At 38.0% G+C, this 124816-nt stretch overlaps 3 protein-coding genes, 2 long non-coding RNA genes and 1 other non-coding gene across 10 annotated transcripts; 3 read left to right on the top strand and 3 right to left on the bottom strand.

Annotated features, from left to right (window-relative positions):
• The first annotated feature begins 4097 nt into the window (after positions 1–4097).
• Positions 4098–17649, top strand: LOC140168074 (uncharacterized). Of its 2 annotated transcripts, XM_072191377.1 has the most exons (7): positions 4098–4449; positions 5346–5456; positions 5969–6279; positions 11783–11834; positions 13884–14005; positions 15003–15278; positions 16107–17649. In XM_072191377.1, exons 4-7 carry the CDS (start codon positions 11817–11819, stop codon positions 16351–16353), a joined length of 663 nt encoding a protein of 220 aa, XP_072047478.1. In that variant the 5' UTR covers positions 4098–4449; positions 5346–5456; positions 5969–6279; positions 11783–11816; the 3' UTR covers positions 16354–17649. The 2 variants fall into 2 exon arrangements, with proteins under 2 accessions (XP_072047478.1, XP_072047476.1); XM_072191375.1 differs by lacking the exons at positions 4098–4449; positions 5346–5456; positions 5969–6279 and adding an exon at positions 9587–9673.
• Positions 17650–41324: 23675 nt separating this feature from the next.
• Positions 41325–46345, bottom strand: LOC140167210 (uncharacterized). 2 transcript variants are annotated; one of them, XR_011861002.1, is made up of 4 exons: positions 46233–46335; positions 45916–45958; positions 43618–43790; positions 41325–42152 (listed from the first exon to the last, which is right to left on the bottom strand). It is a non-coding gene; the product is annotated as an uncharacterized lncRNA (long non-coding RNA). The 2 variants fall into 2 exon arrangements; XR_011861001.1 differs by lacking the exon at positions 45916–45958 and having other exon boundaries at positions 46233–46345.
• Positions 46346–69013: 22668 nt separating this feature from the next.
• Trnal-uaa (transfer RNA leucine (anticodon UAA)) lies at positions 69014–69096 on the bottom strand. Its single transcript has one exon. It is a non-coding gene; the product is annotated as a tRNA-Leu (tRNA).
• Positions 69097–70855: 1759 nt separating this feature from the next.
• LOC140168073 (actin, cytoskeletal 3-like) lies at positions 70856–90741 on the bottom strand. Of its 3 annotated transcripts, none has more exons than XM_072191374.1 (4): positions 90615–90741; positions 89001–89179; positions 72361–72504; positions 70856–71425 (listed from the first exon to the last, which is right to left on the bottom strand). In XM_072191374.1, exons 2-4 carry the CDS (start codon positions 89116–89118, stop codon positions 70908–70910), a joined length of 780 nt encoding a protein of 259 aa, XP_072047475.1. In that variant the 5' UTR covers positions 89119–89179; positions 90615–90741; the 3' UTR covers positions 70856–70907. The 3 variants fall into 3 exon arrangements, 1 of the variants encoding a protein (XP_072047475.1); XR_011861142.1 differs by lacking the exons at positions 70856–71425; positions 72361–72504; positions 90615–90741 and adding exons at positions 73986–74156; positions 77918–78732; positions 80453–80602 and having other exon boundaries at positions 89001–89122; XR_011861143.1 differs by lacking the exons at positions 70856–71425; positions 72361–72504; positions 90615–90741 and adding exons at positions 76926–77643; positions 77918–78732; positions 80453–80602 and having other exon boundaries at positions 89001–89122.
• On the top strand, positions 81463–82605 carry LOC140168692 (uncharacterized). Its single transcript, XM_072192102.1, has one exon. The coding sequence runs from the start codon at positions 81463–81465 to the stop codon at positions 82603–82605; it is 1143 nt and encodes a 380-aa protein (XP_072048203.1).
• Positions 90742–117991: 27250 nt separating the features above from the next.
• LOC140168072 (uncharacterized) lies at positions 117992–123336 on the top strand. The gene is made up of 3 exons (XR_011861141.1): positions 117992–118095; positions 121384–121512; positions 122361–123336. It is a non-coding gene; the product is annotated as an uncharacterized lncRNA (long non-coding RNA).
• Positions 123337–124816: the final 1480 nt, after the last annotated feature.

Raw genomic sequence — 124816 nt, 5'->3', positions numbered from 1 at the left:
AAATTATTTGATATCAGAAGGACATTCTTCGTATTCAGAATGCAATTCGATATGTCTGATGTGCTCTAATGTCCCACAATAAATACTGTCCAAACGTTCATACCCCTTCCCTTAAGATGTTTAATTTATGATCCATGTCGTTTTCAGGGTCCTTTTTGAAGGTGATGGATACAGTTTGTCCGACAAAATATTCGAATTTAGCATAAGATGTTGTGAGCTTTTACGCAAACTTGCCGAACACATCTTAATAGGCCTACTAATTATAGAGAGTTTGTCCGTCTGTCCGCGTGCTATCGCGTGCGCGCGGAGCTATCGCGTGCTCGCAGAGCGCGTACGCGGAGTATCAACGGGCGTGTGCGCGGAGTACCGACGGGCGCAGTGCGGGTATCGGAAAGCATGACAGTGTGCATGTGACTAATTTACAGGTGCATCTCATCGGACCAGAACCACCAAGAGACGCAAGCCTATATCATAGTAGTTTAAAAGTTTGGTAATTAGAGATAGGCCTAAAATGAGAACCACCCAACCCGAGAACCGCGAAATCTAGTTTTATATAAGAATAACGGTATATTTCCAATACAGTCTAGTAGACCTTATCGCTATGGTGGACATCCAGAAAGCCTGCATCGAGTCCCACTGCTCTCTTATAGTCTCTAAGGGACGCACCATTAGATTCTCAGGGGGTAGGAAGTTAGGGTCGGGGAAAATTTGTTTTTGTTGGGTCTTTTTCGACGCCGAGGCCGGCAAGTTGTTTTGTTTTAATTTCATGCATTTATACACAGTTAGGTGGGGACACAGAATTAGAATTTTAATTCTGTGGGTGGGGAAGGTTTTTTTTTATATATTTTTAGTGTTGGTGGGGAAAGTTTTTTTTTTTTTTGCTCATGTAGTGGGTGAAGTTTTTTTTTCAAAAACTTCCTACCCCCACCTGAGAATCTAATGGTGCGTCCCTAATTTCGTACTATTCATTGTTTTTAATTGAATCTCTACTCTATTTTTGATCCCGTAACAATTTTTAACTGTTTGTTTTGATGAAATATACCGTTCATTTTGATCAGATATATTATCACTTTGAACCGACAATCTCATCAAAATGAATAGTTTCCGTTTTATTTGAACAGGTAACAATTCAAATTGAACAGATCTCCAACTCATTATTTGACAAGATTATCTATTTCATTTTGACAAGGTTCTGTTATGCCCCCTATCTGACAAAACAAACTATTCAAATTTGATTGGGGGGTAATTTTTGACAAAACAAACAACTCACATTTGATAAGTTGGGTCATTTTTGACAAGAATATATTTGGGTTTTTTTAATGACAAGACAATCTTATCAAAATTTAACGAGTTTCGTGTCATTTTGATGAGAATATCCGATTCATTTTGAAGAGCAATCTGTTATCCCCATCTGAATCGTTTCCTTGTCAAATTTGACACGTTTCTATCAAAAATGAGTAGATCGTTTTAAGTGTGGTTCTGAATTTTCTTTTCTTCATTTAGTAATAGTTCGCACGAACTCGCTTTCCTGAATAATTTCTCGGGTTCGTATAATTATCTAGACTTCTCCGTAGTCCACTTGCCAATTGTGCACTACTCTGGCTATTACATTTAAGCTTAAAACTCTGATTTAATTAATGAGTGCACAATTGATAGATTTTCACAACTGATCTTTTCAGTCACCGTACGCCCTCTGTTTGTTAGCTTCCCAATAAATATTTATGAGGTATAGTAAAAAGCGCATATTCTTTCACAGGCTCGCCATCTTGACTGAACTGTATCCAATATTACTATACCTCATAAATATTTATTAGGTAATCCATACATCTTATTGGTTAATAACGCCAGCGTCCGACTACTTCCCCGCGCCTGTGCAATTACGCGCACGCGGGGAAGTAGTAAAAACTTCCGCACCCCTACTACAACACGGTGTCTCGACCCCGCGCGTCACCGTTCCTTCAGACGTAGCGTTATGCTACACAACGGCGATTCTGCAGATGCGTTTATCGTGAAAATGGCGTCTGCTGCAGTTATTTTGCCGAGATTACCGATGGATAATAACACGCGAATTTGACGGTTTTTTTAAACAAAATGTTATTTATGGAAAGTTAAAAAGAAAATTAAAATAATGTAGGTCAAAATGTAAATATTAATTGAACAGAAATCCTCCAATAAATTCAGGTAAGCAAAATATTAAACTTATTTACCATGCCGGCCGGCACGTTAACTGGTGTGTGTTCTGACTTTTGTTTACGATTTTACCGTGATAGTGAAAATATTTATGAGGTAGTAGTAAAACAAATACAACATGTTTCATTTCGAAGTAGTCAAAACTACTGGTCCCTCGGTGTTGATGATTTGACTACTTCCCTCCGCTGATGCGTCGGGAAGTAGTCAAATCATCCAACACCGAGGGACCAGTAGTTTTGACTACTTCCCCTCAAAACATGTTGTATTTGTATATTACTAGCACTTGCTGTCTTAGCTGTAGTGTTGCCAGTTGATTTTTCTTGGATAAGCTGATTGTATGCGTGACTGAGAGAAAATAAGCTGCGCCCCTCACTGTTCATAGCTTGCTCGTTGCGCCTCCTGATCCAGATTGACTCTCTTATCCATCTTGGGAACTTATCACTTTCTCGATGAAGAATTTTGGCCCCCTCCCAGTCTATGATCTGGTAGTGTTCTGCGACGTGATCTGAAATGGCAGACATGTGTTGTTCTGAAACCGATGATAACCGAGCAGCTTTGGTGCACGTCCTTTGACTGATTTTATCTGATTCTTTCTGATGTTCTTTCATTCTTGTTCAAAACTGTCTTCCTGTTTCACCAACAAAAGTGTGGGTGCAGTTGCGGAAAGGAATTTCATATACTGATGTTTCACTTATGTCCCTTTTATCTTTAACATGAACTAACATGTTCATCAGTGTGGTGTGTGACACTGTGTTTCTTAAGAATTCGCTGAACTTTCTGTGAGACACCCTGCACATATGGTATAACTACCATACCCCGAGATTTTGTATCGTCCGAGTTCTTCTTGGACTTTACGGTTTTGTTTGTGCGCTGCTGTTTGACTCTCTCAAACGACTAGTCTGGATAACCACATTTGCTGAGTGCCTGCTTGATGTGTTCCTCCTCTTTATAGCTTATGATGAAGTGGGTGATTGATCATTGTGTGTTTCCTTTATGTACACCAACAGTTTGACCGACCCATCTGCTTTTCTTATGATAAGAGTATCTAAAAATGGAATCTTCCCCTCTTCCTCTGTTTCATAAGTGAACTTTATATTCCCTGTGATATCAACCTGATTTAGATGGTCAGTAAGCTTGTCTGCACTTCCTTTATAGATGATCTCCAAAATGTCATCTACGTATCGTTTCCAAAGGCTAGGCTGGCATTCAATGGCAGATTGTTCAAGAAATTCCATAAAGAAATTGGCCACTATTGGAGACACTGGGCTTCCCATCGCTGCTCTAAAGAGTTGTTCAAGTTGTATTTGTCCTTTGAAAGTGAAATACGTCGTTGTTAAAATGAATTTCAAGAGTTCCATGATGTAATCTACGCTGAGAAGTGTCCGCTTTTTTAAAGTCTTGTCACCTGTAAGTCGGTCTTTGATGACTTCAAGTGCTTTGTCTATGGGCGTGTTTTCTCAGTCATGCATACAATCAGCTTATCCAAGAAAAATCAACTGGCAACACTACAGCTAAGACAGCAAGTGATAGTATTGGCATGTATTGGATAGGCCTACAGCTCAGTCAAGAAGAAGCAACCAGCCAGCAAGGTTGCGAAACGTCACTACTAATTGTAATATAGACAATCCTGATGAATCTCTTTAATGATGTAGGAGAATATAGGCTTCAAAATATGAAAACTTTTTCGGAAAATGTACATGTAGATAGATATTTGAAGGTTTCTTTGTACAAATCCAAAAATTTGGGTTCATGTTACGTAGGCCTACCTCAATGACAGTTTCGTGCTAAGACTTAGCACTTTCTCAAACTGGCGTATAGATGGCGCTGTTAGGACTTGGTCGTAAATATGCGGAAGAAAGTAGTTCCCCTCGTCTCTGTTGTTGAGTGTCTTGGACCCCCTTCTTTCTTATCCAGATGGCTTCTTTTATGTGTCTCCTCTTCCTGTTCTGTTCTCTGTCTTTGATTTGGGATTCCTCCCAACCGATTACATGGTTTTGCTCAGCCACGTGATCTGTGATAGCAGATTTATTCTCCTCCCCCGTAACGGAGGCCTGTCTTTGCGCTCTGGTGTAAGCTTTCTTGGAAGCTTTGTCTGCTTCTGTTTTGTGTTCTTTGAGCCGTGTACCAAAAAGGCTCGATGTTTCACCAATATATGATTTATCACAGTTGAGGCAGGGAATTTCGTAGTCAGATGTTTGCAGTATATTACGAAGAGTCTGGTGTGGCTTAAAGGCGGTATTGATGCCGTGTTTCTTAAAGGTCCGTAACCCGATCGACAGCATCATCCCCCGATTTTTTTCATTGTTGATGAGGTTTTGGTATCACATAATAGATACTATTTTTCTCATTACTATCCTGAAATTTGACGCTCCAAGTCGATGTATTTCCGGAGAAATCATGAAACGGCGGTTTTACAGGCTACCAGTTGTTCGCATTTTACACGACACGGGAGTTTTGGGTAGTCATAGAATGAAATCGGAATAGATTCGGAAGACTTCACCCCAGTACCAATTCGTCCGCAAAAATACATCAAATAGGCACACTAATGTCAAACTATAGATGGCGCTATAATGATATAAAACAAAAAACAAAAATAAAGAAATACATAAGAGGCGATATAAATAAGGAAACATGACCTATAGTGTCAAGCATGATACGAGGAATATGAAAAAAATTATGAGAGCACCTCCCCCCCATTAAAAAATTAGTTAAAAAATAAAACAAAGAAAAATCATAAATATGTGAAAATGTGCATCATATAGCTAAAAATAAAAGAAATAATTAAGCGAAGTAAATACAGCATGGGCTATCTTGTCAAGAATGATAATGAGCGCAGTGATATGTAATTTTTTTTAAGATTAATCAGTATGAATAGAGGGTATAAAAGTGTACAGGGGCAAGCCGGTTTTCAGTGCCAAGGCGAACACTTCCTGTTTCCACCGGGACATGCGCTCGGCCGTTGTTTCGGGATGCCTGACCAGAATGCAATTCACGCGTACAGTGTATTGGCTTGCTAATTATGCTAATTATTCACATTTATGCTGAAATTGTTCCCGTTTTCTCACATAGATGGATAAAGGGGACAATATTTGACATTGTATGTAAGTTTGAAGAGAATCCATATCCTAAACCGATAGGGTTACCCCCCTTTAAAGACTCGCCTAACCCGTTGCGAGAGGCCTTCTTTGTATGGCAAGACTACCATTCTCCCCTGGATTTAGTTTCCGATTGTTCTTTGTGTTGCGACTTGTTTTTGCTTTCCGTTTGTTTAAACGCCCATTCAGGGTAGCCACATAATTTTAGGGCCTCTTTGATTTTGATTTCTTCCTGAATTTTGTCTTCGTCTTCTGTGATAACTTTATCTTTCCGGTCCATTAATGTTCTTATGACACTGAGCTTGTGCTGCAATGGGTGATGGTAGTTAAAATGTAAATACTGATCAGTATGGGTCTTTTTGCGATATACCAAAAGCTTGATCGAACCATCTTGCTTTTTGACGATTAATGTATCAAGGAACAGAATTTGATGGTTATCCCCCGTTTCAAATGTGAATTTGATATTGTCCGTCTTATCAATTTGATTGATATGAGTGGTTAGTTGTTCTGCTGTATCTTTTTTCACAATCTCGAGCACATCGTCCACATATCTCTTCAATAAACGTGGCTTGATATCTAAAGGGGCTGATGCTATTGCTTCTTATTCCAGCCATTCCATATACAGGTTGGCTACGATGGGACTGGCGGGGGAACCCATCGCAGTACCGAACTTTTGTTGATAGATTTGACCGCGGAAGGAAAAATAGGTCATAAGGGCAAATTCTAACACTTCCATAATGTCATCAACTGTTAATTTGGTTCGCTCACTCAATGTTTTGTCCTCAATCAACCGTTGTCTTATGATTTCAAGAGACTTATCAATTGGCGTATTCGTGAACAATGACACGACGTCAACTACTTTCTTCCGCATATTTACGACCAAGTCCTAACAGCGCCATCTACGCCAGCTCCATCCGGAAGCAGCCGACGATGTGCAGGAATTGGTCAGTCAATTTGAGAAAGTGCTAAGTCTTAGCACGAAACTGTCATTGAGGTACGTAACATACCGACAATCCTGATGAACTTATTTGCGGATGTACATGTAGATAATATATAATAATGATTTGGCTAAACGCCTAACGTGTTAAAAAGGCGTTACAGCGGGGGATTTATATATACAGCGTGTGTATTATAATATTGTTTTTTGAACATTTTAGTGTTTAAAGTTAAGCACTGTATAGACGTTTAGTTCATAAACAGTCTGTTTAATTATCTTTTGTAATGAAATTTGTATGCAACTTTGCCGAAATTTATACAATTTGCCGACAACTTAAGTTGAAAATCATGAAAATTAAAAACGCATACAAACGCATATCAAGCATCACTTAAGTTGCGGAACTTACAGAAATCGTATATATCACATTTTGACAATTTTACGCTACTGTGTGACATTTTAAGAGATTGTTGGGACATGTGCGCATTTTATGCAATATTTGATATAGAGTTTGTATGCGTTTTTCATTTTCATGATTAACATTTTTTTAACATAAAACCGTTTGTCATGTTTAACTTTATATCATTAAACCTGTTGTGTACTTTTGTCGAGTTGTAAAAAACGATAATTCAATTAAATTGATTGTCTACGCAGAGATTTACAGAGATTGCAATTTTATTAAATTGTAGGCAGCTGTGTGCATTTTATGCAATGTTGCAGAGTTTGTATTCGTTTTTGCATTATGATAAACTTAATGACATTCAAGAACCTAGTGTGTACTTTCATCGAGCTGTAGGTAATTAATAATAATGACATGTCAATTAAATTAAATGAGTTTACATTTACCCTTCTAAATACTAGTAACTCAAACCAATTTATTTTCCGATTAAAATTTGAAGAGCTTTGTTGCAAAAGGCCTTACACACCGGCGTAGCTGCCGGGGGGGCAGGGCGGCTATCGCCCCCTGGCAAAAGTTGCCTATTTGGGCTCCCGCGCCCCCTAGTGCAAGGAAAAAAAGAGGGAAAAGGAGGGAGAGAGAGGAAAAAAGAGAGAAGAGAGAGGGAGAGGAGGGAAAGAGAGATATTGGAATCCATACGATATGCAATAACATAAGATTATTATCAATAAGCCTGGCAAAATTAGACCCTCCCTCGGGTCCATGGAGAACGACTGGTAATGTAGATTACATAGCATTAAAATCGGCGTGGGGAGCGGTCACTGAATTTTAGCGTTCAATATAGGAGGTGTGATCAGTGTAGTGGCATCAATTTGAGCTAATTTGTGTAGAGAGAGGAATTGGTTTTGGGCTGTGTATTTAGAATCGGGGGGGTGAAGGACTATGGCATATTTTATTATGTACACAGAAAACATAATGTCGTAAGTTCTACTAAGTAAAAGTTAGTAAAAACGATGTCTCGTTCTACTAATCAATGATTTGTACGGCATGACAAGCGATGCTATATATTGGTTAGGCATGCTTAACTAACGTGCCTTACCAACGAAATGATTAGTACGGCATGGGTTTTACGAATTTCAAACCTGCCGTACTAACCTATAGGATCGTAAAAACGATGTCTCATCCTACTAATATTGGTTAGTTGGACAGGCTCAACTAACTAATATTGGTTAGTTGGACAGGCTCAACAAAGATTAGAACTCGTTTGACTGGCGGAACGAATCAGTTGTACAAATGTGATGTACGATGGTTGTGGAGGTGGAAAAGTATGCATACAGGTAATATTTCAAGTTATTTCTCTCAAAATGAGCACTAGATATTGTATTGATGGTGTAAGCTTCTTTTCTGTATGATCAGAAATGCTGTGCACATGTACATTGTGGTCGTAGAGACTAAAGTCATAACTGCGTCACATCGCATGTAAGCTTATACATGTAGCTTTAAGCTTACATGCGATGTGACACAGCATCGTGACTTTTAGTCTTTACGACCACAATGTACATGTGGCACAGCATTTCTGATCATACAGAAAAGAAGCTTACACCATCAATACAATATCTAGTGCTCATTTTGAAAGAAATACCTTGAAATATTACCTGTTAGCATAGTTTTTCACCTTCAAGTTTGTCGCTGCACAACCGCTACTCGGTCAGTCGTCTGCAAGCGTGGTCGAGTGCAGAACACATGATCGAAACAGCGGGAATGTTTAAAACATCGTAAAACCACCAGAGCTTTGTAAAACCAAATGGTACAACGAGTTCGTAAATGCTGCGATGACAGGGTTTACGAATTATCGATGCTGTACTAAATGTTGCATTGTCGTAGAACTTCCAAATCCAATTGGTAGGACCCACTCAACAACTATTATTCCTTCATTTACGAGTCTTGCATACGTCCGCTTAGTTACATATATCGTAAGACATCGTAAAAATTGGTAGAATGCGCTCAAGCAGTTTATTTTACTAATTTAAATTAGTAGAACACAACGAAAAACAAGCTTTTGTTTTCAGTGTAATTATGTATCGTTCCATTATCCAGGCCGGACCGAGACTGTGGGACAGTCTAGGCAAAATTGTCTATTTGCCCCCCCCCCCTAGTTTGGGCCCCGTCCCATACAGGCTTGCCCCCCCTCCCCCCTGGAAAAAAAATCCCAGCTACGCCGCTGGCCTTACATCCACTTTTTGACTTTTTGAGAAAAACAGCTTTTGTAAATTATGCAATTATTACATGTTCGATATGAATCATTTTTGTTTTGGATATCTAAAATAAAAAAAGACGGGTCACGGAGCTAGTTTTTGAGAAATAACCATTTTAAAAGGCTGTTTTGGGGGGAAATTTGTACAGGACATTTTTTCCGTCGCCTTATGGCCTTAATTCCCGTCTTATGTTTACCATTTTTAACGTGCTGAAATGTCATTTTCTTTGGTAACCCGTCTTTCATGTCTGCCATTGTGCTATTCCAGAAAATAGTCGCACACCCCCTAGAGGAGTTCGAACAATACGAAAAAAATCCAGCAAAAAATAGAAAATCCTAACTTTAAGGGGCTGATTTTGAACAATTCCTTAATTTTTATACATTTTATTGCATTTCCAAGTAACACTGGCAACTGGAATTCCAGTCGTTTTCAGAAAGCAAACCTGGAAATCCAGACATTTCTTTTATTGAAAATGTTCTCCTCTCTAGTGTGTGCACCTATTTTCTGGAATAGCCCATTTGCACTGCACATTAATATAGTCAACTCATGTGTAACGGATATCGCGTGTATATTTGGGCTATTCCAGTTAAAATCATTCACCCCTATGGAAGATGTGTATGGATTTCAACTGGAATAGCCCATTGTGAGTCATTATTTGAATCCGAGCATGAAAATGTATAAAAGCAGCGCATCGCACCAGCAACTTGTTAGTTCTCTGCACTGGTAACCTGCACATATAAACTTTAACTGCGGAAAACACATCACTATTCCTTTGCGACGTGTAACACGCAGGTCTATTCAGGTAAGTGCCATTGCATCTTTAATATGTTCACCCCTGTATATCCAAAACAAAGACGAATATGTCAAAAAATGAAATTGAGGGCCGTTCCTAGGGATTTTGCCGCCTGCCGCCCCACCAAAGCATACCAAAAAAGTGGGGTTACCTCCTTGAATACTCATCAGTTTTGGCCTATTTTTATGCTGCCCACGAACGATTCCGCAGTGGCGTAGATTTCTTTTTGATATTGGAGTGATGGGGTTGGAATTCTTGAAGTATAGTGAGCAGCACCTTTTGGCGACATAATAAGTTCGTGGTACAAATGCGCGCGAGAAATTTTGCGATTTTGAAGCTAAATTGTTGAAATGTGGTGCAAAAATGGAATATATTCGCGCGAAGCGCGAAAAAATGCATTTGGGGCTTAAGTGGCCAAATATAAGATTAATTCGGCAGAAACCCACTTACAGGTGTCAACATTGAGGGGAGGGGGATGGTTGTATGCATGGACCATCCCCACTGGCAAATTATTGGGAAATTTATCCCACCCATCCCCCCTGTTTCTCTTTTCGCCCCTTTTTATTTCTCCTTTTATCAGCCATCATTTTTTCTCCCCTTTTCTTTCTCCATTCACGTTTTTTCTTTCTTTTTTGCGCCCCTCTGCGTTTGCTGCCCTAGGCGAGCGCCTTACCTGGCCTAATGGTCGGAACGGCCCTGATTGTTTGTTGAAATCAGTTAAGAATTAAAGAAACGGTCATCGAAAACCCAAGGAAGGAACGAAATCGAAAGTCAATGGAAAGCGACTAGAATGCACGGCGTTACAGTGGCGTAGCGTTATAGGAGCACGGGGGGCATGCACAATTTAGAAAATCCCATAGGAAAATTGTTAAAACACGGCTTGTGCCCCCCCCCCCCCATCATGGTCGGTGCCCCAAACCCCCCCCCTCCCTCCCCAATCGGATGACCCACGCTACGCCACTGGTTATAGTTCTCTTGCAAATCAAAGTCATGGTGCATGCAGCAATCTGCAAATATTAAATTTGCATCTTCTAGGATTTTGGATCAACGTGTCTTTATTTTAGACCGATTTTAACGAATCTACAGCCTCACAGCGATATTTCCCTACCCAAAAAATAGCGCCATCTCTTGATATATGGATATGTTTGACGGCGATATTTTGAGGCGTTTCCGAAACATCCCCAGTAACTGAACTATGCAAAACTATCCGTACAACCACTTTCAAAACAAAACGATTCATGTAGAAGATCATTTTACAACTCTCACATTCCCAAGAATACACACAGTATTGTAGAAAATAAATGGGTTGATATTTGAATAGATTCAAGCAATTCCCGAAGCCTATTTTGATAAAATTTTCATCAAAGGCCAATATGATGATGACATTTTTTAATCCAATTTTACAATATTTTTCGAGTTTTGTTGAGAATTTTGGAAGTTTTCTAGGGTGTATGCAAGTACAATGCATACATACATGTATATGGCATCTTCCGCCTTTTAGCGGATTTTTCCGCCTTCAACCATCAATTTGGTCATATCTTCGCATTTTATCGGACCTGCCTTTTACTACATATTCCACGCCTCGGCATGCGTTCGGATGTATTACAGTACACAGACATACTTGAACAAGTAGAGGTTAATAGAAGCGAGTTTCAGTTTGCCGTTATTAAGTACCAAATAATAGCATGGAATGTAAATATACCTCATGGTATCAGTTAAACTCTAAAGTTCCTGGAGCGATTTTTTCAAACTCATCACAAGAATACTCTGTTAGCAATATGAACAAAAGAGTAAATCCGAGTATTCATGAAACCAGCATGGTAGCCCTCATGATAAATGCCTGGTATTGTCTCTTGAACATGCTCTGGCCGTGCTTGGTACAACCTTGAAATAAAGTAGGCTACAATACAGTCTTGGGTTCGAGTCCAGTAGAGAAATAATAATTTGGTACGTGGTCAATAGATGAAATATCGCTGTGAGCCTCTCTATCTTTTAGGATATAGGGGACCTACAGGGGCAAAAAAATAATATATTAATTCTTTTGCTATCTGTATAGGCTGTTAAATAAATTACTCAACATTTATAAATACTATGACCCTTTATTTTCTGTTGTTTCAGAATAATATCTTGTTACAACTTCAAGAAAATTAACATGGACAATAAAACAATGGTAAGAATAAAACCAAGAGATATGTCTACAGCCACTTACTTATTTATTGTTGTTGTTGTCCCACTTTGTGTGCTCCCTCCGAAATTAAATCTAAAATAGGTATATCGTGTGACCCACTGAATGGGCAATGGATTTTGAGTACATTTAAGGGATCTAGAATGAGCGTTTATGGCGTTTCGACAGTATTTTTGTGGGACATGAGAGCACCTCAGACGTATCGAATTGCATTCTGAATACGAAGCATGTCTTTCTGATATCAAATAATTTTCATTTTTTAAATTCACGATATAATACAAATTTTATGACAAATTATTAAAATTTGATATTTTTCAAATTTTTGATATACAGTCCTCGAAATAAATTTTATAAATCTAATGATATATTCTTAAAGTGTATGTAGCTGGGAGAAAAAGCCGACGATCAATTGAAAATTTTGACCTTTTATATTGAAGATATGGATTTTTTTCCCAAAAAGACCTATTTTTTTTTTTTTTTTTTTGAGAAAAAAATCCATATCTTTAATACGAAAGGTCAAAATTTTCAATTGATCGTCGGCTTTTCATCCCACCTACATACACTTTAAGTATAAATCATCAGATTTATAAAGTTTACTTCAAGTACTGTTAAATATCAAAAATATCAATTTTTAATGATTTGCCATAAAATGTATTACATTGCGAATTTCAAAAGTCAAAATTATTTGATATCAGAAGGACATTCTTCGTATTCAGAATGCAATTCGATATGTCTGATGTGCTATAATGTCCCACAATAAATACTGTCCAAACGTTCATACCCCTTCCCTTAAGACTTGAAGTCACTTTTCATTGCATAAAATAAACTTTTCTCATAAGCTACTAGCTTATGATTATTTAAAAATTTAGCAATTTTAATACTGAATTAAAAAATACCAATAAATTTCCACAATATGATTAAAATATTTGTGATACAACCTGTACAAAACAATAATTGCAAAGTAAATTCATGCAATGAATATAATATGCATGGTTTATGGCATTTTTGGTGAAAAGCAGAAATTATATAAAATGGGTTATCAGTGGACCAATTATACGGAAACATCACGTGACTGAATGGGGAATGTGTGGAATTATTATGTGAGGGGCTCTGCAATAATTGTCTGTCCCCCTGCATGGAGAAATATAATATTTCAAAAATACTTACCCCTCCGTCTTTTCGGTCTGCCAAAATTCTCTTCCCCCTTTACACATACCAACGTTTGGGAACCCAATATTTGCGAACCTAGTGGCAATCGTTGAACACGGCAGAGTGCCGAATACGCAAAAGTGCTGTTCCGAGTATAAAACGGCGTTTGAAAATCTTGGGAAAATCTTGGGAACATTCGTGAGCACTCATTTAAAATGTATAATATAGAAAAGAATGTGCATCAATTATTTGCAATACTTGCATGGTTTGAAACAATCGATATATCCCAGGTATTAGGCTTTATGCTAAATCCAATAAATACCAACCGCTGCATGCGCAAAGAGTTACATATCGTGGCGTGGACGAATCTGCATTCAACTACCTGTAAAGTATAGTCTTTGATTTGCGACTAAGTCCAAGTCAAGTCCGAATCCAGCAGAGTCCGAGTCCGTCCGAGTCCAACAGACTTCGAATGTAGTCAAGTCCATCGAAGGCAGTCAAGTCCAAGCCCACTCAATGGTCTTGCCAATATCAAAACGATAGTTTTAGGTGTGTTCCCCGAGAAAAATCATGCACATGGGGCGGAAATTACACTCACTATATTGCAACCCTGTTTATTTGTCTCAATATCTGAGTACAAACACCGCTAGGTCATGCTCCCCTCCAGATCATAATTTTTTTTTTTTATATAGACCAACAACGTTCGCGATTGTATAAAATATAACTTTGTATTTATTTTACTCACGACTCGTGTCTTTTAAAATCAGTTTTTGTTCATTTCAATGGATTTTTTGTCCCTATTGTTATGAATGGAAAGTTCTACTCATAGTTGGTCCAAGTGTACTTTTCCTTTGCTCACGATTCCTGTCTGTTTCAATATCATAGGTTTTGTGTTCGACAACACTGGTTGTGTGTTTGCTCGTTAATCTGGGACATACTGGAGTCACTAATCTTGTATTTGCTGAATTATTTGAACCACTGCCATCATGCTACACCCCCAACTACACGTAAGTTTAAGACTTCGACTCATAATCGCGGGGTAGCTCAAGACGTGGGTTCGAGTCCCTGCACCACCAACGTGTTGTGCACTAATTGGGTAAGGCGCTTTACCTCACTTGCATCATTCCACCCAGGTGCAATGGGAAGCTGTCAGGGGATAATTGCAATCTGAATGCTGAGAGGAGGAATTAAGCGAAATGTGGTGCTTTTCAGTAACAGGGGAATAAATTGTTGTTAGTGTGTTGATACCCGACTGTGATGAAGTCCGGGACAAAGGGGGGGGGGGGGCACGACCCCCACTTTTGTTGGTCATTCGGGGAAATCAGTCATTTCCCCCCAAATGACTAATTTCGCCCGCACCTTACACTCCCAATCAGACTATATTCGGGGGAACCGAACAACCTGCCCCCCTCCCCCCTTTCAATGTGCTGCGCACGCCACTGTCCGGGGCCGGGGCACTCCCACTTTGGAGGTATGTAGGACCGTTAAGACCCCTTTTTAGCATCACTGTCACCCAAAGACCCCATATTTTATTATGAGCACATGGTCTGTCACCCAAAGACCCCTTATTTTTCCTTTCGATATCTGTCACCAAAGACCCTTATATTTACATTTGAACAGCAACGAGTCATCTATCACTGATTTTGTTACTTCTTTTGAAATAACAAAACATTTGAAGCCATTTAGAACTAGAAATTCTTACTCAAAGACCCCATTTTAAAAGAGGTCATATTCTCACCCAATGCCCTCCCCCCCCCCCCCAATTTAGATCCAAACAGTGATTCCATAATGTTGTACATTTTGCTCTCACCGAATGCCAAAAATCATGCTCTTACCCAATGACCCCATATTTTTATACTTTGCTCTCACCGAATGCCGCTACTTTAAAAGTGCCAGCCCTACACCTATATCCATTTCGTATTGAAGTGTCCCCCCCCCCGGGTGAAGTGCACGTTAAAACATTCATTTTATTTTATTAGATACGTTCTGTTTTCTTACTTGCAGTGACGATCATGTCAGAGAATTGGGAAGAATGGAAGGAATTGATTTCAAGACAATTTCAGACATGGATGATCTGTTACTTAAATATGCAAGAGGCCCACATGAAGTAGAATCCGGATGTGAGAAAACATGCAGATTCGTCCCAGTCAACAATATCTATAAGCCTAATGCTGGCGTTATAAATATGGCCGCTATGTATGGCCTGGAACAAGAGTGTGATGACTGGGTGCCAGTTAATGGAGAAAGTACCTATCAATATGTCTACGCTTGCAAGTGCAGGTATGTATGCCGAAGAATGACGAATATTATTTTGCACGCGTTTCTTTCTCATAGTGACCGTACACCACGAATGAGCCGTAAAATGTCCTAAATTGTATTCTGAGATACAGTGTAAAATGTGCATGAAGGTCGTATTCATAGGTACCTCAAGTTGGTGCTACTTGTATCTCATTTTGATAGCGCTAGTCAAACACCTTTTAAACCAATCAATAATCCTATTGTTGAAGAGGATAATAAGCTTCTACCTATGTCTATAGAATTCTTAAATAGCTCTAGTCTTTGTTTGCTTTGGTTAAATCTTGTTCAAGTAGTGGGTTACAAAGCATTTGGTCTAGGTATGTATAACCAACAATTAACAAGGACATTCCTGAACCTCGTTGACTTGGGGATGATTTGAAATGACCGCTATGATTGTTTGATATTTATTACCAGCAATGTGGGAAAAGAGACACATGTAGAACCGAAAAAGGTACCATTTTGTTGAAAGAGCAAAGTTCAACAAACCATAACCCCGCTTCTGGAAATCGTTTGAAGTCATATACTATTTTAAAGCTTATATTCTAAACACGAAATAAAACAAAATTAACCGGGGCCGACTTTACGGCTCATTCGATTTAAAATTTGCCGAAAAATGACTTGTGTCCCTCCATCAGGGCCGGTGGCCCCCATCATGGTCGGCCCCCTCCCATAGGATGACCGTTGTTAATGCCTATAGGCCTATATATATACTTGACATAAAAAAAACACTTGAAAATTTTTTAAGCTTATATAAAAAGAACAATTATCTGTGAAGTAAGTGGTTTCTTCATTTCATTTTGTTCCCTGCAGCAACCCAGGAAGCAGCTGTGTGAACTGTGATAACAGCTATCACTGTCAACAGGAATATAGCTGGCATAGAGTCATGTTCAGATCATGTCATTCGTGTTCGAATGATATTGTAAAAACTACTCAGCTACCGACTGCGTGCTCCTGTAAGAAACCCGGACGTATGATCACAGACATAACATGGGCAAACAGTGGCATCAACGACCTAGTTCTGCAACCACAACGGGTAGATACCCATACACTACCCTGAATGCAGCACTTCATGTAGCGGTTACAGGTCGATAGACCGAAGGGTCATCAGTCCGAAAACCCAATGAAATATTATAGCCTACCCTAACCCTTGTGCTGGTTTTTAATACTTTTTGCCGCTTGCCGCTAAGCGGCGTGACGCTTCATCATGCCGCTTGCACTTGTCTGCAAGCGGAGCGGCACACCGCTCAGCGGCAGCGGCATGACTCTGAAAGCCACTCTTGCCGCTCAGCACCGCTCCAAAATCGTATTTTGTTCTCATACGTCAGAGCGGCACCGCTCAGAGTTGATTTGAATTCAACTCCCAGCGGTGCTGCCGCCGCGGCAAAGCGGTGGAGTGATCGATATATCGGCTTGCCGCTGGTCACCGCTAGCGTTACTGGTGCGACTGCGCAGTGAAGTAAAAATCATCTTCAGAGCGGCAAAGCGGCAAGCGGTAGAAAAGTATGAAACCAGCATAAACTTCACCCTAACCCTACATAACCTAAACCCTATTCCTAACCCTAAACCTAACTCTAACCTAATCCTAACCACACACTGCAAGAACAGTGTTTAGAAATTGGGGACAGATTGGTGTTTAGAAAGTTAAATGTTTAGCATTTTAATGTTAAGATATTAAACACATTTCATATGATTTTGTGTTTAGATGTTTAGGATCTGAACATTAAAGTGCTTGCTAAACATTTCACTTTCTATAAACACTCATTTGTCCCCGATTTCTAAATACTAGCTGTTTTACAGTGTAAACCTACCTAACTCGAATCATAACCCTGACCCTAACTATATCTAACCTTATATTACACTAACCCTAACCCTAATGTTAACCCCAACCCCACTCCTACTCGGGAACGGATTAAAAACTCAACCGGCGGTCGAGATTTGACGAACTTCAACCATTATTGGACTAAAGGGCTGTTCCCAGTGTATGCTACTGATTAGGAGACATATATAACTGTCTTGTTTATAACGTAAACAATGGGCTATTCCAGTTGAAATCCGCACTACCCCTGTGGAAGATTTTGGAAATACCTTCCACAGGAGGAGTAAGTTTTTTGGTCAGGGTTAATCATTTTGAAACAAATATTCCCTCTCACATTATGACTTCACCTATATCTTCCACAATTGGAGTGAGTATTACAAATGAAAGTTACCCAATTTGCCTATTCTAATCAAAACTCATACTCCCTCTGTGGAAGACTTTAAGCTAAATCTTCCACAGGGGTAGTGTGGATTTTAAATGGAAATGCCCAATTGAGATGTGTAGGGCATCTTAGTGAAATAAAGATTTATATATACATTCTGTGTGACGATGTTCGTTTTTTGTATTTGACCAAACTTACGATTATTTACAACTTTACCGAATTAAATGCTGAAAGGTTTGGAGAAAAATAAGTCAAGCATAATGTTATGTCTTCTACTGAACATAAAACTTCAAAGAACATGAAAATTATATATCTGTTTATTCTGTTTATTCATCTTTATTGGCTGTGATTTTATTTTAATAAAATAAAATGAAATGAAAATCCATGTGCAGAAGGTTTTACAGAAGCAATGGAGTTTATAACTTAAAAACCGTCCGCAACTTGTACCACAGTACTTACTTACTTTACTTTTGTCCTCCGCTTGTTCCTCTCAGAGTCGCGGGAAATGATGGGACGTCTGTCTTGGGCTGCATGGGTAGCATCTGTCAGGTTGGTATTGTGCCTTGTCAGGATTTTCTTGACCCCCTCAATCCATCTTCTTCTTGGTCTTCCTACAGGCTTGGTACCGGACAGTTTGCTGTTGTAGGTCCGCAGGGCTGGTTGATTTGTGGGCATGCGCATAAGATGCCCAAACCATTTGATGCGATGGCTTTCAATCTGGTCTAGCATAGGCTTGGTGCCAACCATGTCTCTGATGACTTCATTTCTAATTTTGTCCCGCCGTGTCTTGTTTACAGCTTTTCGTAGGCATTTCATTTCACAGGTGGTGATCTTCCGTTCAGTCTTTTTGTTCATAGCCCATGTTTGTGCCTGGTAGCAGAGAGTCGGAGTATAGATTGCATTGATGATTGTTCTTTTTGCATCCATTGGCACAGCTGGGTGGGAAAGTATAGGCCCAAGCATGAAGGTGATGTTGTTTGCTTTCTGGCATCTGGTTTCAATTTCTCGGTCTATCTTCCCGTCTTCAGTAAAGATGCTGCCCAGGTACTTAAACTCCTTTGATTGCTGGAGGGTTGTGTTGTCAATCTTGATGTCCAAGGTCTTTTGGGATCGGCTGATCAGCATGGTTTCTGTCTTTGGGATGCTTATGCTCATGCCATACTTCTGGCAGGTTGCGTGCAGTCTGTTGGTGTGGTTTTGTAAGCTAAGGCTGTCTTGGTGGATGAGACATTGATCATCTGCAAACAGTAGTTCATTGAGAGCGTCTTCATCCACAGTACCACAACGAATTCTCGCTATTCACAATAAGGGCGCCGTCAGCGGTTTGCGATGTAATCGTGATGTATCATGGGAAAAGGTCGACATCCAAGTCCGCGCAATACGAATATTCCCATGCTATTACATAGGAACACGTGACAATATTTTTTAGTTTGTCAAAATAAAGGTGTTACACGCGAATCGATACTCAATAATACTTAATAATGTGATTTGAAATGTGCACAATGAATTTTTTCTCTATCGATTTGCGTGTAATACCGTTATATTGACAAACTAAACCTCCCCTCCCCTCCCCTCTCCTCTCCTCTCCTCTCCTCTCCTGTCCTCTCCTCTCCTCTCCCCTCCCCTCCCCTCCCCTCCTATTACTATTGATTAATGTATATTTCTACGCTGGGCTATTTTCACGAGCTACTCCCGCCAAGGCTGGAGTACCTATACACCCAACGCAAGTCAATTGAAGCCGTACAATTTATCGCGAATTTACGACCGTAAAATTTAGACACTTCTTTTGTCTAGATTAGCATCAACCCTCTCATCTCACGTTTTTCATGTCAGAAATTAGCATAACTCCCGAAACCGAAACAGAAGTTATCTTCGTTCAACTTTTCTGTAGTCAACAAAAGACTAGAATAAAAGGATTGTTCACACATACCATGCTAACACTTCAAAATAACAATGAGATCCGAAACCGGAAACAGAAACAGAAACAGAAAAGATAAAACGAAGGTTAGTCTCCACATCAGCCACTTTGGTTCCTCCCCTCCACAGGGAGCGTAACCTTGTGTAGGAGACTCGGTCGGACCTCATCTCTTCGCTTCGATTGTAACCTATAATCCCCGACATTGCCCTTATGAACTCACATCCTCCTGGCGTCTATTCATTCAATCAAATATAATAATTGTGCCACATGTTGCAGACGGAATCTGTTATATGCTGACTCAAACATGTGCGTCAACGTAGGTCAATGTGTAAAAGGATTGCGTGGGGCTATGCGAATACAATATGATTTTATTGTACATATATTGTTTTGTTTTTAGATACTTCATCAATACCAATATCATCAGTAGATAGCTACTTCACCAATATCAATATCAGCAGGAGATAGCTACTTCATCAATACCAATATCAGCAGTAGATAGCTACTTCATCAATACCAATGTCACCAGTAGATACTTCATCAATACCAATATCATCAGTAGATAGCTACTTCATCAATACCAATATCAGCAGTAGATAGCTATTTCATCAATACCAATATCATCAGTAGATCGCTATTTCATGAATACCAATATCCACAGTGGATAGCTATTTCGTCAACACCAAAATCAGTAGTAGTTAGAAGACAAGGTTGCTAAGTCAGCACGCATAGTAGGTGATAAAAGTGGTAGTAGTTAGCTACTTCATCAATACCAATCAGCAGTAGATAGCTATTTCATCAATACCAATAGATACTTCATCAATACCCATATCAGCAGGAGATAGCTACTTCATCAAAACCAATATCAGCAGTAGATAGCTATTTCATCCATACCAATATGCAGTAGATACTTCATCAATACCCATATCAGCAGGAGATAGCTACTTCATCAATACCAATATCAGCAGTAGATAGCTATTTCATCAATACCAATATCATCAGTAGATTGCTACTTCGTCAATACCCATATCAGCAGGAGATAGCTACTTCATCAATACCAATATCAGCAGTAGATAGCTATTTCATCAATACCAATATCATCAGTAGATCGCTATTTCATGAATACAAATATCAGCAGTAGATAGCTACTTCATCAATACCAATATCAGCAGTAGATAGCTACTACATCAATACCAATATCCACAGTAGATAGCTATTTCGTCTACACCAAAATCAGTAGTAGTTAGAAGACAAGGTTGCTAAGTCAGCACGCATAATCTTTTGTCTAGATTAGCATCAACCCTCTCATCTCACGTTTTTCATGTCAGAAATTAGCATAACTCCCGAAACCGAAACAGAAGTTATCTTCGTTCAACTTTTCTGTAGTCAACAAAAGACTAGAATAAAAGGATTGTTCACACATACCATGCTAACACTTTAAAATAACAATGAGATCCGAAACCGGAAACCGAAACAGAAAAGATAAAACGAAGGTTAGTCTCCACATCTTTCACTTTGGTTCCTCCCCTCCACAGGGAGCGTAACCTTGTGTAGGAGACTCGGTCGGACCTCATCTCATCTCTTCGCTTCGATTGTAACCTATAATCCCCGACATTGCCCTTATGAACTCACATCCTCCTGGCGTCTATTCATTCAATCAAATATAATAATTGTGCCACATGTTGCAGACGGAATCTGTTATATGCTGACTCAAACATGTGCGTCAACGTAGGTCAATGTGTAAAAGGATTGCGTGGGGCTATGGGAATACAATATGATTTTATTGTACATATATTGTTTTGTTTTTAGATACTTCATCAATACCAATATCATCAGTAGATAGCTACTTCACCAATATCAATATCAGCAGGAGATAGCTACTTCATCAATACCAATATCAGCAGTAGATAGCTACTTCATCAATACCAATGTCACCAGTAGATACTTCATCAATACCAATATCATCAGTAGATAGCTACTTCATCAATACCAATATCAGCAGTAGATAGCTATTTCATCAATACCAATATCATCAGTAGATCGCTATTTCATGAATACCAATATCCACAGTGGATAGCTATTTCGTCAACACCAAAATCAGTAGTAGTTAGAAGACAAGGTTGCTAAGTCAGCACGCATAGTAGGTGATAAAAGTGGTAGTAGTTAGCTACTTCATCAATACCAATCAGCAGTAGATAGCTATTTCATCAATACCAATAGATACTTCATCAATACCCATATCAGCAGGAGATAGCTACTTCATCAAAACCAATATCAGCAGTAGATAGCTATTTCATCCATACCAATATGCAGTAGATACTTCATCAATACCCATATCAGCAGGAGATAGCTACTTCATCAATACCAATATCAGCAGTAGATAGCTATTTCATCAATACCAATATCATCAGTAGATTGCTACTTCGTCAATACCCATATCAGCAGGAGATAGCTACTTCATCAATACCAATATCAGCAGTAGATAGCTATTTCACCAATACCAATATCATCAGTAGATCGCTACTTCGTCAATACCAATATCAGCAGTAGATATCTATTTCATCAATACCAATATCAGCAGTAGATAGCTACTTCATCAACACCAATAGCAGCAGTAGATATAGCTACTTTACCAATATTATGTCAGCAGTAAATCGCTATTTCATCAACACCAATATCAACAGTAGATAGCTTCTTCATCAACACCGATATAATCAGCAGCAGATCGCTATACTTCATGCAACACCAATAGCAGCAGGAGATCGCTACGTCATCAAAATCAATATCGGAAGTATATAGCTACTTCGTCAACGCCAATATTAGCACTAAATAGCTACATACAAAATATCAGCAGCAGACAGCTACTTCATCAGAATTAGAGATTCTACTTCATCAATACCAATATCAGCAGATCGCTACTTCATCAAAACTAATATCAGCAGTAGATATAGTTACTTCATCAATACTAATATCAGCAGCAGATATCAACTTTATCAAAACTGATATCAGCAGTAGATAGTTACTTCATCAAAACCAATATCAGCGGTAGCTAGTTACTTCATCAAAACCAATATCAGCAGTAGAGTTACTTCATCAATACCAATATCAGCAGTAGAGTTACTTCCATCAATACCAATATCAGCAACAGATAAGCACTTCACCAATATCAATATTAGCAGTAGATAGCTACTTCATTAATACTAATATCAGAAGTAGATAGTTACTTCATTAATACTAAAACTCTGCAGTAGATATAGCTACTTCCAAAATACCAACATCAGCACCAGTAGGTCGTTAATTCGTCAAACCCAATAGCAACAATGGATCAATATCGTTGGCAGAGTCCAAAAGAGTCTACACACTTTTAGGGGGTTTGTTCGTTTTTGTTTGTTAAAGTTTCTGCATTATATGACAATTAGATGATAAAAATGATTCTAGAAAAAAATTGTCATTGGGTAGCTAAGCTAAATTCGACTTTAACAAAGTCGTTCCGTCCATATGGGACCGGAATGCCCCATGGGCTTAGAAGGTATTAAACTACAATGCGATAGCGTATTATAGCCCAGTAGGAATTCCTTCCGTATTTCCATGGTTATTTTTTGGTTTAAAGGCATACTTTGGAAGATGACTTGCCAAGTGATGGCGTTCATTCTTAAAGCAAGCAACTGACTGGACTATTTCCTGAATTTGCAATATACATATATGATGGCGCTCATCCGGTCGTGTGATTGAATCAGACGATGAGTGCCAACACGGCAGACTAGTTCACTTTAGCAGCGATCCAGATGGGGGGCACACACCACTAAATAATCGTCCCATTGAAATACACGGGAAAATGCAAGAAAGTAAGTTTGTTTTTCTACCCCATGTAACAACATTTTTAATATTTTGATCAAACAAATGTCTTAAATAAAGATTAAACTTTTATTTAAATTTAATTTTTTGGGACAAGTTAAGACAAACTTGAGAGATACGAACTCCTGAACAGCGCCATCCCGAATTTCAGCCGACACGCTCGCCTCCTTACCAGTTCCGGCCATGATATTGTTCCGAGGGCCTATTACCCATGCACATTCGATTCAGAAAATTTTCTGAACAGATATGTAATGTTGAGCTCCTATTCTATCTTTTTATCAAAACAACCAAGAGTCACTCAAATTTGGTTCCCTCGGACGCCGATATATTTCGCATAGGTGCTATTTTTTACTGGAACTATGAAGGGTTACACCAAATGCGGAAGGATTTAGTGTAGTGCACCCTTATAAGAAAACATATTTTTGATATTCTTTATTTTTGGAATCAGTGGTCAACATCCTAAAAAGTGTAATTGCTTTTTATCGCTAGTCACTCCAAAGTTATAAAACAGGGCTCCAAACAAGCTCGGACTGAGTGAAAATATGATACTTTTCGCAATTTTCAGCATTCAAGGGCCAGAGCAACATTTTGACCATGTTAAACTGTATTTATAATCCCATTAACATCAGGAAAGTGACTTGGTTTACAAAAATTTATGTACAATCACAAATTTAACATGACCGAAAAGCGACATGTGATCATTTCACCCCCCCCCCCCTCTTAGATCATGCATAATATAAGGACGTGTCAATAGGCATATGCCTTAAGTTTGGGGGGGGGTGTTATGGGTAGATAGAACGGTAATTTGACACTCTAAAATGTTAAATTTCCAAGTTGCGTGTATTATTTTTGCAAGATCTAATATTAAGAAACCCCATCATTAGAATTAATTGATAAATTTCTCTCTTGGGAATTGAACATTTGGTCATGAGATAAAAATGCCGTTATTTTGTCATCATTAGGCCATAATATAGTATGCTTTGACTTTAAATGTCTATTGAGACCCAATTAAAGGTTCAGTGATTATTTTCAAAACGGTTATAATTGAGTTTTGATCTTATAATTACATTTTGCATCAAAATAATTCCAAAGATGTTTCATTTTTTCAGCACCGAGATAACCAAAAGTGACCACTTCTATGATATTGGGGCCAAAATAGCTCAATTTCAAGCACGGTCTTAAATTGTCAATTTGACAGGAACTTACGTTTTGAAGCTAATTTCTCGTGCGTTTAAGAATGAAATCGCGTATTTGTAGACGGAAATAGAAAAACAGACTTTTTTTCTTTGCAAAGACATCAGTTTCAGTCAAAAATCTTAACTTTTTGGCACTTAAAATCAGGTAATAATCATGTCCATAGCATTTAAAAATGAGTCTTCGAAGGGCACACACCACTAAATAATCGTCCCATTGAAATACACGGAAAATGCAAGAAAGTAAGTTTGTTTTTCTACCCCATGTAACAACATTTTTAATATTTTGATCAAACCAATGTCTTAAATAAAGATTAAACTTTTATTTAAATTTAATTTTTGGGACAAGTTAAGACAAACTTGAGAGATACGAACTCCTGAACAGCGCCATCCCGAATTTCAGCCGACACGCTCGCCTCCTTACCAGTTCCGGCCATGATATTGTTCCGAGGGCCTATTACCCATGCACATTCGATTCAGAAAATTTTCTGAACAGATATGTAATGTTGAGCTCCTATTCTATCTTTTTTATCAAAACAACCAAGAGTCACTCAAATTTGGTTCCCTCAGGACGCCGATATATTTCGCATAGGTGCTATTTTTTACCGGAACTATGAAGGGTTACACCAAATGCGGAAGGATTTAGTGTAGTGCACCCTGGGGTCGGCTATGAATCTGTACCGTTAGTCATGCAGAAAGATTTAAAAAGAAAACAGTCCATAGAGTATATCTGAAAGGATCAGACTTATTATCAATACTTATTGTATTGTATTGTAAATCTATAATTGAATACCTGAGTGGAAGAAGTGCCCAACTCCATCAAAACTGTTTTTGAGATATTAAGAAAAAAATTAATATTTGAAAAAGTTTTATAGACAGAATGTTTTCATCTTCAGGGTACCTTTAATACATGATCATTCATACAGTACTACATACATTCGAAATCATATATGATGTTTCCATGGCAACGGTACAGGTCTTAATACGAGCTGGAGTTGGGCCCTTCTTCCACTAATATACTGCAAGTGTCAGTTCCGTAAGCAAATGTGTTATAAATAGCTATAGAAATTTGGAAATTGTCCATTAATTAAACAAGTAGAAGCATGTAATATGTTAGCAAGAAAGTTTATTGTAGTGGAAAGCAGATTTCATGTATGAACAAAATTCCTCTTTAACCCAATATTTGTGGAAGAAGGGCCCAACTCCAAGGAGTTGGGCCTTTCTTCCATGAAAACCATGATTAAGTGTACGTGGAAGACTATTTAGAAAGTGGATTTTGGCTCGTCTTTTACACACAAGGAAGAACAGTCTGCTGGCAATAAAATGCTGTGTCTAACTCATTTTTGTTTTAAAAAAATGGAGTTGGGCCCTTCTTCCACTCAGGTATTCAATTGTGTATCATTTTAGGCAACTGCATACTTGCACTACTGAGTACTTAAGTCTCATATCACTGAAAAACACATTGGCCAGTATACAAGAACAGACAAAAAAATCAGGATTGTTACTCTCTAAATTCTAAAGAGTGAAAAAGTCAATCCTCCTCGGAGTGACTCTTCGGGTCAATCGAAAAGATTGACATTTCAATCTCTCTCGATTGATGTTTATTTATGTTTATTAAATTTAAACACACTTCAATCGAGAGAGATTTTGCTGAGGGAACACTCTGTGAAAAGATTGAAAATTTCACTCTAAAAAGATTGAAATTTCACTCTTTGCAGAGTGAAAATTTTACTCGTCTGGAGGAAAATATGTGCTTTTCACTCTTGGTAGATTGAAATGTCAATCTTTTCGATTGACCCGAAGAGTCACTCCGAGGAGGATTGACTTTTTCACTCTTTGGAATTTAGCGAGTAGTTTCTGATCATCAAATCAAATCAAATCAAATCAAATCCTTTCAAATTGTTTGAGTAGTTTAATAATTGCGTATTGACTGTCAAATCCAAATGCGGCATTAGGCCTATTCTCTCAAATCTAAAATGCAATATTCCTTCCACCGGATCTGTACATCTGTCATGGAAAACGAAATGAAGTACATTATCCCTGTACTGTTGATTACTTTGGGACCAGTAAAGTCAAGTTAGCTCAATCGAAAAGGCGTTCGACTAGGGTACAAGAGGTGTGGGTTCGAACTCAGGCGGTTAGACGTTCTCGAGTAAAAAAAGTCCTATACTTTGTCTACTTTATTTAACACGCACAATATAGATCATACAGGTATATCAAACTTAACGTGGGTCTACTTTTCGGCGTAGAAAAAGCCTAACAATTCCCGCCGATTACGAGCTGATCAAAGTATAGCTTGAAATTCTCCTGGAAAAGGAACTTACTGCTACTTGTCTCGTTCATAACCAATTGTGGAATTTCCAGGCTATGCGCTTGTCCATGTGTAGCTGTTTGATGGTTTATATAGGCCTATGTGAATGATATGGGGCCGTAGTGGTCAGCAACAATCTGCGAAGTGTGCTGAGGCTTGTGGATCAACGTCAGGCGTTGTGCATGTGCGTAACATTGCGCTTTTTTTTAAAGATTAAAAAGACAGTACGGTATACCTTTATATGTTGTGCATATAACATGCTTAAAGATACTTCTTTTCTTTGTACATTTTGAGAAAGCTGATAAAAAAAACAAGTCAAACAGCATGATATGTTTTGTTATATATTTGCGGTTACTGCCTTTTTAAATGAGGATGGCAAGCTTTCAAAAACGCCTTTTCGCCTCGAACTGAAGCTAAGAATTTTCTTAGACATTGTCTTTTTTGAGTAAAATGCAATCTCCATTTGCTTAAAAACGACGCCTCTCTCATACTATGCTTCTGAAAGAATGGGTTGACATAATAGTCTTTGTTGGGATTATTCCCAAATCGGGTTTACATCGAGTTTTCCTTGTAGCCATAGCACTCTGACGCATCATACGTTACTCATGCGAGTTACTCACGGGAAAATAGAACGAGCATCAGGGGGAAATGTGGTGATGTAGTTCCGGGCGAGATGCGCATTACTGCGTACCGGAATCTCTGGTGGCGTAGTACTGACGATTAACCCATAACCAATCAACTGCTGACAAGAAGCCATTAAATTCTACAAAATACGTATTTTTTTTAATTAAAAAATAACACACCATGATATTTTTTTTTAAGAAAACGTGTAAAGTAGGCTATATTTAAAATGAGTACATAATTCAAGTGGTAAAAGAATACTCTATAACAGTAGTTGGTCAGATAGCTCTGAAGATGGCTTTGATGTTAAGAAATTAACCTAAAAAGTAGCAATAGAGTGGGTCGAGTGTTAAATATTAAGACATCGTAGAGCATTATTTTCAAGTTAAGCAGCCAGGAGATACAAGAGAGTTATGCATGGTGTAGATTTATTCTCATTATTGTTTCTTTCATCATTTCTGTTCCATTTTTTGTTGCGTCAAATTTGTACAGAACTACATTGAACATTGAATGGTTGTTGTGTTCCCGAGCGGCTTTCCAATCATGCCAATAGCATGTTCCAATGTAAATTATGATACGTGAAAATCAATATGTCTTAAATATATGAATATATCAGTTACATGGCTAATATATTTTACACTGCACAAACGCTCTTCCTACACACACACCCCCCCCCCCCCCACCCCACACCACCCGACCCCACCCACCCCAACCGCACCCCACACACTCCACACACCCTACCACCCCATAAAAACACAAACACCAAAGGCGGCACTACCAGTAAATTCCTCCTGCATTCCTTATGATGAAACCAGTGCACAGAAGATACATTTGAAGCATTGAATATTGACCCATTTTATTGCACAATAGTTGTACTTGGGCCCTATAGTAAACTTAACTCAAATCCAAAGCCGTACTAAGCCGGGGGAGGTTGTGCTGGATCCGACGCACCCAACCCCACCACCATGCCAAAATGTCCACTTCTTTAAAGTAAAAACGTTGAAAAACGCCCCTTTTTTTTAAAGAAAAACTTTGCAAAATATCCATTTTGTTCAGTAAAAACTTTGAAATCGACCCTTTTTTAAAGGAAAAGTTCACTTTTGAGCTCACCGCAACCCCAATAAATCCTGGCTATACGGACCTGCTGAAATCAATGTATATTTCAATGTTGATAATAATTAAACTATACGGAACTAAGTTGACAGCACATTTCAAATAACGTTATTATTTTAGTCAGAAAATTGGATGAAAAGGACAAAACGGTCAATTAATACTCAACAAGACTCTCCCATTTGAAGCGTATTTGCGTCGAATACAATCGTCTTCGGCTATATTTTGTTATTTCATGTAAAACAAAGTTTATATAGGCATTCACCATTCCAAATGGCTCGTCCAACTTGTTCCGGAATACCACTTGAAGTAGTCAAACGATTGGTTTTATTAGAGTGCAGAGGGAGCTAAACATAACATTATCAAGAATTTGACATATTTCATAAATGCAGAGCTTTGACTACACTGTTAAAAATGGTTGTTTGAAATGTTACACAGCGCCGTGTAATACCATATCAACAGTTGTTAAAGAATACACTTGTGTAAAATGTTACCAAACTCTTTGTAAACATTGAAAAGGTTGGGTAAAATTTTGAACAAGTTGTGTATTTTTTTAAACAACAGTTGCTACACTCTAACATTTTTGGACGTCTGATGTTAAAAGAATGAACACCGTAACAGTTCTTGAACACCACTGTTCCACTATTGAACACTGGTGTTCCAAATATGAACGGCAGTGTTCAAGGTGGTGTTCCAAATATGAACGGCAGTGTTCAAGGTGATGTTCTAGGTTTGTTCCACTATTGAACACTGGATGTTCAAATCTAGAACACCACCTTGAACACTGCCGTTCATATTTGGAACACCACCTTGAACACTGCCGTTCAGGTGTTCAATAGTGGAACATAGTATGGTGTTCAAGAACTGTTTCAAAATGTGTGTAAATGGTGTTCATTCTTTTAACATCAGGCGTCCAAAAATTTTAGAATGTATAGGTTCATAGAGTACTCAGCGCTGTGTAATTTTTAAAGCAACCATGTTAACAGTAGTGTAAAGGCTAGGTAGTCCTTCAGTTTTAAGCATATTATGAATTTTTGCGCACTTAAATTCAGACCGAGTAGGAAAATGAAAAGTAACACTGTACTCGCAACTCTACAGTTCTTATAGTTCTTACTCTATTTCAAAATATTTTTTTCCTTTAAAAAATTCAAGAACCACAAGGCACGCAAATAACGCGTTCCACGACCCCCTCCTCACACACATGCCGCTGGATACACTAAATTCGGCACAAAGATACCTTAAGACATGCATATACGTTGCAATAGCACGGTGCTAGAGTCCGTTTTCCCGGTCCAGGGTGCCCGCAGAAAATGAAATACTTTACTTTCTTATCTTCTTTTCATTGGTGTGAGTGATGTGCACGGAGATAATATTCAGTCTGTAGACCTATGCCTATCGTTTGTAATATCATCATAATACTTTTTCTTTATCATTTAGCTATTGAACACCTTGAATAACTTTGTTTTGCCTTTTGTGCATGTATGTACTTTTCCCCACTGGATGTTGTTTAACAGTTACCTTGTTTGCTTTTATCCTTTGCTAGTGTGACACGATTGTACCATTTTGGATCCATCTTTTGGTTCCCTGTTAGTCGTTTGAAAGAGTTTCACTGTTTTCTTGGGATTTTTTATATGGACATGTATAGAAATATAAGCATAAATGATTAGTACCTAACCGTGTTGGCATGCTATTTTATACAAGCCCTGCTTTAATGATGAAGATAACCGCAACTCATCTATAATTTAAACCACATAAGATTCTTTCCAAAAATATTGCTTTAACTTTAACTGACACTGCAATGTCTTGAAATAATATGTGGCATGTACCGGTATACAAGATATAGGGCATATGAGACACCCTAATCGAATACTTGAAGCTTGGAATAAGCTTAAAGTTAACTTCAGGAAATGATAAACCTGCCGTGCTCTGTATCTGTGCATGTATCCACAACAGAGAATAATGCCTTGCTTGACATCATTCCTTATTGGGCAATTCCATTCGAAAGCCATACACCCTCTATGGAAGACCTTAATCTTCCACACAGGGAGTGTGAATTTGAAATGAGGTTACATGAATGGGTGACTATATTTAATATCTACACTTCGTATGTGGGAGATTAAGGTCATGTCATCCATAGGGGTGTATGGATACCAACTGGAATAGCCCATTTAGATAATAATTTAAATATTCCATGAATCATATTTAGCAAAGTATAACAAGATTCTGTTATTTTGTGATTTATACCACAATGTCACGAAATTGGTGAATTGCAAGGCACGATTTTCTAATGTGCTGTGTATCCATACATGCTCTCTGTGGCAGCCAAAAACTATTTCCATGGTACCGTAGCAGTTAAGGATGATCATCTGATGATGGCGTCATTCTGTGTAACGATATTTAGTAAAAATTGTCAGAACGATTCATTTTATGCTCATGATGAGATACTTGAATAAAAAATAGCAACAAATTACACCCAGACAAAGACTCTTGAAATCCGCTTGAAATGGGCTATTCTAGTTGAAATCCACACACCCCCTATGGAAGACATTACCTCAATCTTCAACAAAGGGAATGTGAATTTCAACTGGGATACCTGAATGGGTGAGTCCAGATGCTGTCCATGTTTCCTTGTTTAACCCTTAATGTGATATAACACTGTAACTGTTGAGGAGAACAGTTTTTAAGGGGACTCGATCTTTTGTGCGTAATTATAGAGTGCCGGGGGATTCACTCTATCATTAAAAAAATCATTTGAAGAAGTCAAAGAGCCCTAAGAATAAAAATTGTAGTGTAATCCACGCCAGACACAATTTCTTTATATGACAAAAATTAATTTTTGTAATCGATCAAAAAACAAACGTTTTATATCAATTTTAAATTTAGCCTGAATCCGTAAATATGGTACCTCTCGCCCTTTTTAAGGTCAAGGCTGTTTTTACCATTATGCAGCGAACCATTGTTGAAGCTATTTCACATACATGTACAAAACACTCTAGAGAAAGAACGATGCCATATACTGTTGAAATATATTTTGTTGATTTCGAATGATTATGTCATGAAGTCGTAAATTTTAAGCTCAAATTCCTAAAACCAAAACAAAACATTGCGACGCAGATATTTCCCGACTTACGCAATTTCATCATCACATCAGTGTCTTTATTATTTGTTTGAAACCTTTCCCAAACGTTCGTGCTCTTTATGCATAAAACGGCTAATCTATCTTTATAAAACGCGTCTTTTTTAGTAAACAAAAGGCTAAAGATGGCATTATGAGATTTATCATTTATCATTACACTCCTCCACTCAACTGCCATCGTGGCCGAACGGTGAAGCGCTAGACGCGTAATCGAAGGAAGTTTCGAATCGCTGGTTCGAATCCCAACGAAGCCTTTGGAAACTTTTTTTTCTTCAAAATTCATGATCGCATTCCGAAATGGGCTGGGGTATGAACGTTTGGACAGTATTTATTTTTGGGACATTAGAGCACATCAGACATATCGAATTGCATTCTGAATACGAAGAATGTCCTTCTGATATCAAATAATTGTGATTTTTTGAAATTCGCAATGTAATCACATTTTATGGCAAATGATTAAAATTAATATTTTTGATATCTAACAGGACCCGAAGTAAACTTTATAAATCTGATGATAAATAAATAAATCCAAGTAAGGTAAATCATCCACAGTAAAGTGCTCAACCAAGAAGGGAGTTGGAATACATTTAAAATAGACTTGATGATTTATTAAAGCATTATTTACAATATTGTTTCATGCAGGCCAGCCAAACCAACCTACACTCATCAGAATTCTAATGAGTGTAGGTCGGCTTCGGCTGGCCTGCATGAAACAATATTGTAAATAATGCTTTAATAAATCACCAAGTCTATTTTAAATGTAAATCTGATGATATGTACTTAAAATGTATGAATAGGTGGGATGAAAAGCCGACGATCAATTGAAAATTTTGACCTTTCGTATTGAAGATATGGATTTTTTCCCAAAACACCCAAAAAAAAATTAGGTCTTTTGGGGGAAAATCCATATCTTCAATATGAAAGGTCAAAATTTCCAATTGATCGTCGGCTTTTCCTCCCAGCTACATACACTTTAAGAATATATTATTAGATTTATAAAAATTACTTCAAGGACTGTTATATATCAAAATGTGAAAAATATCAAATTTTAATAATTTGTCATAAAATTTGTATTATATCGTGAATTTCAAAAAATGGAAATTATTTGATATCAAAAAGACATACTTCGTATTCAGAATGCAATTCGATATGTCTGATGTGCTCTCATGTCCCACAAAAAATACTGATAGGCCTACTGTCGAAACGCTCAAAACGCTCATTCCAGATTCCTTAATACTAAAATATTCTTAAAACCCTTTGCTCACCGCGCGCATAGTACACGCTTTTATACAGGCATACTGCAGTTACTGTCCGTTTTCCTATACACAATACACAGTGCTCTCACCATTGACGCGCGACCTTTACAAATAGTCTATGTTAGAAGTATATTGCATTTGCCTAGTTAACATCACTGTGTGAAAAATAACCGGCCAATATTTTAACTATTCTATGACCTAAAATTACAGGTTAGATGTTCAGAAGGGGTCGCACTTTCGTAGAATATGAGTGAGGGCAAAGCATAGCTATAGCTCATAGCTATAACTCCCCGTGTTAATTGAATGGAGATTTGACCGAAAATATTGAGCTATATTGGTAACGGACCGCTCCGTTCTGAAGGATGCCACAAAAAAACGGTACAAGCTACATTTATACTATTCTACGAAATTCTAGAAAATATAGTTTTGTAACATGTCCTAAATTTTTAGCTAATTTAGGTGTTTGGAGAGGGTCGCACTTTTGTATTTTAGGAAGGATATGTAAACGACAGATAACACCAAAAATATGAAGAAATTATTTCCAAACCGTGTTAAGTCAACAATCATTATGTTGCTCATTTTCAAGAATGCTGGTTAACAAAAAGCAGGCCATTGTCTCATTTCGTGAACAAAGGTCCACATACCATTGTTTCCTTTCGCTTCCTTTATAATCGGTTACCCAACTGAAGCTATAATACCAGCTTTATTGCGATATCGCACGTGTAAAACAGACACATGTGCACAACCAGAGAAGATCCGATTTAATCAGTTGAGCTGTTTCAATGAGTGTTATCTTGGTTTAAGGTTACGCGAAATTTCTATGGTTCTCATCCTAATCTGGGCTGTACGTAGCCACCTAAACCAATTTTTTTTCCAGAAAATAAACATCGTAGACCTAAAAATCATAGGTCATCTCGAAGCTAACATTCTAAGCATTATTATTAATTATGATTTATTAATCTAGCTCATACACAAAATTGTCAGTGTTTCAATTTTGTTCACGTCACGTGAGCATGAAGATTTTTGTGACATAGGCCATAATTTAGTGATGCATGCCCCGATTTTGCTTTTAATTTGGCTACAGATAATAAACAGTTCAATAAAATAATGTCAGTATTCAGCCTGTATAAAGCTTGTGTTGATTTTATTTTATAAGCTTAAGCATTGGCAAAATTTGCATGGAATCTGGTACCACTTGTTGTCATTTTTTGTAACAATAATATTGTTTTTGTGTATGATATTATCGCCAGAATTCTTAGCTACATTATTTCTATGATACCTTACCATAACATATGTGGTATGCTAGTGTTACTAGGATTCACCAAAAATGAAATATCTGGGCGTTTAGGCACACTCCGCTGTCATTTTGTGACGGTTTTCAATTATCGAGTTACGGCCACTCCATAAAATACACGCCGAAAAAATCGCTCTTTCATCAACATCTTTCATTCTGTTGATGTCAAAATGGACATGACGATTAATGAATAGCGTTACATGCTAATCAGTAACTTACTTCTTACCAATTTGGTCCAAAGATGCCAAAATTTCAAATTATTTATCCTCCGGACACTTGATTTGAATTCAGCATTTCAGCGTGTATTGATTTCTGAAGAGGTCACAAGGTCACTCACGTTGTGTGCCCTGTGACAACTCGTATCTAGTACCAACTCGGCCTTATTTCAATTTGACCCGCTATCGGCGCTATGTCAAACAACTGTGTCCAATTTTCTTTGCCATTTTCTTCCTCTCCCGCACTCTCCTTCAGTCCCTCTTGCTTTCCCTCTCTATTTCTCTCTCTCTCTCTTCTCTCAGAAAATATATAATTAATCCATAGGGCCTACAATATGAAATCTAATAGGGCTAAATAGTATACGTAAATAAAAAAAAATAGGCCTAAAACCAATCTTAAAAAAATATTAAGGGCTGGCATTTTCTTCGGGGGGTCCCAAATATACGGGGGGGGTCGTAAATTTTTGGAAAGAAAAATAGGGGGGTCATAAAATTTTTAATGACCAAATGTAGAGAATCTGAGTCACAAGATGACTACAGATAGTGTGTTTATTTTATTTAAAAGGACCGATTTCAATACAATGTTAGCCTGTTAAGGGGCAAGGTGTATCGGTGGTGGCCGGGAAGGGGGGCGCAATTTTATTGGCGCTGACTTTTTGTAAATTTGGGACCCCCCTTCCAAAGAAAACTTCACAGCCCCCTAAATACATAAAAGTAATGCATGAGAAACAAAAACACATGAAAACTAGGCCTAATAGGCCTATACCTAATGGGTTGTGAAATAGGCCTAACATGGAAAAAAAAAAAATTTAATGGCCTTTGCGCATTGCAAAAATACCCCCCCCCACGCATGGCAAAAAAAAACATGCAATTTTTAGTAGGCAGTGGCGGACTCAGGAATAGCGCGACCATCGGGAGGGTGTCTGAGGGGGGATGTGAGCCTCGAAAACGGGGGGGGGGGGGGGTACCAGTGCAGGGCCTCAAATTGCAAAACCTGTGTCTTGATGACCTACTATCAAAATGATTTTGCTGGAACAAATTCGCACGAATGGAGCAAAAGTTTTAATGATATTAAAAATGGACCTAAATACTCGGCGCTTATATAGGCCTACTGGCTTGTCAATCCCAGTCCAACAATTAAGGGGGTGTTAAAAAAAAATGAGACCCCTCAACTTTTTGGATTGTTACAAAATTCAGAGATGCACAGACAGACCCCAAAAAATCCTGAACTTGCAAATCGTAGCGTAGCGAGTGGAGCTGTCGCCCAGCACGGCCTGGGAGTTCGGGGGCCCGCTCAAGGGCCCTGGTGGGGGTAAGCCAGATGGTTTCTGCACATTGCGCACCACAGGAAAGGACATTTCAGAGGCTATTAAAAAAGAACATTTCGAAGCTCCTGGCTTGTTCTACACTTTTAATAACAAGTGCTTAATTCTTCCAGAAAACATGCTTTAAAGTTACGAGTTTCCTATACTTTTATGCACAAGAGACACTCTTAAAAAAATGTTTTTTGGTTTTATTACATGACCAATATGGCTGATGTTGTAGCAGAAAAATAAGGCAATAATTAAACATTTTTTGTGCTTGGTATCCACTGCTTCCCCCACCCCACCACACCTACCGGCACCCCATCCTGGGCCTTCACGTTCAGTGTGCATGCTTTTGGTTAAAATTTCAAGACGACAAACATTTTAGCAGATTTAGCACCCCAAAAGAGACCATTTTTGACATAAAAACCCGAGTGTTTTAGACTTTTTTGAAAAGTTTTTTTGACCTAATATAATATTAAACATGGCCTACATGACTGAAATTGATAGTATAGGCCTATAATGCGCAATATAAAAACAATGATTCATCAAATTGCCCCCCCCCCCCATCGGGATGTGGGAGGGGCCCACATGGGGTAGGCCCTACTTATGCATGAAGAATACATATGGTATGATATATATAAGAGTAATTTGTAAAATTCGGTATGTTAAACATACAGCGTGTCGCTCAGCGCTACAAATTGGGATTTGAATAGTAGGCCTATATCCCAAGGGAAATACATACACACACTCACTCACCCCCACCCAACCTACCCCACCCCACCCCAAGTCCACCCCGAAGGCCACACAAAGCGAAATGATATAGCTAAAAGGTCCACATCAAACCTTTGACCCAATGCTTCCATTTAGACTTTAATTGGTTTTGGATATGGATTGTCTTTAAAATTACATATAATATCAAAGATTGTCCCCTTTATGCAGCTTTGTGAAAAAAACGAGAGTATTTTCTACGTAAATGTGAATAAATAGCAAAATTTGCAACCCAATACTTGGTATGCGTGAATTGCATTCTGGGAAGGGAAGCAATAACATGTGCCGTAATTCGTGATGTGCCATGCGTGCCATTGAAGGATCTCTGTGCGTGCGTGGCGTGATTGCACTGACACAAGCTCCCCACAAGCTCCACTGTAGCCTACACATTTCAATACTACTACTATGACATTTCCCCACAACCAGTCTTTTCGTGTTCGTCTGTATATCGTTCATGATGATTTTTGTATATAAATTATGGCATAATGGCAATAGAGCTCAATAACAAAGCAAAACAGAAATGCCCCGACGACAATGCTGAAAATGCCCGTACTATAGTATAATAGTGAACGGAAAATTTAGATTTTTAAAAACTCTTTTTCATACCGATTCAGAAAAAAAAGAAACCAAATGTATTTCCCTTTGCAATATGTACATTTCAAATGAATGTAAATAATTTTGGGTTTAAAAAATGGAGCAGAAAAAAAAGCTATCACTACCGGGATTTGAACCGGGGACCTCTGCTCTGGGTCAAAATACGATGCTCTAACCGACTGCGCCACGCGGATAGCTACTAATTTGGGAAGGAAGTTTAATACCTATATAGTAACGTAGTCGATCTGAAGTCTCTTCAGCAGTTATTGTGGTTCGCTCTTTTTATACAATGTGAATGATGCGAAACCAAACTAGCTGTTGAGGAGACTATAATTAAAGCCAGACCATAATTCAAGAAATTGGTAGCCAGGAAGTAAGCTATTTTTGTGTGAATTCTCCGATTTCTCCGGAAATACATCGACTTGGAGCGTCAAATTTCAGGATAGTAATGAGAAAAATAGTATCTATTTTGTGATACCAAAAACTCATTAAGAGCCACTGTCTGTAAGATTCAGACTCTTGTGATTCAAGTGCATCATAAATTTTCTTTAAAAAAAAATAGGATGATGCAACATTGGTCCAAGAAAATAACCCAAAAATTTTAGCTTCCTCGCTCATTTCGTTTGTCCGCAAAAAAATAATGAAATTTTGGCCCCCAAAACATCGTTAAATGGTTTATCATTTAGCAATGACTTCAAAATTGTGCGCCAACATTGGCCCAGTAAATAGAAAACAGTTTTTGAATCCTTCTATGGGTGTCATTACAATTACACAAAAAAATGGTTGGGTTACCATTGGCGCGTCGTAATAAACAAGTTTAAAATATTAGTGAAAAGCGCCCTCGTGTTGTTTTCTGTGGCTTGAAACTCGTTGCGCCATTAAGCACCCATATAAAAAGCAAGCTGAAATGGATAAACTAATTATTTAGAAGCAAATGCAAATGCAAAATTGATGGGTGCTCGTTGGCGCTAGAAGAAAATTGGGGTCAAAGGTCAAATTTTCTTATTTTGCGCCATTTTCACGCCTCATTAATTTTGTGCGCCAAGGTCAAAGAACATTAAAAGTGGTGTTCATTAGTAAAGAAACTCTAATAAAAGAAACAGAAACAAGCTTGGGTCCTGTTGGTTTAGTATTTTTAATGATTTTCTAAATATCATCCTAAAGCCTAGTAAATAGTAAATAATAGACCAAATAGGGGTTCCATCAATATTCAAGCATCCACAACAGGACGTGCCAACAGGTACCCATTGTGTTTTTACTTCATTCACCATATTTTAGTGTTGTTATTTGCATTCATGTAGAAATTAGTTTGGGCTCATGTTGGCGCAAGGATATTTTAGGGGTCAAAGGTTAATCCAAAACCATAAAGTGCTGCTTTATGATAGTTAGTGCAACTAATACGCAATCTTCAAGCGTCAACTACTAGATGTGCCAAAAAGTACCCATAATGTTTTTACTTCAATCAGTTTATCTAAGTGCTGTTACTTGCATTTATGTAGAAATTAATTTGGGTTCATGTTGGCGCAAGGATATTTTAAGGGTCAAAGGTCAATCCTAAAGCACAAAGAGCAACTTTTTTGCCAGTTTGTGCAACTGTGAAAATGTGCGCAAACAGTGTCCCAATTTCTACCTCATGTAATAAATCGAGTTGACATAGGTTATAGGTAGTGAACAAATTCTTGTTGGCATTGAAATTACCAACACACAAAGAATTCAATTTGTCATATTTTGAGTTTTTTTGTATTGACCTTTGACCCTTAGAATATCATTGCGCCAACATAAGCCCAAACATATTCATACAGAAGCAAGTAACAGCACTTGGATAAACTAAATGAAGTTATAACACCATGGGTACTTGTTGGCGCATCGAGAAATGGATACTTGAAGATTGCATATTGGTCGCACAAACTAACATAAAAGTAGCATTTTGTGATTTTGAAGTGACCTTTGACCCTTAAAATATCCTTGCGCCAACATGAGCCCACACCTATTTCCACAGAAATGCAATCAACAGCACTTGAATAAACTAACTAAAGTTAAAACACCATGGGTACTTGTTGGCATATCTAGTAGAGGATGCTTCGCATATAGACGAATCTAAATTCACGCATTCCTACACCTGACTAGCAGCCTTTAGTTGGGTAGCCGTCGGCTACAATGCACTCAAAATATGAAATGATTCGGCCTTGGCGGAAATTTTAAACTGCATTCCATCACACCCGTTTTACACCTTAATACATAATAATCGGATTAACTACACGCGGTATCTATGCTATGATGTACTTCTTGTCCTTGCATCTTCTTTAGGTGTTAGGCGGCTTTTATTTGCACAATATTGGACGCTCAAAACACTAGGTTGGTGCAAGCGGCTACCCAAAGATGTCCGACCAAATCCTGACCATGACTTGGCTCGTTGGATTCGTCTATAGTACGGCATGGCATATTATTTACTGTTTACTTGCCTTAAGATGATATTTAGAAAATCATAAAAAATACTAAACCAACAGGACCCAAGCTTTTTACTGCTTCTTTTAGTAGAGTTACAGTTTGTTTACCACTGAACACCACTGTTTCTGTTCTTCGACCTTGGCGCATGAAATTGACGAGGTGTGAAAATGGCTCAAAATTAGAAAATTTGACCTTTGACCTCCATTTTCTTCTTGCGCCAACGAGCACCCATCAATTTTGCATTTGCATTTGATTCTAAATGATTAGTTTATCCATTTCATCTTGCTTTTTTCATGGGTGCTTAATGGCGCAATGAGTTTAAAGCCACATAAAACAGCACGAGGGCGCTTTTCACTAATATTTTAAACTTGATTATTACGACGCGCCAATGGTAACCCAACCATTTTTTTGTGTCATTGTAATGATACTCATAAAAGGATTCAAAAAATGTTTTCTTTTCAATGGGCCAACGTTGGCGCACAATTTTCTAGTGGCTGCTAATTGATAAACCATTTAACGATGTTTATGAGGCCAAAATTTCAATCATTTTTTTCGGACAAACAAAATGAGCGAGGAAGCTAAAATTTTTGGGGTAGTTTCTGGGACTGATGTTGCATCATACTATTTTTTTTAAAGAAAATCCATGACGCACTTGAATCACAAAGTCCCAATTCGGTCCCATTCTTACTGACAATGGCTGTTAACAATGACAAAAATCGGGGGGATGATGTTGTCGATCGGGTTACGGACCTTTAAGAGTATAGGCCTACATGGTATACATAGGCCTATACGGCATCAGTCCATGCAGCAGCATCTCAAACGTCATCGTTCATTAATACACATTACATACTTCTTACTAGGGTAATATTCATTGAGGGAAAAAGAGATGAGTTTTTGAACGCAAAACCCGACAGCAATCAGTGGCATGCTGGTCCGATAATGGACTAAAATTCATCAATTTTTGGCATGAAAAGGTGTTCTCAATAATATAAAACTTTGATTTTGCCAAAAAAAAAAAAATGAGTACCATTATCTAGCCGAGTCATCCAGTCAGGGTTCTAAGGAATTTTCATTTTAAAATTCGGATTTTCTCAGATCCCGAAATTTGATATATATAATGCGCACTGAATATAAAAACAATAATTCATCAAATATTCGACCCCTCCTCCTCTTCGGGTATGTGGGAGGGGCCCACACGGGGGGGGGGGGTAATATTGTACATGCAGAATACACTGTATGATAAGAGTAATTTGTTGGGAAAATGAGACCAAAATTGCTCCCCCCCTGCCCGCCAAAAATCGCTTGCCCCCCCCCTCTCGGCCCGCCAAAAAATCGCCCCCCCCCCTATTGCACATGCCAAATTTTTGGGATGTCAATTTACCAACTTTAAATGGTCTTTATAGGCCTACATGTTGCGAGCGCAGCGTGAAGGAAAATTTGCATTAAGCTTTTCCGTACGGTTTTCCTAAGCATTTTTAGAGTGTTTTATGTGCCAAAATTCACTTGCCCTCCTCTCGGCCTGCCAAAATTGCTTCCCATCCCCTTTCGGCTCGCCAAAATTTCTTGTCCCCACCCCTAATTTTACCCTCCCCAGGGCTCATAATTATTGCACAGCCTTTAGATGTCCCCATTTTCTCTGCTAAAACAAACAAAATAAACATGAAACATCCACCCCAACGAACTAACTAAACAGAGCCCTACAAACAACTTACAAATACATCTTGAAACGCAAGCCGTTCGTGCTATATAAAACATGAATGTGATAGGCCTACCCGAAACGATTCTGCCAATCAAACTCCAGCACAGCCCATTATTGGCCAGGATTTTAGTGTGAGGGATAGGCCGAAAAGACAAATTTTTATCCCAATTTGTAAATTTCTTATCTCATTTTTAGTCATTTTAAGGCCCGGTTTTAAGGACTCTTTGCTGTTCCCATGTATTCCTTAAAATTATCTGTGGGGGATGATCCCCACTCCCACCCAACCAATCACAGGCCTCAAAAAATATTGACCGGGCCGGTCGGGTTTTTTCTGGCTGCATTACAATAGGGCAGTGTCTTTTAGGCCGAGTGCGTCTTGGGTCGAGCTTGCAACTGATGATCAGTATAATTGCATGAGGCTGACATCTTTATAGTATGTTTTATAGAGATAATTGTGTTGCGCATGACAGGTGACAAGCTATTGCCTGTCAATCAAATTTGTTACCAAGCATCGGTAAACAAATTTAACAATAGGAGCTGACTGAAGGTGACAAAATAAGCTAAAATGGTCATTTTTACACTTTTTTTAAATTTTTGTTTTATTTCACATGATTGGTATGCATGTTTTCTTACGTGTAAGATGATAATATATTTTTGAGCTGACAAAGCCATAAATGATTTTGTTTAACCTTAATAGCTTTTAATGGCGTTTAAGTCCTGCAAAGGTCGAGATGAATTCTACTGTAGACATGACTGCATCATGGCTACACTGTTCAGCAGACACGCAGTCGCCATCTGAGTTCAAGAGCAAACCTTCTTTACAGAAACAGCCTACCATACACATCATCACACACATAACAATTTCGGGCTCAGCACAAGTTGGAGGGCAGGCTGTGCCACATCCCGTAAATTCCATGTTTACGGCACATTCAACGGCTGTTAAAAATAGAAAATACATTTGAATGTTATGATGATCTTACCCGGGGATCTTACTTGTGATGCTAACTGTGCACTGTGAAAAATCACAAAAGTTAGAAAAACTAGTTCACTCGTAGCTGTGAGGGCAACTGGTTCACGTTATATTGAGGATATTTTTACCACTTTTAAGCCCGATTGGGCATACTCTAACATTTGACCCCATAATGATCTTTGACCTCAGTTTGATTTTGTCCATGCTCCCGTAATATGGAGAATTACTTTCACTAAGTTTAAGTCAATCGGGCGAAGTTTAAATTTTAGCCCCTGGATGACCTTTGACCTCGGATGACCTTGATTATATTTTTACATGTTCCCCTCATATGCAGGATTCCACCCACCAAGTTTTATATAAGCCGGATCGGACGAAATTTGAACTCTCCGTGATGACCTTTGACCTCGGTTGACTTTCATTTTATTTTTTTATCAGTTTATGCTACAAATGCGCGCAAAAATACCATATTGAAGCTAAACTGGCGAAGTGTGGTACAAAAGACCAAATTGGAATAAATTCGCGCGAAGCGCACCAAAATTGGCACTTTTTAGGTTTATATGGCCAAATATGGGGTTAATTTGGTCAGAAACCTACATGCTTTTTTATAAACCTCCGCGATGCCATAACAGCTTAATTGTAGACAGTAAGTCGTCTCGAAGTGACCTTCTACATAGCGGGTGGTCTTCCTATACATATTAATGCAAAGGCGGAACAACATGAGACTACTGTGCAGCAAAATTGTCTATTTTGTCCAACTTTGTGATCATATATTGTAAACGTTTCCGTCGTTGAATATTTTTTTCCGTCGTCAAATACTTTCAAAATGTTGTTTTTGAGATCATATTACAAATTCGGAATTACCCCGTGTGTAATAATTTTGCTATTCAATTAATACTTAAATTTGATGATATTCATCTACGTAGAGTTCCTATCCTTTTCTGTATGGTGGTCAATATGCATGAGCTTGCTGGTCTTGGTATGTCGTGCCCATCCGTCACGTGCGTATTTATAAAAACGTATTTATAAATACAGCATACTGTACCTGAAGGTGTCAACATGGGGGTAATTGTATGAACCATCCCCCTGTCAATATATTGAGGAGATTTATCCCCCATCCCCCTGGGATCTACACCTATACTAAAGTGGCAAGTTTTCCGTGATTTAAAACACCGAATTCCGTGGTTTTCCGTGGGTGGTTAGACGAATCCAATTTCACGCATTCCTACACCTCAATGGCAGCCATAGCTAGGTCCCCCTTAGGTCTATACAGCCATACCCTTTGTGTAAATCCCGAGACTTGTGCTAGTCTTTCTCTTTTCGGATCGAGCAAGAGTACCCGGACAGAATTCAAGTATATACCCCCCTCCTCCCCTCCGGACAGAATTCAAGTACCCCCCCCTCTCTCCTCCAGACAAATATAGTGGTACTTACGGGACAACGGACGGGGCAACGGATACGGATCCGCCTTGCCACGTTTGACTCGATGTAGCGGGTTTGCACTTGTAAGTGACTCAGTCATGATGCACACGACCACAAGTATCAACAAGTATCTTGGATCCATTTTGTCACTTTCGTTACAAGTTGTAGACTGATCGAGAACCGAACTGTAATTGAAAAGTATTCCAAAAATACAAAAAAAATATTCCATGCACTGACTATGCGGATGTTATTGTTTGTTTGTTTGTTTACCCAGGTTGGTCCGTGAGGGACACATGCTAATCCATGGGAAATCCATGGAGAAATCCATGGACCGTTCCAAGCTCATACAATAAAAATGCACAAGCCTGGGTAGCCAGTGTATAGGCTAATAAGATGCATGCTGGCCCAGGTATAGCTTTGATAAACAAAGCAAGAAATGGAAGAATATAGCAAGGAAAAGGAGAAAGGAGAGAAGGCCACTCCCAAACACAATTGTACAATTTTACTCTTAGCCCTTACTTCGTGAGAAAGGAAATTGGAATTCCAAACTCAAGCCCCGATGCAAGATTTATTGATCACGTTGCTTTGGTTTTCATACCAGTATCCAGTTTGCCCATATGATATAGCATATACGGTATACGCACACAAAATAGATTGTAAGAAAACAGTGGAGTAAAAAATATTTGGGGAAACTGGAATTTGTTATTTTTCTTTCCATTTCTTTTACCATGGAAATAATACCATATACATTGGAGCATATATAAAATTTGTATTATAACATTTTTAGCAATAGCTGTTCGCAAGAAAAAGGCAAAATGTTCGCAGACTCTAAATATTTAGAGTCTATGGCAAAACGCACCTGAATCAAAACTATTGATCGTTCATGATGACCATGACACCGGCCCCCTATGCAAACTATAGAAGTTTTGAGTAAGTACATGTACACAATGTTCTTCTAGCCAAGAGCATAAAAAACGTTAACAAAATTGTCCTCGCGTCTTTCGCGCATCATAAGGGCGTACCGATATCGATACAACTTGCAACTGACTGTTGTCGGTGTTGTAGGTGTAATAACTCACTGTTTCGGAGAATGAGTCCAATCAGTTTGGGCCTTTGTGTTTTGTTCCCATATTGGCCTCTGACCATCGAGCTACTAATAGAGCTTGATGTAATGACTAAAATATCGCTCATTTTGGAGATCAAATATAATAAAAGTTTTACCTGCTTTACGACACAAAAACTTGTAGCAATCAATATTCCTTGTTTTTTCTCGTTTGACTGCCAATGTCATACGCACTATCATGACTACACAGAATACGTATACGTAATAGCACAATGGGCTTGACCGCTCCAAATAATACCACAAAGGCAAAGTTCAAATTGAAACTGGTGATCTGTACCATTTCTTTACACGGGTTGTTTTTTGTGTATAGCAAGTAGTATTATACGAAATGGACACTACAACCGTAACAACGAGCAAAACCATATAATAAACACTGATATTAGGGAAACGCAATATCTGATACAGTGAACAAGACGAATTGAATTCGGTGAATTTTTAACTAGCCTCATTATTTTATTATATTACGATCTAAAAAACCAAAGCCCAAAACTCCTTTAACCAAATTAATTTGTGTATATTAAAAGGGCATTTCGTGATCCCACAGCCTCATCCCCCCACTTTTTTTTAAAAAGTCTACTGATTACCGTATAGTGTAGGCTAAGTTGCTATCTACTGCTGATACTATTGTTGATGAAGTAGTATTTACTGCTGGTATTTCTATTGATTGTCAGCATTCTACTGATTATAGTGTAGGCTTAGTTGCTGTCTACTGCTGATACTATTGTTGATGAAGTATTATTCACTGCTGGTATTTCTATTGATTGTCAGCATTCTACTGATTATAGTGTAGGCTTAGTTGCTGTCTACTGCTGATACTAGTGTTGATGAAGTAGTATTTACTACTGGTTTTAGTATTGATGAAGTAGCTATCCACTGATATAGTGTACCGGTAGTAAATGGTCTGAATTGACATGATTGACATTGAAAAAAAGTCCCAGTAAAACCGTAACAAAATATGTTCGTCCCCCGATCCATACCCCCCTAAACGTTAATGCTTCCGCCGCCACTGCTAGGGGTTCTCTTTCCATTTGGTGAAATATGAGTGAAAAGGGGTATGTTTGACAAGACTTCGTTTTAGCCAAAAATGAGGTGTGTTTTTCCTATTTTGTTGGCCAGTGCGCGTGAGGCGTGCAAATGTTTCCAATTTTACCCCATTTGGGCCCAAAACACAGTGTTTTTGTACTTACGAGTGGTATAAGCCTGAAACGATGACACGGCCCCCTTTGCAGACTGCATAAGAAGGCAAGAGCATAAAAAACACATCAAAATATAGCTTTTATGTAAAGGTGTATCGATATCGATACGTATCGATATCGATACATCTGACTGCCATGTTGTATTGCTGTAGGTGTAATAACTCACTGTTTCGGAGAACAAGTCCAATCAATTTATGCCTTTGTGTTTTGTTCCCATATTGGCCTCTGACCATCGAGCTACTAATAGAGCTCGATGTAATTACTAAAATATCGCTCATTTTGGAGATCAAGTATAATGAAAAATTTACCTGCTTTACGACACACAAAAACTTGTAGCAATCAATATCCCTTGGTTTTTCTCGTTTGACTGCCAATGCCATACACACTATCGTGACTACACCAGGCACAAAAAGAAACTCATCAGTTATTATAGTCATCCTATATCTGAAATATGCATTTTGTTAAATGGACTTTTTTATTATCATAACATTTTTACAGATATTAATATTTCGTGCAATTGTATGCACCTGTGTGCATTTTATGCATTTTTGCAGAGTTTGTATTCGTTTTTTGCATTCTGATTAGCAATGTTCGTACATTATACCATAAACTTAATGACATAGTGATCCTAGTGTGTACTTTCATGGAGCTGTAGGTAATTAAAAATAATGACAAGTCAATTAAAATCAATGTACATTAAAAATAACTCAAACCAATTCTGATTAACATTTTATAAACATAATACCGTTAACCGTACATTGGTGAACCAGACATGTACATGTACTCTGACATTTTATATGAAACCTACCAAGAATCAGCAACATGAAGTAGTCCTGACGATGATATTGCGTCAACATTTGGAAAAATTGTATGTGGATTATGTTATTAAATTTTAGGTTTTAAAATATAAGCTCAGGCGTACCACAAGGGTAAATTCTTGGACCCTTAATATTTATATTATATATTAACCATAATAAATACATCAAAGATGGTCCCATTTATTCTCTCTGCTGATTACACAGCAAATTTGCCCCAACGTGCGTCCTTGAATCTGGGTACTTTCGGAAATCGCAGTTTTTAAGTTCCTGAAATTAAAAACAAGAACGTGTTACCGATGAAAAACTTTTAAAACATTTTCTTGCATTCTAAATCTATATATATATATATACCGTAGAAACCCGTCTATAAGGAATAGAAGCGACTGTGATGATAGCATATTTCACGCTAGCGCCCTCCACAATATTATATCATTATGGAATTTGAGCAAATCATTTACCGACACAAGCAGGTATACAATGTATTATTTTATCTTTATTTCGCATCTCACGAGCATAGCTCACTTGGCAAGGCATAAGACTTTGGTTCTTTAGATCGGAAGATGGTGAGTTCGAGCCTCATCACGGTCACACAAACTTTTATAAACAAAATATTGTTCAAACTTTTCATTTATATTTTCTTGCATTTTCTAAAGACTCCTTTCGTGATCATTTTTTTTTTCATATTTAGTTTAATTTATTCTATTGTTTTTCTTTTATTGTTTCTTTTCTTTGTCTTTTTTTCTTGTTTAATTTTATTTTTTCTTTATTTTTCTTTGATTCATATAATATTGGCAGGATAAGGAGAGGAGGGATCTAAAGATCCATTTAGTGATTTGCTCTTCCTGACGATCTTAAAAATCATCAAAATTCACCTTTGTCATTGTCATAGATGTGGTAACATAGCCTGCTAGTGGTTCAGCAGAAAACCGTGTGACACATAATATACATTTGGCTACATTTTATTATACGATAAATACGAATTTATTAAACATGGTAACAAATATTCTCTAGCAGATCGGTTATACGATGGAACTGGTAGGCATAGGCCTATTATAAATTCGGGATATTAAATATCTTCCTGACGAGACAGATCTGCGCATGTGGTCGGACCTCTCATCTCTCCACATCGATTGTGACCTATCCCCGACATTGCCCTCACATCCTCCTGTTTTATTCCAATACGCTGGCGAAGTTACGTAATAATCGGATTAACTACCATAGCAATAGGTGAAAACGCGTTATACAGTGATACGTTCAGGCGGTACCTCTTCATTGAACCATATCATGCTGCACCTGTAAGATCTTTGAAAAGACCAGTATTGTATTCAATCTATGATTGCAGACATACACAGTACAGGTGATGAGTGTAACCTGCTTGTAGCGCAGCGCGATATGTTCAAAATTGTTTTCACCTATTGCTATGGTAATTAATCCGATTAATTACGCAACTTCACCAGCGTATAATGGCCGAATAAATTCTGACCATCACTTGGCTTGTTGGATTCGTCTATACTACAATTCGCTGTCGAAGTGACGTAATAATCGCAATAACTACCATCAAGCAGATTGCACTAATCACCCGCGTATGTCACCAAACATAGATTGAATACCACTCTTTTCATAAATACTAATCTTACATGGCGAGTGATTAGCATTTCTTTGACAACTATGGTTTAATGCATAGGTGCCACGTGAACGATGAAGTGCAGGGCTATATATTCGAAATTGTATTCATCAATTGCTATGGTAGTTAATCCGATTAATTACGTCACATCGACAGCGAATAGCCTATAGTATGGGTTCAAGTGGAACAAAAATAGTGTATGTCCATTGCTAGCTATGGTAATTAATCATGTTAGTGTTTACATCACTACTTCGGTGAAGACAAGATAAGTGTGCCTTCTCTACCAACGCCTGTGATATAACAGGTGCAAGCGAAACAAAATTGAATGACCAGAATAGTTTCCTTTGTCAGATGAATTGATTGAAGTTTTTGAAGACACTCTATTCTTGATGGGACAATAGATTCAAATATGGAATAATTATTATTCCTCATCTATTTTTTTTTATGAAAAAACTGCAATTGTGGCAACAGAACAATATTTATTTTGATTTCATTTCAAGTAGAAACAAAATCGTGCTTAAGCCAAGCAAACGCACCCTACCTCAAGAATTGGGATGGCACAAAGGTGCAACATAGGTTTTTATTGCAAAGACGAGGACAGACAAGTAGTTACAACACATCTGTCTAACCGTGGGCAAGGGGGTGACACTAGATTCACGGTTGTTCTATTATCAACGCAAACCTATGACATATCCCGCTGGCTTGCTACTTAGAAAATGAGGCCAGTTATCGATCGGTTATGAATAATTAATTTCGATCCCTTGATCATGTTAATTAGGGTTGGCAAATAACGACGCCGTTAGTTTTGAGAACTCTGCCTGTTGAATGCGAGTACAGATGCGAGTAGCAAGCTTAAAGAGCGCCAGCTAGCAGAGCTGAGAGCAATCCGGTGATGGCGTACTAGTATTTCCCATCAGGCACCTATGATTTGTTTTTTACAGAAAGTCTACTAATTTGATAATGCCAACCTTTCGCAATAGTAATGTCGAATTTAGAAATTGGTGTCAATAATACGACGGTAGTGTATCACTTGAATTTGATACGATATCCAGCCAGCGATTTTGCGATAAAAAACCTTTGACCACTGACCTGACCTACCGTCACGTGAAGCGCCATATTCGTTTGTTTTTATTTCCTCGTGTGATAATAAATATCATTCAAACTATAGTTGTCGGCCGTAAACGTAGTTTATTACTGGCCTAAGAAGTTTATTTTTAAAAACCAGTAAATAATCATTACTCACCGTTCTATTTGATCTTGTGGATTTCTAAACAAGTAATAAATTGAAACGCCGCCACCGGATTGCTCTCAGGTAGTAAAGCGGGCGCACTTTCAAGCTTTGAAGCTTGCTGTTCACTACCGGTAGTAATATTAATTAAGTGATGTCATTGATGTGCAGAGTTTCTGGAATACCACTTGTATCGTGCATGTATATAAGCAGCTTGCTGTATTTAATATGTGTAGGCCTATTACAAGAGTTTAGGCCCATCGAAAAAAGCAATTGAATAATTTTGGAGATTATCAGGGGCTGTGTTTTGAGTCCTGGGGAGGGTAAAATGGGGGGGGTGTGCGATGTAAAACGCTTTATAAAAGGCTTAGGATAACCGGGGTACTTGGATTATTTTTCGCCGGGGATGTGCGGCCCGAGCTTCCGAACCCATAACCATTTCTAAGGGTCACGATTTTACCGAAAATAGGTACCCATATCTAAGGATTGTCAGGAAAGTAAGGACCCATATCTAAGGATTTGAGCTTGAAAATAGTAAAAGCAACATGTTTTTCCTGCATGTTTTTCCTTTTCACACATAGCACGGAAAAAGGGAGACCCATGTCTAAGGATTTTTTCTTCAGTAGACCCATTTTTAGGATTTTTCGTGGGAAACCTTGTACGGGGGGGATAACAGTAAATGTCCGGAAACGCTTATGATATGGAAATTTTATTTTGAACAAAAATTCTTTAATCACTATTGATGATTTCGCCTACCATGGTCAATAATGAGTAAAATATCGGTTTAGTTTTTTTTTTAAAGTTTTCTTATTGTAGGCTTACATCTACAAATCTGATGTATTTAATCATTATTTGGAATCCCAATAATTTGAATGTCCAACAGGGGGGTGGTCACAATATTTTTGGCAGGCTGAGAGGGGAAGCTATTTATTTATTTATTTATTTATTTATTTATTTATTTATTTATTTATTTATTTATTTATTTATTTATTATAATTATTAAGGCTTGTTCAAGTAACTCGCCTCTACGCACTCACTTGCACCGGCTCAACAAATCAATCAATCAGTTAATCAATCAATCAATCAATCAATTCACAAACAATGAATATGAATAAATTATATGATATTCAATTTCGATCAACAGACGTATCACAACCATCAAACAATGAATAAATGAACTGATCGACCAAGAGCCCTCTTTGAGTGTGAGTGAGTGATTAAACAAAATAAATACATAATTATTTACATTAAAAAAAATAAACAAATAAATAAATAAATAAATAAATAAATAAATAAATAAATAAATAAATAAAAATGTTGAACAAATGGTATCGTAACATTGCATTCACAAAAACAAACATTGCTGACAGGACTCGAACCAACAATCTTGGCATCATCAGTCTGATGCTCTACCACTGACCTACGACGGCGGGTAGTGGTGAGGATCTAGTTTTTAGCCTATACAGTGTTCGTCTGTGATAAATTATGCCACCTCGTGAAATAAATATAAAATAGACAAGTTATTTTGAAATCAATCTTTTTTTTTCCAATAGAGCCGTAACATTTTGTTTAAAGATCTCAATTTTTATTTTCTTTGGAGCAGGGAAAAACATTTCCCCTTTTCTACAAAGTTGAGCCCAAAATAAGAATCTACTTCTTTTATTACTGATTTAATGTTACACGTCTCACAACAGATATTTAGCTGGTTTAGTGGTCTTGCACCGTGCTTTTTAACCGGGAGGTACCGAGATCGATTCCCACCTCTGCCTACAATTTTTTTCAAGCCTGGGAAATAATAAGTTTATTTGGCTTCACAACGCTAAATTATTCATGACTTGCCCGATCTGGTGGTGTAAAGTGCTCTCCATAACATATGAATATTAAGCAATAACACAGTGGCTAATTTAAATAAGAATGCGGCACATGCAAATGAGGGATTGCCCTCTCCAGGAATTGCTTCATGCCGTGGGTTTCGCTATTATTTAGAATAAATGCTTTTACTAGTTTCTATAAAACCACAAAATTACTAAAAAAACTATAAAAAAAAAAAAAAAAAAAAACGCACCTAAAATTAAAAGTAGAAAGGTAGATTTGAAGAAAGATAAAAAGAACATGTCAAAAAGTTAAAATTAAACGAGAATGAAAAAACGGAACCGGTGCCCGGACCATGCTCTCTTCAGCATGTCTTCAGTTCCAAAGTCTGACGCTCTATCAATTGAGCTATACGATCCTGATATACGAAACAGTCGTTATTATGTCAATACAATTGATTGGTGTTACAACATACTTAGATGGAATGCATAGCCACCCAGTGCCAGTATATATTTGCTCAAACTCCAAATACAACAAGCAACCAATTTTATTGAGGGCGTTTCTTAGGTATATCCTTGTAGACGGGGTTTTACGGTATATATATATAGAAACAGTGGCGTAGCGTCATAGGGACACGATTGCAAAATTTAGAAAATCCCATAGGAAAATATAGTCGGACAGGAGAGTAAGGTTTGCAGTTTTAAAGTGTTTGTCAATCATTGGCTATTCGAGAATTCAAAGTTCAAAGTTTATAGAGGGGTCAAAGTTCAAAGTTGGTCACAGTTTGTTTACATTCCCATGCAGCATTAAAGCCTTAATGTACGATCTTTTTAAATTTTTAGATTTTTCTTTTTTTCTTCTAAAATGATAATATGCAATCATTATGAAAGTTCCCAATACATTTGGACGCGAAAAACATTGGGAATTTGCAAAGAAACAACATCATAAACTTCACATTTATCACTCGAAACATCTCGATTAGGACAGCGAGTGCGGCCTCAGAGTTAGTCTCCTACGCGGCCAGTTTGGTTACGCTCCCTCCACATGTGGAGGGAGCGTAACCAAGCTAGTTTTGTAGGAGACTACGGTTTGCGATCGTGGCCGACATAAAGTCATAATCTAAAATTATGACTTTATGTCGGACCAACAGAAAATCGTCCCGCTTTACTACAAATAGGACGAATTTGACAGTTTGCTCATAGATTTAAGTTAGAACATGTGTAAGTATTACAAATATGCCAAAAAATCGGTTTTGAAAAAAATAAAGGTAAATTCTGAAAAAAGATCGTACATTATGACTTTAAGTTGGTACCCGTTTACACCTGGGTGAGATAGTCCTTCAAGAATGACTCTCGGCTGACAGAAGTTTAAAACTATATATAGCGAGGCGAAGCTTTCGGCTTCGCCGCGCAACCCCCCCCACCCCCATAGACGAGGTCATTCTTGAAGGACTAGGGTGATATGACGCAAACGGCACTGACTGCTGACACAAACTTGTGACCACAAAGAACCAATAACAGTTGTGCCACGTACTCCCTTTAAAGGGCGTATATTGTTCGGACAACATATCATTGGCAAGCTAATATTATGAGGACATTAAAATGACCCCTTTTTTGAGAAAATAAGTATTGATATTCCGCAAAAACCAACTGTAAGCGGTGAGTTCCTTCAAACGGGACAGATTTGACCTAGAAACTACTGTATTTCTTGGTCAAATCTGTCTCGGTTTTTTTATGTTCATATCATGTAACAGTGATGTCATGATATGAACATGGCCAACTTTTAGAGAATCAACTGCCAACACTGTCAATGCACATACCATATACTGGCGTTTCTATCAGAAAAAACTCTGAATCAAGTATTACAAATTTAATGGTTTTTACACATATGGATAAAAATTCATATGTAGGCCTATATCAACTTAATGAGAAATACTTGGACTAAAAACTAAAAAAATATTTTAGATTAATTTCACCGTACGATAAGAATTTGAGTATCCATGACATTTATACACAAACGTGCTAGAAAGGAGTTAAGGGTACTTGCCCAACAAATTCGTGTTTGAAAAACGGCACAGCGCATTAGTAAAAAGAATAAGAAATACTAAAATTTACACCAGGGTTCGAACCCGGGTTCGAACCACTGCCAAGGCACTATACGAATGCTAAAGATGCCTACTGTGCCACGGTGACTGTGCTTAACATTCGGCGATTTTCAAAGATATACATATCAACACGTTTCTAGTGTAGGCCTATTGAAAAGTCGCGATGAGCATCTACCGCTTCTCCGGTTTTGTCGAATCCCGATACGAGCAAAACATCGCAAGGTGTTTCGTCGATGGTAACGAGCTGCAGCGTATTTGTCAGTTCTTCCATCTTGTTGTTGTCTATTCGGAGCTGTCAAAAACAGAAATGATATGGTTTCACGATAAACCGCACGAATATATAAACGAGTTGATCTCGGGTTGTATTCTATTAAATACTAAATATCGGCGATGGCAAGCGTTGTGATGATTACTATTGTCGTTATGTTATTCGTTGTCTTATCGGTAACTACGTTAATCGTGTTATGCTTAAAAGCTAAAGAACAAGGAATTCACAAGGCGCACGCGTATCACGGTGTGCACTACGATGCCTCGAACATACCGTCATTTTCATACGTCAACAAAAAACCAAAACGAAACGATTTAGCTTAAAGCGTGGCGTTCCGGTGCGATGCATATAAACGAACAAACCTTGTAGTGTTGAACAGAATGGATAAGGAGTTTGGCAAGTACTTGATATGGGCTGTGGCGTGTGTTGCGACGACCACTACTATAGTTATAATATTTTGCCACTAACTACATTATTTATTCTGAAAAATGGAAACGATCGAGTGGTTCGTTATCATCTTCAGCTCGATTACTTTCGTGGCATCAGCAATCGTCGCTTTGTTCATACTAGTTCGTTCGATAATTGTCGGCAGACGGACGGCAGGAACGAATTATCCTCAAGTGAAAATAACGCTTAAAAGACGCACGAATTTATTTACGTGATATTTATTTAACTTTAATCATACTCCGATAAAACATGAACATTGCAAGTGAATATAAACTTGCGAACATTATATTCGTCGCTTCGTTCGTGACGTTACTGATGGAAATAATTATAGCTACGGACATCTTCGTGCCTGTCGATTGGAACAACGTTTTGATACCTTCTTTCGTGTACTTTCTAGCGGTGCGCAATGCCAGGAAACCAAGTGCTGAACGACGGAGAGAAGAAAAATTATTTTTGATAAGAATCTCGAGAATGTATTTGATGGTATCATCGGGAATGTCGTTCTTCTACCATCTCCGTGAACTACTGGGACCTTGCGGTATATCCCACAAGACGTTACTGGAGACGTGCTCTCGTATGTCCGGAACCGATCCGAAAACGTTATCTCGATGCGATTCCTTTCTTCAAAACGTCAATTCATACTACGTGGATCAGAATAAATGTCCGTGGATCGTTTTGGGAAACACACTCGGATCTGGGGATAATTTTGCCAGCTTTCGTCCATCTGTCGTACTCGGAAGGCCAGCGATTGCCGTCGATCGGCACCTGCAATGTTCAGTCGATGCTCTACGCAAGCGGAACGACGCTCGTGGCGATCTGCCTGCTCATCGAAACGCTGTCGTCCGTAGCGGCACATTATCCATTATTCAACGTCGACCCGTGCGTCTTTTATTTTGTTGGAGCGTACGTCTTTGTTACGAGTGGAACCGATAGTAACCGCGAGTTGAAGAACGGCATTTGGTGTCTTTGCGTCTGCGTAACTTTTCTGTACAGCGCCTTGGACTTCTTTCGAAATTATCTTCTGTATTACGTTAGCATCTGTAACCAAAACTACGAACAACTTTGCACCGACGGTGACACGAATCGATGTCTGGAGACGATACTCAAATCGAGCGAAACGCTCTCGAAACTTTACGATTGTCCAGTAAACAAGTTGGGACCGTTCAAGGCGAACGTCGTCAGAAATTGTCAATTGAGCAGATTTATGTTTCTGATATTTCATCAGGGACTGACTTTGGCCTTTGGTAGAGCGATTGACGGCGATCGTAACGTCAACGTCAACTTGAATATCGTTCCGAACAACGTTGCCGCTGAAACTTGTAACAACGTCGTTAAGACGTGCGATTCGACGACACGGTCGAGGTCGATTTCCTCTTCGTAGGTATTCTACGCTCTAAATGAATAAATAAACGAATGATGTAAAACTGTTAATGTGATAATGTAAATCTGAATGTGTCTTGATTCCTTGTAAACATAACGAAACCTATAAAATACACACACACACAGTTCTCTGAGCGATCATCAGATAGCTTGTTGTTGCGCTAGGTAAAAATGGACGATGGAATGGAAACCCAGCAACAAGAACAAAGTGTATCGACGAAACGAAAACACGAAGAAACGGATGACGAAGCAGAAAATTTTGACTACGTCGACAATATTATACACGAAGATTACAACAAGAGCTTTAAGCAGAATAAAATAAAACACCCTTTTCCTTATATCTCTGGATATAAAAACGAATGGTGGTGCGAATTGCAGCATCGACCTAAGCTCAACGAGTATTTTGAGAAGGGAAGCGAACTGTGTCAAGAAGCGGGTGAACGAGGGGCTAATAGGGATCTTCATTGTTACCTCAAATTTCCTCCTCGACGATACTTGACGTTCGTTGGTCTCATAGACGTAGACGAGACGCTTTTCTCAAAGTTACCCAGTACCAGGCTATTTCGATTGCTCCCTGAAGATTTTCTACATTATTTCATCCCTCTTCAGTCATTCGACCACATCGCAAAGAATTTCGACGACTTACAACGTCAAATAGACGAAGGTCCCGTCGCTCCAAACGTCTATACGAGCGATGAGGCGAAAGTGGAGATCAGAGAATTTACGTTAGAATCCGATATAGTCAAAATAATCGACGAGTATTACAGATATTGGAAACCTTATATCGTTATCGATAAAGACACTGAATTACCTACGCCGTTGACGCTTGCAACCTTGTACGCCGACGTTCAGCCGCCCTACGAATGTTTACATTTGCACGACTGGAGAGGTTTCGATCTCGAGGCTCCGTCAGAAAAATTGACCTTGGTAAGCGAGACCTTAGGGGCGAAAGGATCCGGAGGTAGGCAATACGTCGTGGTCAGTCCAAGAGGTCTAGCCGAACGTATCGTGTCGAACTTCAAGAGAGGCCAACCGGATACATTCTGCGAGTTATTTCGAGAAGCGTACGAAGTGACATGCGTACCGTTCGACCTGGACGTGACCGGTCCGATAGCGAGGGGATGCTGGAACGACAGGCAACGAGAGAACGAGTACGTAAGTGAATGTGTGGATGAACTACGTCGCCGATTGAACGAGCAACTTCAAATGTTTTTACAGGACGATTTCGATATCGGTAGATGGCCGTTGCGAATTTTCCGTCGTCGAGCGAGGTATCCCGACAAACTTTCGCTTCATCTTTACCAGGTTCTACCGAATAACATTTCCTTCAAAAACATCGATCACGTCAGGATGCTTGCGAACAGAATGATCAAAGAGATGAAAAACCGTTTCCGTTCATTTTCTTCCGCTGGAACGTTACTGGGTCATTGGGAGTACGTAGTTGACGGCAAGAAATACGAGTCGAAGGCGGAAGAGCACCACTGTTTTCTCCATGGACCAGACGGCGAAAGACTGCCAAGTTCCAAGCATCTCAGACCCAAGTTCGTTTCGTACATCGACAGCCAAATTTACAGAGTTAACGGAAGTTTGAGACTACCCGGATGCTCCAAATCAAAAAACATGGACGACGTTCTGGTGTCAGCGAATGAAGACATCGTCGACGAAGACGATGTCGAAGGCTCGTTCGTTCACTTTCCTCATCGGCCTGGTAACGACAGTGTCGTAGGTGGACGCCCCAAGTATCCTCGGCATCTTCAACCTTTTCGAGAAAAGAGAGTTCTTATCGAATATAAGACAGCCGAGAGGATAAGAGGAAGTTACGACAAGATCGATGTTAGCGACGACCACGCGCAGCGATTACGCCAGGCCATCGAGAATGCGTACGGAACGACGGTAACAAAAGTCAAGCGCATGGAGTCGGAATTATTTTTCGACACGAAACTCAAGAAGTGTCCCTTTGCCGGCACAGACCATCAACATGCGGAGCAGTACTTCGTCTATCGAGGACGCAAATTTCCGACGTTGCTTCGTAAATGTTGGCACTCCGCTTGTAAAGACCGTTACCAATTCACAACGGTGTCCTGTTCAACGAAGTCATAACGAGGGCCGACCCTTCCACGTAAAGGGAAATCTCGTCGCTTAAGCCTTCTCGCCTAGCGGGTATCGGAGGATAACCGAGAGTGACCCGTCCAGACCCTATATCCGTTCTAACGACAAGTTGGACGTTTGGACAATCGCTAGCGTTTATCCAGTCTCCGCAGGACTTCGAAAACGGACCTTGCACCAGAATGGCGTCGTGGTCGTCATCTGAATTGTCGTCGATTCCGTCCGCTGAACGATAAGGTCGAAAAAGACGGAATGCGTAGTAGGGATGGTTGTCGTGAAATAAAAATGATTGCGAAAGACATTGAAAAGTTTGTCGTCTCCCGTTTACGTCGGTGACGGTTGCGTTGATCGGACATGATTCTGGGCAGAGAATCGTTTGGTTTTCTCCAGTGGCGTAACCAGCGGGGGGCAGGGGGCTGGAGCCCCCATTTTGAACTCCTTGCCCCTGTTTGCCCCCCCAAATGAAAAAGTTAAAGTAGGCCTACTTCTGAGAGTTATTAATTAACCTCATATCTGGTCATTTTAACCTTAAAAACAAATTTTTGCGCGCTTCGCGCATTTATTCCACTTTTTTATCATATGTCACCAGTTTAGCTTCAATATGCCAAATATTTTCTCGCGCTTTTGTACCATACACTTATTTTGTCGCAAAAGGTGCTGGATTCCTGCCCCTCATTTATTATGTTTGCCCCCGCTTGCCCCCCCAAATGAAATGTCTAGTTACGCCACTGGTTTTCTCGTCTCGTAAAAAGTGTGCGACCGTCGAGGTGGGATATTGAGTATCCGCCGTCGATTCCACGTAAAACAGTGTCTCCGTAAAGTAAGCTACACTTGTTGTCTGTGAGTTTTAAATAAACGTCTTCGTTTAAAAAGTAAAGTACCGCGAAGGTAGTTATGAATAAAATTTGAATTACGGAGAAAATACGTAAGCTAGATTTCCCCCGTAGCCGTAGAGAACCTTCGTTCCCCGCGTCGCCCACATCGTCCAAGTCGAGTTGAGAACGGGTTCGGCGATCCAACCTCTTCGCCAAGCGGGTACCGTTCGAAGCGGAAGAAGCGTGTATCCGTCGTCAAAACGTCGTCGAACTTCTCCGTTCGTTTCGATGTCCATACCAGTGAAGAGTCGTCGCTGAATTCAACCAGATGAGCTGCTGCGTCGACATTGACGTCTGTACCATCAAAGAGATAGACGGAACGTTGGCTAATGTAACTCAGTTGAACGAACAGCAAGATCGTTTCAAAGATGACGATCAACGTCGTAAGCGATAACAGAATGCATAAATATTTCGATTCACTCTTGTCGCTCGTCATTTTAAGATTACTTTTCTCTCTAATACCTTAATGTCATGGTTTCTGTTTGCGACGCGGTACTTTGCCCGTACAATTGTTGCAGCAAAACGTTCCAAATAGTTTGCTCTTTGATCCTTGTCGCCGTCGTAGTGGCTAGCATCGTGGTGCTCATTAAATTTCGTTCGTCCTTCCCTTGGTAACGATGCATCAGATAACTCTGGACGAATGTTTACAACGCAAGAAGGACAGCGTTGGAAAGAATCAACATCCAGCAGCAACGAAGTCGTTGCTTCGAATCATAGCGTCGCTGACGAAACGAAGGAGGGAACTAGAGATTGGAAGGATCTGCTGCCTCTCCCAAGACGTAAGAGGAAAGTTCGAAATCGGGATAGATCAACGGGACAAGTGACGCAATTGCGGAACGTTTCGAACCGAAGTGCGGACAGTCGTTTTAAGCAAAAGATTTTAGGCGAGAAGCAAGCTGTGCCGGTCATGTCGCTGTGCAGCGTGGATGAACTCGTCAAAGAATTAGACCGAACAAACGGCAACACGGACAGACTGGAACGTGCCGTGACCGAAGCGGCAAAACACATGCAACGTAAACGCGACATCAGCATCGAGATATCGTATCGAGCCCTTATGGCTTCCGTCGTACAGAGCCAGACGTTTTTAGAACGCATGAAGAATGGTTGTCAGGCTCTATTTACCCCCGACGTGTGGACCTTTCCTATGGTTAAATTCAACGCTTACGAAGAGGGTGTTCGATACCAAGATTTGTTTTTTCGATCGTGTAGCGAAAGCAACTGCTTATCGACGTACGTCCGAGACGAATATTCTAAAAACTTGCGTCTTTGCGAATGTCTGAATGCTGATGCAGTCAAACGGCTTTTAATTAAGGATAATAGCGCGTTGAAATACGCTAAATCTTTCGGAAGACATTGCTGTCTACTTTGCATCATTCAAGAGATCTATTCGTTCTGCATGAACCCGCTGAGCGATCACGTCGTTACGGCGGAGGTATTCGCGAGCAAATTTTCGTTTCAATTCGAGGGTCTCAAACCGGATTATGAGGTCCAATGTCAGTTCGTCGCGCCAAACGGTGTAAAGATCAATTACAAATGCATTAACATCGACTCTGCGCTTGATCAACTGACTTGGAAATTTGACGAAACGACCAGTTTACATTACGTAGATTTTTCTCCTCTGTTTAAAGATTAACGTATCAACGAGTATTTACAGGAACAACGATTAATCAACTAACAATGGGAATAAAACCAGGGAAGAAGAGGCGAGATAGATTCGACTTAAACCCCAAATTGAACGACGTGTTCAAGGGAGCTCGAGATGTGTGGGACAATAGCATGGTCGCTGCGTATCGCACGAAAGGTTTGCGTGCATGGCACGACCACTTGATTCTTCACTTGCAGAAAAACGTATACTGCGTATGCCTTATCATCAGTCTCATCTTTTTGGTAAACGAAGCTCAAGTGGCCGGAAGCGATCCATGCGAAATGGATTACTTTTTTATTTTTACGCCCATGATGTGGGCTAGCGGACTCGACGGTCTAGCGGTCGTATGCAACGCCGTGTTTCTCTGCACGCGATTCGTTCACGAACACCACCTAGCGGAATTCAAAGAACCCAAAAATGATCGAACGCATCTGTCTTCATGTCGTCCCTATACCGGCTGTCATTTGCATAGCCTTAATCGCGTATAGCTTTCCTCGGTGCATTCTGACGAACGAATTCGTCTCGACCGATTACTGCCAATCGTTCACGTATTCCGTGCTGAAAGCAATCTTGATCGTTATTTTGATTTTTGTGCTACTTCATTCCGTCTACGGGTTATATCAGATGAGGAAACATTCGTCAATCCTCGAACCGAAAGGAAAACAGTCGAGCGGATCGACCAAAGGAATCAAAGGAACCAAAAGAGAGTATCTTCCACTCGCCAACGACAGTGAAGAATCCGGCGACGACACCTTGGAACTTTTCACTCAACAGAAGGGAAAGATTAGAAGAACAAAAGCTTGAACAAAATATTATATGGTATTAACGATGAGAATAGTTATCTCGATCGATTATCACGTCGGTGGGTGTTTCCCCGAATTAAACTTAAAGTTATTACCGGTATGCTTTTTGAACGAGAGGCAAGTTCAAGAGTCCGATATCGTTAATTCTATACTAGAAAAGCGCTCAAAGTTGTCGTTGGAAAATTCCATTCCGTTGTTCGAATACCTCAATGTCGTAATCGAACATGCATCGAAGGATTGTTTGACGCTATATCAAGCTGCGAATCTCTGCCGGGAAAAGGCGATCGTGTTTCCTCCGAATACTAAGAGTTACGTAACAAGTTTTGTGTGCTACTTGCTCTCACACACGGACCGTTTGCTAGTGTATGCTCTGAAACCTGCTCGGGAAACTCGATTTGCTTCCAACGTGGGCGATCCTCTCGAGAATTTGGAAGACGCGACGACGACGACGAAAAAAGGAGAAAAATAATGCCGATCCGTTTGAAGAGCCTCAATTTCAGTGGAAACGTTTCTTGCGAGACGTGGCTCAGTTCGATCGATTTTATTCTGTCAAGGATGGCAAATTGCGTCTGAACAAGTGGGAAAAGATGTGCCTCTCTTTTGTCGTGGTAACGCCCGAATTAGCTCTCGAACGATTGACTAAACTCCGACAGAAGTTAAATAAAGATCAGCAGATTTTTTGTTAGGGACGAGACGGTAAAGGCCTTGGATGTTTTATTTTGCGCCCGATTACAGGCCGCAATGCCCGATGGAAAGTACGATTATCTCGTTAAGGTCATGAGACCCGAGGACGATGGCTCACATCGAGCGCTTTTCGTCATGCATCGACGATGGACGATACATGTGAACAAAGAGTTGGAAAGAGGAGAAAATCAGGGTACCAGACAATTCATCCCGTTCTGCAAATCTCTGCATAAAGACGGTAGATTGGGAGAGATACACACCGGGAAACACGCTTCGGGGTTCTATCGCTTTTTGCAAAATTTCGATTGGACGAATGTGAACGCGTGCGTCTACGATCCTCGGAGCACGAAAGAATGCGAGCTGACGATGGAAGATCTTCCCGAAAGCTTTAAAATGGTTAGAAAGAACCACTCATCTACGAACTGTCTTGCTGTAGGATTCAAGCTGAAGTGTTTGGCAAAAGACTGCCAGAATCGATTTCGCAATAACGTACTTTTAAAAGAACACTTGATGAACCACCACGGTCTAAACGAAGAGGACTTGGAAGATATACGAATCGCAGATGCCCACACTACAGCTAATTATTATCGTTTCGTCGACGAGAACGAGTGGATGGAGAAACATAAAGAATTGAAAACGGAACGCGAATGCAGACGTTGTCCCGACCTTCTCGAACTCAGCGAAGAAATTATCAAGATTCATCAGTGTAACGTTTCTCTCTCGAACCACTTGCAACGACAGATAGATTCTTTGCACTCCAACCAGAGCGTACAGCTTGCATCGCACGTGAATAAGACATTGGACGAACTGAGACGGTTGCAAGAAGAAGGAAAACGTTTGACATTAAGTGCCGACGAATTTGCGCAGTATTTCGGGATCTGGATTTTGGTACTGAACGATCGTACCGCAGTTAATCGTCACGTAGGAGAATTCATCAATCGGCAAAAAGACGAACTTATCAACAGCAAAGTAATTCAGATTTACAGGTCCACTGCCGACTATTATCGCGATAGCGTGCGTGATGTGGGTGGAAAGGATTTCACACATCTGAGCGACGACAGTTTGCTTTTTAAGAAAAGGAAGAAAGAAATGGACGACAAATCATCGGGAGGTTATCGGTTGTCTTTGCTTGCAGCCAAGTTTGAAAAACATCAACGACCGTTAGAGTCGAAAAAGAGCCGCGGAAAGATACGACGCTCCGACATGCTCAAAGCCTTCCACGGTTTACCAGGAAGATGATGATGACGACGACGACGACAACAACAACAATGCCACCATCCACGCCAAGGTAGAAAGATCAGTGGATGCAAAAGCACACTATGCAATAGTTTCGAAAGGAGACGTTCCGTGCTGGTCTTCGACGACGACGAAGACAGACGTCAAAATTCGTGGACCTATTCCAGTCTACGAGCTCGTCGAGTCATCCCCCAAATCGCTAGTTCTTTTTCCACCTGAAAAAATCAAAGTCAATCAATTCGACGTCGCTGACAAGATTCGTCGAATAATTTGCAACATCTACTCCAGACAGATATACACCGAAGAAGGAGTCCGTGAGATTATCTCCGACATGGTGCATTTTCTGGACACTGCGTTTAGATTAAGCGAAGAAGGAAAGACTATTGCCTATCGAGTCACCTTCGGATCCCTCAGCACGAGCGCGGGAAGCAAGAGATGCGAACAATTGACGTACGTATTCGCTATGCTGTTTCGTTTTTTCAACTGCAATGATCTCTCTCAATTGAACGCTTTCTTCTCTCAACGGAAATACAATTCAGCCGATCCGTTTCAAGATATAATTCAAGTTGACAGAGACAGAGCGTACCGTAATGACCCGGAATACGAACCCTTTATTTCTTCAGACTTGAAGAGCATCGAGAGACACGTGATCAACGTCGAAACCCAGCGATTTCAATGTCGACCCGCGATCGAGGTAATTCGGTCTTGCTAAAACTACAGTGCGTGATCTGCCTGGAAGTTCTTGGATTACATCGTCCTACCATAGCAATTCCTTGCATGGCTTTGCGTCTGGCCGCGAACAAAGCGGAGAGTGGAATGAAAAGCGAAACGAGAGATAATGAGAATTGGAACGGAGCGCACATATTTCACAAGTCATGTCTGCAACAATGGATCCGTTGCTCAGCTCTAGATCCCGCCAAATCGAACGTAACGTGTCCTCGATGCAGGGTGACGTTTTACGACAAGGATGCCCTTAATGCCGTGCGGTTTAAACTGTTCAGCTTGGAGGCGAACGAAGAACCCAGCGACGACGTTTACGAAGTGAAATCGTTTATCAACAGATCGGAAACGTTTCTGGTTAAATCCATGGACGAAATCGAATGCGTTCGAAAGAGCGTGAAAAAGCAATTACGATTTGATTTTCTCGTGACGCGGTTTCGTCAGAAACAGAAAGAAGGCTACGATCCTTACGATATCGAGAAACATATTAAAGATTATCTCGATAGTGGTAATCAAGAAACATTCGTGGACGATGGGGACGAAGCCAAAATTTCCAAGTTACTAAAAGTCATGCAAAGAGACAAGTTACTTATTTTTCAGAACGAAAACATTAAAGAACAGATGGAACCCAAAATTCCAACCGCCGCCCCATGGACATATGGCGGAAATTTTAAACTCCTCGACGAGACGGAAGAAGAAAGCGATTCTGATTACGATTACCCTATAACGGCATAACAAAGATATAATAAAATACGATTGCAATATATATTTTGTTTTCTTTTGTATCATTTATTGTAATTCCATTCAGATTCAACATTATTAAACTCTCTCTTTCATCATCACGTCTTCAGAGTGTCCACCAAGTAATTACTGCATCTTGTCCAATGGGTTTTTTTTCGGCACAGAGTCTTAATATATGACGAATCGGTGACTTGTCACTGGATTCGGAGCTGCCGCAAAACATTTCAACTCGGCATCCGACGTTATGTTTTCAATGTACTCTTCAGCTTTCACTGGATCCATCGATTGTCTGTGTACGTTGTCGGCTAGATAGAAATAGTAGTACGGCCTGACGAACTTAAATAATCCCCTGGCCAATGCGTGAATTTCCTTCGAATCTACATCCAGTTCATATTTTGTCGACTCGACGGCGAAAGAGAGACAGTGTCTGTATAGCGTCTTGTGTCGATCTTGGAAGAATACGAATGCGAGAGAGTCCACGTCGATAATCTTCAACAAGTTTGTTTCGACAGGGTTGCCATCGGAACTGCATCCTTGAAACACGTCAATATCGTGTCTGATTCCGTCGCCTAACCCCCCAATTGCTAGTTTTTTGGCTAGAAGAAGAGCCGCATCGTCGCAATTATTCAAATCGAGACATCTTACTAAATATACGGTGTCTCGCAGAGACTCTGCCGGTCGCACTTCTTGAGGCATCAAAAATACGTCATTCATTTTGAGTTCTAAGGTTGAACGTCACCGACCGGTCCTTTGCATCAAATGGTGCAAGTGAACGTTTTGCTCTCTTAATATATAGGGCCTTGCTGAGAACGTGACGTATCGATACCGTAGGCTGTCGTCACGTTAAAAAAACACGGTTCTATCTTTGTAACGTTACTTGTAACTCGTGACGTCACATCTTTTCAAAATCACGCTCCTTGTAAAAACGTTGAACGTGACGTCACAAAATTGTATTTTACGTCACGATCCATCCGGTTTTCGCATAGGCTGGTAGCATAAAATTGCGACACACGCGTATCTCGAAGTCATTCGTAGCGAACGTATCGGTCTATCAATATGAACAAAGATAATACCACAAATCCTGCATCGCAACTCGTGCACTACGTGTTGTACGAAATCTGGTCGTACTTGAATGCGAATGATAAACTTGCCTGCTCGAGGTAAGATGTCACTCTAAGTCTTGTGCTCTTATTTTTCTGAATAATATCAACGTTAACATTCACGTTCGTTTTCGCTACAGGGTTTGCAAGAGATGGCACGAATTGATGCACGAGGGTCCTCGATGGACAACAGTCAGGATCGTCAAAGTGAGCAGTCCGGCAGACTCCTCCACGTTTCCGATTATAAGACGACACTGTTCCAGTCAATTGAGATACATTCTTGTGCAAGAAGTTACCTTCCATCGGGACGTATTGATCGATCTCGTAAACGGGTGTCAGCAAGTTTCATTTCTAACTCTACAAGATTGCAATATAACACACTACGATATCAATAAGTGGGAACGTATGCGACCGTTTTACGCAAAGCGTGATCTAATGTCGACAAGGAACGAACGACATTCAAACGTCCCTGTACACGTCCCTGTCCTTGAAGTATCTTACGGTGGAGTAATTGCCGAATAATATTAACGAAATATGTTTGTTGTCGTTACAGGGTTTGCAAGAGATGGTACGAACTGATTCACGAGGGTCCTCGATGGTCAACAGTCAGGGCTGTCAAGGTGAACAGTCCTGCGGACTCTTCCACGTTTCCGATTATTAGACGACTTTGTTCCAGTCAATTGAGATCAATTTTTGTGCAACAAGTTACCTTCGATCAGAACTTATGGGACGCATTGATCGATCTCGTGAACGGATGTCAACGAATTTCATATCTAACTGTACACGACTGCAATATAACGAACTACGATATTAATAAGTGGGAACGTATACAATCGTTTTACTATATCACCATAAGTAATTGCACCGATCCAGAAGGCCGTTATTGCGATCGATGGAGAGATTGCGATGTTATGACGAATATGTGTTTGCCTCTATTGAATCACGTTAAATTTTGCGAGGTACAATACTTTGAGGGACGCACTGTACTTGACGAAGACGAAGAAAAACCTTGGTTTGTTTTATGGAATCCACGACACAATGAAATCCCCGTGTACGATCCATAACACCGCGTTGATCGGTACTCCTAAAGTATCTTATTGCGGAGGAACGTCGAACTGACAACATTTGGCATTTGTGAATAATACGTAAAGCTATTAACGAAATCTCAAAATTAGAAGTTAATAAAAAAACAATACTTTTACATCAGATGTTTGTCTTTATTGTTGTCGAAATGCTTTACTTAGTATAAAAGATGCATCTTTGGTATAATTATGTTCAGTGAATTGGCAGACGTAAACCGGACAAGATGCCGAATACCGACAAATTACCGGCTGTTGGGATCGACTTGGGAACGACTTACTGCTGCGTCGGAGTGTTTCAGAATGGCAAAGTTGAAATTATCGCCAATGATCAAGGGAACAGGACGACTCCGAGTTACGTGGCATTCAACGACACGGAGAGACTGATCGGTGATGGGGCTAAAACCAAGTAGCGATGTAAGTTTCTATAATCGTACTCTAATTCAACTAGTACTGCTTTCGTCAAAAACAACCCAGAAAAACCTTGTTTTTCTTTTACTTTTGATTCTTTACTTTTTTTTTAACTTGCAGGAATCCTCAAAATACCATCTTTGATGCCAAACGACTGATAGGTCGCAAGTTCGTCGACAGATGCGTCCAATCAGATATGAAAAATTGACCTTTCAAAGTTATCAATAGAGAAGGTAAGCCGTACCTTCAAGCGGAGTACTTGGGAGAAGAGAAAGCTTTTGCTCCGGAAGAAATCAGCTCCATGGTACTGACCAAGATGAAAGAAACTGCTGAAGCTTACCTCGGAGGAAACGTTAATAACGCAGTCATCACGGTCCCGGCATACTTCAACGATTCGCAGAGGCAGGCCACGAAAGATGCTGGTGTCATCGCCGGACTGAACGTGCTGCGAATCATCAACGAACCGACGGCGGCAGCACTCGCGTACGGACTCGATGAAAAGTTGACGGGTGAAAAGAACGTACTCATCTTTGACCGCGGCGGTGGGACGTTCGACGTGTCCGTTTTAGAAATAGATGACGGAATCTTCGAAGTGAAGTCTACGACAGGCGACACCCATTTGGGAGGCGAAGACTTCGACAGCAAGCTCGTCGACCATCTCGCCGCCGAGTTCGAGAGAAAGTTCAAGAAGGACATGACGGGTAACGGGAGAGCTATGAGCAGACTACGGACCGTCGCGGAAAGAGCAAAACGTACGCTGTCCAGTAACGCTCAAGCAAACATCGAATTGGACTCGATATTCGAAGGGATCGATTTCTACACCACCGTCAGCCGAGCAAGATTCGAGGAGCTATGCTCCGATCTATTTCGCCGGTGTTTGCAGCCTGTTGAGAGGGCTCTCCTCGACTCGAAGTCGGACAAAGGGGATATCGACGAAGTTGTGCTGGTAGGAGGATCTACTCGTATTCCGAAGATTCAAAAACTGCTGCGAGACTTCTTGAACGGCAAAGAGATTAACAAATCCATCAACGCTGACGAAGCTGTAGCGTACGGAGCGGCTGTTCAAGCAGCGATCCTATCGGGAGACGACAACGCCGAAGTGAAGGACGTCTTGTTGGTCGATGTTGCGCCGTTGTCTCTAGGCATCGAGACGGCCGGCGGGGTCATGCATAGGGTCATCGAACGCAATACTCGCATTCCTACTAGAACATCTCAATTATTCAGCACGGACTCTGATAATCAATCTCAAGTGATCGTTCAAATTTACGAAGGTGAGCGCCCTATGACGACGGACAATCACAGACTGGGTGTTCTTGAATTGTCCGGCATTTTGTCGGCACCGCGCGGTGTGCCCAAGATCGAAGTCGCTTTCGACGTCGACGCTAACGGAATTTTAAATGTCTCCGCCAAAGATGAACGTTCCGGTCACAGCAACAAGATCACCATCACCAACGATAAAGCTAGACTTTCCAAACAGGACATCGAGCGTATGGTGAACGAAGCCGAAAAATACAGAGCGGCAGACGAAGCCCAGGGAGAAAGAATAGAGGCCAGAAACAATCTCGAAACCTACGCTTTCGGCATGCAGTCGGCCATCGATAACGCCAACGAACTGACGACCGTCGAAGAGGAGAATGTCTCCGACGCTGTCAAGAAAACCATCTCCTGGTTAGATTGCAACACACTGGCGGATAAAGAAGAGTTAGTTCAGAAATTGAATCAACTTCGAGACGTTTGTGATCCGATCTTAAAAACATCTCAGCATCAGCGTACGACAACAGACGGATGTTTTGACGACATTTTTAAGAATTTCGGTATTTGAGGAAAAACTGCACATGTAATTTTTTTATCACTACAGTCTGTGCAAATAAAACAGAGAATGGTAGCTGCATGCAGCGCTATGAGGAACATTCGTGTTGAAAAAATAAAATAAAATGTGCAATCGAAATCGGTATACTGTAGCATTTTTATTAAGGTATTAACTCATTATTCAGAGCAACAAAATAATTAGTACGGGTGGGGTTCGAACCCACGCGGACATACGTCCATTGGAACTTAAATCTAACGCCTTAACCACTCGGCCACCGTACTCCATACTAATTCTGTTGTTGTCAATATAGTATAAACGTCATACCATTATGTTCTTTAAGGTTCACGTGTTCGAATCAATTCCACATGGAGAAATCACGTCTGGCACCTGTGATTCCTTGCGTTCTTTTTCTGCTTGCCAATTTATTTTATGTTCAAGGCACACCGGTGCCGGGATTTCTTTTTCGCCCTTCTCCTAACCGAACTTTCGAACCATTATTCACCACCGAAGAGATCATTGGTATCCTCGACGAGTTTCAATTTAACATAGAACCCGAAACATGGACAGATATCCCGTTCGTACGGTCAAATTGGACGGATCACTACACAGACTATCCGGATTTTTTAGACGGACTGTTAAAATTGTCAAGCAATAATGAGACTGGTTGCAGCCGATACAGATCCAATAGGATGTGGGCGCAACAACTACCCAGGCAAATTAACGCGCAACATTACCGCGACATCTTACGATATGTTAAGAGCTATTGGGAGTCTACCGGCAATCTCCCCCCACCAGCTGGTCACTTCGACGTGTCGGAAGACGAGAACACCTTCTGCGCCCAATTCTACATAAATTCAAGCTTGACCTACGCTGAACCGCAAGTTATCTGCGTTCCGAAGCTTGAACATCGTCGACCGGGCGTGAGTCGATGCGTGAATCACCATCGACGAGGTCCAGTCTTCTACAAACCCAAGCTGCACTGGTCGGTCATCGTAGCGTTGGACTTTAACTTTATCGGCGCAAATGGATGCAGAGACATCATTTGGTACAAGGGATTTACGACCGTGGTCATTAACTCCGTGGTAAAACACCCAACGTGTTTTGATTCAGGTATTGAATACCACGTAGCGATCGATTCCAACATTCGCAGTAGCACCAGGTATCGGACGAATTTTCTCTATTGCAATTCTTTGGCCATCTTTACGCACCTCATTAACACCACCTACAGACACAGAGCTACTGCTGGAAGGTGGTACGAAAAGAAAAGAATCGTAAAAGTATCTGGTGGATCGAAGCTCGATGTGACTTGCGCCGCTTCTAACAACAAGACTGAGTTGTACAACATCATCTTGGACGACTACCGCGTGGATCGCGTGATCTTAAGAGGAGAGTCTATGAACCAAAGAATATGGGTAGACGAGGGACTTGGAAACGATTGGTCGTGTGCCCAGAGATTTTACGAATACCAAAGATTCTTTTGGATTCGTAATAACCATCGAAATTTTTATCGGGACATGACTCGCTTTGAGTGGCCAAGTGCGCCTCTACCTGCTTCGCTGAATAGCCGTCTGCCGTGTCCCAATAACGGCTCCCTGGAATATCTCACGAGTTTTCCTAACCCACGATGTTACGACGGAAACGGCTTTTACCAACTGTGCCCGAATTTAAGAGTAATAGGACGAGACCCAAATGGCATGCCGTTAGTCGAGCAAAAAAATACAACCTATTGCCTGAACGAAACCATAATGGTGTTAGACTACGATAACGGATTGGTCACGCTAAGAGAGGACACTCGTTGTCTGAATGAAATTGTGCAAACGCTAAAAGACACACTTCCAGAAGAGCGGTGTTTACTAACTACGACGGCTTCGGTACCACCATATTCCTGGCAATCGCTCATGCCTCTGGTGCAACCAAACGACGCTGAACGCCGATACCGTTTCAACGACACTCTGTGATATATGAATGAATGAACGAAAGAATGGATAGAAATAAAAGAATGTATTTTTTTATATTATTATATTTCTTTTTATTGCATCAAGTCAAATTGTACACATTACATTTTTATTAAAGGTTATTATTTTTTGTTCCGTTAGAAACACTTGCGATGGACGACGCTAGGGCCACATTCGTCGTATTCCTGTTTGCTAATCCACATCTGTTGAAAAGTAGAGAGCGATGCAAGAATGGAACCACCGATCCAGACAGAATACTTGCGTTCTGGTGGGACGACGATCTTGATCCTCATTGCCGAAGGGGCCAAAGCTAACATCTCCTTCTGCATTCTTTCGGCGACGCCAGGGAACATGGTGGAGCCACCGGATAACACCGTGTTGGCGTACAGATCTTTCCTAAGATCGACGTCGCTTTTCATGATACTGTCGTACACGGTTTCGTGAATACCTGGCGATTCCATTCCCAAGAATGATGGTTGAAACATAGATTCCGGACATCTGAATCTCTCGTTACCGATGGTGACGATCTGTCCATCGGGAAGTTCGTAGCTTTTTTCGACACTTGAGCTGGATGCAGCCGTCTGCATCTCTTCTTCGAAATTCAATGCCACGTAGCACAGCTTTTCCTTCATGTCGCGGACAATTTCTCTCTCGGCTGCAGAAAAACCAAAAAATTCAACGTATCAGCTAGCCCCGATCGATAAAAAAAAAAAAAACAATAATCATTATTGGCAAGATACACGATACACACTGACTTATCAGATTTTGGTAGGAATACAGTCATAGAAAGACATATGACTCTACTTGTCTGTTTGTTTTTCATTTAATACAAATTAATTTGGATGAATTGAACTGGTACGACTCTTATGACTCGTGATAAACGACGATTAATTTTGTAATAATAAAATGAAAACGCTGGGTCATTCACGACGTCATTTGTAATTCATGTCAAAACCTGGGGAGTGACCACACACATCTGTGTATACGTGCGCAATCGATACTCAATGATCCAGACAATACCATTTGAATATACCGCCCTTATGTATGCACCTGCTTGACACATCTTGTCACTTACGGGAAGATATACCCTAATAGCTTATTATTATTATTCGGGAAAATTTGAAAAAAAAATATTTTTAATGTCGAAAATTTAATAACAAAACTAAAAGTACCGCGATGGTTTGAAAACATTATAGACTCCTCCTAAATGAAATGTCAAGCTTATAGGATGTTTGCTGATGATACTCTGGGTCTTTACCCAAGTTCACAGCGATGATGATTGTGCCAAGTTGCAGGAGGATTTGGAGGATGTCAATAGGAGTCACCCATTCAGGTAAGCCCCATTTTCACTTCATACTTCTTGTGTGATAGTTAATTTTAAAGGTCATGTCTTCCATAGGGGGGTGTATGGATTAATTGGATTTCAGCATAGACTCTGAATACAGAGTCTATGATTTCAGATGTAATAGTTCATTATGTCACTTGTCCCACCTTATCTTGGGAGTTTTGAGCTTGCCACCTGAAATGGGTTCACGTTAAACGTGCTAAACTGGTTGGAAATCTCTGCCCTGTACATTATACTATATAAACCTCTACATTCGCCTTTATATGATACAGTCACACCTGAGATGGTCTCGCAAGCCTCTTTGTCGAGTTCACATAGATTAGGATATGTTCTGCCATCTGAACCACACACAGGGTTATAGTCTGGTGGACATACCTCTATGCAGCGAGCTAGAAAAATTATAAAAATAAAATTTGGTCCATATCCATGCAGACATTCGAACACGTAAAACATGATTTTATGTAGGCCTATTGAACAAATTCATCAGGATCGGTAGAATAAAGTCAATCAAAAGGTTCTTATTTTCTGATCCAATAAATTGCACTTATTGTGTACGTATCGAAACGATCAGAAATAAGAACCTTTTGATTGACATGATTTTATGTATCTTTTCCATAATATTTGCAAATTTATTCAGTTACAACTTCGGAACAAGAATAGTCAGACAGTAGGGTCCTACATATTTATTATATTATTATTATCACGATTATTATTCCTTAGTATAGGAAGCTTAATTTCTTTATATTTTTTTTAGCAATTTCTACATGAAACAAAATTAAAAATGACCATGCTAATGAATTTGAAAATAGCTCTTGTATCAATAATGGTAACAATTTCCAGTAATCAATGTACACTTTAAATGTTGAAAGAATAAATTGTCTTTTTTTTTACTTTTTACACCTTTAGACTGTGATTTTACCTGGGTCTTTATTATTTTGTGCAGCCTTGTATTGTAATACTAGTATCAGAATTGGCAAAGGAAATACAAAATGCTAGTAAATTTATTTCCCGGTTTGGGCGGGTAAGACCATTAAATATAGTGAAATACTTTAAAACATAGATATTAAGTAATCGTAGTAAAAAGATATCAGTGTAATATTTCTAAGTTTAATTATTGTATGATTCTGTATTGTTATTGGATTGACAGCCATACTGCACTAATTAATAAATAATAATCAATTAGATAAATAAAAGATTAGATTACCATAAAAACGAAACAGTAATCTTTGGGTCTAATGTAATATTCACATAGGATTTTCAACGTTTTTTCTATCCTTATTCTTGCTCAATTAAAAAAATAAAAGATTAGATTACCATAAAAACGAAACAGTAATCTTTGGTTGGGTCTAATGTAATATTCACATAGGATTTTCAACGTTTTTCTATCCTTATTCTTGCTCAATTAAAAAATATTTTGGCGTATATAAAATTGAAATAAAATTCTCTGCCTCTTAAACGACATCAAATGCGCCATAATTGGGTATCACGAATCGTTATATATGATGTGCAGTTAATATTCATATTTTCTTTTATACAGAGGATGCTTCAGTTTTGACAGGAAAAATATTTTCTTGAAACCCTCTCACTCGGTTATTTTAAAAAGGTAACCACGCTTCCCTAGAATGTGCAATAAATTAGCATTAAAATTTTTCTTATTCTAACAGCAAGCGTTTCTAGAATGTATTATGGCGAAATGTGGTGTATGCCGCCGCGGCAAAGCGGTGGACTGATCGATATATCGGCTTGTCGCTGGTCACCGCTAGCGTTTCTGGTGTGACTGCGCAGTGAAGTAAAATCATTTTCAAAGCGGCAAGCGGCAGGAGAGTATGAAACTAACATCACACCGGCCAGAATTCAAGTACCCCCGATGCGGATCCGCCTTATCGCCACCTTTGACTCGACGGAGCGGGTTTGCCCTTGTGATTATTGCCTCGGACATGATACATACGACCACAAGTATCAACAAGTATCTTGGATCCATTATGTCACTTTTAGTAAATGTTTCAAAGCTTTACAAGTTGTAGACTGATCGAGAACCGAACTGTAATTGAAAAATATTCAATAAAAAGTAATATGTGCCGAATAGGGTACAACTCTACTAGTCTTATTACAAGACTGCCCTAACTCACCCTAAACCCTAACCCTAAACTCCGTAAACGAGGAATGGGCTCAAGTCTAGCAAGTTGCACCTATTCGGTAATTGTACCCTGACGGTGTATCTCGTAATCGGCGGACCTTATAACATCGCGGATTAATATCACTTGTTTTATTTTGAGAATTTTCTTGAGACATCTCGCTAGAAGCATCACGAATTAGTAGTTCATGTAATACACTGTCTACTTCTTTTAACACACAAAATTTAGGCCAGACAGGTCAACTAATAGCACTCTTAACGTGGGTCTACTTTTCGGCGTAGTGGTAAAAGCCTAACATTTCCCGCCTCTTACGAGCTGATCAAACTATAGCCTACTTACACAAACTAGTATGTAAGAAAACAATGCAGTAAGAGATATTTGGGAAACTATTTTTGCTACTTTTATAATGTATAATCTATTCATAAGAATTTGTTATTTTTCTTTTATATACACTGGGGATATATAATTTGTATTATAACATTTTTGGCAATAGCTGTTCGCAAGAAAAAGTCAAAATGTTAGCAAAACGAAACTGAATCAAAACTATTGATCGTTCATGATGAAATTTATACGATGACACCGGCCCCCTATGCAGACTACATAAGAGGTTTTGGGAATAAGTACACAATGTTCTTCATAAAAAACGTTAACAAAAACATGAAAAATGTCGTCTTTTGCGCATCATAAGATAGCTTCAATACAAAGGTGTATCGATATCGATACATCTGACTGCCATGTTGTATTGCTGTAGGTGTAATAACTCACTGTTCTGGAAAACAACTCCAATCAATTTATGCCTTTGTGTTTTGGCCCCATATTGGCCTCATATATGTGACGTATCATATCAAAAGGAGACACTTTTGGGCAGGTTATCAATTTCGAGGTTTTTACATATCTTAAATATAGAGATATTTTGCTCCACAACGCCGTTTTCCCCAATGAAATCGGACATTTCTAAGCGAAGATATTGAGTTTGTAAGTTATGATATTATAAAATTGGAAATTGAGATATCGGCCTTTAAAAATATTATTGACCATGCTGAGAGTAGGAATTACCTTGAAAAATTTCTCAAAAAATACAAGATGCCAGTTATATTTCTGTCTGAAACTATCAGACAATATTTTCAACATTAATAACATCACAAATTCGCAACAAACCCAAATTGTGAAAAAATTACCCCTGGCAGATTTTTGGCTATATCTCCATTTACGATCCTGCCCAAAAGTGTCCCCTTTTGACATGACACGTCACATATTGACCATCGAGCTACTAATATAGCTCGATGTATAATGACTAAAATATCGCTCATTTTGGAGATCAAATATATTGAAACTTTTACCTGCTTTACGACACACAAAAACTTGTAGCAATCAATATTCCTTGTTTTTTCTCGTTTGACTGCCAATGTCATGTCATACACACTATTATGACTAATAGGCCTTCGTATACGTAATAGCATAGCACAATGGGATTGATCGCTCCAAATAATATTAATACCACAAAGGCAAAGTTCAAATTGAATCTGGTGATCTGTACCATTTCTTTACACGGTTTGTTTATTATGTATAGCAAGTATTATTTATGTTTGTAATTACGAAATAGACACTACAACGATCAAAGCCATAATAAAAAAGAAATAATAATAATAATAATAATAATAATAATAATAATAATAATAATAATAATAATAATAATAATAATAATAATAATAATAATAATAATAATAATAACAAACACTGATATTAGGGAAACATGCAATATTTGATACATTGAACAAGACGAATTGAATTCGGTGATTTTGAGTGATTTACGCTCTGCAAGTAACCAAGCTACCATTAAAGGTCAAAATATCTGAAGATATCTACTGCTGATATCTAGTGTATATTTAGTGTTTATGAAGTATATGTACTGCTGGTATCTCTGTATTGATTGCCAGCATACTACTAATTATAGTGTAGGCCTAATCTACTGCTGATACTAGTGTTGATGAAGTAGTATTTACTGCTGGTACTCGAATTGATTACCAGCATTCTACTGATAGGCTTAGTTGCTATCTACTGCTGATACTAGTGTTGATGAAGTAGTATTTACTGCTGTTACTCGAATTGATTACCAGCATTCTACTGATAGGCTTAGTTGCTATCTACTGCTGATACTAGTGTTGATGAAGTAGTATTTACTGCTGGTACTCGAATTGATTACCAGCATTCTACTGATAGGCTTAGTTGCTATCTACTGCTGATACTAGTGTTGATGAAGTAGTATTTACTGCTGTTACTCGAATTGATTACCAGCATTCTACTGATAGGCTTAGTTGCTATCTACTGCTGATACTAGTGTTGATGAAGTAGTATTTACTGCTGGTACTCGAATTGATTACCAGCATTCTTCTGATAGGCTTAGTTGCTATCTACTGCTGATACTATTGTATGAAGTAGTATTTACTGCTGTTACTCGAATTGATTGCCAGCATACTACTAATTATAGTGTAGGCCTAATCAACTGCTGATACTAGTGCTGATGAAGTAGTATTTACTGCTGGTACTCGAATTGATTACCAGCATTCTACTGATAGGCTTAGTTGCTATCTATTGCTGATACTATTGTATGAAGTAGTATTTACTGCTGGTATTCGAATTGATTGCCAGCATTCTACTGATTATAGTACATGCTTAGTTGTTATCTTTACCGCTGATACTACTGTTGATGAAGCAGTATTTAATGCTGGTATTTATATTGATTGCCAGCATTTTATACTGATAGGCTTGTTGTTATCTACTGCTGATACTAGTGTTGATGAAGTATAATGCTGGTATTTGAATTGATTGCCAGCATTCTACTGATTATGGTGTAGGCTTAGTTGCTGTCTACTGCTGATACTAGTGTTGATGAAGTATTATTCACTGCTGGTATTTCTATTGATTGTCAGCATTCTACTGATTATAGTGTAGGCTTAGTTGCTGTCTACTGCTGATACTAGTGTTGATGAAGTAGTATTTACTACTGGTTTTAGTATTGATGAAGTAGCTATCCACTGATATAGTGTACCGGTAGTAAATGGTCTGAATTGACATGATTGACATTGAAAAAAAAGTCCCAGTAAAACCGTAACAAAATATGTTCGTCCCCCGATCCATACCCCCCTAAACGTTAATGCTTCCGCCGCCACTGCTAGGGGTTCTCTTTCCATTTGGTGAAATATGAGTGAAAAGGGGTATGTTTAACAAGACCTCATTTTAGCCAAAAATGAGGTGTGTTTTTCCTATTTTGTGGGCCAGTGCGCGTGAGGCGTGCAAATGTTTCCAATTTTACCATATTTGGGCCCAAAACACAGTGTTTTTGTACTTACGAGTGGTATAAGCCTGAAACGATGACACTGCCCCCTTTGCAGACTGCATAAGAAGACAAGAGCATAAAAAACACATCAAAAGATAGCTTTTATGTAAAGGTGTATCGATATCGATACGTATCGATATCGATACATCTGACTGCCATGTTGTATTGCTGTAGGTGTAATAACTCACTGTTTCGGAGAACAAGTCCAATCAATTTGGGCCTTTGTGTTTTGTTCCCATTTTGGCCTCTGACCATCGAGCTACTAATAGAGCTCGATGTAATGACTAAAATATCGCTCATTTTGAAGATCAAGTATAATGAAAAATGTACCTGCTTTACGACACACAAAAACTTGTAGCAATCAATATCCCTTGGTTTTTCTCGTTTGACTGCCAATGCCATACACACTATCGTGACTACACCAGGCACAAAAAGAAACTCATCAGTTATTATAGTCATCCTATATTCTGAAATATGCATTTTGTTAAATGGACTTTTTTTATTATCATAACATTTTTACAGATATTAATATTTCGTGCAATTGTATGCACCTGTGTGCATTTTATGCATTTTTGCAGAGTTTGTATTCGTTTTTTTGCATTCTGATTAGCAATGTTCGAACATTATACCATTAACTTAATGACATGGTGATCCTAGTGTGTACTTTCATGGAGCTGTATAGGTAATTAAAAATAATGACAAGTCAATTAAAATCAATGTACATTAAAAATAACTCAAACCAATTCTGATTAACATTTTATAAACCTAATACCGTTAACCGTACATTGGTGAACCAGACATGTACATGTACTCTGACATTTTATATGAAACCTACCAAGAAACAGCAACAAGTTGTCCTTACGATGATATTACAACATTTGGAAAAACTATATATGAATTATGTTATTAAATTTTAGGTTTTAAAATATAAGCTCAGGCGTACCACAAGGGTAAATTCTTGGACCCTTAATATTTATATTATATATTAACCATAATAAATACATCAAAGATGGTCCCATTTATTCTCTCTGCTGATTACACAGCAAATTTGCCCCAACGTGCGTCCTTGAATCTGGGTACTTTCGAAAATCGCAGCCACCATTTTTACGAAAAGACACCTTGTCATTATCAAGTTGGTTAAGTTCCTGAAATTAAAAACAAGAACGTGTTACCGATGAAAAACTTTTAAAACATTTTCTTGCATTTTAAATCGATACAGAAACAGTGGCGTAGCGTCATAGGGGCACGATTGCAAAATTTAGAAAATCCCATAGGAAAATATAGTCGGACAGGAGAGTAAGGTTTGCAGTTTTAAAGTGTTTGTCAATCATTGGCTATTCGAGAATTCAAAGTTCAAAGTTTATAGAGGAGTCAAAGTTCAAAGTTGGTCACAGTTTGTTTACTTTCCCATGCAGCATTAAGTTGGTACCCGTTTACACCTGGGTGAGATAGTCCTTCAAGAATAACCCTCGGCTGACAGAAGTTTAAAACTATATATAGCCGAGGTCATTCCTGAAGGACTATGGTGATATGACGCAAACGGGACTGACTGCTGAGTGCATTACACAAGACGTAGTGACTCAAACCCATAAACTTGTGACCACGAAGAACCAATAACAGTTGTGCCACGTACTCCCTTTAAAGGGCGTATATTGTTCGGACAACATCATATCATTGGCAAGCTAATATTATGAGGACAATGAAAATGACTCCTTTTTTGAGAAAATAACTATTGATATTCCGCAAAAACCAACTGTAAGCGGTGAGTTCCTTCAAACGGGACAGATTTGACCTAGAAACTACTGTATTTCTTGGTCAAATCTGTCTCGTTTTTTTCATGTTCATATCATGACATCACTGTATAACAGTGATGTCATGATATGAACATAGCCAACTTTGAGAGAATGAACTGCCAACACTGTCAATGCACATACTGTATACTGGCGTTTCTATCAGAAAAAACTCTGAATCAAGTACTACAAATTTAATGGTTTTTACACATATGGATAAAAATTCATATGTATATCAACTTGATGAGAAATACTTGGACTAAAAAATAAAAATAAATATTTAAGATCAATTTCACCGTATGATAAGAATTTGAGTATTCATGACATAGGCTACCACATTTATACACAAACGTGCTAGAAAAATGATTTAAAATTGTATTTATTATGCAAATAACCAATTTCCATGGCCCACAGAACTGTGTGCATCTGTCGGTAACTTGAAGGTCGCGCTTTACATACATCAATGCACATCAAAAGATTTCTGGTCAGTGCTCATGTATAATGCTCGTAACGGTGTTTAATATTATGGGGTTTTTTTATTTACCGTAATTTACCCTAAAAAATGCCGTTATTTTAAGGTTAAAAAACCCAAATTGCACTACTTTTACCAATTCGAAGTAAACCTGATACACACAAGTCTAGTTGTTGATATTATTCGCGAAAATTTGAAAAAAATATTAATGTCGGAAATTTAATAACAAAACTAAAAGTATCGCGATGGTTTGGACACATTATAGACTCCTCCTAAATGAAATTTCAAGCTTAGGATGTTTGCTCATGATAAAGTCTTTACCCAAGTTCACAGCGATGATGATTGTGCCAAATTGCAGGAGGATTTGGAGGATGTCAAATGGAGTCACCCATTCAGGTAAGCCCCATTTTCACTTCATACTTCTGTGATAGTTTAAGGTCATGTCTTCCATAGGGGGTGTATGGATTAATTGGATTTCAGATGTAATAGTTCATTATGTCAATTGTCCCACCTTATCTTGGGAGTTTTGAGCTTGCCACCTGAAATGGGTTTACGTTAAACGTGCTAAACTGGTTGGAAATCTCTGCCCCTGTACATACTAACCTTAACATTCGCCTTTATATGATGCAATCACACCTGAGTTGGTCTCACAAGCCTCTTTGGCGAGTTCACATGGATTAGGATATGTTCTGCCATCTGAACCACACACAGGCTTACAGTCTGGTGGACATACATATACATGTATGCAGCGAGCTAGAAAAATTATAAAAACAAAATTTGGTACATATCCATGCAGACATTCGAACACGTAAAACATGATCTTATGTAGGCCTATTGAACAAATTCATCAGGATCGGTAGAATAAAGTCAATCAAAAGGTTCTTATTTTCTGATCCAATAAATTGCACTTATTGTGTACGTATCGAAACGATCAGAAATAAGAACCTTTTGATTGACATGATTTTATGTATCTTTTCCATAATATTTGCAAATTTATTCAGTTACAACTTCGGAACAAGAATAGTCAGACAGTAGGGCCCTACATATTTATTATATTATTATTATCATGATTATTATCATGATTATTTATTATGAGATAAATTCATGTTTGTCCACACAGAAAGCCGAACTTCTTGATCGCAGAAATAGGAAGATCCGTGGCATCTTGGAGAAACGTCAACAGCACAACAGAAGACGGTTTAGGCGTCCTGCAACCACTAACCATGATAACGAAAACCTTCCCTCCACAGTCGTTAATTTATCATCATCCTCTCTTTCCTCCGCTGAATTGGATATTCTCTCCAAGGGCCTCAAGTTCTGTCTCACCCCTCCAGAGGTCAACCAGGTAGAACTCAGTCAGGATCTCACTCAATACTATCGTCGCATACGTCTACGGGAGTTTTTCCTTGATGAGCCAGCATCTGAACCTGAGCCTTTTCGCAAGAAAAGCAGTTGGATCCCTCCAAAGAACAGGGTTCCAGCCATGGAGACATACGTGCAGGTTGTTAGTTCCCAAGTTAATAATTCTGCTAATTCTCCCCACAGGACACATGACAACTTACCCCGTGAGGAACGCCAGGCTCTCAAGTCTCTTAGAACCAGGACTGGTTGTCATGGATCGCCAAAAGTATATCGATGAGACCATGAAGCACCTCAACAATCGTACTAACTATGCTCTTGTTAATTCTGATCCTACTGACTCTTTCTCTCAACAGATAAAGACCACCCTGGATGACATGCATGCTCGTGATGAATTAACTGACAAAGCCCATGCATTTCTTTCTCCTACAGATTCTAAAGCTGCTCGATTTTATCTCCTCCCCAAGATCCACAAGCCTGGGAATCCTGGTCGACCCATTGTATCCGGTAATGGTTCCCCCACTGAGAACATATCCCTCTATGTTGAGAACATATCCCTCTATGTTGATCACTTCATTAAACCCCTTGTTTCTCAGACTCCGTCATACATACACGACACCCCGGACTTTCTCAGGAAGCTTGAAGCTATCAAAGACCAGATCCCCAGCACTGTCATCATTGGCACTTGTGATGTGTCATCCTTGTATACTAACATCCCATTCAGTGAAGGAATTTCAGCTACCTGTGAAGCGCTGTCTAGAAGTGGCCACACCAGTCCCCCCCCCCCCATTGATGATCTGAAGACGATCATGAATCATGTACTAAATAAGAACAATTTCACCTTTATGGGAGATTACTATTTACAGGTATTTGGGACATCGATGGGGACCCGCATGGCTCCGTCGTTCGCCTGCCTCTTCATGTCTAGGCTTGAAGAGCAGATGTTGGATGCTGCCCCGTGTCGCCCATGGATTTGGTGGAGGTACATTGATGATGTGTTTTTCATCTGGACCAGAGAAGAAGACAGCCTTCACACCTTCCTTGACCATGTCAATTCTTTCCACAGAACAATTAAATTCACGTCTGAACTTTCTCACCACCAGGTCAACTTCTTGGATGTCACCATCAGAAAGGAGAATGACTCCCTTGTCACAGATCTATACACCAAGCCCACAGACAGTCTACACTCTTCCAGTTGCCATCCCCAACATTGTAAAAGTGGTATAGCATACAGTCAAGCTATCCGCCTCCGCCGCATTTGTACTAATGATTCTGACTTCTCACAGCATGCCAGGGACCTCAAGAAGAACCTTACATCTAGGGGACACAGCGCACTCAAAGTGCAGCAGGCCATTGCATCAACAAGGTCAAATCTCTTCCCAGGTCAGATGTACTGAAGCAGAAGCCCAGAAGCCAGGACACCAATACCAGAGTCCCTCTTGTGGTCACTTTTCATCCTAACCTCCCTCCTCTCCGCAGCATCACTAATGACAATCACCATATACTTCAAACCTCAGATCGGCTACAACGAGCAGTTCCCGATAGCCCCGTCCTGGCCTACAGACGTCCTCGCAATCTTAGAGATCTTCTTGTGAGAGCTGAAGTCCCCCCGCTTTCTGATACTATTCCTTCCACACAACAGGGTACTTTCACATGTGATTCCAACAGGTGTGTTGTCTGCAAGGATCATATCCAAGAAGGGGATTCTGTCGCCAGTAATTCCAACAATTCCTCCCACAGGATCAGGGGCAACATCACCTGCACCACATCTAATGTAGTATATCTCATTTCTTGCAGAGTTTGTGGTATACAGTATGTGGGAGAAACTAAGAATGCACTTAGGAAGCGGTTTTATGGACACAGGTCCACTGTCAACACCAAGAAGCTTGACACCCCTGTTGGCAATCACTTTAACCTCCCCAACCACTCCATCTCCGACATGATCGTACAGGGCATTGAGTCTTTAGGTAACCGCCCCGACACCGTCCGTGCCAGCAGGGAGAAATTCTGGATGAAGCGCCTTCGTACCATCCAGCCACACGGTCTCAACATCCAAGAGGGAAACGACTAACTAATTGTTTTTCATCATCATTATATTTTGCCCCCCCCCCCCCCCCCCAATTTTTTTTTTTTTCCCCAAATAATTTTAAATATACTTTTCTTCCACTTTATTATTTTAGTTTTTATTTCCTATTTACATCTATCATTTTGTTATATGTTCATGTAGTTGCCATTCATTTTCATATTTCTATTCAGCCCATTGTCTTCATTCATATCCTTATCCCTCTTACTTCCATTCATGACATCCCACTTCCTGCCCCATTGATATTTCCCAAGAAACACTTATGTCTTCTATTGTCTTGCTAATTTCCTCTTCCTTTATGTCCATGTCCCTATATATATGCATGTTTGTGTGTTGTCTTGTCACTCTGCCTTTGATAAAGATCCTGCTAGGATCGAAAGCTCAGGCCCCTAAAACTTCCTTATAGTATAGGAAGCTTAATTTCTTTATATTTTTTTGAGCAATTTCTACATGAAACAAAATTAAAAATGACCATGCTAATGAATTTGAAAATAGCTCTTGTATCAATTATGGTAATAATTTCCAGTAATCAATGTACACTTTAAATGTTGAAAGAATACGTTGTCTTTTTTTTTACTTTTTATACCTTTAGACTGTGATTTTACCTGGGTCTTTATTATTTTGTGCAGCCTTGTATTGTAATACTAGTATCAGAATTGGCAAAGGAAATATAAAATGCTAGTAAATTTATTTCCCGGTTTGGGCGGGTAAGACCATTAAATATAGTGAAATACTTTAAAACTTAGATATTAAGTAATCGTAGTAAAAAGATATCAGTGTAATATTTCTAAGTTTAATTAAGGGGGCAGTCAGTATGTTTTAAGAGTTGACTCGTGACGTCATTTGTGGATTGTTTTCATGGCATTTCTCAATGATTACATAAACACTGTACCTTTGTCTTTCAAACAACACATGTAAAAATTATATCATACACATGATTACGTAACAGCATTAGCATAAAATCAATAGTCTAGGGACACTGCCAAATCACGCAAAAAGGCGGGCTTTTTAAATGACAGAAAAAACACGTGTTTACAATGTCCGAGAACAGCAAAAGTACAAGGTGCATATGGCTAGTTTTGGGCAGGAATTAACACTAGGTCCTCAGTTTGCATTTGGTAAAATATGAGACTTGCCATTAAACTTTGATAGAAATAGGACGTCTGGAAACTTCAACAACTTTAGGGCTTGAATGGAAGCGAAATTATTCTGCAAAAATGGCGAATATGAAAAAGCAGTTATTACAAATTACATCAATTATCTCCAAAATGAAACAGACTAAAATATAATGACTGGTCACGTGTGAGAGCTGGTACTCAGTGCGATGATAACTGGTGCAAATCAAACAACAATCTGCGCATGCGTAGGTGGGATGACCGATACAACATTGTGGAAATGCACGAAAATTGCAAAATTCCATGTAAATAGGGCCTAAAATATTATAAAATGCTATGAAAATTGTAATTTAAATATTCATATGAATTTTTATGGATGATCTCAACCTGAAATGAACAGAAAAGTTTTAAAAATAAATTTCTCATTCAAACGATGGCCTCTCTCTTTGTACCACTACTTTTTGTATAAATGTAACAATGGTAGAATAACAGTTATATTTTAATCACGGATTCAAATATTTTCTAGGGAGACTCCCGTTTAAATGTTTGGAGATTAGTCAACAGAACTGGCAAAAAAAATAATAAATTTCCACGTTTGCTATTTTTGGCAATATCAAGATTTTTAAAGAAAGAAAAGCCTTAATTGTTTTTGTCAAAAATAAGACATATTTGACCACGCATTTTAAATAAACTAAAACCTTTACAGCCCAACAAACATGGTTTGTGGAATGAACTGGTAGTTTGTGTTCTATTACTGTTCCAAAAGGCAGCATTTTCCATTCTTTAATTCCCGAGAAAATATAGAAAATACAACAATACCTCATTTCAGCCTCTTATTTCCCTTAATAAAAACGACTCAATTTCACCAGGTGACTCTACACCATTGATTTTATGCTAATGCTGTTACGTAATCATATGTGTGATATATTTTTACATGTGTTGTTTGAAAGACAAAGGTACAGTGTTTATGTAATCATTGAGAAATGCCATCAAAACGATCCACAAATGACGTCACGAGTCAACTCTTAAAACATACTGACTGCCCCTCGTATTGTATGATTCTGTATTGTTATTGGATTGACAGCCATACTGCACTAATTAATAAATAATAATTTGTTGTATGTAATAAACAATGTGTTTGCTGTTGAGTGAGCTCGGAAGCAGGTGGTTTTGGCCTGGGTCATTTTAGTGACCAAAATCATGATAATGCTGGTTTCATACTTTCTGCCGCTTGCCGCTGAGCGGCATGCGTTATTTCTTTCTGCAACCATAATGGGCCGCAATACGATAACACATAGTAGGCCAACATACATTTAAGTATGAGACCATAATATAACACGAGTGTATTGTCATTATTATTTCCTCTTACTTAAAGAAATAAAAAGAAATTTACTAGAATTAAAATTCTACAACGGTATACCTGGTGTTCAAACCCACACTCTATGTATTCAAAGTCTAATGCATACAACACTGTGCTATGGATCGTTGTGCCAGAAAGGTGTTTGTTTATCATACAGGGTGAGTCAAAAAAGTGCAACAGAGCAAAGAATCGATATTTATGAAAGAACCAAGTTGAACTTTCCCATTATTGATTGTTTCTATAAATGCTACACTCAATAGTCACCTTCTGTGAAAAAATGAAGTGACTCGCTTCTACCGTTTAATTTTTATGAGTCCTTTTGCTGCGATACCCAATTTCATTATTTGTACGTCCACGAAGTACCATGTATTTTGAATGGGAGCACACAATGCACGATAAATGCGCTAGCTCTGAAACTGACTTTAACTTAAATAAGGTTGATTTGTGCTTTATTTTTATTTATTTTTTCAGTTCAAACAAACTTTCTAACATTACTTTAAGTCCTTCATACCTCACTCGACTCCAACTCCAGTTTTTTAAATCCCAATATGTCCAACTTACTAGATATTTTGAAATTCACTCCACTTCAGTTTGGGTGCATATCATTTCGACATTTGAAAAACCCGCCCACAAATTTATATGGTTTTGAACGAGAATAAAGGGAAGGGAAAATGAAAATAACAACAAATAATGTTTCTTCTCCTTAAACAAGACCAAGGGCAATAACACTTTGGGTGTTCCATTTTATTTCAATGCAAATGAGATTAAGAAAATGGCCGTATTTCCAAATCTACCTTACACAGAGTGGGCTGACATTCAAATTTTAGATGTCTGTTGGACAAACATTAAAATTGGGTGTCGTTATAAAATGTGTCATAAAAACAAAACGGTAAATGCTAATTCCTTGATTTTTTTCACACAAGATCACTAATGGATATGTTAATTATAAAATGTTTTAAAACCTAAAAGGTTCAACTCGGTTCTTAAATAAAAAATGATTCTTTTCTCTATTGCACTTTTTTTTACTCACCCTGTACTTATTGATTACGGAATAAAATGCATACACACAATATACTGTTACTAGTATATTAGTGCTATAAATACGTATATCATCTCCTAATCCTAACCCTAACCCCAACCCTAACCATAAACCCTAACCCTAAACCCTAACCCTAACCCTAATATCCTAACCCTAATCCTAATCCTAATCCTAACCCTAACCCTAATCCTAACCCTAACCCTAACCCTAACCCTAACTCTAACCCTAACCCTAACCCTAACCCTAAACCCTAACCTTAAACCCTAACCCTAACCATAAACCCTAATCCTAACCCGAACCCTAAGATCCTAACCCTAAGACCCTAACCCTAAGACCCTAACCCTAACAATAATGGAACTTCCATCGGACTATGCGGTTAGTTATATATTGCGGCCCATTATGGTTGCAGAAAGAAATTAAGCGAGCGGCATGGCGCTTCATCATGCCATTTGTACTTTTCTGCAAGTGGAGCGGCAGCGGCATGACTCTGAAAGCCACTCTTGCCGCTCAGCTTTGCTCCAAAATCGTATTTTGTTCTCATACGTCAGAGCGGCATCGCTCCGAGTTGATTTGAATTCATCTCCCAGCGGTACTGCCGCCGCGGCAAAGCGGTGGAGTGATCGATATATCGGCTTGTCGCTGGTCACCGCTACACACCGACATCGCCTGGCTAATTATTATTTGATGCAGCAGAGATATTAAAATAAATACACGGGATCGATACACGTGAATTGCTATGCACGATTTTGATACATACTGCAGTTACTGTCCGTTTTCCTATACACAATACACAGTGCTCTCACCATTGACGCGTGACCTCTACAAGTGATGTATGTTGGAAGAATGGACTCTTGCCTAGTTAACATCACTGTGTGAAAAATAACCAGCCAATATTTAATTTATTCTCCAAACTTCTAGCAAATATATTTCTCTAACATGACCTAAAATTACAGCTAGGTTAGATGTTCAGAAATGGTCGCACTTTTGTAAAATATGAGTGAGGGCAAGGCATAGCTTGCCAACTCCCCGTGTTAATTGAATGAAGATTTGACCGAAAATATTGGTATCGGACCGCTCACTTCTGAAAAATGCCAAAAAAAAACGGTACAAGCTACATTTAAATTATTCTATGAAATTCTAGAAAATATAGTTTTGTAACATGTCCTAAATTTTTAGCTAATTTAGGTGTTTGGAGAGGGTCGCACTTTTGTGTTTTAGGAAGGATATGTAAACGACAAATAACACCAAAAATATGAAGAAATTATTTCCAAACTGTGTTAAGTCAACAATCATTATGTTGCTCATTTTCAAGAATGCTGGTTAACAAAAAGCAGGCCATTGTCTCATTTCGTGAACAAAGGTCCACATACCATTGTGTCCTTCCGTTTCCTTTATAATCGGTTACCCAACTGAAGCTATAATACCAGCTTTATTGCGATATCGCACATGCAAAACAGACACATGTGCACAACCAGAGAAGATCCGATTTAATCAGTTGAGCTGTTTCAATGAGTGTTATCTTGGTTTAATAGCTTTTAATGGGGTTTAAGTCCTGCAAAGGTCGAGATGAATTCTACTGTAGACATGACTGCATCATGATCAGACGAAAATCTTCGGATACCGGGTTGGAAAATGATGAATATCTCCCGTAAATGATTTTGTCTCCAGAAACCAGATGTGGTCTCATACACTTGAAAATACGTGTTGAACAGATATGATAGTCGTTAGTTTGCGCTTTGAGGAAAAGGCCATGCGTCTTGAACTCAAAATCTGACCAAAATTCTAATTTCATATTGCGTTGGTCCTGTATGGACTACAGCGCGCAGCTGCACTCACTACAGTGGAGGCAGTATCACCATTGACCGTAATGTCGTATACAAGCTTACTCACACAGCGAGAAATCAATTGCCCCGGCTATTGTCAGTAGCCTTAGTCAGGTCACTTGGCTACTGCCTCTCATATTAAAGGTCGGAAGAAAACTGCCATGCGTGGCTGTGGATTCAACCTACCATGGCGATTTCTACCATGAAGATATAGGGGCGATGACACTGTGCGCTAGCGTTTCTGGTGTGACAGCGCAGTGAAGTAAAATCATCTTCAAAGCGGCAAGCGGCAGGAGAGTATGAAGCCAACATCACACCGGCCAGAATTCAAGTACCCCCCCCCTCCCGGACATATTATATAGTGGTACTTACGCCGATGCGGATCCGCCGTGTCACCACGTTTGACTCGATGTAACGGGTTTGCCCTTGTAATTATTGACTCGGACATGATGCATACGACCACAAGTATCAACCAGAATCTTGGATCCATTATGTCACTTTATAGTAAATGTTTCAATGCTTTACAAGTTGTAGACTGATCGAGAACCGAACTGTAATTGAAAAATATTCAATAAAAAGTAATATGTGCCGAATAGCATGAATAGGGAACAACTCTACTAGTCTTATTACAAGACTGCCCTAACCCACCCTAAACCCTAACCCTAAACTCCGTAAACGAGGAATGGGCTCAAGTCTAGCAAGTTGCACCTATTCGGTAATTGTACCCCTGACGGTGTATCAGCTCGTAATCGGCGGGCCTTATAACATCGCGGATTAATATCAAAATGTTTTATTTTGAGAATTTTCTTGTGACATCTCGCCAGAAGCATCACGAATTAGTAGTTCATGTAATGCACTGTCTACTTCTTTTAACACACAACATAAAGACCAGACAAGTCAACTAATAGCACTCTTAACGTGGGTCTACTTTTTGCAATTTGGCGTAGTAGCCTAACATTTCCCGCCTCTTACGAGCTGATCAAACTATAGCCCACTTGCACAAACTAGTTTGTAAGAAAACAATGCAGTAAGAAATATTTGGGAAACTATTTTTGCTACTTTTATAAGGCCGTGTAAGATTAATATTTTGGTTCTCGTCCCCTCCCTCCTCAATTTCTGGGATTTGTCAGATTTTTTTTTATTTTAGATTTTTCAATTTTTTAGACTTTGGAATGATTTATGAAATCTTCATACATATAAATAAGTTTATTAGAGAACAAGCATCACTTCCAAGTCTTTTGTGGTACTCTAGGGGTTTATCCTCAGAATCTCACATTTGAAAAAAAAAAAAAAAAAGGCCTCATCGTTTCCTCGAGCACTGTTGGAGAAGACCGAAAACTACTGGCAATGCTAATTTTACATGGGGAAAAAAAAACAAAAAAAACACCTCCCTCCCTCATCAATTCATGAAAATCCTATGGACGAGAACCAAAACATTAATTTAATTTTATACGGCCTAATGTATAATCTATTCATAAGAATTTGTTATTTTTCTTTTATATACACTGGGGATATATAATTTGTATTACAACATTTTTGCAATAGCAGTTCGCAAGAAAAAGCCAAAATGTTAGCAAAACGCACCTGAATCAAAACTATTGATTGTTCATGATGAAATTTATACGATGACACTGGCCCTCTATGCAGATTACATAAGAGGTTTTGGGTAAGTACACAATCACTGTAGTACACAATATTCTTCATAAAAAAACGATAACAAAAATGTCCTCTCGTCTTTCTCGCATCATAAGATTCTATGCAAAGGTGTATCGATAGTTTGATACGTATCGATATCGATATACATCTGACTGCCATGTTGTATTGCGGTTGGTGTATAACTCACTGTTCTGGAGAACAAGTCCAATCAATTTATGCCTTGTGTTTTTGGCCCCATATTGGCCCCCATAATGTCCATCGAGCTACTAAATAGAGCTCGATGTGTAAAATATCGCTCATTTTGGAGATCAAATATAATGACAAATTTACCTGCTTTACGACACACAAAAACTTGTAGCAATAGTCCTTGTTTTTTCTTGTTTGACTGCCAATGTCATACACACTATATCATGACTTCACCAGACACAAAAAGAAACTCGTCAGTTAGTCATCCTTGCTGTTCAACAACCTGATAATTTTGGATTATTCTGAAATATACATTTTGTTAAATGGACTTTTTTTATTATCATAACATTTTTATAGATATTAATATTTCGTGCAATTGTAGGCACCTGTGTGCATTTTATGCATTTTTGCAGAGTTTACATTCGTTTTTGTATTCTGATTAGCATTGTTTGAACATAATACCATAAACTTAATGATATTAGTGATCCTAGTGTGTACTTTCATGGAGCTGTATAGGCAATTAAAAATAATGACAAGTCAATTAAAATTAATTTACATTAAAAATAACTCAAACCAATTCTGATTAACATTTTATAAAACATAATATTCCGTTAACCGTACATTGGTGAACCAGACATGTACGTGTACTCTGACATTTTATATGAAACCTACCAAGAAACACCAACAAGTTGTCCTTACGATGATATTACGTCAACATTTGGAAAAATTGTATATGAATTATGTTATTAAATTTTAGGTTTTAAAATGTGTGTATGCCTATGGGTCCAAGAACTTATCCTTGTGGTACACCTAGTTGCTATCTACTGCTGATACTAGTGTTGATGAAGTAGTATTTACTGCGTATATTTGTATTGATTGACAGCATTCTACTTATTATAAATAGGCTTAGTTGCTATCTACTGCTGATACTAGTGTTGATGAAGTAGTATTAAATGCTGGTATTTGAATTGATTGCCAGCATTCTACTGATTACAGTGTAGGCTTAGTTGCTATCTACTGCTGATACTAGTGTTGATGAAGTAGTATTTAATGCTGTTATTTGAATTGATTGCCAGCATTCTATTTATTATAGTGTCGACTTAGTTGCTATCTACTGCTGATACTAGTGTTGATGAAGTAGTATTAAATGCTGGTATTTGAATTGATTGCCACCATTCTACTGATTATAGTGTAGGCTTAGTTGCTATCTACTGCTGATACTAGTGTTGACGAAGTAGCATTTACTACTTGTATTTGTATTGATTGTCAGCATTCTACTGATTATAGTTTAGACGTAGTTGCTATCTACTGCTGATACTAGTGTTGATGAAGTATTATTCACTGCTGGTATTTGTATTGATTGTCAGCATTCTACTGATTATGATGTAGGCTTAGTTGCTATCTACTGCTGATACTAGTGTTGATGAAGTAGTAATGAAGTAGTATTTACTGCTTGTATTTGTATTGATTGACAGCATTCTACTGATTATTATATAGTGCAGTCGAAGTTGCTATCTACTGCTGATACTAGTGTTGATGAAGTAGTATTTACTGCTTGTATTTGTATTGATTGTCAGCATTCTACTGATTATAGTTTAGACGTAGTTGCTATCTACTGCTGATACTAGTGTTGATGAAGTAGTATTTACTGCTTGTATGGTCAGTTTTTGGAAATAAGGGCCAAAAACATGCGTTTTTAGGGTGTTTTTCGTATGCTGTGACAATCAAGCCCAAAGACTTGAACCAAGACTAATTTCAGTTTATGCAGTCTAATTTGTTTCATTCTGATAACTGATAATTTGAATAAAGAAACACAAAAAGTGAAAATTATAGCAAAATTTCAGCATATACTCAAGATTTTGAATACTTTGATTTTTGTGACTCGATTGTCAGAAAATATGCCGAAAATACATGTTTTTGTCTCTTTTTTCAAGAAATTAGTAAAATAGTGATTTTTTTCTTTTATTGCCAGTTAGGACTAACTAAAGGATTAGGATTGAGCTATGTTTCATTTGGCAGAACTTGATAATATTTTTTTAATCCCAAAAAATTAGTGCTGTACGGTATTTTTCTGGAATAGGGAGTACTGATTATAGTTTAGGCGTAGTTGCTATCTACTGATGATACAAGTGTTGATGGAGTAGTATTTACTGCTCGTATTTATATTGATTGACAGCATTCTACTGATTATAGTGTATACCTAGTTACTATCTACTGCTAATGCTAGTGTTGATGAAGTATATAGTATTTACTACTGGTTTTGGTATTGATGAAGTAGCTATCCACTGATAAAGTGTAGTACATGGTCTGAATTCACATGATTCACATTGAAAAAAGTCCCAGTAAAACCGTATAACAAAATATGCTCGTCCCCGGACGATCCCTACTCAAATATTAATACTTCCGCCGCCACTGCTAGGGGTTCTCTTTCCATGTGGTGAAATATAAGTGAAATCGGGTAATGTTTGACAGGACCTCGTTTTAGCCACAAACGAGGTGAGCTTTTCCTATTTTGTGGGCCAGTGCGCGTGAAGCGCGCAAATTTATCTAATTTTATCCTTTTGGGGCCCAAAACACAGTGTTTTTCGTACTTAAATTGCTTTATTGCTTTGATTTTTAGGGAGGACGCCCCTTGCACAAACGTGCCTCCCCCACCCAATTCCGCCACCTATGACCCCTAGACAACAGCCCACGCTGTTTTGGCAGGATCTTGAAATTTCGAGAGAACTTGATGGAATTCTGCAGACACACAAAAATACTAGTACATCAATGAGCTGCGGTGATGTGAAGTAATTCCTTCATTAATATTGGCAAACATTTCTTTTTAAATTCTTAAAATAATTCAAACTTCGGCATGTTCAATGAGGTAGTTTGGATTATAGGTTCGATTTTGCCAAAGTTGTGCTTAATTCATTTTTAGAAGAAAAAAAAAATAAAATGAAACTTGATCATGATCATGATGTTAAATGGATACGTATACAAAATTTATTACACTTCATTTACAAAATAATTTACAATGATATACAAATGTTATTATTACATTGTGCCTTACATTAAAATGGCATTTCGTGATCCACAGCCTCATCCCCCCACTTTTCTCAAAAAAGTTGATATTTTTATACCGCTGAAAACCTCTGGCTACATAATGTTTATGTACCAAAAATATCTTGCAGATTAATTCGTTTAGATCGTCAAATTTGAATTTCGTTCTGGTATACCAAACGAAATTACAACAGTGGCCTATGGAGCAGTGTAATACACATAATCATGCATAACTCGCAAACGAAATCTTGGGAATAAGCTTTTTTCGTGGATATCAACTGAAAAATTTCATAAAAAGAGGATGCTAGGATCACGAAATCCTCCTTCAAATTTAAAAATTAAAACAATCTGCATTATTTGAACAAACAAACTGTATGTCAACAATAGTCGAGGAGACTGGCCATATGAGTGTGAAGTTGCATACTAATGAAATCTTTGGGCGGGAAAAACGTCATGTGTGTCACTGGCCCCTGAACATGTTTAAAGCAAAACCTTTTATGTAACCGCTTGGCAGTTTTGTTTTAAACATGTTCAAGGGCCACAAGTACATAGGAGGCTTTTCCTTCCCAACAACGGTATATTGTTTTTACTATAAGTAATAGCCATGGATGTGTAGATTCAGAATGCGTCGGGAGCCAAGAAGAAACCCTTGAGGACAAAGGTCACACACGGGGATTAAAATATCACAAGCTGTTCCCCCGGGAGCTGTTCCTCCCTCCGGTACTAAGCAATCGAGGATGCTTTGGCACACTGAACATGCTAGGCTGTCCCACATACCGTCTCGGTTACATCTCTGGGCAGGTGGTGGCCGCATTGCATTCTCTAAATTCAGTAAATTTTCATCGTCAACCGTGTAATTGAATGGGATTACTTTGAAATTTTAAAACTCTTGAAATATCACAAACAAATAGGCCTATGTTGATAAATAATATAAATACAAGCTAAAACCGTTGGGGTTCGATAATGAACCCCACAAAACTAGCCGACTATATTGGAAAATGCCATACGGCCGGGCGGTTTCACAAGTTGCCGGCTCGATCATGTCATCCGCCGCCTGTCTCTGGGTAAATACTCAGAGCTAAAACCACCTTCCCCTTTATCTGTCAACACTGAAGGCATTGTACTAGCGAAATTGAGCATTCTACCAACTCGCTTTATTATCCCTCCTCTAATGGTATAGTCTACATTACCAGTCGTTATCCATGGATCCGAGGGAGGGTCTATGAATATGCGTGCGATTTGGGTGTGGTATGTGTGGGGGGGGCTGCAAAAGTGATCGAGTATAAATTCAGCTTAATTTTTGGGAGGAAGTCCGGTCACAGGAAAGCGTACATTAGTGTTGCTCTTGTGTGATACGAATGGTACAAGCATGAAACGTGCCTAAAATGTGATTGCAATTTATTACAATAATCACACAACAAAATTGTGATCTGAAAATCACATTTTGAATTCGAACAATAGAAAGAAGATCAATTGTGTTCTGCACATTTTATACCTTATTTTTTCAGTAGCAGAATTACTATTTAAATTTTTTTCACTGACGCATGCAGTGGCTTAATAACTGTCATTGTTAGGCACGTTTGGAGTCTCTTTATAATGTACGTTCTTGAGTTTTTCACGTAATTCTAATGTCATATATACTCTAGGATCTCTCGCGGGTTTTAGGTCGAGCTCTGAGTAGACATCCTCGATGGGGTATCGATTTAACGACTGTGCCATGTTCAACGATCTCCGTGTGCGATAAAATCGAATAGATAGGACGATTCCTAGGCAAAGAAAAACAAACGCGAGAAAACCAGCTATACAAAAGGCCAAAATCCAGAATAAACTATCCGCAGACGTTAATGAGCATGTTTTTTGACATTTTCTTTTGTCTAAAATTGGTGTAGCTATATCATTCTTTAAGCTTGGTGCAACGTCCGATATCTCTGTTGTGTAACCCCCTTGTTGTGGTGATTCGTTTGGGTTATGCATTACATGTATTGGTCCAATATGGCATGTTTGAAGTTGATCAGGAAAAGCACGGCTCGTTATTTTACAGAGTAATACGACTCCGTCATCACGTGATGTAGGTACAAAATGTAGCTCTGCAAACGTCGAAGTATCCGAATACATTTGAGTTGTTTTTAAAGTTTTTTCAGATCCAGTTCGACTCCAGGTGATTTGAACAACAGGAAAAGACAATTCTGAGGTACAATTAAAGGTAACAGGTGCACCACATAAGACTTGTAATGAGTTCTTATCATTACAAACAGGTGATGATTTGGAAGGAAAATTCATTATATCCATGTCTACAGAATCGACAATATTAACAGTTGAGGTGTCGCCGAGTTTTTCCACTTTACATGTGTAGCGCCCTTGATCTTCTTTCGTTGCGTACATAACCGATAGAAAATACACAATTGATCCGTCAGTAAGTTGTCTTACCGCTAAATAAATTCTATCATCAACCGATTGTAGTATGTCCTCGTTGACCGATAATTGTTGGTAGATATCTCCAATTTTTCTCGTAATTGTCAACTGATGATTCTGTTCCAGGTTCCATACTTGACAATGGAGGGATAGAAGGCCACCTTCTTTGACAGGATTCACTGGTGATCTTGCAACCACTCGTGTGTCTGATGTCGATGAAGCTTCCAGGATGATGGAGAGTAACAGAGTCCATTGAAGTATCAACATACAAGCGCTCTTCATGATGTGATGTTTTTATTTACTGATAAAGAACCCCTTTAGATATCACTGTAGGTGTTCAATGCGGGTCTTTTACAGAACAGTGCATAGATAGGGCATACTATGCGTGAACATAAACAAGAAATGTTTCAACTAGATCCAGTTTTGGGTCCTATGTGATCAATAAGTCCGCAAATAAGTTTATTAAGATTGTCAATCAATCAATCAAATTGCATGAAATTCTTGCAAACAAGTCCAGTTAAAGATGATACATATCTGCATTTCCAAAACCAAGAATACTTCTCAATATTTGTCCCAATGACAAAATTGGAAGTACGGTTTGTCAACCTGCTTCAATTGCCGTCAATAATTACATTTACACACACAATACGTTGATACTGAATGAAATCACATAAAAATGTTTTGCACTGGAGATTGTAAACTCTAGTAATTGCTTGTGTTGTGCCGGATTCGCTGCTTCTAGAACAACCTCTGAGTATATCAGTCACAAATGAAGACCATCTAAATTCGTAGATCTACCGTATGTCCTTTTCCGTTAATGGCGTAAATGGAACCGATGTCCTTTGCGATGTTAATTCTTAACAATGATGTTCAATTTATAATATCCAAGTCTCTTGCGACATGAACTGTTCTATTATGTCATACAGGAACAAATTTAGTGAAAGTCTCCACGTACTCCAGACTACAACTGCTGCATCCTTTGTGTTCTCATTGCGTGGACCATGTATCAATGTCCTTTCCAAAGTGTGAATCGTGTCACTTGCATCCAAGTAATGACCTGCTCCGATACATTGCAATACGATTTCTTATAAGTAAAGCAATATGTTGTTCGCTAAACTTAAATCAGTCAGGTTTATCAGTCAGGTTTACACACTCTGTTGAAATCCCTGGACACCCACTCGGACGAAAGAAAGTTCAATCTACCTTATGGTGTATTTGCAGGTCGTGGTTTGTATATAAGATAGGCTGTCCTAGTACATCCCTTAAATCTTCGTATCCACTGTGTTACGGCACGAGGCAATTTTCTGCTGTATCTTTAAATCCAACTAGCTTAAGACACAGTATCTGTGTGAGTAATACGCCAAGTCTCCTCAACTGATGATACTATCATCATTATTGTCATCTTGATAACCTCATTAAGGAATGAAATCAAGAACCTAGGCTGCTGTTACAAGTTCCTAACTCACTCTCTACTTGAGTGAAGTATTCACTGTTTATACACAGAACCCAATTGAGTGCCATACTACAACATCAAAATAAATTGTCACTACTACACCATGCAATTATTTGAAAAGGTGACGTCATGTCGGTGATCAAAAAAAGGATGCTAGCGGCAAATAGAAGTTTAATAGACAATCTAGAATAGGTTCTATATGAGATATCAAAAATGTATGATGATATGCTCAAATACCCGTAAACCGTTAATAATGAATGGCGCTTGTTATAATCGGTAGTAGTTTCACACTCCAGTCGCGCTATTCTAATATGAGCTCCTTTTAAACCAGGATAAAGTCGCTGAATAATTTCATTATTGCATATGTTGCATTTGTCTCTGATAAAGCTTTAGCGACTTTGACTACATTTTGTGTTAGCGTGCCTTATATGATGACACCACATTGAGTTCTAGGGCTTGTTCTTTGATTTTCACTTCCATTCAATATCGGCACTTCTAATTTTCTCGGGTAAAAAGAAATAGTTCTCTCGCTTCTTTCAATCTCTTTACTACACAATACCTATGTTCCGCTTGGTTGTTGGGAGAATAGATGGGAACCAATGGTGAGGAAATGAAGACTCTATATAGCTCTATCTTAGTCATTTGATTTCTTGCCTCAGTTCGTATTTATAATGAAATGTGTACGTGAAAGAGTTGATGGTAACTGAAATTTATGTCTTGAAGGCTTTTAACGGAAAACACACACACGTGAGGAATTGAATTGGCACCCGTTCGCTGCATGTGTTTTATGTCAGTATTAATTTCTTTAAAATCGATGTAAATTTCACCAGAAAATATTAAAATTGTGACTATTAATAACTATTTTTGAAATGCGAATACAATGTATGTTGAAATAAGTACAAACAAGAATAGTATTGTAATTCTTGATCTTATTTTAGCATTGCTATCTTCAGTAGATAGCATCTTATTCTAGAATTGCAATCATTAGTAGATAACCTCTTATTTTAGCATTGCTATCTTTAGTAGATAGCATCTTATTCTAGAATTGCTATCATTAGCTGATAACATCTTATTTTAGCATTGCTATCTTCAGTAGATAGCATCTTATTCTAGAATTGCTATCATTAGTAGATAACCTCTTATTTTATCATTGCTATCTTCAGTAGATATCATCTAATTCTATAATTGCTATCATTAGTAGATAACATCTTATTTTAGCATTGCTATCTTCAGCAGATAACATCTTATTCTAGAATTTCTATCTTCAGTAGATATAATCTTATTCTAGAATTGCTATCATTAGTAGATAACATCTTATTTTAGCATTGCTATCTTCAGCAGATAGCATCTTATTCTAACATTGCTATCTTCAGTAGATAGAATCTTATTCTAGAATTACTATCATTAGTAGATAACATCTTATTTTAGCATTGCTATCTTCAGTAGATAGCATCTTATTCTAGAATTTCTATCTTTAGTAGATAGCATCTTATTCTAGCATTGCTATCTTCAGTAGATAGAATCTTATTCTAGAATTGTTATCATTAGTAGATAACATCTTATTTTAGCATTGCTATCTTCAGCAGATAGCATCTTATTCTAGAATTGCTATCATTAGTAGATAACATCTTATTTTAGCATTGCTATCTTCAGCAGATAGCATCTTATTCTAGAATTGCTATCATTAGTAGATAACATCTTATTTTAGCATTGCTATCTTCAGTAGATAGCATCTTATTTTAGAATTTCTATCTTTAGTAGATAGCATCTTATTCTAGCATTGCTATCTTCAGTAGATAGAATCTTATTCTAGAATTACTATCATTAGTAGATAACATCTTATTTTAGCATTTCTATCTTCAGTAGATAGCATCTTATTCTAGAATTACTATCATTAGTAGATAACATCTTATTTTAGCATTGCTATCTTCAGTAGATAGCATCTTATTCTAGAATTTCTATCTTTAGTAGATAGCATCTTATTTTAGCATTGCTATCTTCAGTAGATAGCATCTTATTGGAATAATGTTTTCTTTAAAACACATTATTTCATCCATGCAATATAGGATGCTCTCTTTGGTATGTTAACTCTTTTCACGCGGGTGTCGACTGCAGACTACATGTTTCAATTTTTTTTTAATTCAAAAATTTCAGAAATGTAAATTTTCGTGACCATATTTGGAATCAGCATGAAAATTGCATTAAAATGAGTACAAACAAGCATAGTATTGGTTGAGTAGTTTCAAAATTTCAAACCGTTGAAGCGCATGGCTAGCACGCAGAGCATTAAGCACAATATTTTTATATGAAGCTATGAAGAATATAGGTCACGATGAACAAAGCGCGATAAGCATTTACACTGAATAAATGGATTAAGTCTCGTGAGGAATAGATTAATGAAGATACTATTTGTCAAATTTAAATTATATCCCTAAGGAAAGGCACTTTGGTTTGTAATCAGTTGTAAACAGGGTTATATGGGTAACTGTTCGCTTATAATGCCCAACCCTGGGACACACTGTTATTAACATGATATGCATTTAAGCAAGACATAAGTTCACTCATCACTGACAATAACTTGCTTATTTCCAGTTGAAGACTCCCGGTTGAGGAAAGCGTCAGCTTATTAATTGATCACACCCATCCTCTATCTCGACAACCCGAAAACGAGGTTTCATGTGTATCATCGGTTGACCCCAAATACACATTACACACAAATGCACGCACCCCACACCCCACCCCCACCTCACACATATCCCCACCGCGCGATAATGCACACGAGGTAGTCTGTGGATTATGTATACCGCAGTTTTGATAGCAATGTCTGCTTACCGATTTCTGGAGATCCTTGCAAAACAATTGTCTTCTTTAAATAGCAAAATAATACATCTAAATTTACCACACATACATAATGTGCAAGAAACTCAAAACTTTAAATATTATCCCACGAAGACAAATAATGTGCAATCCAGCACCATAAGCTTTAAGTTCAGTGCAAATAATATGATAAAATTATAAAATACTACAGACTTAAAATATGGAATACTTTTTTCCAATTATTATTTGTTTTCTCCAGAGAAGTCTCTCCAATTCTATGATATCTTGGACGATATGTTTTCACCTGTGGTAAGCCATGCATATGTATATACATTTTATCTGCTTTTCTGCTTTCATGAATTTTTAAATATCTATACATGTAGGCATGATCCTTTCAGTATAAGCAAGCTCCTTTTTGCACCGACAATTACTGGTAATGTATGGTCCTTCCTCTATCGACATCCATATCTCAAAGACGATTTGAAAAACTTCTGTGAAACTTGATGGATCGCTGGACGCAATCGTTTGTCCTGGAGTCTTTGCACTGTGGAACGCTGGCATGAAACAGAATTCCATTGCCACTGATTGTCCGGCACTGCAACATCACGCAGAGAGGTCAGTAAGATCCTGAAGAGGATGCCGAGACGGTGGACCTACTCCAAGACCACGCCCTGGACATCCGTTCAAGATTACTAGAGGAGAGAACCCCCGGGCGAGAACCGTCAACTAACCAGGTTAGTTTGTAATAATATCACCCCTTACGGCACAGTTCAACAAACATTACCGTTGAAGCTTGAAAATTTGACCTCATGTATAGTAGTGTATAAGATTTCATACCGTACCCAATTCCTAAAAGGTCATGTCATGACTATACACACATCTGGAGGTTACCGAACTCGGCCCTTTGAGTGGTAAATCTTCTGCAACATTTCCTTGATTTGCATGATTGGGACATGTCGTGTATAGACATCGGTTATTCAGTTGAAATCCATTCACCCATATGGAAGACATGGCCTTAAACTTGGAAGATTAAGGTTTTGCCTTCCACATGGAGTGTATGGATTTAATCTGCAATAGCCCTTTTGCTTGAGTGGGTTATATTTACGAAAAGACATAGACAATGCAATAGGATACATTTAAACTGTCCACAGGGTAAACGTGTCTTATGACACGCCGCTATATAAATAATACCTCTTGATTGTAAATGATCAATGTAAAACTACCGCTCCTAGAATACTTCAAAAACTCAATTTTGATTACCGATAGTTTGTATGTCGTGTTAAAATATCATAATATGTCATTATCTGAGAGTATACATATCTTTTGAGAGGTAAATACTGAAATTTTGTGGTAGCTTACGCTTCTCCGTAAGCGTTATACTTGAGTCCTCAGCTGAAATTTTACAGTATTATTTTCATAATTTTGTTTTGGATGACTGTATGTCATGATGTGAAATCGCTCAGATGGGTTTAATGAAGTGTGCTGTTTTCATATGTTTTATAGTAATACCGCTTCTGATATGGCTTATGACTTTTAAACAGTTCATATTCTTTAAATTTTTTATTTAAAAATACACAATTGAGGGTAGATGCGGTATTGTTGGTCGAAGCAGCAAAAAAACCATCATTTTCATTATCTAAATCAATATACGGTATTATTGAAAAATAACACTTTCATGTTTTGCAAAAATTCTACAAATCATATACTTTGAAAACTTTCTTGATTTATTGTTGTTAATGAGTTATGTACGTTTAAAAGTGTTGTTGTTTCAGACCTCTTTACAACATAACTCAAGAACCACAGGACCTACAAAAGAATATTAATCTGTGATATTTGAATTCTTCTACACACTCGCTATGAAATGATCAATGCAATTTTGCCAAATCTCACTGTCATTCGCAAGATGCTGTGAACTACCAAATCGCAATAGTTTAAAATAGTTGCTAACCTTAAACGGTTATTCCACATTCTTTAAATTTTAACAAAATTTTTTATTAAAAGACACAATTAAAAACCCATCATCAACAAAGGCAATCCTATATATTTTTGGATGTTCCTGCTGTAATGTACAATGAACTTTACAGAATAACAAAGGGTTTATATTTCGATTAATTCCGTCTAAATTGGAATTTATGAATCAAGCTCATTAAAAATGTATTTAGTTCGATCAGTTAATAAAACCAGGGTTATGTGTACTTATAAGGACAAATGTGAAACCAATATTGGAAGTTAAAATTAATGTTGGTCTTAATTTTTCAGTAAAATATTAGGCTTATTATGCGTATTTCGCATGCATTTTTTGTAAGGCGCCGCAGGACATGGACAAATTGCTTCGCTATCATTATTACCATGATTTATACTATAGCTTATTGTCAGTAATAAATACACGTGTGTGATATCGGGGGTGTATAGTGTGGGGTGCGGCAGTTGGGCTGGGTAGGGCTTGGGGTGTTTGTAATTGTGTGTTTATTTTATTCCTTTTCATTGTATCCCACTTCATCTCATATCATCACATCTCATCTAATTTCACCTCGTCTCATCACATGTCATCTCACCTCACCTTATCTCATCCATCTCATTTCATCCTCTCTTATCTTACTCTTTAAATGTAAAAGAGTGAATTTCCACTATTTCAAGGAGTTGAACGAAGGACAACCCGTTTTTGAGTGGAAACCACTCTAAAATGAATGAAAGTATATTTTCTTTAGGCAATATTCACTCTTTTGAGAGTACAGACTACTTTTTTCAATCCTTTTAAAGTGGAATTTTTTCACTCAAAAAGGGGTTGTCCTCCATTTCACTCTCTCACTCTTCTTTTCCACTCTTTCCACTCGGCGTACATTTAGAGAGATATCTCATCATTTTATTTCATATTGTTATTTTTTATTTACTTTACTTATAATCTTTATTCAGGGTACTGAGGGTAGGCCCGAATCAGCTAACCGCTGGTCTTTCCCGGGCCTTGCAATAATACTCGTATATATACAAATTTAAAACAACATTTTGATTACAAACTAATTATTGTAACAATAATAATTATAATAAACTTTTATGTCACTTACTTCCTTTATTTTCATTCTCTTCCTCCTTTCCTTCCCTCCTTTCCTTCTCTTTCATTCCCTTTTCCCTAATCCTTTTCTCCTTTGCTCACTTGTCCAGTTCCTTTGCACTTTTACTCCTTTTCCTGTGTATTTTTTTCCTCCTCAATCTTTTTTGTCCTCATTTTCTTGTTCCGCGTACAAGCCCTGACTGCACCACTACATCAAGCAAACTAATAGCAACCGATGGAGATTACATCGCGATAAAACAATATCTCTCCACGTTTAAAACTAATATTTGTAATAAAAAAAACCTGCCCATCACAAATAGACTAGACTATTACTAGATAAAAGATGAAAGATTAGACTGAGTCAACCACCATAATAAAACTGCTTAAGTGGTTAGCCGTATATAAATTCGCTACATTATGACTTCATTAGGACCACTATTACTGTGGCAAGTTAATATATTTACGGAATAATCTTTATCAATGTTGACAGGGTGGAAAGTTAAGACAATTTGGAAGCAGAAGATATGGGCTATTCTAGTTGAAATCCATACACCCCTATGGAAGACATGACCTTAATCTCCTACACAGGGTGTGTGAATTTCAAATGGGGTTACCTAAATGTGACTCCATTTGAAATCTACACCCCCTGTGTGGGAGATTAAGGTCATGTCTTCCATAGGGGGTGTATGTATTTCAACGGGAATAGCCAAATATGACCGTGTTGCATCAATCTAAAACAATCGAGATTATTATGTAAATTTAGGGAAAGGGGAGATACGTGACAGGATTGTATTATATGTGTGAATTTAACATGTTTCAGAAAGGCAATAATTATTGACTTGACCATACGTGGTTTTTTTTCAAGTGCCTGAATATTGCAAAGAATAATTTTCAAGCTGTCCATCAAAACTGTTAACAATAAGTGGACATGGGCGGGCAAGAGAAGTTTTTTCAAAGGCATGGAGAGGGAGGAAGGGCGGCGACGAGAGGAGATTCTTTGGATAACCATGCACCAGCTACCATCCGTAGTGAATATAGTTCGTTGTCTATTTCATGTATCTCTGCCCACTATCTACTGAAGATAGCACTCCTGACCATATATTAGCTGTTAAAGAATGTAGGTCTAAATTGTATGTAGGCCTACCGGTACTTCTTAAGTGTTTGGACGCCAATGGCAATAAACTATTTTAGGAACTTTTTTTAGACAATCCAAGAAGATTTTAGTCAGCAGTGTTCGATATTGTGTATATTGGTCCATATTTTATGTATAGTTTTCTTTGTATTTTATATATATTTTCGTAATAATATGGGGGTAATTTGGACATTTTGTTTGTTACATTTCAGTCTGAATCAATCGTGCTCCTTCGTCTGATCATTCTGTCATTTTAATTACAAACAGCACGTTAAAAATGGAAATAGTGCAATATAAATGATAACTTCTGAACGTAGTCAAATACCCATTAATTTGGTTTTTGTCCGACGAATTGGACGAACAACCAATTCAAAATTCATGAGCAGTTCCATTCTTAACTGGTTATTATCCCCGGGTTATTACTAGCTATTATATCGGGCTCCTTTGCGAACAAATCTTTTGGGGTAGCCACGGTCCCTAATGCTATCATGACCATAATGTCAAAAACGATAACTCGTACTTTAAAATAAACATCACAGTTCACTCACTTTTGACTCTCGTTTCATCAATTATTCTGTTTATTGACATTATCTCTCTCCGTTTTCTAATTAAATACAAATAATATCAGTAATAAATAAAGCTACGTTCAAATATTGTTCATATTTGACACACTTAATTGTCATGGGCCCTCATTCCTTTCTGTGCCACGTGCTACCCGACCCACAAGTAATTATTCCAAATTTTAGCGTTTTCTGGCGGGAATAAAATTCCGTTCACGTGTCACTTCTTAAACAGAATCTTTTAATGTCATAATATGATATTTCGTTTAAGCCTGCAACACAATTGTGTACAACTGAGTACAAACATGTATGGTACTGGGTCAGTGGTTCTTCAGGTACGGTAGTCTTTATATACATCTCAGTATTAAATACATCTCAGTATTACTGCGTGACTTTTCAATGGTGCCGAAATGAGGTGAAAGATATAGTATCATTCTAATCGTTTCCACTATTTATAATGCCCGAAGGGAAACTAATATTGTCAATTTACATTCACAACATGCGAGTATTTATTAAAGCTGCAGTTGATTGTACTATTACTAGTATTAGGGTTGATATATGTCAATAAAAGGGCTAACATGGATATAGAGTATAGGGAAGGAGTCTACTTTAAAACGTTCTGTACGTGGATATTGCTATAGCTCTAATACCGTAATATATCAAAAATATGTTTCAGGATGCTAAGATGCTTTCATGCTTTGCTTTTTTAAGGGAAAATAAGAGGCTGAAATGAGGTATTGTTGTATATTTTAGATATTCTCGGGAATTAAAGTATGGAGAGTGCTGCCATTTGGAATAGTAGTAGAACACAAACTTCCAGCTCATAAAACCATCTTTGTCGGGCTGGAAAGGTTTTAGTTTATTTTTAATGTGTGGTCAAATATGTGTTATTTTTGTCAAAACAAGATTTTTCTTTCTATATACATTTAGATATTGCCAACAATAGCAAAGGCGACAATTTTATTTTTTCTGTCAGTTCTGTTGACTAATCCCCAAACATTCTAAAAAACGGGAGTTTCCCTTGAAAATATTTGAAACCGTGGTTAAAATATAGGCCTAACTGTTATTCTACTATTGTTACATTTGAACAAAAAGTAGTGGTACAGAGAGAGGTCGTCGTTCGAATGAGAATTTTTTTTTTTTAATTTTCTGTTCATTTGAGATTGAGATCATCCATAAAAAATCACATGAATTGTTAAATTTCTATTTACATAGCATTTTGTATACGCCCTATTTCTTCTTCTTCTTCCCTTATAAGTGCCTCCCTCATGAGTATTATCGCACTGTGTACAGACAAGCTGTAGTTATTTTTACATGAAATTGTGCAATTAGTTAGCGTTAGCAATACATATACAATTAAGAGTCACAATTGCGGGCAAGGTAAGAATCGCATTCAAATATCAGTTTCTAGACTTCGAATAGACTGCTTTCTGGGGATTTACTGATGAAAATGCATTCTACATGGAAACAACCAATGCTTATACGCTCGATAGACATACGCCATGCACACCCGTTAATGCAGGCGGCATGTTCCTGCGCCACCATGACGTACGAGGCTGGCGAAGATACAGGGTAATTTAAAATAAGTTAGCAATTACTGCACATATAGCTGCACATTATAAAGGAAACGACTGTTTACGTACAGAAAGCCTGATATGTTTAATTGAGAAGTTTTCAGAAATTTTATTTGCTTTAGAAATGTTGTTCAATTTTAAATTTCGCGGTTGGAAAAATACGGAGCCCCCGAAGTGACATGAAAGAAAAAAAAAGTAAATACTAATATATTTATAAAAAGATCTGAAATGAACTTTCGATATTTAGAAATTTAGGGGGGTCCGAAAATTTCAAAATTTACTTTTAGAAAAATATCATATTGCTTGACTGGGTCACATTTGGATGAATTTCTATTCAATTCTACTTGATAGAGTTTAAAAAATGCCTTTATGCACAGAGCTAAACATTCTAGTGCTTTTTTGGAATTTCCGTACAACCTTTCAAATAATTCAAAATGTAAAATAAATGGTATAAAGTTAATTACCCTAAAACGTGTCTTTCGTAAACATCCTAGTTCATACACTGCACCACAGATCAGGATCTACACAGAAAAGAATTGCCGATTGATCCCACAGTTCATTTTATAATTTGGGAAGGAATCTGTGGGCAATCAACCATTTTGGGACATGCTGTATTGCGAAAGATGCGGATACCTCTTAACATACAGAGTCCAAGTTTGAGATATTTATTACAAATATCAATACCCATCTCAAGACCCACCGAACCAATACTAAACTTGTTTGTACTCATTTTTAATGCATTTTCATGCTGATTCCAAATATGGTCATGACAATGTACATTTCTGACATTTTTGAAATTTTAAAGAAAAAAATTTTGAACCGTATCGTCTGCAGCCGACACCCTAATTCATATGGATAGAGTTAAGGGCTAAACTGAGCCACCTATTTCATTCATGATGCAAATACAAGTAAATACTCATATACGTGACATGTGAATATGATTTGTGACGAGCACCAAGTCGTAATCAAATGATTTCTGTTTGAGGACTACACGCCCTTAAGCAATCGATGTGACAAATGTTATTAAACAATATATAACATACTAAAACATAAAGTGCCAACAGGTCTTGAAATTGCCTGGAAAATTGTCTACAATATTACTTTAATATTTATTTCTTGTTGTGTGTGTCTGTGTGTCCGAGAAGCAGATAGAATATTGATTTACTTTAATTTCATTTCATTTCAAAATATTTATTGTTTGAGTCTTATCAACATCAACAATTTTAAAAGTGCACATATAGAAATACCTGGATATAGTCTTCATTTGTTGAATATTACTTCCTCACTATTGTCTGTTCCGAGAAGCAGATAGAATACTCGTTTAATGGTCTTGCCTGCAAATATTTTCTTGCATATAAATTGTAATTTGATTTCAACTCATAAAACATCATGGTGTAGAATTATGATTGAATTTTAAGTTAACGTTCCCAATGACTTACATGATATTACTATTCACCCCGGGGTATTCACCATAAAATGTCTCTTTTTCGAATAATACAAAGTACTTCTTCTAAACGGACATCAAAATTCAATAACATCCTTCAGCTAGCTGTGGGCAACAACGTTGCTGCATATGGTCATGCACTTGTATTTGCCAGTATATCAGAACATTCAAATGAAACGAACAAAAAACGCCTTTAGAGCTTTGTAATATATAGAACATTACTCCAAACCACAGATCCAGGAATTTCCAGGATCTGTGCCCAAACTCACAATGCCTTTGGACACTTCACGGTTTGCCACTGACTCAGCAAACACAGAACATTTTCGACATCATTCGCAAAGGTTAGAAAAGGTTTAAATGTCGGGTTATATAAAGGATATAAAACGTTTTCAAACATTCAAAAATCGTGTTTTTTTTATTACTTAGGCCTACTGCAAATACGGTATTCTCACATAAACTAACCCTACCCCTTAATTTCGTGTAAAATTACATGAAGGAGTAACCGTTTTTAGGTAGTGATCATGATGATGACGAGTGGCTCTTATGGAATTTACAACGATTGTATACGCGGACATGTTTTGCCACCGTTCCACACACTCCCCACCACCCCACCCCACCCCCCCATCTACCCACACACCTCCAGACCCCAAAACACTCCACCCCTCACACAAATACGGATAGTTACAAACTTTATGAGCAGTGTGCGTTTACTACTCACCGGCACTCTGTCGTCGATCTTTTATTATCAATTTCTTACTACATGTACTATATAAATCGTAAAACATGGTACCTAGTTCTTTCCTACGCTTCGCTTTGGAATGTTATGCTTAGAGTGAGGAGGTACACCGTATAGTGAGTAAACAAATATTGCAGCAAACCATTAAATAAGTAAATTCACCGGTTTGATGAGCAATCAATTGGTAGGCCAATAAACTCAGTCGCATTATTTTCATCGCAACCAATAGCAATCCTTCTCAATCATCTGAATCTCATATATGTACTTATTGCGTATGTCTGACGCATATATCTTAAATGTATATACAGTTAGTGAATTTACACTCATAATCTAAGTCAATATCATGATGAACAAAGTTCTGCCCACATGAATGAGACGGAAAAAAATGTCTATGATGGCTCACTGGGAATAATACTACATTTGTACATGCCTATATACATACCGCAAAAGGATATAAGGTATCAGTTATTTTCAGCTATTTAGAAACTTGTTATAAATATTTTCAAAGTTTTAAAACGTTTTTGACCTTTACTACATTTTTACCGAAATCAAAATCAAAATATAACCTGTTAAAAGGTGTTAACAACGTTTTGGGTGACCAATGGACCGATTTTTTATGATTTGAAATTACTTGGTACTCTAGGTCGGTAAACATGAGTGTATATTCTAAACAAAGACAGATATGTCATAATTAGAATCAGCATCTAATAGCTGCATCTTTTAACTCAGATTTAAAAGATCTCATTCGTTGAATTCGGTCAAGAAATAAACACACGATGATCTAAGTCCCCCAAAAGATGCAGATTCAAAGCCTTGTGGTTTGCTTCATTGGGCACTCTTTTGATTTGTACACAAAGTGTTTTCGAAAAACGTGTGAACCATTATAGTGCCGTGCTTTGCATGATCATGATTTATTACTGTTCTTTTTAGTAGAACATTTCTTGGATTTTGAAATCACCATTTGTTTAGTTCTCAACCGATTTCAACAATGAAATCCTATCTATACTTGATAAAGTAACTATCTACTGCTGATATTGGTATAGATGAAGTAGCTATCTACTGCTGATATTGGTATTGATAAAGTAACTATCTACTGCTGATATTGGTATTGATAAAGTAACTATCTACTGCTGATATTGGTATTGATAAAGTAACTATCTACTTCTGATATTGGTATTGATGAAGTAGCTATCTACTGCTGATATTGGTATTGATGAAGTAGCTATCTACTGCTGATATTGGTATTGATGAAGTAGCTATCCACTGATATTATTTGTATTAATTAAAAAGGCATTTCGTGGATCCACAGCCTCATCCCCACTTTTTTCAAAAAAAAGTTGAGATTTTTATACCACTGAAACCTCTGGCTACATAATGTTTATGTACCAAAAAGTTTCTTGAAGATTAATTCGTTTTTGCAAAAATATCGTCAAATTTGAAATTCGTTCTGGTATACCAGAACGAAATTACAACAGTGGCCTATGTAGCAGTGTAATACACATAATCATGCATATCTCGCAAACGCAAAATCGGAATCAACTCAAATTTTGGGAATAAGCTTTTTGTGGATATCTATCCTGAAAAATGTCATAAAAAGAGGATGCTAGGATCACGAAATCCTCCTTTAAGTAGCTATCTACTGCTGATATTGGTGTTGATGAAGTAGCTATCTACTGCTGATATTGGTATTGATGAAGTAGCTATCTACTGCTGATATTGGTATAGATGAAGTAACTATCTTTTGCTGATATTGATATTGATGAATAGCTATCCACTGATATTATTTGTATTAATTAAATAGCTATCTACTGATGATGTTGATCTTGATAAAATTAAGTAGCTATCTGCTGCTGATATCGGTATTGATAAAGTAGCTATCTGCTGCTGATATCGGTATTGATGAAGTAGCAATCTACTGCTGATGTACTCTAAGTTGTCTTAGTGAATGGAATGCCCTTAATAATCCATTATTAATAATGTTGATTTGATAAGATTGGAATTATCTGAGTATTAAAGGAAAAAATTTTAACATGTGTTGTTCTTTATCAGTTCTTAAGGAATTTGTGACGATTTTTCGAGAAGTACGATGGGGAAAAATAATGCTTTATAAACGACTACACTCGGTCAATGTTACATTATATATACCACAAGATTCACAACGCATTGACCATGAACGCAAGTGATGAGTTTCCAGCCTCAAGTAATGTTTATCAGGGTGTAACATCAACAACATTGAAACACGTTGGGTTACATGTGTAGGTCATTCAAGGCCGCTTAAATGCGGGTCCAAATTATCCCAACAGAATCACGAATAAAAAATTCTTCCTTAGGTCAAAGACAAGTGACAACATGACATCTTGCTGAACGTGATTGAAGAAGCCAGGCGATGTAAGGTAACAAAATTGCCACCGTGAAACAAAGGGCTTTAATATAGGTGTTGCCTGCAAACATTTTAATTTTGTCACAACTACGACTCGCCTAGGGACCCAGAGGAAAACAATTCCATGCCCCCGAAACTACGCATGACTTGTGTTTTTATCACAGTGTATAACGGTGAAATAGTACGCATCTGTTGGGCACCCTGGAGGGGATTTTATATAACCTTCTCCTGGTGCATGACTAATACAGGAGAAAAACTGCAACGATTTTACTAATATTTTGTCTTAAAAATTTCCTAATATTCCATTTTCGTTATTATATTTGAAGTCTACATAAACAATTATCAATCGAGGACAAACATGCTTAGTATTGTTTCCGTAGTTCCTTAGAAATAATCATTGTACAATCTTGCACAAATACATGGATAGCATTTATGTGTGCTTCGTGAGTATTGTGCATGCAGTTACAGCGTTAAGAGTAGCGCGTGCCCAGTGTCTTTTGAGAGTTGCATGTCGGTCGATAAGGTGGAAAGTATGAGTGCATATTTGAATACGATATTTATTGTATCCTCCACTAAAGATTTCTTACCAAATATTATCGTCATATGTAAGATGACATACCGGTAAAACAAGTAATTCGTCTATTGTGCCCCATTTTGCCTGTGTACTTTACTTGAACGGATGTCAATGTAAATATTAACAAATACACTCAACATGACGATTTAGGCACACAATACACGCAAGGTTGGAGTGCTTCCTCCTTTTAGTTTTTTTTTACACGATGCATTTATTGCTTGTCTTCAAAAGTTCTAGTGTTTTTACAAACTGACATATGGATTGTTCCAAACAAAATGGCTACTTGTACGGTTATTGCTGTGTGCAATAGTATAGCAAGTCAAAAAATCTCATATCTACTCTGATAGAAATTGTCTGTCATGTATTTCCCGCTTTTGATGAAGTATCTATCTACTGCTGATATTGGTATTGATGAAGTACCGGGTAGCTATCTACTGCTGATGTTGGTATACTGATCAGTAGCTATCTACTACTGATATTGGTTGGTAGGCCTATTGATGAATTAGCTATTCACTGCTGATATTGGTAATGGTGAAATAGCTATCTACTGCTGATATTGGTATTGATGAAGTCACTATCTAATGCTACTAACATCGGCATTAATAAAGTTACTATCTTCTGCTGATATTGGTATTGATAATGTAGTTATCTACTACTGCATGATATCAGTATTAAGTATAGCTATCTACTTCTGACATTTGTATTGATGAAGTAGCTCTCTATTCATGTTGGCATTGATGAAGTAGTTATTTACTGTTGATATTGGTTTTGATGAAGTAGCTATCTAGCTATCTACTACTGATATTAGTATTGATGAAGTAATAAATAAAATAATAAAATAAATGTAGATATTTATATAGCGCTTTATGCCGTAAACAGCTTCAAAGCGCTTTACATTTATTCCGCCGTTATTAGAATATGTCGGAACCACGTTTGCTGCCTACAAATGGCGCAGGGTTCATCAGGACAACGACTGTGATTACCCCTAACAGCTTCCCATTGCACCTGGGTGGGGTGAGGCAAGCGAGACAAAGCGCCTTGCCCAAGGGCGCAACACGGTGGCAGGACGGGGACTCGAACCCACGCACGTCAAGCAAGCTCTCAGATTATGAGTCCAAGGCCGTAACCACTGAGCCACCGTGCCCTCATTGACTATCTACTGATGATATTGGTATTGATAAAGTAGCTATCTACCTCTATTGCTGATATTGGTATTGATGAAGTAGCTATCTACTGCTGATATTGGTATTGATGAAGTAGCTATCTACTGCTGATATTGGTATTGATGAAGTAGCTATCTACTGCTGATATTGGGTATTAATGAAGTAAATATCTACTGCTGATATTGGTATTGTTGAAGTAGCTATATACTGATGATATTGATATGAGGTAGTTATCTACTGCTGATATTGGTATTGATGGAGTAGCTATCTACTTCTGATATTGGTATTGATGAATTAGCTATCTACTGCTGATATTTGCTATTAATGAAGTAACTATCTACTGCTCATATTGGTATTGTTGAAGTAGCTATATACTGCTGATATTGGTATCGATGAAGTAGCTATCTACTGCTGATATTGGTATTGATGAAGTAACTATCTATACTACTGATATTGGTATTGTGGAAGTATCTATCTACTGCTGATATTGGTATCGATGAAGTAGCTATCTACTGCTGATATTGGTATTGATGAAGTAGCTATCTACTGCTGATATTGGTATTGATGAAGTAGCTATCTAATGCTGGTTTTGGTGTTAGTAAAGTAGTTATCTACTGTTGATATTGGTGTTGATGAAGTAGCTATCTACTGCTGATATTGGTATTGATGAAGTAGCTATCTACTGCTGATATTGGTATTGATGAAGTAGCTATCTAATGCTGGTATTGGTGTTAGTAAAGTAGTTATCTACTGTTGATATTGGTGTTGATGAAGTAACTGTCTACTGCTATTGGTTTTGATGAAGTAGCTATGGATTTCAACTGGAATAGCCCATTATTATCATATATCAACTAAAACCAACAGAAGAAAAATACAGCAAAAGAATAGTTACTGCTCTATGCTTTCCAAGACAAAGTTTGTGACAAAACTCACTACATTCTTTTTAGGTTATGTGCTTATTTCAATTTATCTTGTACATTCGTTTATGTTGTGTTCAACATCCAGTAGCTGTTTTCATTCATCATTTGTTTTGGTAGCACTCATGAAAATGTCTGAACATTAAATATTTCGCAAGCTTAAACTAGCGTGTGATTTACTTGATGTATGAATAAATGTACTACCTCCACATTCCGGCCTTAAGTGCCGTCTCTGAAGAGCCTGATCTTTCAACATGCCATTAAGGCAGAAAAACTGGGACAATCTATGTTACTATATGGACCTCATGAGAGATCATGTCAGCGTATTGAGTGATGCAGTAAGCTTGCTTTTATGCAGATAATTTTATAATCCTCTCCAACAACAACTTTGTAGCGAAGGTAAATTTATACTCCGATCACTAGCGAGGAGCGATAAATGTCTGACCAATGCGATACATCGTTTATTGTTACTTGGCATGATAAGTGCCGTTTAAATTGGTAAACAAGTGGTCGCTTTTCACCGATGCAAAAAAGATTAATTTTACAACTGAGTTATATCGTTTATTGAGATATTCCAGATGCACATCCCCTATTGAGGAGTTCGAATTTGTGGACTTTTTTTGTCCAGACATGATTGTTAGACATCTAGATCTTTAAAGTGTCCAAAGGCGTCAAAATCCAGCAATAAAATAGTTCTAAATTGAAAATCTTCCATTTGAAAGGCTCATTTTGACAATTCTATGATTTTCATTCATTTAGTTGCATTTCCAAGCTTCCAATAACACTGGCAACTAGAATTCTAGCAGTTTTCAGAAAGGAAGCTTGGAAATCCAGACATTTTTTTATTGAAAAGTTACTCCTTTATAAGGGGTGTGCACTTATTTTCTGGAAACAGCCCATTGCATGAAAATTTAGATTGGTAAATAATTGGTCTCTTTTCACTGGTGTTTTCTTTTTTAAATTAATTTTATAGCTTCAACTCTTTAATAACTTTAAGATAAAATCTATTTTGGTCAGTTATTCCAAAACGGGGAAATCATATCTCATGAACCTTTGAGTCAGTATTAGCAATGTTTTTGTACTCTTAAATGCATATTTGTGTAAAGACTTTTTTGTCACAAAATTGCATTTATTTAGGTATTTAAAAAATTTGACAGGTCGACATACACGCAGAGAAAGGATTTATAGGTAACCATTTTTTTTATCTAAAGATGTCTGGTTTTGAACAATAGGACATATGCATTGTCTGTATCGTGTCCGACTTAAAATATTGTATGCATTAATCTCAATGCGTGCTTTCATATGTATTCTTCTTATACGCAAGCTTAGTGTTATATTATAGTGTATTTGTTTCCTTTCGAGTTATTTCATCCGTTCAATTTGAGCATTTCTTTACGTGCATGGTCTTCCATAACCCAAGTCAACATTAGAAATTTCAAAATAGTGGGAATATTTTCAGTGTTTATTGTCATATTTGAATTCTGCATGACATTGTATTTTAAAACTGAAAACTTAATACAGCTCAGACATTTTTTATAGATATAATAAGATGATTTGAATTCTGCATAACATTGTATTTTAAAAATTGAAAACATAATATCGCTCAGATATATTTTATAGATATAAATAAAATGTATTATCCGCCAACTAATGTATAGCATCAGCGTATTTAAGTAATATTTGTCATAATTACGCTCGTTAATAATGTTGTATTACCATCACACCCGTAAAGTATTCATCGCTAAGCGAGCGGATATTACACAGGACGCAGAACTACCCATACTAATCAAAAGCTATATCAAAGTGGGTCAGTAACCATTGATGAGCGTAGAAAAGACTTAATTGGCGTATTTTTCATACCATACGATATTTGACTAGGTTAAATGTTTGAAAAGGTCTTTATGCAGTGGGTGTGCACGTGGATATAAACCATGTTGTATGCGTGAATGGTTTTGATTAAAGCTGCCCTTTGTAGCGTTTAAAATTTGCGATAATTTCAAATTTGTGTTAAATTCGTCACCAACGGTTGAAAGTAATGTGCGCTTACCACTGCCCGGTTCTCCGTTTATGTGTTTGTGTTTTGAATGGGTTGTTTTTTTATACATACAAAATATGCTGTTCTAACTCATTAAATTAATTGAAACAAACACAAAAAACACCAGTTTTTAAAGCAATGTGCGTTTACCACTGCCCGGTTCGTCATTGCTGTGTTGTTGTTTCTTGGGGGGGGGAGGGAGGAGTTGTGTTTTGTTTGTGGTTGTGTTTTAGACATAATGATATATTAAATACTAGCGGGATACCCGCGCTTCGCGCGGGTCCCCGCTAGATGAGTAAATGGGAGCGATCACTAAAACAGGAGGAATTACTGAAAAGGTAGAATCATTGAAAGGTAAATTTAATTTTTCTAAACCTGTCCCTTCTTGCATTTCCATTTCCTTTGAGTTTCTTCTGCACGGGCCTAGTTTGTTTCCATTAAAACAAAATGCTATTTAGCTTGTGATTTTCCGTTTCCATGTTATTTATCTATCTAGGCCTAAACACATTCCCATTATTTTCTAAATCTATCCTGTCTTATACGTTTCCCTTTATAGCTTCATTTTTATTAGCTGCTTAGCTTGTGATTTCCGTTTCCTTCAGTTGTTATTTATTTTCTTATTTTTCCTGATTAGTTTCTAATTTTAACTTCTTTTTTTCCCTTAATTTTCCTGATTAATTTCTTTCTTTCCCTCTTTAGTTTGCTCCCGTTTCATTTAGTTACTGTAACCATAACCCGTATAATAGGCCTACCCGTACCTTTTTTGTCTTCTTCTTTTGTTTTCTCTCTTTTTTTTTTTATTCATTTAGCTCCTTTCTTTCTCTTCAGTTTCTTTTGCATAGGTCTATTTTGTTCACATGCTGCTTAGCTTGTGATTTCCGTTTCCATGTTATTCATTTATTGAGACCCGTTCCCATGCATTATCTTATAAATCTACCATTTCTTACATTTCTCCTTTTAGTTTTGGCTTTTTTCTACATTTTATTCCCATTTTTCATATTTCCTGCTTAGCTTGTGATTTCCCGTTTGAATTTTATCTATATAATTCTGTTCTCATTATTTTAGTTTTTTACATGAGTTATTTATTCATTTATTTATTTATTTATTTATTTATTTATTTATTTATTTATTTATTTATTTATTTATTTATTTATTTATTTATTCTTTCATTTTTAGCTTCCTTCTTTCCTCTCGTATCCTCACGATATTGGCGGGTAATCTCTTAACCGAATCCAGTACCATGCATATAATCCACAACCCAACCCATCCATAGGCCTACCTTTTCAGTTTTGTCTTCCTTTCTTTTCTTTTCTATTTCTCGGGCACGGAAAGTTGGTCTGTGCATATTATGCACCCCGTACGTGCGCGTCACATTGCTCAGTACGCCGACGTACTATGGACGTACTAACGCCAACCCGCTGCTGCCAGTTAGTTACGGTACGCGCTACCACTGAGTTTTGACAACAAAAAATCCCGGGAAAAACCCCGGTTTTAATCATATTTTCACTGATTTTGAGGCCAATTCTTGGTCTTGACCGTTTCAACCAAATAAAGTGCAATGCGTTCCCCGTATATTCCTCAATCTCCCGTATGAATTTGGCTGTAAAACTAATCATAGGCCTAGAATAAATAATAAAATTTCCGCGACGTAGCCTTAATCTCTTGGCTGCCAACTTCGGTGCAGTGGCGGAGAATGGGGTGCGTAGCTCTGCGTAGGGGCGAAAAGCTCGTAAGATCATTCTTAAAGTACGCGATGTTGTGCATCTAGATAGCCTGAATCATTTCTTGGCCACCTCGCAGTTGGCAGAAAACAGGGCAATGTTGCTCTGCGTATGGTTTTTTAATGGAAATATTATTACGCGTTTCACACTGTCCTTATTACCCACAATGCCACTGCATGCGATTTTGCATAGCAACACGACAGTTTTTTATGTTATTCTCTTAGTTACCATCAATTTTTGCAAAAACGAATGTCCGATGGAAAAATGGCAATATGTACCCGATCAATATACAACTAAATCAAAGCCGAAAGTCTAGGCAATTCGGAGAACACTCGCGCACAAGATGGGCAACCTTCCTTTTATTTATATATAAGAAGATCGATGTCATTTTAACTCACGACATTTGCCCCCGTGGGTATGAGGAATGATATTTTTTCCCGCTGATTTTTAAACAACTTTTTGACAGTTCATTACAGAAAATAAAATCATCAATCGACTGTTAATACGTAAAAATTACATGGATGTTGACTTTGTTTAACTTTTGATACCAAATTTACAAATCTGAAATGCCATCATCGCCGGAAGTCATTTTGATGTGTTCACTGCTTGGGTCACGGTAAGTAATGTTCTCGTCATGTTTACATTATTCAAGAGGTGTGAATTTGCCGTATAAAACAAAATAACAGTTAGAGAATAATAAAATATAAAACTATAATATGTTAATTTTATGTTGAGGTGAAATTTGTGAGCGGCGGACTCTCTTATTTGCAATAAATTGGAATTATAATCGAGGCTCCATGCGGACCTTCGTCGACATCGGTCAACGTAAAGGTTGCCGAATTCTGCGCCGTGTATGCACAGCGTACACTGAACTCCCCGACTGAAATACTCCGGCGTACTATAAAAAATCGAGAAAAATCGGTAGAACAGTGCTGATTTTGTGGCAAATTAAACACATGTTCATTTCCATGTGTTAAATAGCGTCGGTGTAATATGTTATCAAATTCTTGTTAATTGAAATTAAATTTTTTTATAAAGTTTTGGCAGTCATGCATTTTTATTGCATGTCAATTTGTCATGATATTAAATTGACAACAAACAAAACGAAACATGCATGACATATTTACTGCTTTCCTTTCTGGAATGATCTCTGCAGTATTAATAATGGTCATCAGGGCTGTCAACTCTCACGCATTGGCGTGCGTCTCACGCATGGGGTCACTTTCTTGCGGTCTCACGCACATGACGCAGGTAGTATAATCTCACTCCTAGGTAATAAATCTCACACAAAAAGCTGGAAAATGAGTATTATAATCAATTCCAGTAAACCTTTGACGCATGCGTATTTTAAGCATACATCAGCGTATTTACTGCGTTGGACGCACTTGTCTCTGATTGGCTGCTGAGGCGATCTGCTGTTGCCGAGTGGAAATTTATGAATGAACTGTGCGCCCGTGCGCGTTGTTAGCTCGAATTTGCAACATCACGGCAGTCGCGCTCGTCAAAGGTTTGCTGCAAAATAGTATACCTCACACATCAAACAATGATCAAAGTAATTGTCCCAATCAGCTGCCCAATCAATTTTAATTTACGCTTTTAAGCTTTACGATGCCTAAAATCTTGATAAAACCCTTGATTTCAATGTGCCGTAGCTTTTGGTTACAGAACATTGAAATCAAGATTTAATCAAGATTTTAGGCCTCATCGCTAAAGCTTTAAGGCCCAAAATCTTGATAAAATTGAAATTGAGAATTAAAATTGATTTTAATGTTAGCTTTTATGCAAAAGCTTTACGATGCCTGGAATCTCGACAAAATCCTTCATTTCAATGTGCGTGGCTTTTACGGATCATTGAAATTGAGAATTATTGAGATTTTAGGCCTTATAAAGCTTTACTAGGCCTAAAATCTTGATAAAATTGAGAAATATTGCAATTACCCGTAGCTTTTATGCTAAGCTTTACGATGCCCAAAATCTTGAAAAATCATTGATTTCAATGTTAAAGCTTTTACGAACATTGAAATCAAGAATTTTAATCAGGATTTTAGGCATCGTAAATCTCGATAAAATTGAATTTGAGAATTTTAATTGATTTTAATTTTCCATAGCTTTTATATGCAAAGCTTTTGATGCCTGAAATCTTGATAAAATCCTTCATTTCAATGTGCCGTAGCTTTTATGGAACATTGAAATTGAGAATTTATTGAGATTTTAGACCTTAAAGCTTTACTAGGCCTAAAATCTTGATAAAATTGAAATTGAGAATTAAATTGATTTTAATGTTAGCTTTTATGCAAAGCTTTACGATGCCTGGAATCTCGACAAAATCCTTCATTTCAATGTGCCGTAGCTTTTACGGATCATTGAAATTAAGAATTTTATTGAGATTGTAGGCCTTATAAAGCTTTTACTAAACCTAAAATCTTGATAAAATTGAGAAATATTGCAATTACTCGTAGCTTTTATGCTAAGCTTTACGATGCCCAAAATCTTGAAAAAATCATTGATTTCAATGTGCTGTAGCTTTTACGGAACATTGAAATCAAGAATTTTAATCAGGATTTTAGGCATCGTGAAAATCTCGATAAAATTGAAATTGAGAATTAAATTGATTTTAATTTTCCATAGCTTTTATGCAAAGCTTTACGATGCCTGAAATCTTGATAAAATCCTTCATTTCAATGTGCCAGTAGCTTTTATGGAACATTGAAATTGAGAATTTATTGAGATTTTAGGCCTTATAAAGCTTTACTAGGCCTAAAATCTTGATAAAATTGAAATTGAGAATTATAATTGATTTCAATTACCCGTAGCTTTTACGCAAAGCTTTACGATGCCTAAAATCTTGCAAAAATCATTGATTTCAATGTGCAGTAGCTTTTACGGAACATTGAAATCAAGAATTTAATCAGGATTTTAGGCATCGTAAAGTCTCCATAAAATTGAAATTGAGAATTTTAATTGATTTTAATGTTCCATAGCTTTTATGCAAAGCTTTACGATGCCTGAAATCTTGATAAAATCCTTCATTTCAATGTGCCATATCTTTTACGGAACATTGAAATTGAGAATTTTATTGAGATTTTAGGCCTTGTACAGCTTTACTAGGCCTAAAATCTCGATAAAATTGAAATTGAGAATTATAATTGATTTCAATTACCCGTAGCTTTTACGCAAAGCTTTATGATGCCTAAAATCTTGAAAAAATCATTGATTTTAATGTGCCGTAGCTTTTGGAACATTGAAATCAAGAATTTTAATCAGGATTTTAGGCATCGTAAAGCTTGACAAGACCTAAAATCTCAGTAAAATTAATATTGAGAATTTGAATTGATTTCAATGTTCCGTAGCTTGTATGCAAATCTTTACGAGGCCTAAAATCTCAATAAAATCCTTCATTTCAATGTGTCGTAGCTTTTACGGAACAATAAAATTGAAATTGAAATTGAGAATTTTACTTGATTTTAATGTTCCGTAGCTTTTATGCAAAGCTTTACGATGCCTAAAATCCTGATAAAACCCTTGATTTCAATGTGCCGTAGCTTTTACAGAACATTGAAATCAAGTATTTTATCAAGATTTTAGACCTTGTAAAGCTTTACCAGGCCTAAAATCTCGTCAAAATTGAAATTGAGAATTTTAAATTGATTTTAATGTTCCGTAGCTTTTATGCAAAGCTTTATGAAGCCTAAAATCATGATAAAATCCTTGATTTTAATGTTCCGTAACTTTACGGAACATTGAAATGGAGAATTTTATTTGCTAAGCCTAAACTCTTGATATAATTGAAATTATAAATTTTATATAGATTTTAGGCCTCATAAAGCTTTACGAGAAAAACATGTTTGTTCTTGTAAAATGTTTCTCCATTTTAAGATATTATTTCTTGAATTTCCTCAACTAGGTGATAGCAGTGATGTCAACTTAAAGTGAATTGTACAGTTGTAGGCTCAGCAACTGCTTTCAGGAGATGTTAGTTGTGTGGCTTCCAAATCAGAATGTATATTGATGAACTCAACAGTACAAAACGCTGGTATGTACAATGAGTAACTGCTTTATTGGGTGATAAAAGGATTAGGTCATATGGCTTAAAATGCGAATAAATGTATACCTCAATAAAATTGTCCAGAATGATTGATACCTCAAACAATGGTCCAGAATTAGTCATAGTTTTTGCAGCTACCTACTTACAGCTGGATTGTAGCTCTGCAAATCAACTACATGTACTATGTGAATTTTAACTAATGTACCATATTCCAATAAGCGCCCACCCAGGGTATATTCAATTTGCTAAAGGGTACCATTAATGTTGAAGTGACAGATAGATGTTGATAGTGAAACTTGCAATACATTTTCTACATCAGAAAAGCTACAAGAACGTCTCAGGACCCTTTTATAACATACGTAAATTCATCTCTAATAATCGCCCTCACATAAAATTAGGTAAACCAGGTAAAAAATAAGCACCCACCCAAAATGACTTCGTTAAGCGCCCTGGGTGCTTATTGGAATGAATACGGTACTGGATAAATCAATTGAGAATCGTAAAAGAATTCAAATTTATTGCCATCATTCCTTTTCACAACTGCAATCCCAGATTATTACAGAGCCCCCGAATAATCTTGGGGCCCATCATACTATCCTTAACTTGGTAACTCGGGGCCCATCTTGGTAACTTGGGGCACAGACTTAGTAACTTGGGGCCCACGTGATAGTAACTTCACTTGAAGCCCCGAGGTAGTATTTTAGTTTTTTAGTGCTCTGATTTTGAAGCGCAGGCCCTAATTTATTGTCGGGGCCCAAGCTATTAATTAAGTCAGGCCCCAAGATTTTTTTTTTCCCTGTCATTTTTAATTGATATTTTGGTTTATTTCTTTACAGATGAATTTTGAACTTCTACTGGCGGAACCACCTGCAGCAACAAGCTAATAAAGCAAGAGACATGAGATGATGATACAGTGATGATGATGCTCCATAGCAATCACCTGTGCCATATATCATGTCAGCAATTCAACTAAGTTCAAGCGAATTAAACTTTGAGGTGAAAATTATTGACAGAAAAAGACATCTTGTCAAAATGGCTGGTAGGGCCTACATGTAGGCCTACCTATCTATAGGCTTAGTGGACTAGCTGGTAGCCTAGCCATCACCTACTGTTAATTTGATATTTTACAACAGTGAAACTCGTAATTTAAAATTATGATAATGTGTTTGTGGACTGCAATTAAGTCAAAAAATTAATACTGGACACAGTGGTAACTATGCAAGTTAAACAAAGGGCGAGTTTTAAGAAAGGTGAGTTAAAGAAAAGGCGAGTTACCACCCCCACAGAGATTAGGTTTTTTTGTCAATTACCCTACACAAAGTAAGCTAAAGGCGGACGACAAAGCTATCAAGTCCCATCGGTGAGTTACGACAACACCATCAAGTCCCACCGGCGAGTTTATGACAACACTATCAAGTGATTCAAGTCCTGTTCACCAGTTGAGGTTCATGATTGAAAGAAAAAATCCACTTTACTCTTTATCAGATTGTAATCTTAACTCGCCAATGGGACTTTCTGTAAAAATCTTAACCCGCTGATAAGACTTGCCATAACTAATAACTTGCTGATGGGACTTGCCGTAAATTTTAATTCGCCGATTGGACTTGCCGTAACTCGTCTGCTGGACTTGGCATGAAAATCTTAACTCGCAGGCACGACTTGCAGTAAAAATCTTAACTCACCGGTGAGACTTGCCGTATTCTAACCAGGGGCACTCTTTAATCTCTGCAAGGGCCAGGGGGTAACTTATCTAACTCACCATTTTCTCTCGCTCTAGCTCGCCCATTTTTCACTCGCCATTAATTTTAAGGCCAAAAAAGATAATTGTTTGTTTTTCCTTCACAGCTTTGAAAGAGGAGGTGCGGGGTGGATTAAAAAAAAAATTAAAAAATTTTGGAGTGTTCCTGGATATAGAGCCATAACAGCCATTAGAAAGTAAAGATTATTAATCGGAATAAAAAGATTCTGAAACATGCATGGAACTTGCATGTAAAAAACAAACACAAATGTACATGTAATTTGACCCCTTTGTCTTAAAATTGTTTTAAAAACCAATGAATCATGTTTGAGCCTGGTCACCTCCTTAACCATCCTGTCTGGCTTTATCTGTTTTCCTTTTCAATGTTTTGTGTGAGTATTTTGAATAAAATTGGAATGATCACAGATCCTGGTCTGTGGAATGATGTAACTTCTAATCAGATCGTCATAAAGGGGCTACATTAGTTTTTGCAACAAAGACAGTTAGGTTGCATTGTTAAATCAACATTACTGATGTCAATATAATTAGGGGCTGTCAGTTTGGAAGGGGAGTCATAAATTTTCAACTGGAGCTTGCAACTAAAGTGATATTAAAAAATTTGTCAAAATTTGGCGGTTACAATCAAAATTTGTGCATGGTACACATGAATGTTCCCAATGAATGATATAGATCTACTACTTTGTTTACCATATTTATAATGACAAGATTTTGAATACTGTGATTTGAAAAGAAAAATTAGTTCAAGGGATTCAGGTTAGGCGACAAAAACAACACCTTGTTATACTGGGCGGGGCTGAACTTTCAAGTAGGGTCGGTCAGTCAGGTCTCTTTTTTTTGCAAAATGACCCCATAAATCACCAAAATCTGTAATATTCTGCAATTCGGGGAAATACAAACAAAAAATTGTTCCTGATATTTTCAAAATTTGGGTCGGCATTCCTTTGTACAGGAAAATTTGTTTCCCAAACTGTGGAAAATTTGGGTCGATCAGGCCCATAGAACAGGGTTTTCTTTTTACGTCAGCCTTATCATAACATCCAAAAGTGATAATGTAGCTAGTGGGTGAAGCAGGATCTTGTATGTGAACCTCTAGGCCATAAAAAATGATTCCCCAAATGGCCTTATGAGCTGAAGTTATGTCTCGTGTGTTTTTTGTTTTTGATAACATAATGGTGTAAAAACTACTTAGTTAGGGTTAAAGAAGCCATCCCATTTTTGGTTCAGCATGTTGAAGTTCCTTAGGGAATAGGTCAAGGTTGAGATTTTTGTCCATGTCAATTCTGTTCTGTCACATCAAAGTGAAGCATGTCAGTTCCTATGTTATGTGGAGTACTGGCCAGGCACTATGAAGTTTTGGATGAGAAAACAGACATTTTGATGATAAACAGCGAAAATGAAAATATTTTTTGGATGAGAAACAAATAATGTTTGTGGTGAGCTAAATTTACTGGGGATTATCAACTGTAGTGTCCCCAGTTTCAATGAGACAATAATAATAGACACTACGATGAGAAAATTTATCTCACCACAAAT

This window comes from Amphiura filiformis, chromosome 13 (assembly GCF_039555335.1).
Source record: "Amphiura filiformis chromosome 13, Afil_fr2py, whole genome shotgun sequence".
Taxonomy (NCBI): Eukaryota; Metazoa; Echinodermata; class Ophiuroidea; order Amphilepidida; family Amphiuridae; genus Amphiura; species Amphiura filiformis.
Note: the sequence above shows the minus strand (reverse complement) of the source record. Positions and strands in the feature narration are given on the sequence as shown.

Excerpts from the sequence above, each read along its gene's own strand:
- LOC140168074 (XM_072191377.1), top strand. Across the intron at positions 14,006-15,002 it reads TGCTACACCCCCAACTACAC|TGACGATCATGTCAGAGAAT; the intron begins GTAAGTTTAAGA and ends TCTTACTTGCAG. Across the intron at positions 15,279-16,106 it reads GTCTACGCTTGCAAGTGCAG|CAACCCAGGAAGCAGCTGTG; the intron begins GTATGTATGCCG and ends TGTTCCCTGCAG.
- LOC140168073 (XM_072191374.1), bottom strand. The coding sequence starts at position 89,118 with ATGGATCCAAGATTCTGGTTGATACTTGTGGTCGTATGCATCATGTCC. Across the intron at positions 72,505-89,000 it reads CACGGCGGATCCGCATCGGC|CTCGCTGCATAGAGGTATGT; the intron begins GTAAGTACCACT and ends TAATTTTTCTAG. Across the intron at positions 71,426-72,360 it reads ATATAAAGGCGAATGTAGAG|CCGAGAGAGAAATTGTCCGC; the intron begins GTTTATATAGTA and ends GTTTTTCTGCAG.
- LOC140168692 (XM_072192102.1), top strand. The coding sequence starts at position 81,463 with ATGGATCGCCAAAAGTATATCGATGAGACCATGAAGCACCTCAACAAT.